The sequence below is a fragment of the Miniopterus natalensis genome, chromosome 3, assembly GCF_054644295.1.
Source record: "Miniopterus natalensis isolate mMinNat1 chromosome 3, mMinNat1.hap1, whole genome shotgun sequence".
NCBI lineage: Eukaryota > Metazoa > Chordata > Mammalia > Chiroptera > Miniopteridae > Miniopterus > Miniopterus natalensis.
Genome location: NC_142083.1, coordinates 51,623,638 through 51,767,816, shown reverse-complemented (window position 1 = coordinate 51,767,816; position 144,179 = coordinate 51,623,638). Strand labels below are relative to the sequence as shown.

Here is a 144,179-nt window from a genome sequence, read left to right as displayed (position 1 = left end):
CATTTTGTGAAGTTAGAGGAGCAGCACGAAGTGGGTGGGAAACAGGCAAGTGGGGAAATGGGGCAAAGAGGAGGCCAATTCTTAGCAATTTAATTCTGCTGCAGGGGAGGGAAAGGTAGGGGAGGTGTAGGAAGCTGGTGTTTGTTCTGCAATATTCCTCTTCACAGGGCCCAGCCCAGCTGTGTGTGTGTGTGTGTGTGTGTGTGTGTGTCCTCAGGATTCTCCCAGGCCCCTTAGAACAGAAGTGATGATGGAGAAGGGGGAACCAGGGCAATCACACTGACCTATGGGATCCTAGAGGAAAAAGTTGAGTAGGACCCAGCTGGCTTCATGGCTTTATTTAAAACTATTTCTCATCAGAGGGGTTTCTAACTCTTTTTTCCTGATAATAGAATAAGCTTTGGGATGTTTGTTGCTTAGGGAATTCACAGTCTCACTCTCTCACTTCCTCCTGGTCTTCTGAAGTGCCTCTTGCTCAGAGAAACTCTCCTCGTTGGCTCTGTCTAAAACAGTAGCACTTCTCCCAAAGCCCACCCCGGCCACCACCCAGGCTCTATCTCCTTAGCCTGCTTTTTTTTCCTTCTTCTTCTTTGCATTTACCAATTCCTGATACTTCACTATGTATGTCTTTGTTTTATCTACCTCCCTGCTAGAACATAAGCTCCTTGCTGTCAGGGAGTTTGTCTGCTTTGCTCACCACTGAATGCCCGGAGCTAGAGGAGAGCACCACATCTAAGAGACCTCAGTAAATATCTGCTGAATGGGGGAAAGAATTTTTAATATTTTTAGTTTTTTCTTTTTCTATTGCCCTACACTTCTTGCTCCATCCGTCAGGCTAATCAGGCAAACTTCCATTTCCAGGTGAGCCAGCATTTCCTCATCTTTACTGAGGCTGCCTCTCTATATGCAAAGCATCTCTCTCAATGTGCCCTGTGTAACCTATCACAAGGCAAATGTCACCTCCAGGAAGCCACCTTGGGAGTGACACCTACCTATAGGCATTTGTTTAGTCAGTTCTACTGGTCCTTGCCTTATGCTAACATGTTTGTGCTTCACATTCTTCCTTAAATTATCAACCCCTGAGCTAGGGCTATGTACAGTGCCTCCGCCTCTTTCCAGCACTTCTCAGAGTTGTGCACCTCCTAGGCCCTGAGTCAACAGGCAAGAATAAATGCATCAAAATGAATTTTCCAAAGAGTTGAAACTGACATATTTGTAAAAATGCTCAAAGATTCTTACTAATTTTTAATGGAAATCTTTCTCAAATATATTACAAATATTTCCATCCCCTTGGGGTATTCTCAACAGATTTAAATCTTAGTGACTCAAGGTTTTTTGTGTGTGGTTTTTTTATTACAAATTGGATTTAGATCAAGAGAATTGGATTAAAGTCATCTTCTTAAAATAGGTCACTTCTTCATTTCCAACTAAGAAGCAGTAATACTTTCCTTAAATTATTATAGAGGATTATTGTCAATCTCAGAATGAATTTGAGATAATACATAGGTGGAAACAGTTTGTAAATGTTTTATAAGCCTTAAAGTTGTTTACATGCATCAGTTACCTTTACATTAATAATCTTCCGTGATTATGCCTTGTTGTAATGAAGTGCTGCCCTCGAAGCAAACGAGATGTAATAAAGAGCCCATGTTGCTATATATGTTTGAATTTTGTGGGTACTATACAAAGTATATTCCAGTTCTTCCATTATTATCAAATTTTTATTTACTTTCTGTTGTTATTTCAGCTATTCCCAACCTCCATCCTAGATCTATTTTAAGATTGTTCCTTCTAAAGTGCTACAAGCTGACAAATTAGCAAATGAAGCTACCTGGACATTATTGCAGGCCCCCAGATGCCTTAATTATTTCCTAATGCTTCCTGTGGCAGTAGTGCTGCAGGTGGTGAGATTTCAGGATAAACAAAATGATAAATGGGCTCCTGGCAAATGAAAGGTTGCTGAACCTCCTGTTCCCTTTTTGTTGTTGAATTTCTCCTCTTAATATAGACACAGCTTGGCTTTTGCCCCTGCTAGATGCTATCACTCTGAACAACAGCTAGCTCACAGCTTTGAAAACCACCGTGTCTTCTCTGCCTTCCATTTCTTTTCAAAAGGATCTCTAAAAATCTGTTGAAAGTACTTCACAGAATTATTGCTATCCCTCTGTACATTTCCAGATAAAATAGAGTCAGAGTCTATAATATGATTTTTAAAGTTTTAATTTTAAAAAAAAGAAAGTTTTTTAATAGTACAAAGACTCAGGGTCTATGAAAAATATGAGGAGAGCAGGGAATTCACCTATACAATGCATTCTGTAGTTTTTTAAAACTCATTTAGTTTCAAAAGAAAATTTAAACACCATAATATCAAAACTTTAAGTCAGTAAGTGACAGGAAGATGGTTTTCCAAACATTAAAATCTTCACCATGCCTTCCACAACATTTACTAAAAGTGAAAACAGAAGAATGCCACAATAAAATTTTTACATTGTTCAAGTTGAACAGAATATTAAGCAGATCTAACCTTAGACAACTGAGCTCATGCTATATTTAAAATTTTTATTTAATAGCCAAATGAAAAATTCTGATTCTTCCATCATTTTTCTAATTAAAAATCACATAAATAGCTGATGACACATTTCCAAACAGGAAAAATGATTACAAAATAAATCAAAGTGATTCAGAACTTGTTAAATACTTTACTTGGAAGGGAAATGTTTATGCTTCCAACTAATTAAACCAAATAAGTGTTGTTTGGCTTCTCACTACTTAAAGATTCAGCTTAAAAATTTGCAAGAACTTCCACTCTGGTCAAGATAGAGACTGGGATTTATCTCCTCACGTGCAACAACCAAGAAAAAAAATGGACAAAAGATATTTTCAAGACAATGAAGGCAGTGATCACCAAAAAGAAAATACGTTGAATACACTAATTCCCAACTCTTACCTAGAGGGAAATAAGGCTTTCTCTTTCTACTGATGTCCCCTGTCCGCACCTCCCTGAAGCCAATACTTGGTATAAAACCAGTGAGTGTAGAGTAGGGGATGATGGGTGCACCTTTTTAAACAGTTATTAACTAGAGAAGTTGTGGGATACAATCTTAAGGCCATCTATGTGCTTTTTAACACTTAGCTTTCTAAATTTCACTGAAATTAGCGAAGTAAATTGGTCACTTTACCCTCAGAGCAAAGCAACTTTGAGTAACTTTGGTTAAGGATTTTAAATTCCACATCACTGTCCTCTGGCAAACAGAACAAATTTCCTCCAGGAGCGTCGTCTAGTGGTGACCAGTGTAACTGCAGGGATCCTTCGTCAGCCCTAACCCCTGCTGTAAACACACGTCCTGTGGCAAAGCACACAAACCAAAAAGAATGAGATCCGGGCACCTAATACACCACCCAGACCTAAAATAACCCGTTTTCCAGGTAGGCTTGCATTTCTGATAGGTGAAGTTGCGAGGTCAGAACTCATAAGATTCCATTGCTAAATCTAATCTGAAAGCTTCCAATGCTTTGGAAATACAGCCTCCATTGCATCAGTGGGGACGTCAGATGTGGAGGAATTGGCCCTCCCCCCAAACTTGTCCTGATGAAAGTTAATCAGATTTTTTTAAACAGAAAATTTTCTACAAGATGTATGTCTTGAGTGGTTTTCCTGTGTCTGTAAGAATATTCAAAGACTTTTTCTATTATTTGGATAAGAATGGCACTCATTTAGGAGATTAAAGGGGAACTGAGGAGGTCACACTATCAGTTCAAGGGGAAGAACCTCAGCATTCTGTTAGGGACCAAACCCTCATCATGCCAATTGTATCTGTTAATTATTGACTAAAAACCACAGAAAGAATTCCAGAAAGAGAGAACACAAAAGGTAAAAAACTAAAATAAAATATTAACTTTAATCCAGGGTTTATTCTTAATGTTTATAGCTCTCTGCTCAATTCTCAAATGTCTTTGAAATTACCTTACATTTGCATATATCTATCAATAAGATTCCCACTGAACACACACATATTTCTGTAAGTTGAATCTCTAATAAGAAAATATTTATAGTTTACACCTGAGGAAGTCACTTTGAAAAAATAATATTGTCCCGTTGTTCAACCTATCAAACGTTTCCAATATGCTAAGGAAATGACTACTGAACTTGCATCTTTAAGAGACCAAAATCCAGAGTATCAGATGCAATACAGTTGACTAAAAAGCAGAATCCCTTTCCAAAGCATTGTATCCCTTTCAAAGCAAGAATTAATTCTATATTAGTTTCAGGTGTACAGCATAAGGTTAGGCAATTAGATAGTTTGCACAGTGATCCCGATAATTCGAGTATCCACCTGGCACCGTACATAGTTATCACAATATTGAAAGCTCCCTTAGAGCTGGAAGTTGGGGAGGGGAGGTGGAGTTGAGTACAATGAGAAATACAACATTGTCCTTGCCCCTGGACAGAATTTACACTATACCTGGGGTCAAGGGAGGATTTGAGAAGAGGCAACATAAACTGAGCCGTAAAGAATGAGGAGATTTGAAAAGGGGGAGAGGGCACAGGAGGACGTGACACTAGAGGAACAATGTGATCAAGATGGGATTTTTTTTAAGAAATGAGGTTTCTAAGTCACCTGCTTTGAATCAGGGGTTTGCAGTAGTAGGAGTGGCAGTTGTGATTAGATCCAGTTTGCATTTTGAGAATTGAACCCCTCTGAGTGCTGCATGGAGGATGGGTTAGAGCAGGAGGAGACTTGACATTTATCTTTTAGATGCACACCCAATTCTGCTGTTGAAAATGTGATCAGTCAACTTTTCGATGCATTCCAGAGTGGCGAGTGGTTTGGGGGAATCATAATTTGAAGTGTAAAGCTCAAGAATCCCATGTTTCTTAAACTCCAAACTACTGTATATAGGTGGTTTATACATGTGCTGATGTATAGTGGCACCCAGTCGAGTGCACTGCGGCATCAGGCAGCTTTGGTACAATCCTTAGTTTTGCCATTTACAAACTGCGTGATCTAAATTACCTCTCTGAATCTCAAATTCCTTCTCTGAAAACTGCAGATAAAAACTGCTTACCTCCCTATATTTTTATAAATGCTAATGAAATATTCTCAGTATCTCAGCAATAGTCATTCAAGGACTCCCTTTATTGCTTTTCCACATTCTTTGACTACCTTAACTATAATTTGCTTAATATTTTTTCATAGTGTCTCACTTTTTAAAACTTAAATGTATTCATTTTTAAAAGAAACACTTTTTAAGTGTAAAAGGTAGAGTTTCATGACTCCAATGAGAAAGCACAGCTGGGGGGCGGGGGGAAGACTCTAAAGTATGAGATCAAGACAGAAATGCTGGCCTAGGGCTGCTGTGAAGGCCCCCGGATGATGAAGACAGCAGCAGGAAGGTACTACCAGATGTGAGGGGCAGAGGGACCCCAGGCATCTGGCAGTGCAGGGGAAAGAAGGGCGTGCCAGCCCGGTGGTGGGTGCGGGGCGTAGACTGGTGACAGGAATCCACAGAGGCGCAGGCACAAAGGCTCTGCAGTGACAGAAGGCAACCGGTGATAGGGTGTGGAGGATGACACTGACTGGGAGAAAACCTGGGGACTGAAAGAGCACAGGCTCCTGAGGAGGGCATGAAGGGAATGGGAAGGTGAAGAGCCAAGGTTAAGGCAAAGTGGTGGATTTGGATAAGAGAGACTTGAGGGGACAGCGTGGGTTGGTCTGGAAAGGAGAAATATTCAAGTAAAAACACTAGGCGAATCCTAAGGTTCTGAGATGCGTAAGTTAAAGTGGCCATTGTGCCACTCTTAGTTGTACCTATTTGACCCTGGTACAGGTGAGGAAGCTCTGAAAGGTCCAAGGCAGCTCAGGAAAGAAGAGCAAAAAGTGAGGGAGGTGGAAAGGGCCAAAGCGAGGCTCTTTCCTGGGATGAGCCTGGAGCATGGCTCAGGGACAGTGTTCTGAGGGTAATTCCTCTTCCTATTTAATCTCTTGTTTGTTTTATACCCTCTTGGGACTGAAGCAGGGCATAAAGAATTATACATAGTCAGTCCATGGTGGTTTCAGAGGAGGAGGCCCTGTTGCCATCAGGGAAAGACCAGCTCAAAATGAAATGAAGTCCTTATAACTCATTAGCTACTAAAAAGTTAACCATTTACCAGATAATGATGGAGTGCCTTTAATGTCCTTTGTTCAGAACCACTCACATTTCAGAGAATTTGTGCTCAAAGTTCCAAACCTCCTGGCTGGCGGCCGCACACTGCGACACTTGCTAACAGCTGCGTGGCTCAGCGTGGTTCCCAGGCCACCTGGGCCCTGGTCAGCGGCCTCAATTTCCAAATAAGAAGAAAAGCTTGTTTGTTTATTTTGAGTTAACTTTTTATTGAGACACTGAACTCATATGACAATATCTTGTCAAGTATAGAACTTAGTAGTAGTGATTAAGTTTTTATAAAGATTGGTTTAGTCTCCTGTTTAGGGGAGTAATTTGCTGGTTCAAAGCCAAGAATCACAATAGACCTTGGTTCACAAATCACACAAGTAATTTCAGGACAAGAAAGGTACTGGGGTGCTTTAAATCGCAAGTATATTTTTTATTATAAAAATTACTGGGCAAAATCAGTGCTGGGTAAACTCCATAGAATTGCCACAGGGACATTGGCTCTGCCCCAGTGTGCTAATACAGGGCTGAGCTCATCAGCTTTGGAGTTAAGTGCACTTATTTCAGTTAGTTGTTAGCTGACTCAGCTTTCTCATTTGTAAAATGGGTATAATGAATGTACCTACCTTGAAGGGTTGTGAAGTGAGGATCACATGCGATGGGCCTGGCACATACTAAGTGCTCAGTATATATTAGTCATTACTATTATTGATGGTGACTGAGGTTTAACAGCAGGATCAGAGGAAACATTGCCGAACATGATTAAGGCTTCCAGAAATAACTTTCGGTATCTTTGGAGCCGCTTGAGAACCTTGAGACTATCTCCATGATGAAATCCTTAAATGAGAATCAGCACCTATCCGTCAAAAGCCACTTAGATTTTTATCTGATTTGCATTCAGATCTCCTGAGGACATTGCTCTTCAGAAACTTCCCCTAAGAGAGCTCTTCGTTTGGTCTGAGAATGGTTGCAGACTGCCTGGCTGGAGCATCTTCTGTGCGCTCATTATCTCTGGGACCGCACAGCTCTCCTATTTCTGAATCCAGCTTTGGGCTTCAGTGATGGTGAGACAGGTGCAGAGGCTGAAAGGCAGACAGGTAGTCCAGCGGATATGTTGGGTTTGTACTTGAGAAGGAAACATACCACAAACACGTGTGTGTACGTGTGTGTGTGACTTTGTGTATATTTGTGCTGATGGCCAGAGAACTGAAAATTCCCTTCCTCTGCATTTTTCTATTCCCTTTTACCTACAAGATCAAGAAGGAGGTGTCTTGGGACCCAGATTCACTTGATTGTGAATGCAGATCTAAGTGTGGCTCAAGCTGTTAAGTGGTAGAGAGGTGGGAATAATCCAAGGGGAGTAGAAGTTCTGCTGTAATCATTTCTGATAGTGAGCCAAGGTCTAAAAAATGTCATCACCCTATTTTCTTGGAGCAAAGTGCCTGGTTTCTGTGAGTCATGGAAAAGAAGACAGTCTTTACCCTAAAATCAGAGGTTACTATGCAATTCACAAGGGAAGCCCCATGGGGAGCATTGGTTGGGTCACATCTTTACCCACTTAGTTGGAATGACTTTTCCCCCAAAGCCTTCCTGATACATAATTGTTTCAACAGTGAGAGACACAATGCATCCTGTAAAAGCAGTTTTGACAGAATTGTTTACCTTCTTGCAGCTCAATGTCACTGGATATTTATTCAACTTTCCCCGTCACTGATTTTTTTTATTGTTGACTCTCTATTACAGATGTCCCCCATTCCCCTCTCCTTTGTCTCCTTTCACCCTGCCCCCACCCCCTCCAGGCCTTGACCACATTTTGTGTCTGTCCATGGGTTATATGCATATATGCATGTATGTTCTTTGGCTAATCTCTTCTCATCCTCGCCACCCTTCTCCCCTCTGAGATCTGTCAGTCTGTTCCATTTATCCATGTCTCTGGTCCTGTTTTGTTTGTCAGTTTATTTGGTAGTTTTCCATAGACAAGAAGGCTTAGAAGTATTATCATTATTTGTTTTCTTAATAATGATGATGCAAACATACAGTCTGTTCTTCTACAGTGTGTTTTTTTAATGCTGATATGCACATGTGTTAAAAGAAAAACTGAGGCATAGTAAACATTTTAAGAATTCACTTGAGCAACAGCCAATTTGAATTGGGTGGTATCAAGCCCTTGGAAGTGTTTAGGAGTGCTCCACCAGCAGAAACTAGTGGAAAGAGTTTTGTAGAGAAGCAGTGGAAGCAAAACAAACAAATCATTTGATCGGCTGTAGCTTACATGGTCGCATTATTTGGAAAAGCCTAGGTGGCTTTTTTACTTGTTATTGGTTGTCCTTAGGGCTTGATTTCTTAACCTTCAGGCACGTACAGGCTTAGGTTTTGGTTTACCTACCTCAGCTGCTAAGGCGTTAGAACCACCCCAGAGTAATAGCTTCCTTGTTTAATTAATTTAACATATGTGCTTTGTAAATTGTACAATGAGGTCAATGTGTTGAGGGAATTGTGTGGGTTCATATACAGTTTTCCCCAGCATGTTAATGTTTTAAAGTTCGTTAGAGCCAGGCTTTCTCACAATTAGGGGAAAAGCTTCACAGTATATTAAGACTTTAAGATAAAAGCCAAGGAGGAAAACAAGATGGCGCGTAGGTAACAGCCGCACCCTCCGCTTCCGGCAGCCACATCAAAATCACAACTAAATACAGAGCCACCGTCACTCAGAGCCTCCTGAGATCCGGCTGCACAGAAGCCCCACAGCCAGGGAGCTGAAGAAGCACCTAGACCGGGAGGAGGGGCGGAGACGCGGGCGGGGCGGGGCTGAATCGGGGAGACGCGGCCGCGGGCCCACACCCGGTGCTGTGGGTTAAACCCGGGAGGGAATCTCCACGGGGGAGGTTTCCCGGAGGAGGGAGGGGTCCCAGCCCCACATCAGGCCCCCAGCCCAGGGCTCCAGGGGCAGGAAGAGACGTCCCCACACCTTCGGGCTGTGAAACCAGCGGGGACTGTCCCTGAGGGTCGCGGAGGCTGCGGGAGCCCCAGCAGCTCCTCTAAAGGGCCCGGCACGGACTCACCCGGACGCTCCCTCTGAGCCCAGCGCCGGGCAGCAGCCTGAAAGGACCAGGGACACTCGGGGGGAACTAACCTGCCTGAGATCCGGGCGAGAGCTGGAGGGGCGGCTTCCTCCCAGGCAGAAGGGCTGGCAGAGGCCATTGCTCCCTTGGCGAGTCCTCCCCGCACACAGCCGGCAGGCAGGCACCATGTTTGAGTCGCCAGCACCTGACTCTCACCTTTGGCCCCGCCCCGTGATTCCCGGAGGCCCCGCCCCTCCCCACCTGCAGCTCATCCAGGCCATTTCAGGGGGCTTTTCTGTGCAAGTGGCCTCTCGAGCCTCATGCTTAGGACTTTCCTAAAATCTCTCAAACAAGCAGCAGCGGGCCCCATACGGCTTGAAAAGCAGCCCCAGGCCTGGCACTAGCGGCAGCCTGCACTGGCTCATAGCTTGGCCTCTCCTGGACACCACCAAACCCAGCACAAGTAGCAGCCAACTACGGTTTGCTGTGTAGCTCATGCTGGGGGGCCCTGGGCAAGACACTGGCAGCGGCTGACTTTGCACCTCCCAGGAGGCCCCAGAGACAGTGCACCCGGTGGTCAGACTCGCCCACGCTGGATTACAACCCTACCACCTCCACCAGTGACACACTCAAGGGGTGCACTTGGTGAACACCAAAGCCCCACTGAAGTAAATCCTGCTCCATAGGGGTGTCTCTAGCACAGCAGTTCTTTGGCTGTAGTTGCAGCTGGTCCTCAGAGCCCATTGACCTGGGGGTCAGTTCCTCCCAGTGACACCAACAGCAACCAAGGCTCAACTACAACAGGACAGTGCACACAGCCCACACAGGGGAGCACCTAGAAGGCCCAGCTCAGGTGACTGGGGAGGCTGAGCCACTGGACCCTACAGGACACCTGCTACATAAAGTCACTCTACCAATTCCAGGAGACATAGCAGCTCTACCTAATACATAGAAACAAACACCAGGAAGCAGCCAAAATGTGGAGGCAAAGAAACATGTCACAAAGGAAAGAACAGAAGAAATCTCTAGAAAAGGAGCTAAATGAAATAGATCCAATCAAGCTAACAGATACAGAGTTCAGAATAATGATTATAAAGATGCTCAAGGATATTCTTAAGAGTATGACGAAAATAATTGAGAAAATCAATGACATAATAAAGTACCAATTTGAAATGAAGGCTACACAAACTGAAATGAAGAATAATTTACAGGGAATCAATAGTAGAGTAGAGGACACTGAGAATCAAATCAGCAATTTGGAACATGAGGAAACAAAAAACACCCAACCAGAAGAGCAAAAAGAAAAAAGAAGCCAGAAATATGAAGATAGTATAAGGAGCCTCTGGGACAACTTTATGAGGCCCAACATTCGTATTATTGGGATGCCAGAAGGAGAAGAAAGAGACCAAGAAATTGAAAACCTACTTGAAAAAATAATTACAGAAAACTTCCCCTACCTGGGGAAAGAAATAGACTTACAAGTCCAGGAAGCACAGAGGGTCCCAAACAAGAGGATCCCAAAGAGGCCCACAGCAACACACATCATAATTAAAATGCCAAAGGTTAAAGACAAAGAGATAATCTTAAAAGCAGCAAGAGAAAAAGGGAGCACCCATATGACTGTCAGCTGCTTTATCAACAGAAACTTTGCAGGCCAGAAGGGAGTGGCAAGAAACATTCAAAGTGATGAAAAACATGGAACTACAACCAAGATTGCTTTAGCCAGCAAAGCTATCATTTAGAATTGAAGGTCAGATAAAGAGTTTCTCAGACAGGAAAAGCTAAAGGAGTTCATCACCACCAGACCAGCACTACAGGAAAAGTTTAAGGGTCTTCTTTAAGAAGTTAATGAACAAAAGAATCTGACGAACTAAATAAATCCAGAGACATTGACACATGCAACAGACGATCATATTTCAGAGGGAAGAGGGAAGGGGGTGGAGGGTGGGAAGAGATTAACCAAAGAAGTTATATACATATATGCATAACCTATGGACACAGTCAATAATGGGGTGAAGGCCTGGGGAGGGGGTGGGAGTAAGGTGAAGGGGGTCAATTGGGGGGGGAATGGGACACCTGTAATACTTTCAACAATAAAGATAAATTAAAAGAAAAAAAAAAGAGCAGGGAGGGGACAGGCGGGGGAAAAAAGATAAAAGCTAAGAATTCTGCAGAAATGCCTTTCCTTTGTGCAAAATGTGGCTTGTTTAATGTCTTCAAAACCACTACATTTTCTACTACGTTAAGCTCTCCAGGGAGTTTCAAGTAGAGATTAAGAAGCTTAAAAATATCTACCCCAAGTTAAAAGAGAAATTAAGGATAAAGAAGGCTGCTCTTGGATTGTATTTTAAATTTTGATTAAACTGATTTTTATGGACATGCCTGTCTCCAAGGATATTCATTTCAAAAGAGAGAAGAAGCATGACTCCAGAGCAAGAGGCCACAGGTTGGAATGACTGAGATCCTATGGCAAATGACCACGGAAATTTAACCATGCTAGTATATTGTCTTGTTAGGATTCTAACTGGTTTCATTAGGAAGATGATATCCAAGCTGTACTGATTTTTAATATTCTGCCCTTAATACTGTTTTGTCCATAGACCTTGCTATTTTTAATGTGCAATTTTTACAAAATGTAAAGTTTTTCAGGAACACATATATGGTGTTATTGTAAATGCCCATATTGCATTTGTCACTTGAACAAAATGATGAACATAAAAACCAAGAGTGTTCAGAGCTACAACATTGGCCTTCAGTGGTTTAAGTACATAAATCTGCTTAATTTGATTTGTTTATAAATCCAAGTAAAATTGTGGGCTGTAGGCCACTTCATCAACTTCTGTTGCTACGTATTTGGTGTGTCTATAGAAGAAGAAACATAGTATTAAGTTGTGTCAATGACTACAACCTTCTATTTACCTTTTCTACCCACTGTGTTGCCAGTACCCTGAGTGCTCTGCATCATCATCTCACTTGTTCTCACACCCAGGAGGCTGATACTATTACTCCCAGTTTGTAGATGAGAAAAGTAAAGTTCAAGAAGATTAATTACCTCCGGTAACATAGCTGTATGTGTGTGAATATTCAAGACTGGGTGTCAAGGGTTTGAGCAGGATTATTTCATTTAGGACGAACTCAGAAATGTCTGTGAGTACAGATTCCTTCCACTGAATTGATGTCCTTCAAAAATTCACCTGTTACTACCCTTTTTAAGTGAATGCCTCTTCCCCTTTGGGCATAAATGCAATTACTACCACTATTAATAGTTTTCACTACTTTGTCTACCTTTCTAAGGTGCAGGATAATTTCCCTTTCTCAGGACTTTTAAGTACTTTGAGGTTGATTGGTCTTCAGACTTGTGACATTGTTTCCTATTATCTTCGGCACTCTGCTCACAAAACAAAATTTAAAATACTACATGGAGAAAGCCATCTTTCCAAAGCTGCATTTTACTGTTAGTTCCAAATTCATATCTGCCAGTGACCTGTGTGGGAAAAGAACTTTGCCTTTCTAAGTCTGTTCCCTAGTTTACAACCTGAGTAAATACAATTCATATTATCCAAACCCTTGCTGGGTGAGGGGGAGGAATAGGTCCATTGACTGCATCAGATTAGGTTGATCATAGCTGCCCCTTTTACTTAACAGGTGCCTTTATATCTCACAGTTCTTGGCATCTGTCCATTTGTACACACTCCTAAGTAGAGATAAGCATACAAGCCATTGAACTGACTTTTGAATGACTTTTTGGACTCTGTAGGGTGCATATTCTCAATATATGTGAGGCTAATTGGCAAGGTTAGCCTCTCTGTCTTGGCTTCATATAATCAGATTTACCTGCAGATATCTGATCTATTTCTACTATAGCCTAGATCCTGTTCTAAACCCCTACCTTCTGCTCACAGGTTGTTTCAAACCAGGGCAGAGCAAACATCTTCCCTGGAATCAGTGGCCACAGTCCTGTTCTTGGAGTATACCAGTGGCCCTTCCTTCCTCGGTGGACTTCAAGACCTGAAGACTGATTTGCTCTTTTTTATAGCAGAGCCTCTGGCCTTGAACCCTTGCCTGTTCAACTCTGTACTTGTTGAATGAATGAACAAGTACACATACTACCAGCTCAGTCCAGTCTCTCAACTCTGCCCCTCAAGTGAGTATTGAAGCATGACTTTTAGCCACCCAAAGAAACGTTTTAATAAAATATCTTTAGAAAATCACATTTAAAATCAGTTATGGTCTACTACATATCACTCTGCCTTATTGTGAGTAGAGTACATTCATTTTTCAAGGTAGATGAATCATAGGATAATTTAAAATAGTTAGATCCCTGAAGCATTTACAGAACTGAGATTAAATTTAAGGCAATAATAATTCCCCGTCAGTAGAAAATGAATCTATTCATCTTTCACATGCCATCTGAACATTGTAAAACTAAATTAAAATTATGGGATTGTAATATAGCTTTTTGAAAGTCTATTTTAATTGTCAGACTTAAATATAAGACTTTGTATCTAAAATAAGTTGTTTTTTTTCCCAAAAGTAAAAAAAGTACTAAATTATATTTGTGGAAACACAATACCATTTTGTTGTTGATAAATACAGGTACTATATATTGTCCTAAAATTTTAACTAGAAAATTTGAGGAATAATTTTTTTCCAATATTTATTTCAAAATATAACTTAAACTACAAACTCAGATATGCAAAAATTGTACTTTTATTTTCTTTCCATAACTGACTTCTATCTTGTGTACCAAATCCACCCAGTGATAGAGACTCACTTTTAGCAATTTAGGAGTTAAAGCAGGATTTTTCTGAGTGAGTTCTGAGATTCTGCGTTTCAGGGTTTATCTGGAGGTGGAGACAGCTTTATGTTACACACAGATGGAGGAGGTAGGGGGTAGGGATCTGGTCCTCAGGAAACATTTCTCTTTGTTGGCATTCCCCTCTCATAAAAGCAATATTATTCACCGGTATTATCTCTGCCAGATTTCACGCTCCTGAGTATGCAAGGCCAGAAAAAATTTAGCAGCACTCTAATTGTTGGGGCAAATCACAGAATCTAATCTCCTTGGCTCACTGTAAAACAAAAAGAGCGGGAGTCTGTGAGTGAGTCACGGTTAGGCTTCTCCCTCGGAGCACTTGTGGGAGGCGCGAAGGACTGAGTGCTGAATGAGCGAGGGGCCAGTGAGCGCCTCGCCGCTGCGGGCTGGCCAGGAGCCCCGGGCCCCTCTGCACGCGCGGACCCGCTGGGGCCTGCTCAGCCCTCGCTCCCTTCTGGGCGGTCAGGGCACTTGCTGCCTGCCCTGCACAGCACCATTTCTAATCAGTGGGGCCCTTGCCAATGGTCTCCTTTGCTCTCCTGTTCTATTTTATTTTTCTGTGCTTCCCCTGGCTCTTGGCCTTTGTCCTGTGTGCCTCGGCCTTCCTGAGGGGAGGCTGGGACGTCGCTGCCTTTCCAGCCGGAGCGGCCAGGCGCTGGCCCCAGCACGGGCACAGGGCGCTGTTCTTCGGCGGCTGGTGGCTGTGCACCTGCTGCTCCCGCACCGATGGCCGGGCACCGCCATCGCCTCCGTTCCAAGGTTCAAAGGGCAGGTTGCCAGAAAACAGAGATTGCACTCCCTGTCCTGGACTGGATACACGGAGCAAACTCAGCATCTGTGAGAAGGTAGGTCTACTGTGCCGTGCCTGCAGGTGGTTCAGGCACAAACCTGCAGGACCCAGGCTGGGGAAGAAAGAAAAGCAGCAGCAGAACAATGTTTGACGCTGTCGATCAGGCCGTCCGGGCGAGCCACAGTCCTAGACCTTGCCAGACACTGCTCTGCGTCGGCAGGGGGCTCTAACTTTCGTTTTCCTCAGTGTTTAGTTTGCGATCTAATTAATTCATAGATGCCAGTGTCCCTGCTCATTCTTTGCCAGTGAAAAGAGACACAGGATACCGGGCCTAGTGCAGGGAACCAAGTTTGCCCACTTCTCAAGTGGACACTTCAACAGAAACAGAATTACTGCTTAGGAAATTACTTTCAGGGGATCGACTCTCAGCGTCATGCCTCCAATGAGAAGAAAAGCTTACTTAATTATTATAAAGCATTAATTAATTATAGACCATAATTTAATTATACAGGACTTTTAATAACCTAAAACCCTTTTTTATCAGAAATAATTTTCATGGATGCCATTTACATAGTTAAGTATATATTTTTGAGGGATTGGAAAGAAAACTGAAATAAATTCAAAAAGATGGTTTTGAAGGAGAAAGAAAAGCAGAAGAAATTGAGCACATCAAAATACTTCCTGACTGCCTCCCCTCTATGATTAGGCCTGTGACTCTAGAGCAGCAGTTTACAAAATGTGCACCACGGATGCTCATGTGTGGTGGTGGGGAGACGGAGGGGAGGTTTCCATGGGCTGACAGGTTGGGAAAGGAGTGGCCAGGAAAGGGCTGAGAAGTCTAATTTTGAAGTTTTATTTTTTGCCTGCAGCACTTCCCAGGGTTATTTGAACAGAATGGCAGATGATCTTTTCCTGGTTTTCTATGGAACACACTCTGAGAAGCCTACACTATATAAGTCATAAAATTAATTATCAGGACATATTTAAATATGGTATTTACACTAAAAGGACAGTTAAAAATTGATAACAGAGCAACACAAGGGCTTAAAGAGCTGTCCTGAAGCAATTGCACTTGGTACAAGTCCGTGTTACTAGGTGTTACTAGGTTGCTAGACTAAAAATGCAATGTGGACATGTATATTTAGCAGGAAATTAGATGAGTTGTTTTAAAAATAAGCAAGATTTAATGAAAATCAGTCTTTCTTAGGCTCTTATTATTGTTCAAGCAAGTAAGGGTTTATTTAAACAGATTAAGGGAATTTCTATTTCAATGTTACGATATATAGAGATCAGAAAATTAGACTTAAAGAGTTCAAAGGGAACTTCCCCCAAATTTTGAGCTCTTTACTACAATAAGATGTCACCAGGAAAAGTTTCTCATAAGCAGTATTTTAGTATCCATTTATTTCTCTCGACTCTTCTTACTCACAAATATTGGCCTTCAGGTTATCTTTACCCAGGACATTTTTTTTAAAAGATTTGTCTCATTTGGACTTAACTTTTAAGTGGCATTTTCGTCAATATAAAGGAAAGAAAATGGTACTTTTATATTCAAGCTTCTGGAGGCCCTGGAAGTTGCTGCAGTCCTGGGAACAAATCACAGGGCCTGATATCTCCCCCCACCTTTTCCCCAGCCTCCCAAATACAGCCAAGGACACTAGATAATTAAGTAGCTCACTTTTAAGCACACTAATGAAATGATTCCTGTAATCTCTGTTATGCTTCTTTAAAAATGTGAATGTATTTGTCAATGAAAAAAATGGGCTTCTGTGTGGCTCTAAAAAAAGAAGAATCTCTTACCCTTTGAGACAGCATGGATGGACCTGGAGACTATTATGCTAAGCGAAAGAAACCAGTTACTGAAAGACAGATATCATATGATCTCACTTACATGTGGAATCTAATGGACAAAATAAACTGATGAACAAAATAGGTCCAGAGGTGTGGATACATGGAACAGAATAACAGATCTCAGTGGGGAGGGTGGTGGAAGAGGATGGGAAGAGATTAACCAAAGAACAAATATGCATATATGTATAGCTCACAGACACAGACAATAGTGTGGGGAAGGCCTGGGTGGGGGTTGGGTGGAGGGGGGTAAAAAGGGAAAAAATGGGAGACATCTGTAATATTGCCAACAATTTAAAAAAAAGAGATGTCAAGATACTAAGGAAATGAGACTAAAAATAATAATAAATAAGCTGTTCCTGAAAGTTATAAAATGTATTGCTTTAGTTTTCACTAAAAATTAAGGTTTCTGAGAATTGAAAGTAGGTTGTTCTACAGTTGGTTATTTCTAAATGAGTCTGGCTGGTCTTTGTCCCTGGTCCCTTTGAAATAACCTCTGAATTCTTGGACTTTCCTGAGACATAAAAATATCTTCATTATTCATGGTGGACCCCGTGGACCACACCTGAGTTTATGCTAATGAGATGACTCAGGATGGGGCTGGTGACACCAGAAAGACCAAACATGTGATTAGAGATTTGGGGCTTTGGGCCACATGTTAGCATCCCTACCTCTGGAAAGGTGAGTGGGGCTGGAGATTGACTTCAGTGACGTGGCCAATGATTCAGGCAATCGTGCCTAGGTAACAAAACTCCAGTAAAAACTCTGGCTACCCAAAGCTCAGGTGAGCTTTTTGGTTGGTGATACATATCACCAATGGTGGTGTCATGTTCTAAGGACATGGAAGCTCCACCTTTGGGACCCTCTCAGACTTCACTCATGTGTCTCTTCTTTGGCTGTTCCTGATTTGTAGTCTTTATAATAAAACTGTAATTGTAAGTATGGTGCTTTCCTGAGTTCTGTGAGTCATTCTAGCAAATTATCAAACCTCAGGAGGTCATAGGAATGCCTGAATTTGTAGCCAGTTGGTCAGAAGTGTGCGTGGCAGGGAATCCCCCAAATTTTGACTGATATCTGAAATGAGGGCAGGTTTTTGGGAGGCTATGCCCTTAACCTGTGAAGTCTGCACTAACTCCAGGTAGTTAGTGTAAGAATTGTATTTCAAATTGTGTTGTGTGTGTGTGTGTTATAGTGAGTAATTTACTCAGTTCTCCTATGTTGCTGTTTGGGACTCAAACTTAGCTTCGTTACTTCATCTGTGAAACTTTCCAACTTCATGACGGAGTTTGTAGCTCATTACTTGGGTTCCTAAAGCCTTTTGTTCTTTGTTTTGAAGTTTACCCGATGTATTAAAACTATTGGTTCAAGTGGCTGAATCATTCATTTGACTGAGAGCTACTTGAAAATAGGGAGCTTGTCTGATTCTTCTTCAGATCCTTGCATCTCACTCTAAGCCATGAATGAATGAATGAATGAATGAATGTTCAGGTGGAAGGCAGTAGAGGTAAATCCCTACTCACTGAAAGTCAGCAGTTTTTATGGCTTCTCACACGGCTTCAAGTTGTTTTCATGGATGGATTTTGGAAAGAAATATATGGACAGCAGAAAGGAAATAATAAAACTGGAGAACTTTATCCCACAAATTTAAGAATTCAAATGCAAGGCAAGTACTATTATATTGCTAACACATGCACATAGATAAATTTACACCTCTGAGCCACCATGTTTCCCAAAACTGAGGAGAAAGAAAGCCTAGATCACAGTGTACTTCTCAAGTTATAGTGCTTGGACTAGTGGCATCAGAATCCCCCTGAGGGCTGCCTGGTCTATCTCAGGAATGTGGTCCACCACTGAGCTACTCAGTAAGAGCCTCTGGCTGGGCTGGAACCTCAACTTCCGCAGTTGTGACAACCCATTTAACAATCCAGACATTTGCAGATTTGCAAATCCAGGCATTTTTAGACATTTGCAGATTACTGCTGGCTTACCAGTGGTTTTCAGTGTTTTGCTGCTGTGTCCTATCAAATAATTTTGCAAAACTATGTACCTTTTCAACATTTTAAAAATGTTGAATATCCCAAATAAATTTTAAATATCCCAAATACTTAGATACTATTAATAGTGACAAAGGATACAATTTCTGGCATGTTGTAAATATTGGCACTTAAAACTCTTATATTACATTTTAAAATCTGTCTGGTGGAATGTGAATATCATAGAAATTGATATCTATTATATCTGCACTAAAAAGGTGAATATGTTCTTTTTATAATTGTTTGGATTTTTTTCTTCTTCCCCATTTCACTTCCTCCCAGAATTTTAACCTAATATATTTTATGGCTTAATGACTTTACATTATCATAATTTTCTGAAACAAATATGAATATAAATGAAATAGGTATGAAAATTTAATTTCCAGTGACCATAAGTCTTAGTATTTTTAAAAATCTTATGGTTTGCACTATTATTACAATCATTATTGATGCATAATTGATCAAAACAACATAAATATATTGCAGTTTTTGACAATTAAATTATTTAACATTATATATCTCTTAAGGAAGTGAATGAGCCCTATTTTTAAATTGATATTTGTGTATAACTCTTTATTGTTAAAATGAGTCAGGATTCAGCTTCAATTATTTCTATTTTTGATTTTTTTTAAACCTTTATTGATTTCAGAGAGAGGAAGGGAGAGGGAGAGTGAGAGTTGAAACATCAATGATGAGAGAGTCATTGATCAGCTGCCTCCTGCATGCCCTCGACTGGGGATCAAGCCCATGACTCAGGCATGTGCCCCAACAGGGAATTGAACTGTGATCTCCTAGATCCTAAATTGATGCTCAATTGCTGAGCCATGCCTGGCCAGGCATATTTTTGATTATTTCTTATATAAGTGTGAGGAACTTTGTTCACATATTGGGAATGTAATGAGTTTTGTTCTAATAATGTTACTCAGTTCTTTGAACTCCTTGCCACTTATATATACCCCAAATCACATAGCAATCTATCAATAAGAAGTATTTTTTATTATCTATTAGTTAGGTCTTCCTTTAATTTTGTTGAAAGCAAAGATTTGGAAATAATTTTGAAATGAAAAAGAATTAGTTACCCAGTCATTAGAGCCATTCACTTTCTTAATACCAAGAACAATATTTCTCTTTATTTGCATCATGGAAGTTTTCTCAACCCTGGAATTGCATCATAGTAAGATTAGCCATGGACAGAGGATGACCTATCTTTGTAAAGTAAAAGCAAAGGTGGAACGGAGATCTTGTATGACCTTTAAACCACATGAGTGTTCTCAGATCATGTTTATATAGAGTACATATAAAATTCAGGTTCTGGAAACTGATTCTCTGAGACCACCCATCTGCCTGGGTGTCCTTTGGAAAGTTTTTGAGTGTTTCCAGAGGCCTGATTGCTCCTGTTGAAGACCCTGACCTAGCTAATGAAGTTTGTGGTGGCAAACAAGTAGGATGGGTCTTGCTTATTTGTGAGCCTGGCTTTTTGAAGGATTTATTCATGTTTCTACTGAATTTAGCTATCATGGTACCATTTAAAATATGGTTATACAGGAAAAAGCACACTATAAACTTAGACTTTAAAATTATCATAGAGATACTAAATAAAATAATCAGCAACAAAAAAGCATCTGGTGTTCCTTTATAGGATTTCATGCAAGTAAATGAGATATTCTATTTTATTGTTGTTATTCAAAGATACATGATAGGAAATTCTGTCTACAGGATTGTCATAACCTACTTGGCAACTCCAATTATCCTGAGCCTTCCGGGACAGTCAACAGGAGGTTTTTGACTTTCTCAATAGGCAATGTCATAATTTTACTTCAAGCCACAGACAATGTCATAATGTTACCTTTTCCACTGATAGCAAAGCAAATGTTTCAACCACTAGAATACTCCTAACAGCCCTGGAGTATTCCTTAAGATCTAGAAGGGTTCAACATACAGCAATTACTAAAAGCCTTTATTCTAGTGGTACTAACCTACTTGTGTGCATAAGAATCATGTGTGGTGCTTCTTTAAAATGTACACTTATAGTCTCCTAATCAGATTTTGATTCAGTAGGTCTGAAAACTGCCTATTACTAGGGAATCATCTCATATTTCTTGGTATCAACATTTGTATCTCATCACAAAAAAAGAAATGAATCCTCATTAGATGATTTATACAGTATGGGTTAAACACAAGGCAGCAATGACTTAGTAATAGCAGTGAAACGGAGAAAAATTATCCCTTCACACAGCATCAGACACTCCCAATGATCACATTTGATACCTATTTTCTGTATTCTTTACTGAACAATATGAGCAAATTGCAGCTACTGCTGATTTGCGTCCATTTCATTTTGATTATCCTGTCTTTCTTTTTCCATCTTCAAGTAGTGCATTTTAGTGTGAACCAGGCCTTATGTGAAAGTTCTGTCTTAGTGTAAGCTGATATACATCAAGCCTAGGACTTCGCTTATTATTCCACAGTTTAGCAACTAATTTAAAATTTCTCATATTAAACATGGTCTGTTAACTATGTTGAAATGAAAGAAGGAATCAATATTAATGATGCGCCCACTATGCACACACTGTTTCTGGCTGGAGTTGTTATTTCCATTGTATAGCTTAGAAAACCCAGGCTAGCAAGTGTGATGGACTCTCACAGTTAGAAAGTGGCAGAGCTGGAATAGAAACTCAGTCTGTTAACTGCAAACCCAGGAGATAAGCATGTTGATCAAGTACACACATTTCTTGGCAAAAAGAAAACTAATTTATTGGAGAAGGAGATTCTTGTTACAGAGCAAGGTGATCAAAAACATTTTCTTTAATGAAATCCCACTTTAATTACAGATGTAGTTGAGCTACTGAAGAACCAAAAATCCAATGATACTAACAATTTAAGGCAACTATTTATTTAGTCTGTGAAGCTAGATCTAAGATTTTGAGTTTCAGCTTTTACAACAACATGGACCTTGAGGGTATTATGCTAAGTGGAATAAGTCAGACAGAGAAAGACAAATGCTATTGATCTTACTTATATGTGGAATCTGAAAAGCCAAATCGTAGAATGGTGGTTACCAGGGGTTGGGGGTGGGAGGGATGGAGGAATTGGGGAGATGTTGGTAAAAGGGTATAAACTTGCAGTTAGAAGATAAATAAATTCTAGGGATCTAATGTACAGCATTGTGATTACAGTGAACAACACTGTATTATATAAGGTTATAAGATCTTAAGTGTTCTCACAACAAAAAAGAAATAATAATTATGTGGCACGGTGGAGATGTTAGCTAACACTTCTGTGGCAATCTGCAATATCTAAGTGTATCAAATCAACATGTTACATACCTTAAACTTATACAGTGTCATACGCCAATTATTTCTCAATAAAACGAGACCTATAAATTAAAGGCTTGACCCTGTAATATAGAAAATAGAAGGTACTTGGGGTTAGACCCCACAAAAGGCAGCAGAGATGGTTTTTAGTGGTTCTGTTCTTTGTATGCTTAGCGGAAAAAATTTACTTTTATATTAATGCAGGAGAATTCCAGGCTCAAATTTAGAATAATTTACAAGATGAGTGTGTTTCCTTTCTACTAGGCCTCATTTACCACAGTAGCTTTAAATAGGTTAGTCTGTGAATTAAAAAGTCTTCTTTGGAAAATAATTTTGAAACCCAATAAATATGACTTTAAATTAGTCCAGTAGAAAAAATAATGGTCACTGTTTCAGAATGCAGTACTCTTCTATTACCCTCATGGGGCTTCAACCAGTACAGGGGTCTCAGGTTTTTTCAGGTAAGAATTTGGGAACTTCAGTTTTTTCAGGACAATGAATACCTTGCAGGAGGTGGAAGGAAGGGGAAAAGGTGAGGTAGAGGGGAGAAATGAAATGGAAACTACTGTTAAGAGATTAAAAGCAGCCAGATCCAAGACACATTTTCATAATTTATTCCTTAAACAGAGGGAAGCATTTCAGTTTTATTTTTAACTTCTTAATCATTTGTCTTCTACACCCAATTGACTTCCTAAAGGAGACAAAAGAACATTATTCCTGTGGCCACACATTAAAGGACACACTTGAACTACTCCAAGTCTTTGCAGTTTCATCCAACACCATCTTTCCCTGCCTGTGTTTTAGTAAATTCCAAGCAAAAGCACAAGAAAGATCTGTTTGCAAGATGTGAATTACAGCTAGGGTTAGAGCGAGGTCTTAGACCCCAAAATTCTTCATGCAATTGTCTTTTGTTTTTCCTCTTTATTTTTTTGATACAATTTTAAATGTTAACATTGTGGCAATTTTTTGAATTCTGTCCCTCCTCTTTCCAATACTGCTTCATAAAGACCATGGGTGTTTGAGCCTTGTGGGAAAAGAGGCAGGGCTTATTTTTATAGCTACATCCTGCACCAATAGTATATCTAACAAACATTTCTATAACCAGTTTATTTTAATGTCAGGGTACAGTTTTCTCTACCGTTAGAGAAACTGACCCATCTCTAGCGGCCAATTAATCTCAAAATGAGGGTAAGAAAATTAAGGGGACATAGTGAGCTGGAGGGCCTCCCAGGGAAGAAAACCTACACATTCAAGGCAGGGGTCAAAAATTCAGATACTTTCAAGGGTCCAGTGGGTAACAGGAATATATGAAACTATTGCAGTAAAATGGCTAGAAGTGATGTGCTGGCCAATTCACATTTCAAAAAACACCACATTGGCTGAACCAAGGGGCTACATTCACTCCACCATGATATCCATTTGGGATCCTTATTTTAAAGAAATCCTATATAAAAGGAATTAAAAGGAATAGGGTTGATTTGACTGGGGTGAAGATCCCTAAGTTTTATTTCTTTTTGCTTTTCCTAAATAAGTATTAAAAATAAATAAAGTTTAGGGAAAGGTCAGGCCAGTGAATAGACAAGGAGGAATGAGCAACTTATTTGAAGTTTCCCGAAGTTCTCCCTGCCCAAATTCTCTTAGTCACTGGTCTGCCGTGGCATCTACTACCTGGCAATGCCACTAGCCTCAATACAGTTGTGCTGAGGGAGCCAGGAGGGAGGGAGGGGCGTCGGTCTATCACAGCAGCCTGAAGAGCACACATGAGTTTGGCAGATATTTAGCTGTAATGCAGCTGACTGCCTACAGCCAGCTCACAAGAAACATGAAAAAGCATCGGGTTCTTGTGCAGCAAATGTATTTCAAAAGAAATGAAAATCTCTGGCCAGTTAAGAACACTGACAGTGTTGGAAATATCAGGGCTGGGGAATGAAGGATGGCCAGGGGGCTGGAGGTGGGGAGTGAGTGACACATCAAATAACTAGACTGATGTTAATGAGCATCTATTCTGTGCCACATGCTGGGCTGGGTGCTGGGAATACAAAGCTGAAGAAGCACATAAGGCAGAGTTGTAGCTGATTACAGTATTTCATCAACTCTGTGACTTGCCATTTAAGCATCTTTGAAATGAATGGCATTTCACAATTTTACCGGCAGTGCTTCTTTTTTCCCTTTCTACAGTGGGACATAAAATAATTCCGTGTTTTACAGCAGAAGAAATAGGCTAAATGATTTTGGCATATTACTACTGAGTAGGAAGAAGAATAGTTAAAATGTATTATGTAGATAACAGTGAAATATTGCAAACACTTGGTCAGGGGAATAACCTGTGAGCTCTCTGTATCTGTCCTTTCCTTCCTCTTGCCTGCTCTCTCTTCTCTTATCCAGTAAACGCTTACAGAGCACGATCTACAGGCCAAGTTCTCTGTTAAATCCTGGGGATTTGATGGTGAAAAGAGGCATAATCATTAATCAACTGGACCTAATGGACATTTACAGAACACTCCACCCAATAGCAGCAGAATCCACATGCTTCTCCATCTCTCATGGAACATTTGCCAAGACAGACCACATTCTGCACCATAAAACACCTTGTCGAATTTAAAAGAATAAACATGCATACAGTATGCCCTCAGACCACAGTGGAATTAAACCAGAAATTAATGACAGAAAGAGAGCTGAAATCTCAAAATATTTGAAGACCAAATAACACTCTTCTCTATAACACATAAGTCAAAGAAGATGTCTCGAGAGAAATAAAAAAGTTATGAACAAAATAAAAATACAATCTATCAAAATTTGTGGGATCCAGTAAAAGCAGTGCTTCAAAAAAAATAGACGCAGGTCTAGCCTCTTGGGACTTACAAGCTAGCTGAGCAGACTGACTAAAGACCAAGAAGACAGAAATTTTTCAGAAGAATAAAAAAAATTGTGATTAGAGTTCTGTTAAATAATAAAAGGTATGTGACTACTTTTTGTTAAGGTAGTCAGAGAAGGTGATATTCAAGTTGTTATATGCAAATGTAGGTTAAATGGAAATACTACACCATCTTATTTGAAGGACTTGAGCATCCATGGATTTTGGTATCCACAGGGGGGCCTGAGGATACCGAGGGGCGACTGTAAGTAAATTTGGAGTTATTAATGAGAATGGTATCTCTAAAGCCAAGGGAGGTGAGAGACTGCAAGAAAGAAGAGGTCATCAACTCCACCAGGTCCTGGCCGGTGTGACGCAGCTGATGAACATCTTTCCATGCACAGAGGGGTCGCCGGTTCGATCCCCGTTCAGGGCACACGCTCAGGCTGCGGGCTCGATCCCCAGGAGGCGGCGTGCAGGAGGCAGCTCACCGATGCTTCTCTCTTATTGATGTTCCTATCTCCCTCTCCCTCTCCCTTTCTCTCTCTCTAAAGAGAACAAAAATCAATAAAAAAAACAAACACATTAAACTACATCAAATACTGCACAAAACCCAACAGCACAAAGAATGAGAAAAGACCATCTTGGCAGCATTTGCTGTTTGCAGTTTTGCAAAGGACATGACTCCTTTTTTTTAAAAAAAAAAAAAGACAAAAGAAAATCTGATTTTCAGAATTAGTAGCGGTTTTATAGGACTCACTCTAAAAACTTATGTGGCCTTACTCATGGATTATACTATCCTCAACAGCTTAAGAAAAACTAGTAATGTTTAAATTATAGCAGACTTTTCTAAGACTCCAGTTTCAAATACCACTTGAGTACATATTTTCTTCCATAAAATGAATTTTAAAACTTTAAGTGACCCCTTCAAAATTCTTAATAAAATTCTAGAAGTGCAGCTTTTTTTTTTTTTAGATTTTATGACTTCAGAAATTGTGCCTGTGATGATGAATGAAGAACAACAGAATTGGATTGGGGTATAGATTCTGAATGGCTGGGCAGGCCCCCTCAGGGGTCAAGTGGCTCCTTCTGTCACATCAGTTCATGTAATTCTAGCTTATGCCTCAGCAAAATTACAAACTACTCAAGTTCTAGACCTTCAGATCACCCCTAAATAGTCAAAACTGTGAGTATTAAATCTATGACTGATTGAAGTTTACTATATGCTCAATATTTAAAAATTTATCTCTATTGTTGAAAGTATTACAGATGTCCCCTTTTTCCCATTAACCCCTTCCACCCCACATCTGCCCCACCCCCAGGCCTTCCCCACACTATTGTCTGTGTCCATGGGTTTATTATATGCTCAATTTTTTTATGACGTCCTGGAAAATGACAATAGCTCCCACAAAATATTAGAATACTGTGCTGAATGAACACAGTCTTGGAAAGGTGCATGTAAGTCCTGAGAACTCACCCCTAATTAAGCCCTCCTTGAGAGCGATTGTTTTGTATGCCATATTTCTAATGCCTGTCTGATTTGGCCCTGTAGTGTTTGAAAAGACAAACTTGGGGCAGGTTTTTCTCATTTCAACCTTACAGTGTAACTGAACTTTGTGGGAGCTTAAAGTCAAGTAGCAAAAAACACACCTGAGTGTTGTTAGGAAAAGTTTTTGATTCCCCTTTCTCCTTCCCTGTCTCTCTCTCTCTCTCCTCTCTCTCTCTCTCTCTCTCTCTCTCTCTCTCTCTCTCTCTCTCTCTCTCACACACACACGCACACATGCACACAGCTCGCAAAGCATGCCCTGTGGAGCCATACATTCTCTTCCCTTCCTGGCCTCACAGTAGTTTTTCTTTGGCTCTTCAGCACAGACACGATGACTGTGCTCAGCAGTGGTCAGCGAGTCTTTTAAAAAATGGAGTTGTTCTGAGAGGCAGCTGATCTGAAATCGAGTGGCATTAATATAAATCAAGTTGCTTGATTAGAAATGTAGTTCAGGTTTAGGCTTCATTGAAATTTAGGTCAACCTCAAACAATGTATGGGAAGCAAAAAAAAAACAATCTCGCTTTTCCTGTGGGAGATAAAGGACACCACCTTCCTTCAAGTGATGAGTGGGACTACTAGGTTGTAAAATTGAGGCTGTGGTTTGTCATGGACTCTTAAAAATCTCATGTGACTAATACCCAACTCAATCTAATGATTTTAATCCAAAAGAGAGTATTTATTGGAAGGATGCTGGATAGCTCACTAACTGAAGAAATAACTGCTGAAAGGAGGCAGCCCCAGTTCCTCAAGGTGAAATCAGGACATTTGTACAGCAGAATCTCTCAAGCTCTGCCCCATCTCTTTTCAGTCTTTGGCCTTTCTTTTCCCCCTCCCCCTCCCCCTCCCCCTCCCCCTCTTTCTTCTTTCTTCTTTCTTCTTTCTTCTTTCTTCTCTCTTTTCTCTTTGATTAATCCCCACCTGAGGATATTTTTTCCATTGCTTTACAGATAGAGTGGAAGGGAAGAAGGGAGCTGGGAGAGACATACGTCGGCTGTTTTGCCACCTGCACAGGCCCCGACCAGGGGTGGGGAGCAAACCCGAAAACCAGGCACCTGCCCTTGGCCAGGAATGGAACCTGCAAGCCTTGGTGCTCCGGCCGGCACTCTAACCACTGAACCACCCCAGCCAGGGCTGGTTTCATTTTCTTAGGCATTGCCTCAGAGTGGAAACTTGCCCATTCTCTCTAAGGCCACATTCTTACAGTATTGGGAAACAAAGAAAAAGACAAAGGGGAAAAGAGGCTTTGCTTTCAGCTTCAGCCAGAATACTCCTGGGCAAGGCCTCTGCCCTGGCTTTGCTCATGTGCCAATCTCTGGCTCGATCGCTGTGGCTGGAGAATGGGGGTGCTGTGGTCTCAGGCCGAGATCATGTGACTATGTGTGTACCAGAAGGAGGGGAGGAAAGGGTGCTGAACAGACAAAGGGAAAAAAGAGCCCCTAGAGACATTTCAAAAATACCAAGTCATAACTTGATGCTTAGCAATGTGCTTATGTTACAAAGTTAGTTAAATATTCCTCACGCTCCCAAGTGCCCCATGCCTCTCATAATTTAAATCTACAATTGATTTCCCAATTACTATTTTTGTCCATAAAAACATTCAAAGTTACTCGACGTCTCCTCATAATTGTTTTATTTCTTCAGCTTCAATAGTTTAACATTTGAGGTGGATATGGTGATTGGCTCACTTCCACCCTCCTTCAGAATTATTCATTCCCCTGAAGCCTGGAAAGCAAATACTTCCCTTCCCAGCCCCCTTGCTCCTGGTTTCTGGATGTGAGCTAGGCCCTGCCAAACAGAAGCTCTGGTGGGAGACTTGAATTTGGAGCTGAGTTAAGAGGAGAGGCAGGGCCTGAGATACTCATTTTGTTTGGGCAGATTGTAGCATCCATGACTAGATCGGGAGCCAGCAGCGGTGATAGCATCTGCCCAACTTAGCAGGTGGCTTCTGGGTCTGGAAGAGAAGCAGCTTCGCTGGCGGCTAAGTTCTACATTGTCGCTTTGGGATTTGCTCCTGGAAGCTCTCTCTAGCACGTTTTTTAAGCCTACCCTGTGATTATGTAAGTCATTTAATAGCCTGCAATAAATCATTTTCTGATTAAATGGCTTGAATAAATTCTGTTCTCTGGGATTGAATCCTGACTGATACAACAGAGAAATTAGTTTTTAAAAATGTCGCTGGTCTTTTTGTTTTTCCTTTCCATCTTTGTAATTATATGGATACAACACATGAAGTGAGGTCGGCATTATTTGTTGTATTCAATGAACAGGTGAATTGTTCAGATTAACAATATCAGGTAAACTCTAACATAAATAATATATCAGACTTAGGTCTGGATTTTAAGAAATCGACATGATTCATCTAAATGTCTTTGTGGGATTGCTTTGAAACAATAGAGCCTTACTGACTATGATATTTAAATTTTTAATAGAATTTATGGATTTCTCTTGTGTGTCATAATTTTTATATAACTAAGTAATGATTTTCCAGTAGATAAATGGGCAATGAGCATGAACATATAACTCTCAAAAGAGGAAATAAGTGAAAAGATCTAAACATATGTTCGGTGTATGTGTTCAGTCTTATTAGTAATGAAAGAAATGCAAATTTTAAAAAAGCACGTTATGGTGATTTACCTCCTTAATGAAATGAGCAAAGGGAAAGCAACAGGAATGCGGAATGCTGTCTAGAGAGCGGTGGTCGGCCCGCTCACCTACTGAAGAGAATGAAGAGCGGTGGGTCCCCTGGACTCTGCGAGACTGCAAGAACTGCAAGAACTGGAGACGTGCTCAGGTTACCTTAGGTGGCAGGAGTTTATCTAGATGTCTGAGGAGGAAGGGAAAACAGGAAATGGAATCGGTCTTCAAGCCACCCAGAATGTTCTTCAGGACCTCACAATCCCAGTGGTCTGACAGCAAGCAGTTTTGGTCACTTGGTAAGAAGTGTAGTTGTTCCCTCAGAAGTTGGGATTCATGGCTCCCTCCTCTAGTGCTTTTCATAATGGTGACTCTGAACTCTTTCTAAAGCCCAACTCAAACTGGCTGAATCAAGAAAAGGAATTCATTGGTTCTCTTGACTGGAAAGTCCAAGGCAGGACTTGCTCTGGGCAATGGGTATGAGAGCCTCAATGAGGTTAGTCTGTCTCTGTCTTTGTCACCTCTGCTGTCCTGTGAATTGGCTTAACTTTAGAGCAGGATCTCTCCATGTGGTGGCCCCTGGTAGGTCACTTACCATCTCAAATCCTCAGTTTCCTCATTCTAGAAAAATGGAACTAGAGCCACCTACACAAGGATCCAGTGAGATAGAGTAGATGTCAGTTTTCAAACCACAGCATTTCGGAGGAATTTGTTAGTTGTTGTGAGCTCAGTGGTCTGGAACAGTCGTCCCGTAGCATCTACAGTCTCTACTCTGTTTCTGATGATTTAAAAAATGGTATAGATTTTACTGAGCAGGACTGTCATGCAATTTGGCACATAGGGAAAAACAGTATTATCCTCTTTACCGAGATTATCAAGAATTAGGAACATTGCTATTCCTTTATAAGTTGACATTTTAGAAACTGAATTCTGGGTCCATAAGAGCCTGTGGAGGTGTCTCAGGGACCATAGTGTGTGTTTGTGTGTGTGTGGAGGGGCAGGGGGTAAAGCAAGGATGCTGGGAGGCAGCTGGTAAGGACTGAATGGGTGGGGCTGTCCCACTTAATCAGAGCAGCCCTGCTTTCGTATATTTTCTACATCATGATTCTAGGTAAGATTTTACATCAAAAGGGTGTGTAGTAATATGATCAAAATGGCTGCAGCTTTGGCAGAAGAGATGAGGCAAATGCTGACATTAATCGACTAAAAGCTAATGAAGGCAGAACTAATTCAATCAATTGGAGCAAAATTAAACCCCACTTGATCAAAACCTGGTATCCAATATTTAAAAAAACTGATCAGTAATAGCCCAAAGTTGTCCATGTTTAAATGGCTTAAGCCAAGGTAGACTCCCTCTTTCTCTTTGCTCATGCCTGGGGTTAAGGACTCTGAAAAGCTTTGGAAATAGATGAGCTCAGCCGGCCCTCTTACACTGTGTGGTAGACACTATTATTAGCTTTTATAGTGTTCATAGTTCTGTCCAATGAAATGTGAGTGGAGGTGATGTGTGTTATTCAGCGCTGAGGTGAGGAAAAGTGGATGTATAATTCTCTGGATTTCCTCTTTCCTGCCATGATGATCCAGAAGGCCCAAAGTTTCAGGTGGGTGCACGTATAAGAGTCTGTCACCCTGAGTCTCCAGTGGCTGCTCAGGGCAGAGTAACCTGCCTATCTACAAGGGCTGTGTACACTGAGTGATCAAGAAAGCTTTGTGTCCTTAACCTACTGACACCTTTGGGGTGGTCTGTTACAGCAGCACAACCTAATATCCACTGAGAAGTGTGGAGGCTCCAGGAAGATTTTTCAGGATGTGAATTTCATAAAGGCTGGATGGAAAAGTGAGAGGCTAGGAGTGCCAAGTGAAATGGGGGTTAGGTAAAGGGGGAACAACTGAAAAAACAGCTAGCTGAGCAAGCTGTGTGATTTAATGGGGAAAGCATGCACTTTGGAGTCAAATAGACCCACCTGGGGTTCAAATTTAGGCTTCACTTTTATTTTCTTTGCCTTTGACCAACTTGCCAACTTCTCTCACTTTTCTTACCTATAAAGCGTAACTATTACATGACTGCTAAAAAGATTATATTATATACACATATGCATATGGCTAGCACTTAGCACAGTACCTAAGAGTTGGTAAGTAGTCAATAAACTTAGGTGCCCTTTCTCTTAGTCTGCTTCCTTCTAATACTGTGTCTAAGCTTGGTAGTTGCTAAGTTTTGATTTCGCAGATTCTACAATGGGGACTCCTTAAGTTTAAAGTCCTCACTCCAAGGTCTGCCTCCCTCATATCCCTGCGAGAGCTTTGATATTCGAAGGGAATGCTGCCAAATCCTCTGTCTTACTGCTTTATTTGTAGTGCACTTGGATTCTGAAGAGGGAATCATGGTCAGTGTAACTGAGTCTAAAGTCTGAGCAAGGGAGAGCTTGTGAGAGAACAGTCTAGAGGCCCATGGCAGGGGCAGTGCTCTCCTTACTGGCATTTCAGCTCCCTTCTGCCCACGTTCGTTGGTTGGTATAAAGGCAACCTGCCCTTTCAGTTGTCATTTACAGCAGCCTTCAGTCTGTTTGGTGCATTCAGCTCCTTCCATCCTGACCTTCAAGATATATTTTTAAAGAAACTATTCAAAACTAAAGGGGAACCATTACATCCAAAAATATAAGTATAAAAGCAAAGAAAGGCATGAGTTTACTGGACAAGAACCTCTCATGCGAGCAAATTGGGATCACTCACTGACCCCTGGAGGCCTTGGAGGCTGTAGCTACGCACTGACACCCCTGCCAGCTGTGAAATTACCCGATCCCAAAGCACTGTTTCTTGAATTTTAGTGGAAAAACTCCCCTTGATCCCACCCTGGTTGCACCTGGGGACTGGGTGTTAATTTTATATTATGTCATTAACTGGAGAGAATATACAGAACAAAATACATTTTTCAAAAGGATGCATAAGACTGGAGAAGGAGGTGAGGTTTGCTGTTGCAGTGGCTTGAAGCACCAGTTCTGAAAAGTAAGAGGGTAAAAGGGAAGAGAGAGGAGAAAGCCTGGGTATAGTAAGAAAAAGGTCCCGGGGGGAAAGCCGTACAGCACCCTCACCAGCGTGTAGCATTTGGTGAGTATGAACGTTTGTGACTTCATTGACCAGCAACTGTTCAAAGATGGGCTTTTGGAGGGGGCACTGCATCCAGCCTTAACGTTTTGAGGGGAACGTAGGAATGGTGGTTTGATTTTTTTAAAGCAGAGGGAACGTTGGAATGTGGGGAGCAGCAAATCTTTGGGGTCTAAGTCCCCCGGGTGGGGGGGGAGCTTCGGGAGCTCTGTGCAGCGCCTTCCTTCCTGGGGGTCTCCCTGCGGAGCCCCTCTCCACTGAACGCCCAGGGGGCTAGCGCCGCGCAGCAGTTCGTTCCGGGTTCCAGGTTCTGGGGCGGGACTAGAGCTCCGTCCATTCGCAGAGACAAGATGATGGACACCCCTGGAGCCCAACGAGGGTGGAGCCGGTCCAGGCTCGGTGGAGAAGTCAGCTCCCGTGCAGATGAAGCCCCCCGCGGAAGCTCCGGTCCTCTCGTGACCCAGGGGCTGCGCCAAAGGCCGCCAGTGAAAAAAACATACCTCCAAAGGCGCACGCAGAGAAAATGATCCGTGTTCAGAAAGGGGTGCGCCTCCCGCCTCGTCCTCCGTGTGTTGCAGCCCCACTGCTTCCCTGACTTGCGATCGCGAATTCCCGTCTAGGGACGGGCGGACCCCCCGCGCGGCCCCGCTCCCGGGTCTCCGGCCCCCAGCTCCCGCGTCAGTCCCGGCTCCCCCGCGCGAGCAGCGAGGGTTCGGGCCCGCGACACGCTCGCTCCGTCGGCCGCTCTCCGGGTTCCACTTTCACTTTCGGTCTCGGGCGGGAGAAGCCGGCGGCGGCGGCGGCGGGAGGGTGAGCGCCTGGGCCCAGACCCCCAGGTACAGCGGACCCGTCCCAGGCGCGCCCGCGGGGAGGGGGCTGCGAGGCTGGAGAAGGGGCGACCGCGGCGCCCTCCCTGTGCTCCCCTCCCCCGAGGAGGCGGGAGCGCCGGGGGCGGGGGGAGCAGGAGGGCCCGGGGCCTGGGGCGCGGGGCGAGGGTAGTCCTGGACCCGGTCTGAGTCCGCCGGGAGGGCGGCCCAGCCCCGCAGGGGTCCTCCGCCGGGAGAGGCAGGGGGCGCAGGGCGCACGCGCGCCGCTCCGCGAGCTCCCGGCTTTGCCACCTCCCCGCAGGCGGGGGCCTCCCCGCGCTCCCCCTCACCGCTGGGTTTCCGCCGGCCTCCGGGTGCACCCGACTCCATGTAGGGCCGGTGGAGGGATGAGGGGTGAGGAGTGAGGGGTGGAGAGTGAGGGGTGGGGGGTGGGGAGGGTACAAGGGCACCTTGCGCGTAGTTGCCGGAGAAACGCACGTGGCTTTGGGTTTACTCCTGGGCTGGGGCGGGTTGGGATTTGCGTGCGTCGGCGCCCCAAGGGTCAGTTCTGTCCGAGCTTCTCTCGTGCTTCTGGCCGGCAACTCCCCGTCCTCAGGGCCCCCTGCCTCTAGCCGCGGTCTGTTCGGACAAACCTCCCGTGTTGGAGCAAATTCCCGCTCCCTCCCGGGACGCCTTCCCCCAGGGGGGCCTGCGCTAATTTCCTGAGGAACGGGGGCAGCGGGCGCTTCCTTACCCTCTTCGTGCGGGCTCCTCTGTAGGACGGGCTCGGGAAGAAACGCAGTTTTCTACCAAATGCCCAGAGTATTTGCTCTCAACTCATCTCAGCATGCGGCCAACAGTGTTTAAAAATTGCTTTTATAGATTGGCCGTTTTCCTAAGGAGTTGGAATTGTACTAATACCTAGCATATTTCCAGGTGGGCCTGAAAAATAGAAAAAATTCTAATGTTAAAAAAAGAGGTTTTTTTTATTGTTTACCCTCAGTGACAAGTTATTATCAGTGCTTGTTAGTTTCTTTTTTCAGAGCTCTCTGGAAGGAAGTCCCCTACCTCTTGGGGATGGGTTTCACCTTCCAGGGCGTCCCAGTGCCGGGGAGGGGCGCAGAGCCGGGCGGCCCCTGGCCCTGGCCCTGCGGGAGTGGGAAGGGGCGTGGTCGCCAGGGCGGCCTAAGCGAAGCTCCTGAGGCACCCTGAGCTCCTGGCCCTAAGTCAAGCTGCACTCTGTTACCACTGCACTTTCATTGACATTGACTGCGAAAGACCCTTTAATAAGACCAGATGCCAAAGAAAAATAGTTTTTAAAACTAAGGGAGTACAATCAAGTACAGGGAAGTCCTGTAAACCCTTCTCTCTGTGCTCTAAATCTGTGTGTCCGACCGTTTTCCTGGTTTCCTCTTGGCTCTCTCACATGGTATCACAACTTAACCTAACATGTGGACCTTTGACCCCTCTTGTCTTACTTGAATCTAGCCCACGTCTCATCTCTATCTCAATTAAGGACACCTAGGAATTCCCAGATATTCATTCTAGAAACCTGGCAGCAATCCTAATGCACCCTTTCCCTTACCCCCACTTAGGATGTTGAATCCATCCATCCCCCAGGTCTCCGTGTCTCTCCTCTCCCCCTCTCCCCGTACTCTCCCCACCGGCACCACTCCAGTGTAGTTCACTAGCTTACTTTTTCCAGGCTACTTGCTAACTGGTCTCTTGGCTTTCAGCCTGGCTCCTTTCTAGCCCTCCCTGCTTCACACATTAACCAGGGTGATTTTCTTAAAGTGTGAATTGGATCATAAGACCTCCTAGCTCAAAACCCAGCGGCTTCTCCTTGCACTTAGGACAGGATCCAGCATCCTTAAGCCTACAAGGCTGTGTCGAGGTCTGGCCCCTGCACATCTCTCCTGCCCCATCCTTAAGCCTACAAGGCTGTGTCGAGGTCTGGCTCCAAGGCACATCTCTCCTGCCCCATGCTGTGCTTCAGATTCATTGGCCTTTATAAGTAGCACTCTCTACTGCCTCTGAGCCCACTGATACAATTGTTCTTCCCTCTGTCTGGGAAACTCTCCCTCTCTCTCTTTGCTCAGCTGACATGAATTGGCCCTTTAAATCTCAGCTAAAAATATCAGATAGCCCCAATGTAAATTGGTCTGCCCTGTTAGTCTTTTAGTTGTGCGTGCACGTGTGTGTGTGTGTTTTCCTTCATAGGTTATCAATGTTGGTAACTATATATTTGTGTCAACTTGTTAAGTACCCCCACCCCCACACACATTGTAAGCTCTTTGAGGTCAGGGACCAGTGCTATCTTGCACTGCTAGTGGTTAGCAAAACCCCTGACACATAAGAGGCCCTCAATAAATATTTGTGGAATGAGTGATTGAAAATGTTTTAATAAGATCAGATGCCAAAGAAAAATAATCTTCTTGACTATCTGTGAGAGAGCTGTTAATCTCATATTACATGTGAAGAAAATGAAACTGGGATTAAATCACCTGCCCAGGGTCACACAGTACGTGGCAGAGCAAGACCTCAAGGCCAGGTTTTCTTTTCTGACTAAGCCTAGTATATAGATGATTAATATAGCTATAATTATATCTGTGTGTATATATATATATATATATATATATATATATATATATATATATATATGTTCTGACACTTCAGCCATCTGCATTACACGCTCTGTTTTAGTTTCCTGGCCCTGCATGCTCCCTGGGGCACAACCTCCCCTCATGGGCTCAACCCTGCAGAGCCTTTAATGTGAGTTCCCACTGCCAATCTCTTCAGCTGCCCATGGGCCTTGCTGTCAGCTCAGAATCAGTCAGATCTCCCCTTGGCTGTTGGAGAACACGCAGGGACTTCCAGAGGCCTCACATGCCTGAACTTGCACCTTCACTGCACTTTCTACCATCTTGGGTCACTGGCCACACCCCTGAGCTCCTGCCATCAGAAATTCCAAATGGAAGCATCACATGAGTTCCCTTTAGGTCCGGTCCCCCACTTCAATGGAAACCCGCCATTCCCCTCCTGCCCTGGGATTCTGCCTGAGGAGGAAGGGGCAAGAACCCTTCACCATTTTGATATTTAATCTTTGTTGTTTTCCAAATTGCTCCAATCCTCTGTGGCTGGAAGCATCCCTTAGTTGGTTCCTAGACAAAAAACAAACAACAAGAAACAAGAAGAAAAAAAAAGCCTGTTCTTCCTGTTTCTGTTCACATCTCTTCTGTTTTATTTGGGTGGTGCCTTTTGAACGGGGATTATGGTGTCTCCGTGATTGACCATCTCTCCTGTGTTGGTATCCTTTCTGTTTAGCCTGAAGATCTGCTTCATGGGGAAGGGGAGGTAGGTGCCCTTAGCTGTGTGTTTGGGAAGGGGACAGGATGGAAAGTGAGGGGTGGGAGAGAGCACATCAGTGATTACCTGGAACTATTATCCCCTCATGCAGGGTTCAAGAGATAAGACCAGGGTTTGGCAAGGATTATCTTTCAACCTGACTCTTAAATAGAATTTCTGGGAAGTTAAAAAAAAATTCTGATGCCTTGACCTCATCACCATAGATTCCAGTTTAATTGTTCCAGATAGGGATCAAGTCAACAGTTATTTTAAAAGTCTCCAAGGTGACGTTAATACCAAGCCAGAGTTGAAAGCCACTGCCATTGTAGGGAGAATCCCATGCACCACGATCATTTTGAGGGGTCCACATTTCAGCATTACTACTTTTCTCATCTGATCCAAATGTCTGGGAGACAGAGGAGTTTGAGGGAATTAGGGCCAATTACCTGGGCTCACCTGGCAGGGACCCCTCTTGGCAAACGCCCACTAGAGAGACATCTTTGTCTAAGCCAGAAAGAAGTACTCTGGGTTCTCGGGGCCTGGGTTGCCAACTCCCTTAAAATTCATGTTCCTTTTATATCCTATGGCCTTTAAAATAAAGGGCAGAATGTGGTCTGCAGCATAACTTCCAGGATGCTTTGAGCATAACCTCAGAGTCACTGTCCTCTGTGCTTGTGAATGATCATCCACCATCACCACTCTTCTGAGGTTCCCTTGGTCCACATCAATCGCCCAAACAGCCCTCTACTTTCTCCCTTTGTGCTTTAGCTCCTGCCCTGGCTTGTTCCATCTGCAATGAGTGCTTTTAATGCCCTCCCTTCATTTCCAGATCCGACTTCATCTTTCAGACCATACGCAAAGCTGGTCTTGCATGGAGGCACTCCAAAGTCACTGCAGCCAAGTCACTCTCTTCCTTCAGAAACATCATTCCACCCTTCCTCAGCACCTCTCTTATTCTTACAATGCTCCACACTTTCTGCTGTGTTTCATTATTGGTGTATGAATGCTTTCTGCCCTTCTAGGTTTTGAAGTCCTTGAGTGTGGGATTTATGTCCTGTGTATTATTATATTCCACACAGTGCTGAACACACAGCCTTCTATGTAGCAGGCATCCAACACATACTTGTTGGATTGATTTTAAGAGAGAATCCAGGCGACTGGTGTGTTTGTCACACACCATGGTGAAAATCACCATAAACTCTATCGGTAATTCCTGGCTAAATGTTAAATTAACTTTTGGCATGATAATTTGACAAAGGTACCAATATTATTAAAGGTTACTGTTATGGATACTTGCCTTTCTCCCCCTTGCTACTCAGTATCTACATCTCCTTCCTATGTTTTATGAACTTTCTGGTTTGTAAGCTTTGTGGGGAGTAAGGCTTGTCTCCCACTGCAGAAGCTGCAAAGTCCTGATTCTTGCTTTTTCCACCTCCTTGCCTGGTAGTGTGGACACCGCACCTCGGCTCCAACAGTTGTAGCTGAATGTAGGGACTCTGAAGCTGAAACGAGTAATGCACAGTTGCAGGAGCATCGGAGAACTCACTGTAGTAGTGGCTGCAGCCGTGTCAAGCATCTGATCTCCAGGGCAGGAGGGTGGATTCCTCCAAGGCCCAGTGTGGGTGGTGAGTGGTCCTCTGGTCAAATGCTTCTCTCATGTGGTTCTGGCTCTTTGTCTTTGCCTTTATATGAGCCTGGTTTCCCAAAAGTCCTGGCAACTTTGCAACCTATTTAGTGAGCTATTCGGGATCCTCAGCCAGAGATTGTTCCGTTGCTTTCAACCAAGAACACTATTGATAAAATTAATTTAAACTTTGAAAACCAGATGATGTCTTTGACTAGGAGTTAATGATTGTTGCTAACCATAAACTTTTTCCTAATATGAATCAATGACAACGGGAAGGTAATTTTACTTTTAGGAAAAGACTGAGTACTTTTGCAAGTTTATATCTACAGTTGCCAATTCTAGGTGGATACATTCTGAAACCATGCTGTCCTGATAATATTTTAGTGACTTTTTTTTTTTTGCTTTTTTTTTTTAGGGTAGTTTGAGTAAAGAAGATGATATCTCTGTCTAGGAAATGGTCACTTGGAACCATGTCACTTCTACCTTCCTCACTGTTGATTCTCTTAATTTTGTCAACTCCTTTCTGGTGTCAGAGTAGTGAAACTTCATCTCTAAAAGCTAGTGATGGGACCCCGTTTCCTTGGACTAAAATGAGACTTCCTGAGCACATCGTCCCAGTTCATTATGATCTCCTGATCCATGCCAATCTCACCACTTTGACTTTCAAGGGGACCACGGCAGTGGACATCACTGCCAGCCAGCCCACCAGTGCCATCATCCTGCACAGTCAGCACCTGCAGATATCTAAGGCCATCCTCAAGAAGGGCGCTGGAGAGACACAGTCTGAAGAGCCGCTGAGAGTCCTGGAATATCCGCCTCATGAGCAAATCGCGCTCCTGGCTCCCGAGCCACTGGTGGTTGGGCTCCCCTACACAGTAGTCATTGATTATGCTGGCAATCTTTCTGAGAGCTTCCATGGATTTTATAAAAGCACCTACAGAACCAAGGAGGGGGAAGTGAGGTATTTTTTTCTATATATTTTTTTAAAGCTTTAATTGCTGCCTACACTAAATTTATTATTTCAAGTGGATTATCTTTTAAAATTCCCTTGAATGTTGAATTCCTTCTTTGGTTTGGCTTTTACATCTTCTTTGTAGAGTTAAAAATGGCAGTAGTTTGTTTTCTTTGTTTTTTGGACCTCATTTTTCATTCCATTTTAACCAGTTTTCTTGCTTTCAGCTCTATCAGGGTGAATGCCCATTTGTTTATTTAATTAGATTTCTGGGATGTAATAAACATCTTTAATTCTCTTGGCCTATATATTAGCTTTCTAGGGCTGCTATCACAGAGTACCATAAACTGGGTAGCTTAAAACAACAGAAATTTGTTCTCTCACAGTTCTGGGGGCTAGAAGTCCAAAATCAAGGTGTCAGAAGTCCCTGGTGCTTCATGCTGTGTTTTTATTTTGCTTGTTGTCATTTTAGGATTCTTGCATCAACACAATTTGAACCTACTGCAGCCAGAATGGCCTTTCCCTGCTTTGATGAACCTGCTTTCAAAGCGAGTTTTTCAATCAAGATCAGAAGGGAGCCAAGGCACCTGGCCATCTCCAATATGCCGTTGGTGAGTCTGAACTCCTCTATGTCTACTCACAGGAAAAATCCATGGACTCACTGACACTTGCATTATCCACAATGATAGTTATTATTCAGGTCCCTGTTCTGTTTGTTTTATTGCCTGACAGATAGCTAACTTTTCTTTTTCATTTCCAACCTATGCTTTTGTTTCAAGTGACAATTTATTTGTAGTCATAGAAAAAAATTGTCCCTAAAAACATGCAAGATTTCAGGAAGAGTGACATCCTAGGTCATCAGTGCTCATAGGAGGGAATCAGCCCTGACAACTTCAGGTCCTTCACAAAGCACGTTGGCCTTCACTTTCTCATATGATCTTTTAAAAGGATTTTAAAGAGAATGCTTTGTTGAATAAGGCCATATTTCTAATATATAGTTAATTTCTATAATTTCTGTATACTAACTAACATTAACTAGCAGATAGAAAAAGTAAAGAAGGAATCTTTTCAGAATATTACAATACTCAAGGTGCACAATGACAGGTAGCTCAGTTTCCTTTAAAGACACCATTATCTTTCCATTTCAAAGCAGATGTGGGAGTGTTTCCTCTGATTTTTCAAAGTGGTCAGAAAATGACTGCCAAATGAATGAAACTACTCCGTAAGTGCCACTATCCTAAGATTCTGGTAGCTTAGAAGAAACATCAGTTGAGCTGTCGTTCTGCAGCAGATGCGGGCCAACCCCTGAAGCACACACGTTTGTTCTGAGAGGCTCACTGTGGATGAGACTCAGGGTGGACTAGGCTTTGTTTGGAGTCCTGAAGAGTGTCCCAACTCATTCCTGTGCAATATCTTTTCATGCTGGGACCCAAAGTGCCACAGACCAACCTCTAGGACAGTACTTCTCAACCTTTAAAACTCTGTATCCCTCCTAAATATCTCAAGGATTCCTTCCTCAAACAAGATTCTGACAGGCCCCCCTAGAGGGTGGTCCCCTCTGAAAAGCGTTCTTCTGAAAATCCCAGCCAGCCAAAAATTTTTGTCTCCTCTCCCCACATCCATGTATGAAAAGATAAGAAAAAAAAAAACCTGTCATTTTTCTATTATAAATTTGGGACAGAGGACATGTTTTTTCAAATTATGGTTTCCTCCCCAGAGATGGGAGTGGGTTGTCTAGTTAGAAAATTACAGGCTAGAATAAAGGAGCGGGGAGAGGCTGATTAGACAAGGCCATGGAGAAATTCTCAGGCTTTCAGGGGGAAGGCCAGGAGCCCCTGAGGCTTTGAGAAGCTGCTGGAGTCTAAATCCAAGGACATCCAGGACCCACTTGTTGAGGATCTGCAACTCTCTAAGGTGATCTTGCCCTTGAACAGGAAAGCCCTCCCTGGGGGAGTAGAAGTGGCCTGAACCAGGCTGCAAACTTGGAGCTGAGGGGAAAGACAATGGAGTCTCCAACCATCATTTGGGAGGCTAAAAAAGCAAATAGTTAAGCACATTTAAATTTGAATTTGTTTATTTAGCTTACTTTTCTAATAATTAGTACAGTGTCAGGAATGGAAATTTTTATTTGGAGTTGGTAAAAGCATTTTAAAAAGGAAAGGCAATTTTGTGTCTTTCAAGTGAAACTTAAGTTGGCTACCAGTGTCAGGGTTTGAATGACCAGAGGGTGACCAGCTGGTGGGTATTAAGAAGGACCAGGTTGCAGAAATACAGGTGGAAATAAGATTAAAGGAAAATTGCTAGTGTTAACAATGGAATGCCCCAGGCTGGTTTTGAAGGGTCCTTTCTCTAAATCCTGCCACAGTGTTCTCTGTTGGCTGAGGTACTAGACTCTTCTTTGGGAGCAGATCTCCTAGACTGTATTTCACTAACTTTTGTACTTTAAAATTGCGAATTTTATGGTATATGAATTAGATCTCAATAAAAAAGAAATTGAATGGAATGGTTTGGCCTTAATATCTAAACTGTAATCAGATATTGGAAAGAGAAATTGTAAAATAATTATACAAATGCCATGCTGTATATTTTCAATAAGTCTGGTAGGAAATTTCTCTTTATAAAATGTTTTCAATGTATTGGATTATTTGATGATGCAAGTTATTCTGATTTTAGGTTAAATCTGTGACTATTGCTGAAGGACTCATAGAAGACCATTTTGATGTCACTGTCAACATGAGCACCTACCTGGTGGCCTTCATTATTTCAGATTTTAAATCTATCAGCAAGATGACCAAGAGTGGAGTCAAGGTGAACCTGTGATTGTCACATAGGGTGACCAAATTGTTCTGGTCTGCCTGGGACTGTTTTGGTTTTAAAACTGGAAGTACACATCCTGGGAACCCCTTTAGTCACGGGTTAACCAGGGTTCATGATCCTACTGTCACAGGTGCTCATATTTGCAGTGAGGTTCTAATAATAAAAACATGTGGAGAAGCTTGGCCTGGCGTGTGTCATGGTCCTGGCTCCACCACTAACTGGCTGTACGACCTCGGCCCTGCTGCCTCTCTTTGGGACTGGTTTATACTTCTTTAAACTGTGTAAGCTGGACACGCTCCTGCAATGGTGTCTAAGGTTGCTTCTGGCCATAACTTTCTGCAGTTTGGAAATGAATGCCACCGACCATTTGAGCAGGTGATTTCTGGCCCTGGGAAGGAAGAAAGATAGAGCAGTCTGCTTGGAGTATTAAATGCCTCTAGGGAGAGCCTTTGGGCCAGGGAATACTGGACTACTGGGGGGAAAGTTCTTGTTTCAAGGAGCACTGTCTCCTGGTCTGGGTATTGTGTAATGAACAACCTCCTCAACTGTATGCTGTGGCTCTGAATGCAAATATGTTTTTTGGCAAGGAACTGCGGGATTTGAGATACCTCATTTATTTGTACTGGTTTTCACTGAGGCCTAGGTAGTTAGGGTTTCTCTGTTAAGTTGCCTTTTGTTCCTATAGGGCTGAGGCTTCTTATCCTAGTGGAGATACCTCTACTTACCTGGGGACTTTAAGGGGTCTGAGACTTGAATGTAGGGAGCAGTTAAATTCAGCAGTGAGACTATCAACAAAAACACCCACTCGTTGATTTGGCCTCTTTTGTGAATCCTTTATGAATGAGTCTTTATATAATGCCTCTTCCATACTGTGATACTGTGATTTATAATAAATACATATTTGGTCTTCCTCCGCATTCTGGCACAGAGCTCTGAAAAGGCTTGAGTTTCCTAAACCAAGGGGGTGATAAAGATGTTTCTTGTTTTGTTAATGAGGAGACCTATGGAAAGCCCCTAGGTAGCCTAAGGATGGGGGCTGGTTGCCAGGAATCAACCAGGTGATTGGAGGGTTGGACTTGCAAGTCCCACCCCTGACCTCCACTGGAAATTGAGTTCTATCCCAAGCAGGCCGCTGTTTAATCAGCCTGGCCAGAGTCTGTGCCTCCACAAAAACCCCCAGGGACAGGCTTTCAGGTTGGTGACCTGTGGAGGTGCTGGGAGGGCAGTGCCACAGGAGAGCGCACTGAAGCTCTGCAGCCCCTCCCCACCTTGTCTTTTGTGCCTCTTCCATGTGCCTGTTCCCGAGTTACATCCTTTTACAGTAAGTAAATTTCTGGGTTGTAAACCGCTCTAGCAAAGTAACCGAACCCAAGGAGGGGGTGTTGAAGCCTCCAATTTATACTCGTTCACAGGCACAGGTGACAACCTGGACTTTGGACTGGCGTCTGAAGTGGGGGTGCGGGACAGTCTTGTAGGACTGACCCCTTAACCTGTGGGATTGGACGCTGTCTTCAGTTAGATAGTGTCAGAATTGAGTTAAAATTGCAGGACACCCAGCTGGTGTTGGAGAATTGCTTGGCAATGTGGGGGAAACTCCCCCCCCCACATATTCCCACGTTGAAACAGGGTCCCAGAATCCCTTTTACATACTAATATTTTTATTCCTTTTATTTCTTTAAACATATGTTTTATATCCTGTGTCTAGTAATTGTCATGGCTGAAGTCTCCGTGTATCTGGTTCTGTGGTTTATGGTTTCTGCCGGCTCTTGCTCACGGGGTCTTGTTCCTTTGTATATATTGTGAATTATATCTGTGAACTTGTTGTACCTGAGTTGAAGGTAGATTCTTCCAGAGAGAATTTGTTTGCTATTGTCAGGTGACTGGGAGCACTTTGGGCACCACCTTAAATTAAATTACTTGGCTTTGGGTTTTTGGACCACCCGGTCATTGTGAATCTAGCTGTTAAATAGCATGAGGTTAACTTTTAGTTACACATTCTCTGAGAGGTATTCCATCTTCCCCAGATGGTACCAGCATTTGAAATACACATTTCTCAATGCGGCCTTTCTGAAGAAAAGGGGTGGTGGTTTCTAGTTCACCCTTACAGGAAGGGTGTGGCCCTGTGGGGTGCAGCCTTCTGCTGAGATGTCTCTTCTGTTACACTGACTGTCTTAGGCAGGCTTTGGACTTTGTCTCCTGTCCCCTGAGTCTTTCAATGCCATGAAAAACCAAAGCTCAAGTCTATCTGTATTGAGCTAGTGTCCTCAGGGCAAAAGCTGGCAGCTTTGTTCTGACTTCTGAGGGTATCTACTGTCACTTCAGGTCTGGCCTCTAACTTGTCTTTATCACTGTCTCATGAAAACATTTAAAGAGACCTTTTTGTACATGTTATCCAGCATTTGTAGTTGTTTTCAGAAGGGGGTTGGTCAGGAACAGTCAACATTAATACAAGAAATAGAACTTCCAGTCACCTTCTTTCATGTCGGCAACCATATTCCACAGCATGAAGCTGTTAACGCCAGTCTGCTTGCAGGCACGGAGAGCAGCCCCGATGGCATCTGCGTGACTTCCTTATGCCTTTCTCTTCAGGTGTCCGTGTATGCTGTGCCCGACAAGATCGATCAGGCAGAATATGCACTGGATGCTGCGGTGACTCTTCTAGAATTTTATGAAGATTATTTTAGCATTCCATATCCTTTACCCAAACAAGGTAGAGATTTTGCACAGCTATTACAAATTGTGGCATTTAATGACCCCAGCCATAAATTATATGCCCCTAATTACCATCCCTGTAGTTATCCCACCAGCCCCTCTCAAGTCATTAAAACCTGGCAGGTGTTAACCATTGGGTTGATCTGATCTCACTAAACTTCTAATGATAGTAAGAGCAGAACTTGATACAGTTCCTGAGGCACATGGCATGGAAATAATTTTGCCTTTGGACTTCAAAGAGAGACCCAACTATATCAGTGGGCAGACAGCAAAGGGCAAATGCTGCATTTTTTTCCCATTACTGGCACATACTTGGTAGGAACAGAGAAGATGCTCAAAAAATGGTTTTTGAATGAATGAATTTACACAGCAGAAGAAAATCTGCATTTTCTTATAAGACCCTTAAAACTATTTTGTGTTTGAGGTTTTTAGGTATATGAGAGTCTTGGGAATTCAAAGTAGAGTGGACTATTGAAACAATTGTTAAAATTATTCAATCCTAAACTCCTTGTCAGAAAGTTAGAAATGGAATCAGGAGGCCTCAGACCTGAGTCTGACTTTGTCACACAGTAACAAAGTGACTCTGAGTCACCACGCACCTTTTCCCTACTGTGAAAGGTTCTCCCAGCCTGGAGTTACATGATTCTGCAAGGGCAGCTTAGATTTTCTTTGGATTACTACATCCATCCACTCTGAAAGGCAGTGTGTTTGGGAAATGTATAGCTTAGAGATTGGTTAATATATTTGTATTGCTTCTTCCGAAGATCTTGCTGCTATTCCTGACTTTCAGAGTGGTGCTATGGAAAACTGGGGACTGACAACATATAGGGAATCTTCTCTTTTGTTTGATGCGGAAAAGTCTTCTGCATCAAGTAAGCTTGGCATCACGATGATTGTGTCCCACGAACTCGCCCACCAGGTACGAAAGCTCACTCACACTTCTTAAATAGTGTAGTTAAACTGCATCTGTACTGCTTTCATGGGACATATGAGGCTATTCATATATTGTAGTGATAATTTCTACTTTTTCTCTTTAAAGCATTATTAATGTTTCATAATGTATATTAAAAGGTTTTTCTTTTTATTTTGATAAAATATGAGTTATATGACTATGTTAACACCCATATAACTGACATTACACATATAAAATAGATTTCCTTCTGAAGCCTTATGTTTATGGCTGTATAGATAAGCCAGTCTCCCTAGAAATGTGTGAATAATCTGAGGACCGTTTTCCTTTCAGTGGTTTGGAAACCTGGTCACTATGGAATGGTGGAATGATCTTTGGCTCAACGAAGGATTTGCCAAGTTTATGGAGTTCCTGTCTGTCAGTGTGACTCATCCAGAACTGAAAGTTGTAAGAAGTATTATTATTTTTTTACATTTTAGGTTAACCTGTTGTTTTGTTCAGTGTTTCTGGAAAATATTTACCGAGCTTTGATTACAGAATTCATAGGTTAATAACTTCCTTGGGAGTTTTTAGATATGAATCATGTTCCCAAAATGCTAGTGAACTTTCAAGATGTATATCACAAAGGCTTATTTCCAAACTAAATTGTGAATCTATGATTGCTGTAAAGTTGTATCAAATTTTTTTCTCCCTTAATAGAGAAATAGAAATAATAGAAATGGAAATAGAAATAATGAAAGCCTGTCTGTTCTGTATCATTTCTTCAACCGTCAGGTTGTTCACTGAAGGAGTATTAGGTACAGATTGCTATTTCAGGAGAATTCTACTTGCCATATCAAATGAATTATGCTTAAGGTAACTGCATATTTGATTGTATATGAACCTAGACTCATGGATCACAGATTTAGTGCTTTGAAACCTCTACATGTGTATTTTAAAAATCATGTGTTTAACTTGTGAAAGTTACATGCAGTAAAATTTAAAAGAAACTATGTAAACTTTATGTTAAAAAAAAAATCCTTTACCTTCTATAATGATTTCATTTGTTCATATTAATTTTCTATTTTCATTTTTCTATAGACATATTTATTTATACATAGTTATAATTATTACACTATAATATATCATAAATATTTTTCTATGTTTCCACATAATCTTTAAAAAATGATTATGTAAGTGTATTATTCTATTGGTTACTAGGCCTTAATAAGTCAGGTTATAGTTGGAATGTGTCCTCCATTTTTCTTTCACTACATGCTTTTAAAGCTAAATTTCTTTCTTTAAGAGAGTATAGATGATGATTGGAAATGTTGAAATTATACATTTTAGTTTCTTGTTTTGTTGCTGTTTGGCTGTAGGCATAATGGTTTTGTTTTTAAGTTAATATGAAGTTTTCTTTATTCTAAAGTGATAAGTAAATATTTAAGATGCAAGAAATCTAAAATGTTTACCAAAAGTGGGTGCTCTTTAAAAGATAGTAACTCTATTTTATTTTGTAAATTATATAAATATGAAATATATTGGACCAGAAATTTGAAGTATAAACTTGTTGCCCCACATCAAACCTTCCTCCTTTTATATTTTTCATCTACATGTAAATTGTAGCTGGTGTTGTCTTTTTTTCTGTCTCGATAGGAAGATTATTTCTTTGGCAAGTGTTTTAGTGCAATGGAGGTCGATGCATTAAATTCCTCACACCCTGTGTCCACACCTGTTGAGAATCCTGCTCAGATTCGGGAGATGTTTGATGAGGTTTCTTATGATAAGGTAAAAATGGATTGTAAGGGTGCAGTTTGGACAGTAAAACTTATAAATACTGGGGTGGAGAGGTTATAGATAGGGTTGTAGGGTGACTGTCCCTTCATAAGGAGCAACCCAGATTGACTGCCTTCTATTCTGACCCGTGCTGCTGGAGTTCACTCTTTTAGGTCTAGCTTGCAATTTGTCTCATAACCCTAAAGATGAAATTTTGGTAAACGCTTCGTTTACTCTGTTGTAAGTTGAAAATTCACGGCCTACCAAAACTCTGTCTTTTATTTATTATTCAACAAATAGGTCTTGATTGAGCACTGACTTTGTCCAGGCAAAAATTCCTGCCCTTGTGTAGCTTAACTTTCAGTGCTTTTAGGAGTGGTTTGCATTGTTGAACTGCGAAGTATTATTCTGCACAATGTGTTTAATAACAGATTTGGAAATTGTTGTCAATATTGAATAATTGGGAGATTTTATGTAAAAATCCAGATTTGTGGCTCCTCTTGTGGGAGGGAGAGGAGGGTTCTGGTCACACTGGTCCTTTATTTCTCTTGGCAGCATTGGCTGGGGCTAAGTGATAGCTCCTTTATGAGATCAAGTTTCTGCTTTTAAACTTCCCCTTTCAATGTCACCATTTCTATTGTCTTCTCACTGAGGCAGAGAATGTGTCATTTATCATTGTGTTTGGCTGTTTTATTTGCAGCAAACAGAAAAGTATTTCTTGCTTGGATGTTTTTGTAATAGTGTAGGAGTGATAAAAAACAGATATAAACAAACACTTAGATCAGTGGAACAGATTAGAGAGTCCAGAAATAAACACACACATATATGGTCAGTTTATGACAAAGGAGCCAAGAATATACAATTGCGAAAAGAGTCTCTTAAATAAATGGTGTTGGGAAAACTTGACTCATATCTTATACCATTCAGAAAAATTAACTAAAAATGGATTAAAGACTTAAATGTAAGACCAGAAACTATAAAAATCTTTAAAGAAACATAGGGGAAAAGCTCCTTAACATGGGTCTTGGCAATGTTTTTTTTTGTACATGATACCAAAGTACAAGCAACAAAAGCAAAAACAAACAAGTGGGACTACAATAAACTAAAAAGCTTCTGCACAGCAAAAGAAACAAAATGAAAAAAACCACATATGGAATGGGAAAAATATTTGCAAATCATATATCTAATAAAGGGTTAGAATACAAAATATATAAAAGACTTATACAACTCAATAACAAAATCAATCTGATTTTTAAAATGGGCAGTGGAAATGAATAAAAATTTTACAAAGACAACATACAGATGGCCAACAGGTACATGAAACAACGCTCAACATCACTAATCATCAGAGAAATGCAAATCAAAACCACAGTAAGATACCACCTCACACCTATTCAAATGCCTACTATGAAAAAGACAAGAAATAACAAGTGTTGGCAAGGATTTGGAGAAAAGGGGACCCTTGTGTACTGTTGGTGGGAATGTATATTGGTGTGGCCACTATGGAAAACAGTGTAGAGGTTCCTCAAAAAATTAAAAATAAAGCTACCATATGATTCAGTAATTTCACTTCTGTGTATTTATCCAAAGAAAATGAAAACACTAATCTAAAGATATATGCACTCTCATGTTCATTGTGGCATTACTTGCAATAGCCAAGATATGGAAACCTAAATGTTCATGGATGGATGGATGGATGGATGAAGGGTGTGTGGCATATATATGATGGAGTATTATTCAGCCATAAAAAGAAAATCTTGCCATTTGTGACAACATGGATGGAACTTGAGGGCTTTATGCTAAGTGAAATGAGTGAGAGAAAGACAAATACCCTATGATCTCACTTATATGTGGAATCTTTAAAAAAAACCCACAAAAAACAAAGCTTATAGACACACAACAAATTGGTGGTTGCCAGAGACGGGGGATGGGAGATGGGCAAAGTGGATGAAAGGGGTCAGAAGGTACCCACTTCTAAATATAAAAAAGTCATAGGATGTAATGTAAAGCATGGTGACAATGGTTAGTAATGTATTGCATATTTGAAAGTTGCTAACAGAGTAGATCTTAAGTCTTCACAGGAAAATTATTTTGTAACTATATGTTGATGAATATTAACTAGACTTATTGTGATTATTTTGCAATATATGCAAATATCAAATCATGTTGTACACCTGAAACTAATATAATGCTATGTCACTTATATATCAGTAAAATAAGTACCAGTCCTGTTGGCACTTCATGTGGACATTCAGGGATCCAGGCTTTGTCTATCTTGTGACCCCACCATCCCCTAGAACCAAAGGGAGAGGGAGACTACCTCTACCTTGAAGGGACCTAGGAAATTCTTCCAGAAAAGGAGACTTTTAAAAGAATGATTCCAAAATAAAGTGTGGTGGTTGATTAGATTGAGGCCAAAGTATATTTAACAGTTATCTGTATTGTCTTTCCAGGGATCTTGTATTCTGAATATGTTAAGGGATTATATTAGTGCTGATGCGTTTAAAAGTGGCATTGTACATTATCTCCAGACATATAGTTATAAAAACACAAAAAACGAGGACCTGTGGAACAGTATGGCAAGTGTGAGTATGTCCTTTGTGTATCTCTACATTTGGGATTGACAGGCTTATTATCATTTTGGGTCCCCCCTCCCCCCTTTGCATCATATTAATCCCTCTGAGAAGAATCATGAGTGTTTTCTATAGGACTGAGAGTGATGTGTATATTTTCGGTTTTTAGATTTGCCCTACAGACAGCACACAAAGGATGGAGGGCTTTTGCTCTAGGGGTCAACATTCATCTTCATCCTCAGTAAGTTCTTTCATCTGTACACTCCCCCCCCCCCCCCCCCCCGCCCCTCACATTCTTTTACACCACATCCTTTGAAGGCTGGATCTGTGCCAGACTTTCTGAGGTCCTTGATGATATCACCCTTGCTCTTGATAAGACTGCATTTAAACTATGCCAGACTGACAGCCTTTTACAATTTTTAAAAAATTATCTACACAAGGGAGTTGCACAGCCTTCTTCGGTAACGCGTCTCACTGATACTAATTTCTTCAGCTCGACTCTCTGTAAAGCGGTGAATTTATGACAGGTTTCTGTGGGAGATTAGGGCTTTATCTATCAGAAAGGCTATGTCGATCATTCCCAGAGCTCTTCATCTGTAAGGAAACAAATGATGGCAGCGAGCATTCTTGAGCACTTACTACGCGTCAGGCACGTGCTAAGCACTTATGTATATTATTGCCTCTCCTCAGTCAACCTGTGAGTGGGGCACTATTATCCCTATTTTTACAGATGGGGATATGCAATCCAAAGGCATATGGTTAGGAAATTGCAGAGCTGGGATTTGAATTTAGAGCTAATTCATGCTTTTAACTATAAGCAGTAAAGAATTCAAAACAGCTGAATCTCAAAACAGTCTACATCTCTGCTTATCTGGACTTGTGGACTCTTCACAGGCAGCTGTGCGTTCGTCTGGAGATTTAACAGAATCTCGTCCATCATATTTCTATTTTCTTGGCTTTTCTGTTTTTAGAGTTGGCTTTATTCAGTAGTTTGTAGATTTGTTCTGTAGCGTATTTTATCCTTTCACTAGCTTTTAAATATTTCTTAGAAGCTTCCCTTAGTATCCTGGAAAATGCTCTCTTTTGAGCGCCTGCTTGCCTGTGCAGTGTGGGCCATCTGGGTCTTATCGCTGGGGAAGGCCAGCTCTGGAGCGCTTTCCCGGCCTGCTGGCCTGAGAGCCAGCGTGATTACGCAGGGGTTGAAGGCCTGGCCGCTTTCCCGTCTCTCTGCTTTCATTCCCTTGCCTGCTCTGTGCCCGGTGCCAAGCCCAAGGTGTGCATAGTAGAACCAGATATGATACCTGTTCTCAGGACACACATGTGTAGAGAAAGAGAATGAAAAGTAAACAGCACTTTAATGGACAACATGCTGTGGTTGGAGACAGTGGGGGAGGGGGCAGAGCAGGGGCTGAGGAGGGGGGGAAGGGATGAGGGAAGAGCTTCACAGGGGAGGTGGCAACTGGTAGCAGCTCCGTCTGTGAGTGCAAGCTTGAGCCCCGTCCTGGCTTAGTTGGGCCTAAGTGGGTCATGCATCTGTGTTTTTTGTATAAACCAGCACTGGAAACAGGAAGGCCTTGATGTGAAAACCATGATGAACACCTGGACGCTGCAGAAGGGCTTTCCCCTGATAACCATCACGGTGAGAGGGAGGAACGTACACATGAAGCAAGAGCACTATATGAAAGGATCTGAGGGCACCCCAGAAACTGGGTAAGGGTACTTGAGAAAAACTCATTCTGTTGCTTCAGTAACATCTGTCTTAGAGGACAAAACCTTATTTTTGAAATAGTGCCCTTACCTTTATTGCTAAAATGTTTCAATCAAATCTACATATGCTATGAAGTTGACATATACACCACCATCTCCCCAAGAGGATGAAGGGGGCTCTAAAACCTTGGTTCATCTCAGTGAAGCGGATGATGTATAATTATTTTAACATGCTCATGTTTTGTACTTTGATTAGATGGTAATTTCCAGTTACTGGCTAGAATCTAAGTAACTGCCACTAAGTTACAGTAGTGGGTGGGAATTATGATTTCTGAGAATCATGAGAGACTCAATTCTTTTCTTTTGGAAGTCTCAGTTGGATCATGGAACGTGTTCGTCAGCTTAACATGACAGAAGGACATCACTGGAAATGACACACTGCAGCATGATTGGCCCTAGATGCACACTATTTTAAAATTTTTATTTCAAAAGAGTTTTAGAGTTAATGGAGAAGTTGCAAGAAGAGCGCAAATATTTCCATATATTTTTTACCCAGACATATATATTAACTGTTTACCACATTTGCTTTATCTCTCTCTCTCTCTCTCTCTCTCTCTCTCTGTGTGTGTATATATATATATATATATATATATATATATATATATATATATAAAATATCTTATTGAACTCTAATATATGTTTCCTCTATATTTCTCTCTCATTCAGCTTTTCCCGGTTTGAGAGGAATTTGTAGACATGATAATCCTTTACCTCAAAATACTTTAGTGTAGTATTTTCTAAAAAACAAGAACATTCACTTATATAGCCACAGCACAATTATTAAAATTATGAAATAAACTCAATACAGTGCTATTATCTGACCTATAAACTTTATTCAGATTTTTCCAATTGTCCTAATGTCTTTATAGAAAAAGAAAAATTGTCCTTCAGGAAGGATTCACTATAGGATCACATTGTATTAATTGTATTTCTTTAGTCTCTTTTCTCTGAAACTGTTCCTCAAGTCTTTGTCTGTTTTGACCTTGACATTTTTGAAGGGTACAGGCCAATTATTTTGTGGAATGTCCTCCAATTTGGGTTTTCTGCTGTTTCTTCGTGATCAGATTCAGGTTATGCATCATTAGCAGGAATTCCATAGAAGTGATGTGTTCTTCTTAGTATATGATTTCGGAAGCACATGATGTCAATTTGTGCCATTACTAGTGGTCATGGTTTTTAAGTTCAGCCCTGAGCTCCAGCCAGTCACTATAAGGGCTGTCAGGGCTCACTTGAGCCCAAATTCCTAACTCTACCCAAGGAGCCCGAGAAGGATGAATAGTGCCTGAAAAACGGGATGGGGGTGTTTTGATCTCTTGGCGATAGCAGCTTTGGTACCCTTCTTTCTTAAATTAGGAGGTGCCTGGTATGTGGTAGGTGATTTAATAGCTGCTTGTTCAGTTGACTCAACTAATGAGCAATTCACCCTCCTTCCTTTCAGGTACCTGTGGCATGTTCCATTGACATTTATCACCAGCAAATCAGATTCAGTCCATAGATTTTTGCTGAAGACAAAAACAGGTAATTTGTCGGGGAGATAACTAGGTTAATGAAAGAAAGAGCTCTGGAAATGTGCAGGATTTAGGTACCACCTTTCTTTTGCTATTTATCTTGGTTAAAACAAAAAGGATCAGGTCAACCTTTTATCTTCAGCAAATCTCTGGCTTTCATTTTCTAGTGAAGACTATAGGTTGGAAAATACTGTTTGGTTGAAAAAAGGCCAGTATCTTGCCAGATAAAGATGAAAACAATTGAGTTATGTAATGCTAAAAAGAAGGGATTCCTAGTGAAAATTCCCCATTACTTTGTTAACATTGCTGGGTTGTGTCATACGGATGGCCTGAAACGTGGCTGCATTCTTCTCATAGATCTATAAATCTCATAAAATCGGTGTCTAAAACTAGGGTTAGCTTTTGTGTACCAGGATGCTGTTTTTTGGTTTCTAAAAGAAACATGTTAATATGAAACTCATTTCAGTATTAAAATTGTTCAGTACTAAACTTGCCTGTAGTTTCGTGTCCGGTCTCTGATCAGAAAAGCTTTCATCCGTCAAGAGAGAAAATGGAGCCGTGACTTATCTCATCTGCCCTAGATGTGCTCATCCTCCCGGAAGAGGTGGAATGGATCAAATTCAATGTGGGAATGAATGGCTATTACATCGTGCATTATGAGGATGATGGATGGGACTCTTTGACTGGCCTTTTACAAGGAACACACACAGCAATCAGCAGTAATGATCGGGCCAGTCTCATTAACAATGTGTTTCAGCTTGTCAGGTAATACAAGCTCCTTGGAGTCTTGGTTTATTTCTGAGAGCAGCTGTTATCACTCAAATTCTTGATTTCTAAAGATGAAAATGATTGATTGCTAATAAGTTGAAGGGTGTTTTCCCCTAAGTTTTTCTAAGAACCCAAGGTTGCTTTTAGCCTTTTGGTTAACCTCCTGTCTGTGTCTGCTGAGTAAGGTAAAGGAAGGAATCTGTATTTTAATCTTTTTCATTAACAACTAGGATCATGTGGAGGCTAATGTGCAGAAAATCAGGAGACCCACACCCTGGAGAAGCCCCTTGCCTAGTTTCTAAAGGCTTGTCCTGCTTCTTTTTCTCGCCCTGCTTTACCAGATCAGGTTTCTCCCCTGCTGGGTCTTTAACAAGCTTGAAGCCTTCTCCCAAGAATGAGTGGCCCAGGCCCAAGTTGTTCCAAGTTACATCTCCTGGATTAAATCAGGTTCCCTCCACCCCCACCCTGCAACCCATATCCCTGAACTTCACAGCATCTTTATGGAATACAGCTCATAAAATGCCACTCAACCAAATGACCTTTGAACTGCTGAGGATAGTGTTTTTGTTTTGTTTTGTTTTGTTTTTGCCCCACGACAAAGGTGTTTAAGGAAATAGTCTGCAAGCCAAAAACTTGCATTTCTTCTTTATTTAGGCAGAGCAGAAGTCCTAAGGGGAATCTCCCAGGTAGAAAGGAATAATTTATACTTCTCCTCATGCCCCATGCACTTCTGCTCTAAATGCCAAGTTCTTCCTCCTCTGGGCCTCTTGAGGTGACAAAAAGCAATAGGGGGTAAAAATAGGGGTTGCTTAGCCAGCTGTTCTGAGTGCCTGAAAGTATCCCCCTCTGTAGCATACTGCTGCTTAAATCTTAGAGGGTTTTGTGTTTATATGAGCATATACCTTACCACTGAGGCTTTTAGCACCAGCCCTCTATAACCAAGGGTTTATATGTATATTCAGTTCCTTTTTGGAATGGAGAGGATGTGTTGACTCCAAAGACTCACACAGTTAACTTAGAGTGGCAGTCTCTCCGACTGGGCTTCGTGAAGGATCTTTGATCAAAATCCCCATCTTACCCTGGAAGTTCACACAGTCCAACGTTTCCTAGAGGGACAGACCCTGACATGCTTCCATTTTGTCTTAACCACAAGTTAGCCCTAGCTCTGTTGTTATTTGAGAAACTTCCTCCACGGGGTAAATATGCCAGATGTGTTATTTGTGACAGAGAAGATACTAATATAAAGATCCTTATTTATAAGGGGCATGGATAACTGACTGATTTTTTTTGCTGGGAGATTGTTAAAATATCTTTTGAAACAAAAAGTTAAGTTCCTGGATTCTCTTTTTAAACTGCTAACCATGGTATCTCCTGACCAGCATTGGAAAGCTACCGATTGAAAAAGCCTTGAATTTAGCCCTGTACTTGAAACATGAAACGGAAATTATGCCCGTTTTCCAAGGTTTGGATGAGCTGATACCTATGTATAAGTTAATGGAGAAAAGAGATATGAATGAAGTGGAAATTCAATTCAAGGTAAAAGCCTGAAATAAATTGAGTAGTTACAAAAGTGGTTTGTTTTTCTATGGGTGTGGAAGAATTCTTACCATTAAAGAAAAGTAAATCAAAATGAACTTAGTATTTGGGTTGACTGACAAAGATATTGGTTTTATTTTAGCGCTAAAAATAGACGCGGCGCTCTGAGACTCTACTTAATTTTCATGGATTTCTGATTCCCTTCCTTTTGCAAATCCTTTATTTCATTTTACTTCTGTATTATGATGGCTGCTATTAAGATTTTCTGGGACTCAGGTACTTGAGGAAGAGGTATAAAGTTGTTATCTTTTGGCAAAATATCATGAAGTCCCGTTGTATAATTTGCCCTCAAAATGTAGTCATATAAACTCTCTTAGTTTGTTTTAAAAGTGGTAGTTTATCCTGATTTTAAGTAGGTAAAGATAAATTTATAAAAGATTGTTATGCAAATACTAAAATAGTTTATCATTTCTTATTTAAGAGTTGCATTAAGCTTTTAAAAATATTCCCTCTCACCTGAGTGTATTGTATTATATCAAAATGAGAGGACCTGGGACAGTACTGGTGACACTGTGGCTTTCCCTCAGGCCTTTCTCATCAGGCTGCTGAGGCGCCTCATTGACAAGCAGACCTGGACTGACGAGGGCTCCGTCTCAGAGCGAATGCTGCGGAGTCAGCTCCTTCTCTTTGCCTGTGTGCGCAAGTATCAGCCCTGTGTGCAGAGGGCGGAACGCTATTTCAGAGAATGGAAGGAAGCCGATGGAAACTTGAGGTCTGTCCTTAGCAAACAGCCAGTTCGTTCATGGAAGGGGGGGGGGTACCTTTTCTATTTTCCATCATCACTGCTGAATGTTAGAAGCAAAACCAGCTATAGACAAGTCTCCGCTGTCTCCCATTTTAGGAAAATAAATTACTTCCTAAGATTTATCTATGTATCTCTCAACTCTAATGCTAGGAGGGAAATTCTATGCACAAAAGTCAAATATCTGCAGAGTTAGAATGGGATTAGAATAGTTCCCACTCTGTGCAGCCAAGGGTACAAAACTTTATCGGAACTGAGACAGCTGCACTGCCAGGACCAGAGGCAATGCAGCTCACAGTATTTCCTTTGGGTGACCAAAGTCCCTGTCAGTAGGTGCATAGTAGTTGCTGACGCTGTCTAAATAAAGTAGGATCTTCCTCTGTTTGGAAATTTAATTCTTACTATACTTAGGTACATTTGGGGTTTAAATCCCATTTGGCAAATATTAAGCCAATGGTACACACACTTTCATTGAAAGAAATGCTTGTAAACAAGCATTGGATTCCTGATGTTTGTTCATGGACTACATCTTGAGTCTAGTTTGAATCTCTTTATTTTGGCTTGAAAGTGACCACCTGTTGAGTCACCCTGCATCATTAAAGCATGGTAGATTCATAGGTACTTGTAAAAGTGGTGTTTCACATTACATTTTCCAGAAGGCTACTCACAACCTAATTTTAGATATTTTCTCTTGCCTCTTTCAAAAAATTTAACTGAAGGAAAGAGGTTAGTTTTGTTTAGATTTCGAGGCATGTTTCCCTGATCATGGGACCAGCTTATCAGTTTATAATTGGTCACCATTCTGCATCCAAACACAGTTCCTACATCTTAGACTCTCACCTAGTATGTTTTTCCCCCACAGGCTGCCCAACGATGTGACCTTGGCAGTGTTTGCTGTGGGAGCCCAGACCACTGACGGATGGGATTTTCTCTATAGTAAATATCAGTCTTCTCTGTCCAGTACCGAGAAAGACCAAATTGAATTTGCCCTCTGTGTTAGCCAAAATAAGGAAAAGCTTCAGTGGTGAGTAATTCATTCATGCTCGTGCATGAACAAAGGAATTAAGTTAGATCAGATCCTTCTGACATCTGTTTTTGTTCTTTTGGCCAGGAATTATCTGTTCTGCTGGGAACATTTATACTAGCAACCACATATCTAACAAGGCTGGTGAATAATTGTTAGGAAAAATATTTAAAGGAGCATACATTTGTGTATCTTTAAAATAACAAATTTAGAAAATATATTTGTGTATCTTTAAAATAACAAATTTATACTTTCTTAGCTCCTCTTATGAGCAAATGAGAGAATATGTGAGAATATGTGTTTGTTAGTTTTATTATGTAGCTATGGTGAGTTTGTCAGGGCTCTGGTTACCTATTATCTTTTTGGTCTTTGTTATTGGCAGAGGGCAGAGTGTCTTTTCTTTCACAAATTATTTTATGGAATAACTTTATCATTTACAGCTTTTTGGGGGTGTATCCATTGCTAACATTTCTTCTCTTAATCATTCTAGGCTCCTAGACCAAAGTTTTAAAGGAGATGTAATAAAAACTCAAGAGTTTCCAGGTATTCTTACAATGATTGGCAAAAACCCAGTGGGATATCCATTGGCCTGGAAGTTTCTGAGGGAGAATTGGAATAAACTTGTGCAAAAGTAAGTAGTGCCAAAGACTGTGCTGTGCCTGGAAAAGTTCCTTAACCTGGCTATGGTTTTGCTTTGTTTGTAAAACAACAGTGATCGTCTAAAGGGGGTTTTCATTGAAGCTAGAAAGTAGAGGTCCTTAAAATAGCCTTAGAAAATATAAAACTCTAATTCATTGCTAGTTCATGAATCTGGGTAGTCAGGTTTTCCATTCCATGCGGAATAATCCCTCCCTGCACCCACTGACCTACCAGAAGTCTCCTGCTCAGCACTTTCACTGGTTTGTATCTGCCCTTGTCTAACTTATATAGCCTTATTACCTCTATCATTTTCTTTTGGGTATTTCATTTTTATTCAGCTGTTGGTATTTATTTTTTGGCAACTAGATATTAACCCATTGGAGGGTAGGGATCATGTCCATGTTTTTCATGCCTAACCAGTTTTTAGTTAAATGCTATAACATACGAGGCACTTAAAAATATATGTTGAAAAAATAAATATTTCACAATATAACTTGATGGTTTCCATTTCTAGGTTTGAACTTGGCTCATCTACCATAGCCTACATGGTGATGGGAACAACAAATCAGTTCTCCACAAGAGCACGGCTTGAAGAGGTAAAAAAAATCTCTTTAAGCTTAAGTGACAATTAGCTAATAAGTATGGGTTAGACAACACATTTTTAAGATGTGATGAGTTAGAAATAGATTTTGTCATTTAGTAGATGTTCTTTTTGGATGCTATGGTGGTTTTAATGTAAGCAAGAATCAGTTAGTTACAAATGAACTAGTAAAAACTGTCTCTTCCCAAACACATGAAGAAGTCTTAGCTTTGCCATTAGATTTTAGAGCTTAAAAATCACTTTAGACACTCAATCCCGTTTTCAGGTGATTAAAGTGATCATTAGAGGTATAAGTTACTAAAGTGGCCATCCAGCCTCTGTGAAAGAGGTAGGTGGAATCCAGCTTCTCCACTATCCAGGTTCATGATTTCCTGTTCCTTATTTATACAACATCTACTTTCAGAAAGGATTTCAGGCAGATTATAAGGTCCAGATATAAAAGAAATGTTAAAATAAAGAAAAGTTGCGTAATGGACAGAAAGAGGTAACTGTCTGAAGGATTTATGCTGAGGATAATTTATTGCAATTGAACCCTAACTTTATCACAGCTTCCTAGCAGTCAAGGAAACACAGTCATGAGAACACAGTATGAGTTATTCTTATTGTCTGGGAAGAGGGAACCATACAAGTTTTCCACAAAAGCACGCTTTCTCCCAGTCTTAAGCTCTGAAGAATTTGATATATGGGTTGTTTGTGGTGTCCAGTCTATGATAATGTTTTCTATAGTAAAGTCGTAGAACAAATTTTACGTGGTTCTAAAACTGTGTTGCATTTAGATAAAATCTGAGAGCCAAATATTAATTTTTAAGGAATAGTTTCACGTGTAGCCTGGTTACACTGCAGTCTAGCTTGATATAGGAAGAGTGCTTTGAAAATGCAAAAGAAATGTCATGTACCCTTAACTTTTGTCCAGTTTTCAGCAGCCTCACCCAGGCTTGTAAAATTAACTCACACATAATATCTCAAGCTTGAACTCCAGTGAGGACCACAGCAGAGGTATCTGTGTGATGACCGAAGAGTTATCCATAGGCTGTGACTAGACAGCTGTCTATAGAACAGATCTGTAGCAACAAAACATTTCATTCATTCATTTTCTCATTAATTCACTCAAGACATCCTATTGTTACTATATGGCAGGTTTTAGGTTCTGGGGTATGGTGATGAACAGAAGAGACAAATGCCCCTGTTCTCATGTAGCGTAAATTCCAGGGAAATCAGAGAATTACAGACAAACAGCCTTTGTCAGGTTGAAGACTGACTAAGGTAAGGATAGAGAGTGCCTGGAGGAAGGAGTGGCACTGTGCTTTACAAGATGTTTAGGAGACATTTGAGTGGATATCGAAGGAAATGCAGATATCTAGGAGAGTGTTGTGTGCATAGAAGATATCAGGTGCAAAATCTTTGAGGCAGGACATGGAAATGAAGGAGCCTGAGATAATGTCATACTAGAGAGCATCCTACTGACATTTAAAACATAGGAGTCACCCTGAGCCCTTCCTCCCCCTCACATCTAAATCATCCCTGAGTCCTGTCGGCCCTGTCTTTGGTATATGCAACATAGCTTTGCATGTCTTTCTGCCTTTTAGCCCGTCCAAGCTTTTCTTATTTTTTGCCTGGTCTGTGGTGATAGCTTCCTAACTGGCCTCCCTCCTGCCACTTTGCCATTAACCAAACCATTTTCCACATTTAAAACTGAAAATCAGCCCACCATTGACCTGCTTCTTAAAACCCTATGGTTCTTGCAATAAAGTCCAAATCTCTCCTTCCTGTGTGTACAAGGCTGTGATGACCTGCCCCTGCCCACCTCTCCCGCCAGTTCTCACCTGCTCTCCTTGTTCACCGTCTCTCAGTGCTCCAGCCACTCGGCCTCCTCCTGCTCCTGCTCCTGGGCCGCCAGCTGGTTCTCTGACCTCTAAGGCTCTGCACTTTCTTCTCTGCCTAGCTTGCTCTTTCCCCAACTCTGCTGGAAAGCTCATTTTACCCTTTCAGGGTTCCAGCTCAAGGTCACTTTCCTAGGCCACTCCGTGTGCAGCAGACCACCCCCGCCCCAGTTACTGTCACAGCCCTGGTTTATTTTCACAGTAGTGTATTTACAGTAATCACAGTTTACTGCTTGTCTCCCCAGGGAGACTGTAAGCTGCACGAGCGTAGGGTGCTCTGCGGCACTGCCTCATCCTCAGTTCGAGCACCGTAACTAAGGCAAGGGCTGAGTCAGTACCAGTGTCGATATTCACGAATGGATGACGTGAAGTTCCTGATACACGCTGGGTTTTAGGTTCTGCACCTTACCCATGTCATATACCTCCCCTCTGCAATGTAGAGATGACTCTCATTTAACAAATGAGACTATCCCAGAGAAGTTAAATTATTTGCTCAAACTAGTTAGAATAAACCTGTTTCTATGCCTTTATCATGCTGCTTGTTGCACTGAAAATGTTCTCAAGGAGGCAGGTTTGAATCAAATACTCAGATGACATGCTGCGTTTCCCAAAGCAGATCATATAGGAGGGAGACTTTTGGGTCAGGAGAAATTTAAGGGCAAGTGTTAACAACTGGTTTTGTTGCAAATCTTGTAGGTCTGCTTTTTAGTGGTACTATCATGATGGGATCCTTCAGGATTAGACAGTTTGACCCACTGGTAAAATTACTGATGTGGTTTGATTGTTGAAGAGTGCCCAGAGTTATTTTTGATTGAATATCAACTAATCTTCAGTTCTGAGAGTATGAAAGAAGGTTGAGCTACACTTAGGACAGAGGAGAGTATTTTCTAGGTTGCCACAGCAGGAGGGCATGCCTCTAAGCTCATCAAGAAGTTGCACTGAGATATAATTTTAAAACAACCTTGCATCATTTAAAATTGGGATTTGGTCTTTCAAAAACCTATTCTACACCCCTCTTCTTTTCAAACTCATGATATTATGGCATGGATTTTTTTTAAGGAATGAACTGTCTGGAATCCATGCTGAATAAACAATACGTCTTGGCCTAGACTTGCTTTCTGTCTACAAAATCAGAAATTGATGGATTAATGCTATGAAAATTTATGGGAAAAGGTTAAGAACCCTTTAAGGTGAAACAGAGGAGCACAATGATCAGTGCTATGGCAAAGAAAGCCTGTTCCTCATCCGAGCTTAACAGGGTTAAGATACCCAGTGATGGAACAGCAAAAAGTTTTCAAGGAGATAGTCAAGTTTCTTCTCTTTAAAACCATGGGAAACTTTGTGTGGGTTTTACCTTGAGGGAACAGTACCTGAATTGTGGATTAGGATGACAAAAACTTGGCCAAGTTTGGGGTATTACCACCATAACTTGCTAAGAATCCCATTCCCCACAGTGTTCCTGTAATGACACGAAAGGCTAGGTCCATGGAGAAAGACTGCATTTATGTGGTTGAAACTGTTTTGCTTGGCAGAGAAGACACTGTGCACATACTGCTTTTTAGATATCATTAAAAAAATTAAGTTTGCATCTGTGTGTATATAACAGAATACACATCAAATAGACACACTCAATTAAACCTTAATTATAAAGTGGTAAACAGTGAAGTCTTTTAGAATCTGGCAACTGTGAATAAATTAGAAAACTGCAGAGAAAAAACAAAACTTGACATCATGAGGCATGAGCTCATTTCGTATAGCTTAAGTTTGTGTACATAATCGTATCCAGACACCTGGCGCTGCCTTCCATATAGAATTTTGACAAATGCTGGAATTTTGGCTTCGGTTTTCTTTCAACTAGCCTGAACTTACATTTGTATAATGTAATAAAGCAAAATTTTAAGAGACACATTTTTTTCTCACAAGGTAAAAGAATTCTTCAGCTCTTTGAAAGAAAATGGTTCTCAGCTCCGTTGTGTCCAACAAACAATTGAAACCATTGAGGAAAACATACGTTGGATGGATAAGAATTTCGATAAAATCAGAGTGTGGCTCCAAAACTCAAATCTTGAACTGCTGTAACAATTTGTTCCTTGTTGGTTCCTGCGATTGAAACTCACCACCATTTTTGTCGAATATGAATATTTTCAATCTAGAGATGGCTTTTTGGCTCCCACTGAAGATACTTTTCCTTCAACTTCTTACTCACTTGTCTAGTCCTGGGAAAAGGCTGGCTGTTCATTTTTTCACCAGTGGGTTATTTCTATCGTGTGTTTCATTTACAGTGTTGTCTGCAATGTAAACCCCAAGTGGGTTCCCCACTACCGAGGAGTAAAGTACTTAATTCTTCTTTTATATTTTATACTTAAGCCCCCCAGTCTCCAAACTCCTCCCTCCCACGTGTTTGTCAATCGTAGGCTGGTTTTTTAGTTTCCTTATAACACTGAACAGTGGGGACTACTGCCAGTGACCACCTGGATCGGTGACTAAGCCAGGAGGAGCCTGGTCCACTTTCTACCTTCTCTTCCTTGCTGCATGCCCTGGGCAAACTTGAACCCCTACATGTACCCCATCAGGCTTCCTTGCCCTTTGGCTTGTGGCGAGTCTCTCAGGAGGGCAGATTGGAGCTGGGGTGGGAGAGAGGAGGTGGGGTGCTTATCCCCCTAGTTCCTTTGCAGGCTGCCTCAGGCTGGCCTCCACTCAAGGTCTCAGCGCCGGCCGGGCGCCCCCCTTTCCCATTGAGCCCTCCCCATCTCTGCATTCCAGTAGCCCCTTCCTTCTCACCCCTTCAGGATGAGGGGTGAAGTGGCAGCCTGGCTTTTACTAGTCCTGGCTGTACTTGTGGTTTCCATGTGTCCCTGCCTGCATTTTTGTTTTAACCCCCCCCCCCCTTTTATGGAACCCTCCTCAGGTAATCCTAATTTGAGTGGCATCTATTTCCTCAGGGACCCTGATTGATAGTGCCCCTTCTGAGATAGCAGAGTACATTCAGGTCTAGAGGAACTTCATTTGAAGTTGAACCTGAGAGCTGTTGACCCTTATGCAGGCGGTTCTTCCCCTCCCTGCTGGTTATTTAGCCTAGTTTATAATTCCTGAATAACTCATAATTGCAACAGATTGCCAATAAGTCATTACAGTCTCCAGTAAATGACAATGTATTGTGAATCTGAAAATATTTTATATTACTCTAAGTGAAATCTTTTATGAGGTTTTTAATGTACCGCAGAATTTTCAAGATAAGGGAATGATATGAAAAATGTCAAAATTTTTTCACTAGGAATAGTGACTTTTCTGGACATAAATGAGCTTACAATTCCATTTTTATACATATTGCATGGTTTAATGGTGCAAGAAACAAATCACTGGTAATTTCTACCCCCAGGTATTTTCCTTATAAAAAAACATAAAGCCAAGATTTGAATGTAAAATATTTTCTTTAATTGGTTTGGTCACCTGAGGAACCTACTTTCATTTGCTTTTGGAGAAGTCCATTTCCTAAATAGACACAAGATTGCCACAACAATGTGCAAAACCTTTTTGGTAATAAAAAGTTGTCTGTTATTTACCTCTAAGCAGATATTTGCAATTATTTCCTCCTAATTAGATGGGTAAAAAAGGACTGCTTTAGATCCTGAAACTTACTAAGTCATCATTACTTATTAGCAAACACCCAAGTCTTGAAGACATTTCTAATAAATAAAAAGGCATATTCAGAGGACCTTAAATGTATACTTCATAGGCATTTCTTAAATCTTTGGATTTTGGTTGTTTAAAAATACTACATATGCATCAAGTTAGTAATACTGCAGCCATATCCTTGCAAACATCTGTCGATGTCCAAGGTTTTACCTTTTTTAACAAACCCCTTTATATACTCAAATGGAAGAATTAGATATAGTTAAAAATCCCTAAGGAAACATGTGTTTTATTTTCTTGTCAGTGCCTTGAAAAGGTCTGTTTAGTCACCATAACACTGGCTTATATTTCCCAGACATAAAATAAAAAAAAAAGCCTATGTCTCTGATGGTACAGACATAGCAGTTAAAGTGGGTTAAGTTTGAAATCTCATAGGTGTATGCTTAATTTTTAAAGAGAATTTGTAGAGTATTAACAAAATTTGATGTCCATTACAAGCAGTGCTATTATTTTTGCGTCTCCCCCCCCACATTAGACAGTATTGGTGATATACTTAGTGAAGTCAGCTAAGTCCTAATAAAATCTTCAAACAGATGCTAAGAAGAGCTGTGCTCTCTGAAACAAATTCCAAATCAGTGTATGTATGATATGTACCTGATATCTTTTCCTGCATTCACTACCGGGAAGTAAAGATCAAATATTTATCAGAATCTCATCGACATTAGTGCTATGTTCATAATTCATTCAGAAAGATCTGGGAAACCAAAGTTGTAGGACAACAGAGGCTAGTTGTTAAGTTGCTATGAGGGGAAGGAAAGCAACTTTTCAAATTCTAATTTCTTTTTTTTAAAGCAGAAGTTTGGTTTTGTATTTGGTAAACCTAACTTCCATAATGCTAGGTGCTATACAGTACAAAGACTAGCGTTGCAACGGCTCTAAGCAAACAGTTGCTGCTCAGGTTTTATATAGAGTGAATGGAAAGCACAGCTTAACACAGTAAACCAACAGAAGTCAAGCTATATGAATATTCTAAGAAGATTTTATTCTTGGAACTTGCTATGCAGTGACATATATATAGTCTGTATCTTGCTCTTCTGACTTGATTCAAGTCTCAGTATGTTTTGCACCAGCTACAAGGGGCAGAAGTCCTAAACTTTGGCAAAGAAGAGTTTAACCTGAAAAGGGGGGGTGTTGCATCCTGGTCTGTCCAGGTTACCTATTAATTTATTATTAGCAGCCCAAGAGGAGATATATGCCCAATGTACAATATTTTATGTTGGACTTATGAACATTAACTCAAAGAAACATCAAATACAGTTCAAAAGCCCAAGAGGAAAGGGGCAATGAGAAGTCAAAACACTGAAGAATGTTTAAAGCATTGTTTTCCAAATGCTAACAACAAAAACTTAAGTGCAAACAGAAAATAATGAGATTTACAGGCACTGTGTGTAGAACGTGCAAAAGTTTGCAAAGGTTTTTCCTTTTTTGTGTATGTTGCTTTAAGAAGCTATCAAATAATATCTCTTAGAAATATAAAGTTCCTTTCTCCCAATTGAAGGCAATTTTTAAAAACTCAAAGTTTATCAATACTCAGTACAATAACACAGGTGAACCAGACAAATTCAATTCTTTCTGGGAAAAGAATAACAAACTGATGTTTAGGATGTCAAAAAACTTCACAAATATCACCGTCTAGAAGCCACCCAGAAAAATACGTTGTCAAAGCCTTTTGTTCTTCAGAAGTCACCAACCACCAGCTGAAGATTTTATACGTAGATATCTTGAAAAATTCAAAGAAGAAAATCCTGTGAACCACTTTGGTATGTAATTATTTTTTTGTTACAAGGCATAGTAAATGTAACATTTAGCATAAGCATTGGGTAACACAAGAAGGAATTTCCTATAATAGATATGAGAGTGGATTATTAATAGAATTTTAAAAAATTTTGGGGGCAAATCGTTAGAGCAGTTCTCATCAGTATACTTCCCTCTTTACAGGGGCTAAAAGTGGACCACGGTGAGAGAGCCTCACCCAAAACCGGCATTTTGATTCCCGTTGGGCTTTGGTTGGCAAGCAGTTGTAAGCTTTTATGGCTTAGAATAAGACCTTTTCTTACGGGTCCAGCTCTCACGACAGATCTCAGAGATTCCCTCATCCACACAAGCTCATAAGTCACATATAGTAGTTAAGTAAAATACTATGTTTAATTCTAAGTAAAACAAAAGTGGTCAATCTTTTCCTTTGTCCTTGGTTCCAAAAACCCTGTAATTTCCACCAGACCCTAAGGGACACTTCTCCCCACCCACCATGTGTTGGTATCAATAACATAAGGGCATTTCACTGTAAGAGGTAATAAATACAACATGCTGATTTTGCTTTGCCGCAGTAACCTGCAAAATCATGAACATTTGGGTTTCAAAGAGTCAGTGAGACTTAGATGGTCATTTTCTCCAAGAGCCTGGCCTAATATTTTAAAGAGCTCTTATTAGAAGATTGTTTTTTTAACATTCCAATAGCCCTTGTCAGGGAATCACTCTATAGATTTTACAATGTGCATTTCATGCCAATAATATAAAAAGAACATGAAATACTCAAGAAGCAGACTTAGTTTCTCTCACCTATAACAAACACATAGGTTGGTAGAAGGTACTCTTGCCTTCATTTATAACAAACACCCAACTTACCAAATAGTGTGAACTTTAACTTGTATTTTTTTCATCAGCTTTTGGCTTGGAAGTTTCCTCCTTTGCCTAAAAGGGAAAGCAAAACCATCAATGAGCTCTTTTCTGGATTGAGTATCTATCATAAAACTGATCAACCAGAAGATTCTTATGAAGAGATGGGCTTCTCAGAGTTAAAGGGGCAGAAGGTGGTAGTCAGTTGAGGAAAATAAGATGGTTCTTTCTAATTATCTTTTTTATTTAGCCAACACTATGAATTCTTCCCCTTCAAGTTTATAAGCTAAAAATAACCTTAAGTGATTCTAAATTTTTTACTCTAGACTCTTTTTTGAAGACCAAGGTAATTGAAGGAAAAAAATATGTGTTCTTGGGTGGAACTGTTCGTTCATTCTGCAGTGGTTCCTTGCCCTGCAATGAGGAGTATTGCTGGCCAGCTAAACCACTCAGTATAAAGGGTTATTATGCTTTCTGCTTTTTGTGAAAAGGTTGATCATATACTTTGTATAACTGAAGTTAAATAATTAGCAAATGGATTTGAGATATGGCATGAACTACTTTTAGATTTCACATGTAAGTGAGATCATGTTATTTGTCTTTCTGACTTATTTCACTTAACCTTCAGGGTCCACCCATGTCACAAATGGCAAGATTTTGTTCTTTTTTATGGCTGAATAATATTCCATTGTGTAAATATACATCACAGTTTTAAAAATCCACTCATTCATAGATGGACACTTAGGTTGTTTCCATATCTTGGCTCTTATAAATAATGCTTCAGTTAGCATGGGGGTGCACATATCTTTCTGAGTCAGTGTTTTCATTATCTTTGGATAAATAGAAGTTGAATTGCTGGATCATATGGTAGTTCTAATTTTTTGAGGAACCTCCATACTGTTTTCTAAAATTGATATACTAATTTATATTCCCACCAACATTGTACAAGGGTTCCCTTTTCTCCATAACCTGGCCAACACTTATTTGCCTTTTTAATAACCATTGTAACAGGTGTAAGGCGATACCAATACCTCACTGTGGTTTTAATTTGCATTTCCATGATTAGTGATGTTGAGCACTTTTTCATGTACCTGTTGGCCATCTGTATGTTTTTGAAAAAAATGTCTATTCAGATCCTTTGTCCATTTGCCAATCAGATTGTTTGCTTTTTGCTACTGAGCTGAGTTCTTTATGTATTTTGGATACGAATCCCTTATCAGATATGATTTGCTAATGTTTTCTCCTATTCGGTAGGTTATCTTCATTTGTTGATAGTTTTCTCCGCCATGCAGAAGTTTTTTAGTTTGATACAGTTCCACTTGTCTATTTTTGCTTTTGTTGCCTTTGCTTTTGGTGTCAAATACATAAAATCATCGCCAAGACCACCATCAAGGAGCTTACTGCCTGTTTTTTCTCCTAGAAATTTTATGGTCCAAGTCTACAATCCATTTTGAGTTAATTTTTGTGTATGGTGTAAGATAGTGGTCCCTTTTCTTTTTGCAAATGGCTGTCCAGTTTACCCAGCAGTATTTAATGCAAAGACTGTCCTTTTCCTATTGTATATTCTTGCCTTCTTTGCCATAAATTAATTGATCATACATTGGTGGGTTTATTTCTGGTCTCTATTCTGTTACATTGATCTGTGTCTGTTTGTGCCCAAAGCATACTGGTTGTTTTTTAAAAAAATTAAATTACTGGGGTAACATTGGTTAATAACATTATGTAAGTTTCAGGTGTACAACTTTATAATCCGTCATCTGTATACTGTATTGTGTGCTTGCCACTCAAGTCTGTTCTCTGTGAATTTGTTACAAATTGTAGCAGCTGAAATTATTTTTAATGTTTCTTTCCTTTAACCTTTATGCTATAATTGTTTAATACACCTTTCTAATTAGCATTTTCTAATTCTGAATATCACTGTAATCAATGTTTTGTGTACTGTTCTCTTTGCTTTTCAGTTTGAACCTCTTTCGGCATTTCTTGAAAAGTGGTGAACGCCCTCAGCTTTTGTCTGTCTGAAAAGCTTTATTTCTCCATGTCTGAAGGATAACTTTGCCATAATGAGTATTCTTGACTGGCAATTTTCATTTTTCAATGTTTTGAATATGTCATTCCACTCTCTCCTGGTCTGTAGAGTTTCTGCTGGGAAATCTGCTGATAGCTTAATGGGAATTTCTTTGTAGGTTACTTTCTTTTTATCCCTGGCTATCTTTTAAATTCTTTATCATTGACTTTTGACAGTTTCATTATACTATGTCTTGGAGAAGGTCTTTTTGCATTGAGATAATAAGGTGTTCTACGAGCTTCATGAGCTTTTATGTCTAGTTCTTCCCCCAGGTTTGGGAATTCTCAGGTATTATTTAAGTAAACCCTCTGCCCTCTTTTCCTTCTGGTATACCCATTATTCTTAACATTGGTTTTTATAATGGAGTCTGATAGCTCTCATAGGGTTTCTTTACTTTTAAAAAGTCTTAGTTCCTTCTCCTCTTCCACCCAAATCATTTCTAAGTAGATTCCTATTCTCCAGACTGCTCAATCTTACTTCAGTCTTCCCTCTCCATTTCCAATGCTTTTCTAATGCATTCTGCACCTCATTTATTGAATTCTTTAGCTCCAGAATTTTTGTTTGGTTACTTCTTATAATTTTCATCCCTTTGATAAAGTATTCCTTCTGTTCATTAATTTTATTCCTGAGCTCATTAAATTGCTTGAGTTTTCTTATAGGTGGTTCAGTTTCTTCCTAAGAGCTATTCTTTGAGTTTAGTTGCTGCAAAATTGTGGTTTTTCTTTTTGTGATACTATATTACTGTGATTTTTCATAGTGTTTGATGAAACGTGCCTCTGCCATCGCATCTGGAGTAACAAACGCCTTTGTTATTTAGGTAATGCTTTGTTTACTTTGATTCTGTTTAACAGACTGGCAATTAGAATACTTTTACTTTTCCAGACGTTGGCAGTATAGCACAAGTTTTTGGTTTCTCTTACTGGAGCTGATTTGCTGCTAAAGTTGGGAGCATGCCTGTAAAAACAAGCTGGCTTTAAAAGAATAAAAAGGCTGGTGGCAGTGTGGGGAGAGAGGTGTGCTTAGCACATGGGGCTTTGGGTGTGCCCATGGCCTGGTAGGGGGATCCTCGAGTTGGGGAGTCCCAGAAGTCTGTTGGCAGACTTCTTGCTGTAATCCCCAAGCAGAAATAAGTCCTCCTCAGTTGTTTCTGCCCCTTTCCCTTCCCCCTCCCGTCATCACTGCAGCCTCTCCTCCAAGAGAGCAATGGGTTGCTCCAGCTGCAGCATGCATGGCTGGGAAGATCCCCAAGCACCTCCTTCACCCTCCACCCCCTCTGCCAGCAAGGTTGGCTCTGCACCTTCTCTGAGGTCCAATCCACCCATTTTCAGATGCACAGATAGAAGGACCCCTCAGGTATCCTGGTTTGCTGTGCAAAGTCACCTGTGCTCAGTTATGAAAGTCTGAAGAGTTGTGAATTGAAGGGGAGAGGAAAAAGGAACGACTGATGCTGACATCACTCTCAGTCACCGTCTTTGTTTTAAAGCTTATTTTGTCTAGCTACCCCAGATTTCTTTTGGTTTCCATCTGCAGGGAATATCTTTTCCCATCCCTTCATTTTTCAGTCTGTGTATCCTTAGATCTGAAGTGAATCTCTTGTAGGCACCATATAGGTGGGTCTTGTTTTTTTATCCACTCAGCCACTCTGTCTTTTGATAGGAGAATTTACATTTAAAGGAATTATTGATGGGTTGTACTTGTGGCCATTTTGTTAACTGTGTTTTGCTCTTTTACAGGTCCTTTGTTTCTTCTCTTCTTGCTCTCTTCATTTAAGACGTGATGATTTTCTGTAGTGGTAAGCTGAGACTCCTTTCTCTTTACCTTTTGTGTATCTACTATATCATTTATCTGTGTGGTTACCATGAGGCTTACAAAGAGCAACCTATATTTATAAAAGTCTGTTTTAAGTTGATAACTTACGTTGGAATCCATTCCAAAGCTCTACATCCACAACCCACTTTATATTTTTGATGTCACACTTTACATCCTGTTATATTGTATATCCTTTAATTACTGTAGTTACACTTATTTTTCACCTTTTGTCTTTTAACCCTCATACTAGTTTTAAGTGATTAATCCACCTTTACATCATTAGATTACTCTGAATTTTACTATATACTTTTACCAGTGATTGGCACTTTCATGTGTTTTTCTGTTAACTAGCACCCTTTCATTTCACCTTAAAGAAGTCCCTTTAACATTCCTTGCAAGGCAAGTTTAGTGGTGATGAACTCCGTTAGCTTTTGCTTGTCTGGGAAAACCTTTCTCTCTCCTTCAATTCTGAATGACAGCTTTGCTGGGTAGAGTATTCTTGGTTTTATTTTCCTTCAGCACTTCTAATATATTACCTTCTGGCCTGCAAAGTTTCTGCTGGAAAATCTCCTGATAGTCCTATGGGGGTTCCCCTTGTACATAAGTTGTTTCTCTCTCACTGCTTTTGAGATTCTCTCCTTGTCTTTGACATTTAATTATAATGTGTCTTAGTGTGGGTGTCTTCGGGTTCATCTTATTTGGAACTTTCTGGGCTTTCTGGCTCTGAATGTTTGCTTCCTTCTCCAGGTTAGGGACGTTTTCAGCCATCATCTCTTCAAATATGTTTTCTGCCTCTTTCTTTTCCTGGGACCCCTATAATGCAAATGTTGTCCCATAAGTTCCTTAAGCTATTTTCATTTTCTTTTCACTACTCTGAGTTCCAGTGCCATCTTTTGACCATTTTTTGTTTGAGTCTGTTGTTGAACCCCTCTAGTGTATATTTAAGTTCAATTATTGTATTCTTCAGCTCTGTGACTTCTATTTGGTACTTTCTTATATTTTCTCTTTGTTGAAGTTCTGTGTTCACCCACTTTTCTCCATTGTGGTTCTCATGGTGTTTGATGAGCACCTTTCTGACCATTATTCTGAACCCTTTATCAGGTAACTCACTTACCTCCATTTGGTTAAAGGACTTTTTCTATGGTTTTATCTTGTTCTGTTTGGAACACATTCCTCTTTATTTTCCTGATACTTTGTGTTGGTTTCTGTGCTTTAGACAAAACAGCCACCTCTTTCAGTCTCGAGGGAGTGGCCTTGTGGAGGAGATGAAGCTTATCATTCAACCTTGTCCTAGCTGTTGGTTGCTTCTCAAATCTTTGTGATTGTCCAAGCAGATTATTTAGTTTTAGTGACTCCCAGTAATTGAGGGGTGCTGAGATCTGTCAGTGTTCCATCGGGGGGAAGATCTCAGCCAGGACCTGGGTTCAGGCTGACTGCAAGCCAGACCCTCAGGTAGCAGCTTTTAAAGTATGCAAATTACAGTGACATGGGACGACAAGGGTTAAGTAGCATTGGCTACCAGAACCAGGTGATACAGAGGTGTCCCCTGGGAGCAGCTGCAAACATCGAGGTACCAGAGGAGGGTGAAAACTCCATTCCAGGAGGTACTAGCAAGCTGGAGTGAAACAGTGGGTAAGTGCGAAGATGGCACCTGCTGGCTGGAGTGAAGGAGAGATCAAAGACGGCACCCTATCAGCCTCTGTCACTGGTGAGTAATTCGCCAGGCCCCAGGTGTTGCTAGATGCCTGCCCTTCAGGCTGACACTGAAGTCACTTAAGCTTCTTTCATATAAAGTCTAGAAGCCTCTCCATCTGCTGCCTCTGTGCTAGGTTGTTGAGTCCAAGCACGTAAGCCCTTTAAGGACCATTTTATCAGTTCACTATAGCTTTGTGGGTCTTGTGGATGTGCCTTGTTGGCTTTCAAAGCTGGATGTTTTGGGGCCTTGTCTCAGGTGCAGTTCGTAAAAGTGAGGGTATCAAATGTAGGCTTCAAACTTAGTTCTTCAGGGAGAAGCTCTGGGTTTTGAGTTCCCCCCAACTGTGGGTTGCCATGCTGGGGGAAAGGTTTATGGCCAGATTGTGCCTCAGCCTCTCCTACCTGCTTTGATGTGGGGGTTTTTCTCATTTGCCCAGTGAGTAAGAGTCACTCAGCTAGTTTCTAGATTTCATGTGTCCATGGAAGGAGGTGCATTTAAGGCCGTTACTGTTTTGCCATCTTGAATTGGAAGTATCCTGTTTTAAAGAGTTTTGATGTAGCTGGACTATTATTTTTAAAGTTGTACCTTTAATTTCTCATTATAGTTAGGGGATCATAGTAATAACCCTCTGCATCACACGTTTAAGAATTGGAAGGGACCCAGAAGTTGTCTAATCCAATGTCCATTCCTTTACTGACCACAGTTTGAATAATTTCAATAATAGGAGAATCTCCCAACTGTTCTGTTCCATTAATGCCCAAATCTAAGAAACTGGAACCTATAGCTTCCACTCATTAGCCTTAGGTCCACTTTCTAGAGCAACATGAAAAATTATATACTAATAGTCTTGGCTCCCAGGTAGTATCTAATATTTTGGATCACAAAAACTCTAAGATCTTCCCTAATTCTATGTACTACTCCTATATTCTTAAATTTACAATAACCACATTCTCTGGTGGTGTTTCCTCACCTTTTAAAAGGTCTCAATTTGCAGTAGTTCTTACAATGAATAGCATATCATAATCAAACTGACTTTTATCCCTTAATGATACACAAAGTAATGGTTTATTCTATTGATGGTAATTTAGATTTACTGAAATGCAGTATAGGAACCTGTACTGTCAATGTGTTATCCAAGTGAGAACGTTCAGTTGGAAGTGGTCGTCTGGGTCTTTAAAGAAGTGAAAGTGCAAAACGCATTCATCCATCCCAACGTTCCCCAAACTCTCAACCACATTACAGCACCAATTCTAAGGCCCAAAAGCATACTACTGAGAGATCAACTAAACTAAGGAGGAATTCATGATATAGCAACCAGCATGTCCTTGCTGATCTGAGGCAGAGCTCAAGAAGAGGAAACAGAAATCCTAGATCTTTCAAGGATGGAGGGAAACAGGGTAGTAGGCAGAGGGCTATTAAGTCTGAATATTGCTTTTAGAGTGGGGAAGGAACTTAAACATATTTATTATAAGCTGAGAAAACTGAGATGGCTCTAGAGATTGAAGGTTTTGGAGAGAATGGATTATTGACGGCTGAGAGAACGGAAGAGGCTGAAGGGTGAGGAGAGGGAGGAAGATCTGTCAGTGGGTTGTGGGAGGAGGACCTCTGGGATTTTCTGTAGGGTGACCTCGATTTTTCTCTTTGAAGTAGAAGGCAAGGTCGTCTGCGGACAGTGGGGGAACGAGGCTGGAAGGGAAGAGGGCCGAGCACAGGGCATGATTCAGGCCAGCACAGATGGCTTAGACACCGTAAAATTCCAGTGGCCTCATCAGGACTTTATGTGATATTCTACAGATCAGCATAGGAATCTGGTGGTGTTTTAACAATTTTGTTAAGCATGTTCATTTAGATTTCTAAAGTATCAGTTAGTTTTAAAAAAGTCGTTAAAACTTCCATTTCTTTACCAAGACAGGCTACGGGATAGTGTTTAATGCTTAAATTTTTATTCTAAATAGATTCCAATCAGAAATTTAATGACTAAAAGGATAAATGCCACTTCAGGTAATTCCTAAACAAATTTGCAATATATTTAACTGCTCCGTTTACCTTTGCAGAATCCTTTGCTTTCCCCCCATTCTTGGGTGCTTTGGGCTTGGGAGCAGTCTTCTTGTCTTTGTCCTAAAGCAAAGGAAAGAAAAGGTAATGCGGCTATTGCTAACGTTAATCCATCTAGCAGTTAAGTACTGGCTACAGTTAAACCAAGTCAGGCTACTCGTTTTAGTAGCCTGGAGAGCTCCAATTTAATTAAATAATGGAAAACCTTGGGTGTTCTAGTTACAGGTTTTTGAACAATGGCGAATGTACATGGAAGTGATTAGGTAGGAGGTAAAAATGATAAAAATGAGGAAAATGGGGGTCCAATTGGCATGACTCACTGAGAACTTATTTTGCTCATCAAAACAGAGCTCGTTTCTCTTGGGATTGGTTTTCCTTTGCCACAGAATAAGAACAGGACGTTGTTTTCAGTGTTAAGAAGAGAAAGGGAACAATGGAGACAACCACAGACAGCTGGGGTAAGTCGCATATAAAAATAAAGTCCACTCACCAAAAAGGCATATTTATGAGTTTCTAGGAGTGAGAAATCAGATGCGGAGGCAGACTAGAAATTAAATCGCCCAACACGGGAAGGACTGGAAATTCAGTGAGTGGGAGATAGGCTTAATACCAGCCAAAGCAATAGCAAACCGAGACCTCTAAAACAGTTCTTCTGAAAACAACAAGGACAGTCATTTCACTGTTTCTTCTGATTTATGGAAGGGTATAATATGTAGGTAAAATGCCACACATTTGTTGATTTACACATTATCTTTTTCATTCACTAATAATCACATTTCGAGCATCTGCTATATACCAGGCATTTTGCTAAAGCTGAGCACGGAGGTAAAAGACACTTCACTACTATAAAGTACACACCTGGTGGTGTAATACACATGAGACTAGAGGTAAGCCAGAAGTTACCTAGATGGCAGGGAAGGAGAGGCTTCCAGCTGGGGCCTGGGAAGGGAGCAGTGGTAAGAGAAGTCTTCCTGAAGAGCTGACGGTTGAGCTGGGCCCCCAGGGATGGAGAGGAAGCCCCAGGGCAGTGGGTATGGGAAGGTGGGTTGTACTAAGGGACAGCTTTCATTTGAAATGAACACACAGCATTATTGTTGGACAGCAATATAGTGTGGCAATCAAAAATAACAGCAATAGAGAGGCAACATGGAAAACACCTATGAAATAATGTTAGCAATGTATCTTATGGACTCTAAGTACAACCATGTAAAATACAGACAGATGGAAGACGACAAATGTACTGAGTAGTGTTTGCAGGGTAGTAGAATTTATATTTTTTCTGTTTTCAAGTCCCCTAGGGCATCATTCAATTCACTTTATGTACACGTGCAGGAAGACACATTCAAAGAAAGTCAGTATGGAAAAGCGCAGTACCCTTGTTGTGTTCTCTGAAGTCTCTGTACTTGAAGAACAGCTGTCGAAATCCTCTGAGAGGGAATCAGTGGGGTCTTGATCGTCTGCAGGTTTCTGAGACATTAACAGAAATAACCATCAGGGGAGAAACCAAGGCAGAAATGCTGTACAGTGCCTTCTCCCCCATCATTCTTTTCCTAGCGAAGTAATGGATTACAAAGGAGATACTGAAACAGGAGAATATTGCCAGCAAGTTGCTTCGTATTTTCTGAGCCTTGATTTTCTAATATGGAAAAGGAAAGGTTCTTGGGAAGACCAGATGAATGAAAGAAAGATACTACACTCTTAAATGCTCTTGGCATCACACCAAGCACAGGCAGGCATTCAATAAATACTTCTGAACTGTCAAAGTTGCAGCTAGAATAAAAAATAACCTTTTTATAGAAACATGCAGCTATGGTATTTACCTTTGGTTCCCTTGTGGGTGGCTCCACTGGTTTGTCCTTAAAAGCAAAGCAGACGATTGATTAGTCATAAATTTTTGTAAAGGTTTACTTAGGTGTAGTCAGTATATATATAAATCTATACTATCCAATGACTTGAATTGGGGAGTATATATTTGCAACCACTGATTAACCTAGGTCCTTACTGTTCTCCACCAGCTTTGCTTAATTACCACCCTGTAACGATTTCGATGAGGAAAATGCAAGAATGACAGTCTGGTCCTGGAAGTGAAACACTAATTACTTAGGAACTTTCTGCCATCATGTGTTATAATTCTATTTAAAATGTTACAAAAAGCAACTTGTGTTTTTATGTTTATGTCTTATTTACTGGAACTTATTATAGCTCAGAGGGATTTGAGGAGCAGTCTGCAGAGACATTAGTTGTTTTTCAGTCAGGATTACGAGCACAACTCATCAGGGATTTTCCCCATCTATAAGTCAAGGACATTAAATAATCCATTTCCCAAAGAATCCAAGCAGGGTCAGGTGGTACTATCAAAGCAGGGTGCAGAATTGCTATCTTGAGGAATACTAAATAAACAGGAATTAATTCCTGTAAGAGGGACACTCGAGCTGCTAACCCCCTTTAAATCAAATGAAGCGGTACAGAAAGACGGATGTAATTTGACTTCCTTGTTTATATATGATGAACAGGCCTGGAAAGGGTTATTTATCAGCTAACTGACTTACAAGTAGGAGCTAAATAGGTGAGAGAGATACAGGCCAAGTTGACTTAAGAAAAACTGGCTTCCATGTTAGAGGCAAAAGGCTAGAATTTCCTGACAGTATGTTTAGATATACAAATAGGACTCGTGATTGAGGATATGGTTTTGCCTGTCTTCACTCTCAACGGTGCTGGTGGTGGTGGTGTAGAAGGAAGAAAGGGAGACCCCAGGTTTGGAGGTGACTTATTTGCCTCTATTAATTATTCCAATGCTAGCTCCTTAAATAGAGAGGCTCTGCTTCAGTTAGGATTACAAATATCATTATTCACTTTTATAGCCTTAATTCTTGTAAAAAGAATTCATCTGTGTACATGCCTTGGAATAACTGTTGAGCATCAGTGAGTGAATGAACATTATTCAACTCTGTATGCCATGGTGTCTAGCATACCTGAACATCAAATGATACTGGTGTAAATAAATATTAAATAGAATCCCGGACAGCCTGCTCAACAGGGGCACATTAAAAACAGTCAAGTTACATTTTTATGCTGTTGTTAAAGTGCACCTCCTATTCATTTCAAGTGAGGTTTATATTTAAAAAGCTTTGTCTTATGTATCCAATCTAACCTCCACTTACCTTATCATCGTTATCCAAGAGATGTCTGTATTCAGGTGGGATAGTGTCATCTCTTTCTCCCAGCTTGTCTCTATGTTCAGCTTTAGTTCTTTCCTATAAACATTGAATGGGTACAATTAATACTCCTTTCCTCTTTTGCTTATAGAATACATTCTGAAATGCAGAATTCTGCATTTATTATACTTTTCTGAGGCAAAACATATGGTCTGCTTTTATTTTTTAAGAGAACAAAATGCAAAATGCATGACTTGAACAGACTATATTAGTTGATGACAAAAAGTAAATCCATGTGCTTCTATATGTCAGTTTGCATCTGTGAATTTTCTACCTGTCTTTTAAACTGAAATGATTAAATAATTATCCTCAGAAACCACATAAAGAGATAAAACCCAATAGCATAAAATATCTTTCTGTGAGTTTCACTTTTCAAATTAAAAAAATCAAGTCATTGTACCTTGGCATTTAGAGGGGTAACCACTATTTATAAGCAGCCCTGAAGGACCAGAACGCGTAGCAAATCTGAACAGATGTGCTGACTGCTTGTGTTGCAGGGGAGGAAATACCTGCCGTTAAGCAAGCGGCACCGACAGCCCGGCTCCGCGGCTGGCCTCTCAAACTCAGTGACACTAACTCCCCCGCTCAGGAAGGGGGTGCTTTACATTTTATTTTTCTGCATCTTTATAATTTTATTTCTCACATGTAAAGTTTGCATCAATATTCCTATGAGAATGGTAGAATCAAGACATAACGAGTCTTTGAAATGCCTTGTCTTTGGAACACCAATTTGGATGGTCAGTTACTTCCTGGTTCCAAGCTAAATGGATTGTTGAATATTGTATATTAAGCATAAATAAGTACTTATACATGTTGTATAAAATATGGAGAGTTAACAGTTTGTGCTTTGTAGACACACCTCTGCACGCAGTTAGTTATGACAGCAGAGAAGGCTGCTGGGGAAACCTCTGCCACTCCACGCACAGAATGTGTCAACCTAAGAAATGCACACACACGGGTGCTGTCTACCAGATAAAACCCAGAACAGTCAATGTGGGGAGAGAATAAAAATTAACAAAGCAGAGCTGTCCTCTTCCATCATAACAAGGTTTGGTCCCACAAAGAAGACATTTGCCTGAACCTGTGACACAGCATAGTCCTCATCGAGGAGTAAAGAAATACAACATAGACCCCAGGGGAAAAAATGAGACAGTTATCCAACTGTTCATTAACTCCAGATAAAGTTGGAAGTGTTATTTTTCTTTTTGTGTAGAGAGTCCAGGGCATTTTATGCTATGAAAAGAAATCTGAAATTTTCATTTATTTTTTTCCTTTACCTTGACTTTATCCTTTAATGGTTTGCCCTCATCTGGATCAGGCTCCCTTTGCCCTAGACTGTCAGAAAGTTCATCCAGGGCGTCATCGATTTCTTTGTCGTGGCTCTGTTTAAAAGTAAATCTGAATTAGTCACTGGTTGTCCAAATCAGGTCACCTGTTGGAGTGTGGCCCCAGCACCGCCACTAAGACTTCTTAAGGATTTTCACTAGGGAGATGAACAGGGTGAGTGGAAGGCACTGGACTGCCAACCCTTGCTCAGTGTTTTCTCTCCCTGCCCTCCAGCTCTCAGTGGCCTCTCAGCACCTGTCTACCCTTGCCCTACTCCCTGATGTCTTTCACCTTCCAAGAAAACAGGTCTCTCCTAAAAAGATGGGGTTCCCTAGCCTGATTTGCTGGGAAATATGTCTTAAGATGCTTTTGAAAACTCATATGAATTATTATAGCTTAGTTTTTACTCATTGATTCCCAAGTATATTCATTGAAATAAAAATTATACCTACTTTTAGTGATGGCTCCAAATAAAATATTAACTAAAACTAGACCCTCTGATGTAAAAACTGATAAGGTATCATTCTAAAACATACTTGTGAAAGGTAGATACATGCAAAAAAAACAAAAAAAAACTAGACTTAAATGTAAGACTCAAAACCATAAAGATCCTAAAAGAAAACATACGCAGTAAAATCTCTGACATTTCTCTTAGCAATATTTATGATATATCTCCTTGGGCAAGAGAAACAAAAAAAATAAACAAATGGGACTACATTAAACTAAAAAGATTTTGCACAGCAAAGGAAACCAACACCACAAAAAGACAACCTTCTAAATGGGAGAACATATTTACCAATGATAAAACCAGAGGAGTTACTATCCAAAATTTATAAAGAACTCATACAACAACCAAAAAACAATCCAATTAAAAATGGGCAAAGGAACTGAATAGACACTTCTTCAAACAGGACAGATGGCCAACAGACATATGAAAGGATGCTCATTGTCACTACTCAGAGAGATGCAAGTTAAAACCACCATGAGATACATCACCTCACACCTGTCAGAATGGCTCCATCAATAAACAAGTGTTAGTGAGGTTGTGGAGAAAAGTGAACTCCTGTGCACTGCTTGTGGGAATGCAGATTGGTGTGGCCACTGTGGAAAACAGTATGGAGCCTCATCAAAGAAATAAAAAATGGAGCTGCCTCATGACCCGGAAATTCCACTTCTGGGTATATATCCAAAGAAGCCCGGCCGGGCGTGGCTCAGCGGTTGAGCATCAGCCTAGGATCCAGGAGATCGCAGTTCGATTCCCGGTCAGGGCACATGCCCGGGTTGCGGGCTCGATCCCCGGTTGGGGCGTGCGGGAGGCAACCGATCAATGACGACTCTCTCATCATTGATGTTTCTCTCTCTCTCTCTCTTCCTCTATCTGAAATCAATAAAGATAAAAAAACACAAACAAACCCAAAACACTAATCTATGTTCATTGCAGTGTTATGTACAACAGCCAAGATTTGGAAGCAACCCAAGTGCCCATCAAAAGAACAAAATCTTACCATTTGTGAGAGTGTGGATGGACCTAGAGGGTGTTATGCTAAGTGAAATAAGTGAGTCAGAGAAAGACAAATGCCATATGATTTTACTTATATGTGGAATCTAAAGAACAAAATAAATGAACAAAATTGAAATAGACTCAGATGCAGAGAGCAGACTGAAGGCTGCCAGGAGGCAGGAGCATTGGGGTACTGGGTGAAAAAGGTCAAGGAACTGAGAAGAACAGGTTGGCAGTTACAAAATAGTCATGGGGATGTAAAGTACAGCATAGGGAATAAAGTTAATAATATTTAATAACTATATATGGTGCCAAGTGGCTACTGGAAATATTGGGGGAGGTGAGAACACTTTGTAAAGTATGATTATCGAACCACTATGCTGTACACCTGAAACTAATTCAAAATAATATTAAATGTAAACTGTAATTGAAAAATAAAAATAAAAAATTGAAAGAATAAAATTAGGAATCTTTTTGCTTTAAAAAAAAAAGGCTTTTGATTGTGGATATATACTAATAGCCTCAGTCAGGGCAGAGCCTCTCACCTGAGTATTAAGAACTGAAATGTCAACGGCAGCCTGGGTTATTAATGATTCTTCCTTTCTGTGGCACAGGGGCTTTCATCATGTGTGTGTCACAAACACACACACACAGCATTTTACTAGTTTTAAGTGCTTCATGAGAGCTCAGAATTATAGCTGCTAATGGTGGAGCTGCCCCTGCTGGGTCTGGGCTTTGTCATTTGTGCCTCTGGATATTTTCAGATGCTCCTGAGGCTGACCCAACAGGATGAAAATTCATTCAGAATCTCTGACTACAGCACTAAGTGAGCTTTGATGCTACATCAAAAGGAAAGGAAGCATAGCTGACTTCACTAAAACTACTTCATCTCCATCTAGCAAACCAGGCACTTCTCAACCAAAGGAGATGGGGGTCTGGTTTAGGGCAATCTCTATCTTTTGATGTGCCGTGGTCTCCTCGATAACTTCACATTTGGTACTGCACAGAAAATTAATCAAGGAAGTCTGGGAGAACTTTGATCCCTCCGTCTTGCCTCAGAACATGTAAATAATTAAAACAGTATTGATGCTGAGGTTTTTCTACTGCTAGCATGAAAATGACAAATTTTTACTGGTGTGAATGGGAGGAAAAACAACTCTATTCCAGGACATGTTTGTTAAGTTTTGGGGGGGGCAGAAGCTCAAACACTGACCAATTCCATAAAATAAAGTTAAATAATGGATAGTATTTACAGCATGTGTTAAGAAAAATATAAAAAAAGGAGAAAATGATCAGGAAAGCTAAAGAACTTTTAAAATCTAATAATTCAAATATACAGACAATGCACACTGCACTTTCAATTCTATAAAGCAACAATTTAAGCTCCTCAACTATGGTTAAAATATTTTCACATATATTGTTTCATGTAATCATTTTCAATATTCTGTCATTTCTCTAAATCACCAGTCTTATCTCTTCTGCAGGTGCCCAATCTTCCTAACAATTTTTGTCTAATTCCACTTACTCTAAAGAGGAGTCCTATTTTCCTCCTTTTTGGTGCTGTTGTGAAAATAAATATTTACAAAATGTGCTACTTACCAGAGTGGCAGGGGATGGGCCTGCAGAGCGGGTGGTTGCCGCTGGGGTTTGGGAAACCACTTCAGAGACAGTAGCTGAGAGTTTAGCATTGTCAAATGGCTTTTGTTAAAAAAAGAGAGAGATTTTGATCACTAATATGTTATATACAAAATTATTTTCACAATACCATCACTTGAATACAACTCTTAATATAGCTTTGTGATTAAGTTTCTTGATCCAAATGAACGCATAGTAACACAGAATCTTAAAAAGAATTTTTATCCTATTTCTTACTCCACTGTATTATTTTCTACAACTTCCTATTATTTATTATTCTAAAGGGTGTTCAATAATCTAATGGCTTAGAGCTTCATGGTTTATTTACACATTTCTTACTGTACTTTTAGATTGCAGTTTTTCAGCTTTCTTCTTTGTAATTAGTTGCCCTGAATCAGAGTTCTAGTAGTAGTTCTTTTTATGGTATTAACTATATTCAGCCAAACTGCCCTCTCAAAAGTTGCCAGGAATTCATACTGCGAAAAGCAGTGAATGTGCATGCCTGTTTCCCATGGCCTTGCTCACCTAAATTAGGTATGTATCACATATTTTACATTCTGATAATACATTAGGTATAAGGATGCTCTACTGTTACCTGCTAAATGTTATAAGGTTTCAATTTTATTATTTTTTTCTTAATGTTAAATATTATTCCAGAATCTTTCTGAAATGAGTTCTTCTCTCATTTCAAAAATATACTAAATCTGTCATTTATGTTCATTTCTCAATTTCTTTTTCCACTGATCTGTGACTTTGCATTCTGAATCAGAACTGTATTTTTTAAACCATTATTGTATAAGAAAGCTTGTCAGTATTTTTTCATATTTTTATGCCTTCATTTTTCAAATATATTTCAGAATACCTTTGAGTTATATAAAATAAATTATTGCTATTTTAACAAAAATATTGTCATCATACTTTTAAGACATTTAGTCTAACTCTTAGATGTACGAGTTTTAATTTCATGTTACTTTTTTTATTCATTTCTTCTATTGCAGTTTTCTTTAAGTCTGACATCTCATTAGATAATTATATTTTCTAATGTGTTACTTAGAAATTTACATAGCATACATAATGTTACGTACAAATGTGAGAGCAAAAACTTCAGGCAACACCAAGGAATCATTCTTTTTTCCTACTTGTCACTTATTCTTTTCTCAATTGATATATATTTTTCATGCCACTGTCCACATAGGATTAAAAAACCCAGACACCACAAAAAAGGTTCTGCAGTTAAATAAATTTGGCAACTGCAACAGACTTACAAAATGTTCTCAAACAAAGAGTCCTGAAAATCCTACAGTTGCAAAACCTGCTGTTACCCAGCATTTCCCAAACTTCGAGGGACTATCTTCCACAGGAAGCTAAGTTTCCCTGGAGGTTATTTGGAAAATGACCAAATTGTAGAGTATCAACTGGTAAAGTTGTCTAAGAAGTAATTTTAGATAAACACAATTTTAAATTTTATTTTCATAGGTGTACTTGATAGAGTACCTGCTCACTGGTTTAATTAGTTACACTGTTGAAAATATTCACTGTGCTGGAACAATATCTAGTATTTCATGATGCAACACAGTTTTAATGGCTACAGTGGGTTGAGGGCCATTAATTTTGTGATTGTTTCCTCAGCTCCCACGTCAGATTCTAAGTCACGAGTTTCCATTTATTCCTGCCACTTGAAAAGTAAGGAAATAAAAACAGGAGTTTCAGCCTTACAAGCGGTGAAGTGTCGGGGAGTCCAATGAAGTCCTTAGACAAGGCATCAAGGAGTAAGTCTTCACTCAAGGGCTGCAAGAACAGAGGACATGTATCACACACCTCATTTGTCTCCTCTTCAAAATGATGTTACTGTTCATAAGCTGATCAACTCATTAAAAAGAAAGCTATGCCCTTCCTGAATTATAATCAGGGATTGTAATTCAAAGAGAATGATATACTCAGAGAAAACGGCTTGCTTACTAGAAGCGATTCCTTCTTGGACTCTTTAGGCAGGAGTGGTTTTCCATCTTTGTCCTGTCCAGGGGGAGAAAAACATGGCACTGAGTCATTTCACATTCATCCTAAATATGAGCCCCTGTAAACATTATCAGGTTATACAAGATGCTGCTGTACATTATCAATTAGATTCATCAGTTCAGGAAACAGACTCTCTCACCAGAGACTACGCCATAATTAGTTCATGGTAACAAACAGCTCACATATACCAGACATTCCCTAGACACAAGGGCTACAAAGTAGATTGGGCCCGACCTATGTCCTCAGGTGCCCACAAACTAGTGCCAGAAAAAAAGTGAACAGTTCATGTAGTGTGGCACATGGCACCCGCAGGACACTGTGGGAGCACAGGGAATGAGCCCAGGGGTTGGGGGGCTTTGCAGAAGTTGCTTGGAAAAAGCAGGTTAATGCTACAGGCAACACGTCCAATTAACACACACTGATTACGTGCCCAGCCCTGCAAGTAAATACTGGGAATACCACAGGAACTAGCACAGACCAAGCCCCTGCCCCTGGGAGCTCATCCTGTGGGTGGGATGCTCTGAAACTTATGGCTGAGATGATGCCAAGCTTCTAATGACTCTAAGGTCCACTCATGTCTGAGTCACAGGACAATTAATAAAGCTGTTGTGACTCTTTAGTGAAAGAAGATTTATAAATAAATGGTAAATCCCATTTATCCACATACACAAAAACAAGTGCAAGGCTACATACATACTTCTCCTGATAGACTGGCCAAGGTGATTTTTGTTTTATTTAAAATGTGAAAAGGTGCAGTGGTGTCGAGCATTGCCTGTTTCCCCTGGACTGACAAACTCCTTTGCCCTTTTCCATCTCTGCAGCTTCACTGGTACCTTCTATTTATTCTTCAGTCGGGAGGGAAAGCAGAACCTGGGCTTGTTCTCCACCATCCCTTAGCTGCAAAGGCAGCAAATTTCCCGAGTGGCACAGGGGACCATCGGGGACACGCCCACCGCACACACAGACTGATCCCCCGTGTCTGGAAGGGGACGCTCGTGGGCTGCCCTCAGGAAGCTGACTCTCACTGCAGAGGCCTGATGTGAGCATAGCTGATAAACAGCAGATTAGGATCGAAACAAGAGCTCAAGCCAACCCCCATGAAAATTTTATAAAGTGATAAGTAATTATGTGTGAGATCAACCAGTCCAGAAGAGCATGAAACTAAGCCAATCAACCGCTTTCTTAAAAACTGCCACTAAAATTCAGCAAAGGGGGAGAGAGAAAACAACCAACATCTGATGAAGAAAATAGTTACCTGTGTTTATGAAATAGGTGTGTGGGGGGGTGAGGAGGGACAGAACATGTGACTCCTAAGAAGCTCTGTAACAACCTTGCAACAGCAAACACACAAGTCCATATTATTAGAAATGCCATGGCTGCAACTGAACTGTGGGATGCAGAGGAAAGCAGAATAATAAACTCAACCTGGGAGAGCTCAATACAGCTCCCATCTTTGCCAGACCAATGGACTAGTGCACATGGGTGCGTGAGGGGAGTATCGATCTTCCTGAGTTGTTAATGAAGCTTAGTTGGATACCCTCTCAAGAAATGGCACATTATGAAGAAGACGGCTGACATTTGTTCTATTGTCCATGCATCGGTCCCTGTTCAAGTGGCTGTGCTTCAACCTCAAGGTTCACAGTGGGGTCTCCCCCGCGACACTTGTTCTAAACAATCTGTACATTCAAAATAAAGAAATGGCGCTCTGATTTTTAGACATTTAGATATCTGTATCTAAAAGTTGCAAATTTTTCCTCATAGGAAACAACTGTTCTTCCTTTTCCTATCTATACGAAGGTTTTCTAAGTTTTCTAATTTCTGCTATTGTAACATACCATGCATTAGACAGGAAAAATTAGGTAGCTTAGATATTCGATTTCTTTCACTGCAGGGAGGGCTAGAAGGCCAGTTAGGAATATCTTAGCGTCATATCTGGTGCACTAAAGGGATATTAGTGGACTAATACTATTTGGTGTTGGAAATATGGAATTCAGTGTGCATTAAAATACAGAAGAAAAATACCGCAGCCGATTTACCTTGACCTCTTCCAGCCTGTAGTCAGGAGGAATTGTTTCCTCTTCTTCACCGAGCTTTTCACGGTCCTCTTCTTTGGCTTTCTCCTAGACAGAGAGGATACCACCACCTCCACTGTTAGTGCAGCTTTTCTCCACAGAGTGGACGCCTGAACGACTGAAGCTGCGGTGACTGTAGCCACCGCTGGGTTAGCATGTACCTATGACCACAGGTGTCGAGTACCTACAGCACCTTAATCTCTAACACTGTATCCAGGTTAGCGGGCTCAGACTCCACCACTAGGCCTGTGGGGCTACAAGGAAGTCCTGAGCAGCAGCAGGCAACTGCCACGTCTCTCCCGAGTCCTCAGCAACAGGAACGCAGGTGGCCAAGGTGAGGCCCAGGACTCGGACACGTGCATGCTGTCCCCTCACGGCTGTGCTCACACCTGATGCTCGCTCGGGTGGAGCTTATGAAGCAGGGGATACACAGTAACAGAGAAAGCCAGCTGGTCATGTGTAATGGGAAATATTTTTAAAATTGACTAACTTATTTGGGAACTGAGGGCAATCAATGATAGTTACTTTCTAGAAGTATCTGAGCTGCCATTACCTTGACTTTATCGTCCACAGGCTTTCCATCCTCTGGGTCTGCTTCCCGTTTCCCCAGGCTACCGGCCAAGGCTTCCACAGCGTCATCGGGCACCATGCCCTTCTAAAAATACACAAGTGGATGCACTAAATAGGTGGTTAATGCCTCCTTTTAAAGAGACTACATCAAACAATTCAGAAGGGCATGTCCTTATTTCAGGCCTAGATGAGAAGCCCATGTTGTGTTTTAATAATCTGAATTATCAACTGAATTAGAATCTGTGTTTAAAAAAATCTAAAATGTTAAAAATTCGAGATTCCTTATATTAAGCATGAAGTGTGTGCAACTGACACTGACACTGAGAAACTTACAAGGTCTAACCCAGCGTTTCGGTTTGGACATAAGGCAGGCAATGGAGTGGGTGTGCCACGGAGAAGCTGATAGCCAGGAAAGAAGAAAGGAGTAATTTTCTGTGATTGTTCTTGAGGTGGCAAAGGAAAGACTTCCAGAAAAGCCCAGCAGAGGACATTCTCCTCAACGTTCTGTAAAACAGCCTGGCCCGCCCCGGAGACAGGGGCCCCGCCGAGTCTCTGCAGCCCAGGAGCCTGCTCCCCAGCTGGCTGGTACTGGGCAGGGGAGTCACGCTGACTCGGGGAGCCTGTGACTGACGGCCTGAGTGGAACGACGACAGCCATGGTCCAGCTGTTCGAGTGAAATGTGCTCCCCTTGTGATGCAGCGGGCGCTGGCCACGCTAGTATTTAAAAAGGACCTGGATGAACTCAGGGCGTAAACGGCATAAAGGGAAAACAAAGAAGAAACTATGTTTGGGCTAAAAGACAGGACTAGACCTGGCTTCTTCCAAACCACAGGTCATGATCCATACATTAGTGGCTCATAAAATCAATTCATAGTTCATGGCCACGAATTTTTTTTTTTTTAAATGAAAGACTAGAACAGAAAGAAACATATAACAAGGATAAGTACCACTTACTAAACTGTTGCTTCTATTGTGTAGGTACTAGGTTGTGATATTAATGCATTCCCTACTGTTGGTCTCGGTCAAAAATGTGAAAGCCCCCGAATTAAACAGTCTCAAAGTTTCTTCTTATCATAAAAGTCTATGACCTCATATTGCATATATATATATATATATATATATATATATATATATATATATATATATATATATATATGGACTTTAGAGTAAAAGTCTCTTTCTGTTTTATAACTTGGCATCATCCCAAGTAAGTTGTTTCTCTGCTAGGCTGCCCTGCAAAAGGAAATCTCACCACAGAGGAAAGGGAGCCTGAGTGGAAAGCGATTTATCACCATCTAGTGGTTGGACACAGCATACACTTTATTCCAAGAGCAACAAAAATTCCAGATGCATCTAATTTGTTTGGGATTATATCTAAATTGTAAGAGTTGCAGCGGTCCCAAATCTTATCCAAGCAACCCAAATTGCTATCTGATCCCAAACACCTGCTCACACTCTGCTTCTGTCTTCTCCCCCTCTCGGCTGTAGAACCTTTGGAAAGAAACCACTGCTTCCCAAGCCTGTGCCCTTTGGCTTCATAAGTGACTTCCAAAAAAGATGAGATACTGCCATTTGTGACAACATGTCTGGATACCATCCTAAGTGAAATCAATCAGACAGAAAAAGCCAAGAACCATATGATTTCACTTGTATGTGGGATATAAAACGAGAACAAATGAACAAACAAGAAAAACAAAAACTCACACAGACAACAGTGTGGCGGTTACCAGAGGGAACAGGGGTTGGAGTAGTAAAGGGTAAAGGGGGTCAAATATATGGTGACAGAAGATTTGACTGAGGGTGGTAAACACAGTGCAATATACAGATGATGTATCATAGAACTGTGCACTTGAAACCCATATAATTTTATTAACCAACATCACCCCAATACATTTAATGAGGGGAAATAAGTGAAACAGAGAAGCTAAGAGAAGCAGCAGCAATCTCAAGAACGAAGGAATCTGGAAACAGGACGAAGGACTAAAACTTCTATTTCTATAGTATTTCATGTCCAGTTCAGAACTAGAACTCTGGTCTCTGAGTTTTCTTAATGAACTTTCTTTTTACACAAATAAGAACCACACGGGGCACACATTCGCCTCCTGCCTCTGGTCTGTTACCTTTTGCTCACTAAGCCTCAAGCCTTTCTTGAGTCCTCTGACCTTTATCACACTCTGTATTCACTACTCCCTCTGGTTCTTCAGGATGTCACAATCCCAGAAATGCCAACGAACCTTAGTGACTGTTCTCTTGGCAACCGTGGTAACCAGAGATGGTGCAGCACAGGCCCAGGAAAGGAGGTCAGAGAACGGAAAAAACAAGAGCTCTGTTTTTTTCTGTCCACTAAATATCCAGTGCTTGACTCTACAATCAGGGTGAAGTTGGAGAAGCACCTGAGCCCTCTAAGGCCCTGGCGGCCACACCTTGCATGAGAAGTAGATGACACATGCTTAGGTCACAAGAGGTCTGTCGCCCCAGAATGCTGGCTATTATCTCCGTGATTTCCATCACTGCCTCTGTTCCTGCTTCCTTCGCCAATCTTCTCACAGGTTCTTGCCTTTCTCCTGGTCTTTGCCACTGTGGGCCTGTGACCTGGCTCCCACACGTAAAACTTTCTGGAGATGACCCTGAAACTTCAAAAAAGGGGATCAAGTCCTGCATAAGGCAGGAGGGAGAGACCCTGGACTTTGAGGGGATTTGCAGTTGGCACCAGAGACTTCCCTGGCAGAAAGCAGCCTCGGTAGGGCACCCAGGACACTTGTCCTACACCTTCTCCAAGGCCCCCTTTTCTCAGACAACTGAATGCACATATCCCAAATATGCCAAGTGCCTCACACCTCTTGGCCTGTCCTTGGCTCACTGGTCTCCCCACGAAAACAGCGCTGCTCCCACTTCTCAGGGTCATCCTGCCCATCACCCACAAGCCTTTCCTAACTCTCCCTGGAGGGTAAGGCACCCATAGTTCCTCTGCCCTTTTCCATATAAGTGATCAAGTTGCGCTGTAAGCCTGAGACCTAACCCATATCCACACTAGACTCGAAGGTAGCTTAGGGCAGGAGCCATCTTTTCATTTCAGCTGAGGCTCTGAAAGGTTAAGCAACTGTTCAAAGTGAAGTTAGAGGTTCATTTCCCTCATCTATAACAGAGAGATGGTCAGATTTTATTGTGTCCCTGTGAAAATTTAATGAGAAGATATTGTAAAGCATCCAGAACAAGGTAGGTAGGTATTCAGAGTACAGAGCCACCAAGTCCGTAGTGATGAGACATATTCCACTGACATTACTCTCTAAGTCAGATTCTGTCAGCTAATGAATTTGAAAGGAAAAGATTCAACTAGTTAAATACCATACTTCATCCAAAAGACAGAAAGTGAGAGAGAGCCAAGAAATGAAGACGGGAGAGGAACTGAGTCCATCTATTCTCCCTTCAGGTGGGAACGGGGTGGGTGCAGACTCTTCCAAGAGTCAGGAACAGGGAGCCTCGGGCTGTTTGTGGGACTCCAAATGGGCTTGAAAAATGCAGGAAAGTGAAAAAGGATGATTGTTTACAATAGCTGAGGAATTAGAAAGAATTTCAGAAGGTGAAAGGAAAACACAGCTTGTAGTAATTTAACTAAAAATTTAAATATAGCCTGAATTTCTGGAACACCCTGCAGCCCCCAAATAGTAGCTACCACAGCTACAGGAGACTTTATTGTGTCAGAATAAAATAACATGTTGGTGCAGAGAGCAGACAGTGCAGGGCAGGAAGAACATGCCTTTCCCGAGACACCTCCGTGCCCAGAGGATCACTCACCGAGGCAGCGGGCTTGGGTGGCGCAGACTGCACACTGCGTGTGGAGGCCCGAGGCACGTCCTCTCCCACAGGAGCCGGGGTGGCGGCCTGGGCTTCCTGCGGGAACAGCAGGAATGAAGGTTGAGAAATATCTGCTCAGTAACACTGACCAACAGAGAGTCAGCAATACGCTCTGCTACGCTACCCACTGTGAGCCTGGTTCTCTCGGACCTAAGCTTGCCGAATAGTAAACAAATCAAGGCACGTTAAAACTCCTCGGCTACCGCTATTTCAACTTAGTTTTATCTCTTTCCTTAGGTAGGTTACTTAACCTCTCAGACTCAGTTTCCACATTTGAAAAATGACAATAACAGTACCTACGTCTCAAGGATTGACAGGGGGCTTTAATGAGATAAAACGTGAAGTGTTTGCACAGGACCTGGAAACAATAAACTCAATAAATTTTAGCAACTGTTATTATTTATTTTTTCTTTCTTCTTATTTATTTCCTATTTATTTCTCATATTATATATAATGCTGTGTAATATTTTACATAAATACATCATTTTTATATATTTAAGAGCACTTTGTACATTTTAAATAGCTATGTACAAATGCAAAGTAGTAATACTATCCCAGGAGTTCTCAAAGTGAGGTCCCGGAGCAGCAGCCTCAGCATTTCTGGAGAACTTGTTAGAAATGCAAAGCCCTGGGACCCCCACGCCAATGCACTAAATCAGAAACTCGGGCAGAGCCAAGCAATCTGTTTTAACAAACCTTCAGGTGATCCTCATGCATGCTAAAGTTTGAGAATCACTGTACTATCTTATTTTATCACAAGGTAAAGTTTCAAATAAACTGTTTTTAATTCAGGCATTTATGGAAATCTACCCTACATACAAGGTGTTTACAGATGATTATTAATAGGATATGATTTCTTCTTTCAAAAAACTTGCCATTTAAAACTATGTATAAATGTAAGATGTAAAGAAGGAACAAAAGCTAAAAACTTGTTTGCAACAAATGCCCTAACAGGGATAGATAAAGAAAAACTACAGCCCCCCTGGCATGATATATTCTGCTCAACTTAGAGTTGGAAGGGCGGTCAGGTTTGCGGAGGAAAAAGCAGGAGACAAAGGCCATATTTTAGCACAGCCTTAAAGGGATGACTAAGATTTGAGTCGATGTAGAATTAGGAGGGAAGTTATTCCAGCAGAAGGAGCCATGTGAGAAAAGCCATGGAGATAGTGTCATAGCTTAGTGACTGGGGACGTACCGTGGTAGAAAAGGTAGCTGAGGCCAGAACACATTAGCAGAAAGTTTTCTTTTGTAGGAAATGGGAAGCTCCCGAGGACTGGAGCAGGGGAACAACGTAACTACACACATGCTTGAGAAAGAGTAATTCTGGTGGACATGTGGGACGGGCGGGAAGGAGACTGAAGACAGCGCCCACTGCCGTCTTGAAGTGAGTGGTGATGAGTTTAACTAGGTCAGTTTCAGAGGCAGGAATAGAAAGGAAAGCATGGGTGTGAACGCTTTCCTGAGGAATAATTACAGGACTTACATTGCAGGAAAGTCAGGGTCAGCTGGGGGAAAGAGAGCACATTCAGAAAAAAAGCTGAGCAAAAGCTGCATGTAGAAAATGAGAACATAGGAGCCTTTCCATCAACCATTTCATGCGAAAATATTTTGGGTCTCACATTTTTAATACTATAGAAAAACATTTTTTAACCCTTTGCGGTCATTTGTCTATTCTCAGCCACCAAAGCTTTTTTATGGTTCCGGTCGTATGTCTGCTCTCAGCCACCACAGCAAGGAACCGTACGAATCTTAACTCTATTCATTCATGTATCAGTTCATAATTTCTCTTGTTTATCCTTCATAATCTTGCATGTTATGTATCACTCTTCTTTCAATGGAAATTAATTCCGACCAGTACGACACCCATGTCCAAATTTAATACGACCGCAAAGGGTTAAAAAACAAGGAAAACTAGAGACTTATTTTTAGAAACATACTTCTGTTTTTTCAGTTGGCTTGGATTGTTTTTCTTTACATTTAGCCTGGTTGAAACCTTCTGAAAGCTCATCAATGAGTTCTGATTCACTCAGGAGCTATAAGAAAAGAGACATTGTATATTATGAAGTGACTGTTTTCAACTTTGTTAAAAAAAGTTTTCACAGGGAATTTTTTCTGGTTAACACATATTAGGCCATGGTATTTTAGGATCTAAAACCAAAAGCTAATTTATACTGGGCATTTCACTTATCAATGTAAGATAAATCTTATGCAACAAACAAGGGATATTAAATACTTCAGAACCACAAATATGTTAATGGTTGATTTAAAGTCTTTCTGACAGTAGCTGGAATTCAGAAGCTGGGCTCCAGTATTGGTCCAGCCTAAACCTGGCGTCCTGGCCTTGCTATTTTCCAGCTCTGTGACCTTATGCTATTGATACAATCCTTCTGCATCTCAATTTCCTCACATGTAAAATGGGAATAATAATAGCACCTTCCTCATTCAGTAAGGACTCAAAAAGATAGTACAGGAAAGGCATCTAGTGCAGCGTCAGGAACATAGTAAGGGATCAGTAAATGTTGCTTAGTATTATCACGAAAGGTAACTATGCTGGTTGATACCAGCCTAAGTAATGGCAGTGTAGAATCATTAGAGTATTTGCTGCTGTGGTTAGACTCAAACTCTAAGTGTTAACAACCTGATTTAAGGCCCTCCTGACATTAGCACTGAATTTTCAGTGAATGTCACCTAGAAATTTATAATGTGTTAATCCATGAGGAAAATAATTAAAATATGTAAAAAGGAGTTACAGATCTGAGCCAAGTGTTGCTATCAGAAGTTTCCCTCTTCTTGTCCTGTCTTGTCATAATCATCTCAATTTATACTTCAACAGTTCTATTGTTTTATAAGTGTCAGGAAAAAACTTATTTCCCAACCTTGGGTTTTTCTTCAGGCTCTGGCAATAGTGGTTTTCCATCTTTATCCTGTAAATGAAATTGAAAATTCATTGAAAAAGAAATAGAAAATTTTGCTTTCATGTGCCATTAAATTTGTCTTGGAGAATTCCAGGATATTAGAGAAGAGCTTTTTTCCCCTTATATTTGAGTGAATTTCTATTTCAGATTTATCTTTTATAAAGTATCAGAATAAAGAGTTGAAATGTGAAAATCAAGAGACCAAATATCAAATATAATGCACATTTACTTTTCTTTAAAAGTTGTTTTAAAAAAATCCCACCTATTCAATAGGAAAACAGATTTTAAAATATCCTTGGCAAGAAAGATGCAGCTACATTAATGAAAGATTTTTTTTTTTTAAAGCCTTAATTCTCCAACCCAGGGTGAAGAGGTAGATATTATTCCTAAAATACTATTTTAGTGTTTTTGAATATGAGGTTTCACAATTTAGAATATTTATAAAAATAAAAAACTTTCCATCTATGAACATATATGATAATCACAGCTATTTCCCATCATATGTTTATGTGTATTGCTTCAAAGATAAATTATAGCTGTAATTATAGGAGTTAGTCCACCATCCTCACCTCAAACCAAAACCAACAAAACTGTAACTGAGGACACTGATAAATGGCTGTGCATTTCTGTCTACCAGTGAGATCTATGTTGCTTTTATACATACAGCAGTTAGAGAAAAAAATTATCCCCAAATTGTTCCTTCTGCTTTAAGGTCAAGGATCTATGTCAAGCATTGTTAACAGTAGAAACGCTTGAATTTGTGGAAATTTTAATAACCACGTGATGACGACTCAGGAAACCATCCCTTAAGGGGTCCAACTCTAGAGAGCAGAGAAGAAAGGGTCCAGGGTTTTCAGCGTTAGTATATAAACTGGAACAGTCCTTAGGCATCATGGGGACTGACACCCAAAGCAGGATGGGAAGGCAGAGGCGTGCGCCGTGGCTAACAACGTACCGTGGCTGGTTTTAGTCTGTACTCGGAGGGGACTGTTTCGTCATCTTCACCACACTTCTCTCGTTTCTCTTCTTTAGCTTTTGCCTGACAGAAGTGGAGAAAAAATAAACAAACATTTGGACAATACATATAAAATAAGATGGGTGTTGTAGAGAAGAGCAAATCTGATAAAAGTGTCTGTGTTTTGTAAACTACAAAGCAGGGACCATGGTGAGTGGCTTCGGGGAAGGCAGCAAGTGGGGTGACTGAGAGAAAACAACAGCCAGGAATCCTGGGGAGGTGCCCCGGCCCTGCTCTCAGGCACTGTGTGACCTTGGGAAGCCACTTAGTCTTTCTTTGGCTCAGTTTCTTCAGCTATAAAATGGGCTACTAATAATCCTTAACTAGCTACTGACTTGTAAGGGATCACCAGAGAGAAGTAAATAAAATATCCTCTGAGACAGTTAGCACAGTGCAGAAGTTAGTTGCAATTATTTTAACAGCCTTCATCTTTCTCACTCAATGAGGCAGTTATCTACAGGGGAGAAAACCAATCCTCATGAGTGTTAACCGCAGTTCAGAAATGGGAGAAGATGCCCATCACAGATCCTGGATGATCCATGGACAACTGGCTTTATCTCTTTTACAAGGACTCCCTTCAATACACCAGGATGTCACTGGATTAACGAACCATGAACAATCAACTCCATTAAAAATAAAAGTGTACGCTAGTTCTAAAATAGATCTCTGGCTTCCAGGATATAACATTTACATTTTAAACAACTGGTGAGCAATGTGAAGTTCCATCATATGTAACAATCTGTACCTATATCAAGGCATAGATTTAAATCCCAAATCAAGGAGTTCCTGGGCGAAAGGGCGGGCAGGTGTCACTTAGCAAATTCCAGCCCAACCCACTGCTCCCACCTCCATCTCAGCCTAAGACTGCAGCTCTTCACTGAATGATTAGTTAATTGATACATTTAAAAATATTTATTAAGCACTTTAATGAGCCAGGAACTCTTCTAGCTTTAGAATTACAGTTTTATTGTTTTGTAGAGTAACACTTCTCATTAAGGAATGAATTTTTTTTTTTAACATTTCCAGTTATATCCTACTGAAGACATGGAGGAAGCCCTGTTATGGAGTGGTTCTCCTCAATTCATAGATTTGTGGGGTCTCCGCCTATAAAGCAGCCTTCATGAGAGGCACTGTCCGGTGTGATAAGACTGTCCCCTCCACTCAGGCCTGCCCACACCGGGAGTCGCATGCACAGCTCGATCCTTTCTATTTCTTTGATCTTCATATTCTTTAAATGCCTGCACTGAAGGCATTGGAGGTAAACCGTCTCCTGAATAGAAATAGCGCCAGACTAGGTGATTACACGTAGAAATGGGGGAGGTGACTAGTGAGGTATCGTTATAAATATTATTTTGTTACGTTATAAAAATGACAAGTAGGCATGGACCCCTTCTCTGAAGCACTATGTAAGTTTTCCTCAGAGAGCTCTTCAGCATGGAATGTGCCAGATATGACCTTCCTGAGCGTTATCACATCAGACTCTCCAGGAAGTAATGAATTCACCATCAGATAGCAAAAAGTCTGCTTAATGTTATTTTATTTAACTTTTTTTTTTTTTTAATCTACTTAACTGATTTTAGTCACTCTAAGACTCTTTTTGTCCTGGGATTTATGTTTATACCTTCCCTCCCCTAATTACTGTCTCATTCAATCACCCAGAATGATCTGTAAAAGGCCTGAGGCTAACGTGCAATGGTCTCCCTGCCACGCAGCCCTCGGGTGGTGGAACCGCCGCTCAACCTGCTCTGGCACCAGCCCCTGGGGTCCTGCCAGGACCACTCTTTCTATAGACGTGGCTTCTGCCTGGCGGCTCTCCTCATTTCCTTCCTTCCCAATACATTACTTGATCCTGGAGGACAAGGGCTGCCTCCCCCGCTCCCCCGTGTTCGCCTTCACAAAGCCTGCTGTGCCACGCTGCATCTGGCGAGCCCTCGAGGAAAGTGGAAGATAGAAATTGGCCCATTTGAGACCACGGGGCTCCCAGACCCCGGGAGAGTTGCTGGGAGTCGCCTTTCCCAGTGACTCAGGACAGGAAGTGACAGCGAGGCAGCAGCATTGTGACAGCAGCACCCGCACCCCCCTCCTGAGCGGCCAGAGCGGCGCTGGGGAGGCCGGGCCGGGCTGCAGCCCACGTCCCGCCCACGGCGCCGGGGAGGCCGGCCCGGGCCGCAGCCCACGTCCCGCCCACGGCGCTGGGGAGGCCGGGCCCAGCTGCACGCCCATGTCCCGCCCACGGCGCCGGGGAGGCCGGGCCCAGCTGCACGCCCATGTCCCGCCCACGGCGCCGGGGAGGCCGGGCCCAGCTGCACGCCCACGTCCCGCCCACGGCGCTGGGGAGGCCCGGCCGGGCTGCAGCCCACGTCCCGCCCACGGCGCCGGGGAGGCCGGGCCCAGCTGCACGCCCACGTCCCGCCCACGGCGCCGGGGAGGCCGGCCCGGGCTGCACGCCCACGTCCCCCGCACAGCGCTGGGGAGGCCGGGCCGGGCTGCAGCCCACGTCCCGCCCACGGCGCTGGGAGGCCGGGCCCAGCTGCACGCCCACGTCCCGCCCACGACACTACCTTGCTGGAAGTGTCCCCAGGGCAACTCTTCCTTCCTTCTTCTTTCCCCCTAGGGGACTCGTTCGAAAAATTCTTTAAAAATTGTAATTTAATACTAAAACTCTGCTCCGCCAAACACAAGCTTGCCTTGGCTTAGGCTGGTTAAGATCTTGTTAAGTGCGGTGGGATAAAAACTGCCCCGCATCAGTTACAGGATCATTGTTGCTGGATGTTATTCTAATTTGGGACAAATTTTCAACGTCTTTGCCCACAGTTATAAAAAGAAGGATCTCCCCACCCACCTATGGTCACCTCCCTCTCTCCTTACCCTTCTTAAAATATAAATTTCCATAAGAGCAGACAAACCTATTTCTCACCAAGCCACTGCCTCCGTGTTATCTTGTTTAGTCAGGTGTCATTTAAGCGTTGGCAAAGGAGATTAGTGTTCATTTTAAATATTAAAATTCTAGATGGTTTACAAGACAAAACACTCAAATATCCTTCTTGGTTGCTAACTCCCCAGCAATAAGCATCTAAATTAAGCAGAGACCCTGAAAGTAAGGCGGAATGAAAAGTAGTTCATTTAAATCTCCAATTAAAGTTGTACAGAAATTCTAAACATGCATGAGACATTTAGTTTTGTAACCTGCAGACTAGCATGCTTCACATATGAACTTCAGGGTCAGTACCTCATCCACTTCCTTAATGGTGCTGAGGTCGAGCTCGGGTTCTGACTTCCGGTGGCCCAGCGAAGCTGAAAGAGCCTCCAGTGCCTGGTCGCTCATTGTGTCCTGTTACGAAGGAAAAATTCTGTCCATTAAAAAAGAGCGTATGTCCTCAGCCTGAACAATCCATCCACTTCTTCGTGGAATATAAATGTTAAATCTAAAAGACAAGTCATAGACTGGGGAAGGACTGTAGGAAAGCAATTTTATTTGAAAACAAGCAAAAGAGAGAAATAATAAAGAACTTACCAGTGAGTGAAATGGGAGCTAAGACGCGTTTCTACAGTAACAGTGCTCCCAGGGGCACACTGCACCTCTTATTTAGCAAGCTAGAAGTATAACTATAATCATAATTATGCCATTATAAAATACTCATATCAAAATAAAAGCTGCAACAATTTTCACTATCTTGTTTTTCTTTTTCTAAAAATGACTTCTGGCAACCCTGTCCTCTAGCAAACCAGCCAACCCCAGGAAGCAGGGAACCCTGAGGTGGCCCCCCTGCCTTCTTCTCTGAAGGCACAAAGGCTGGTCCCGCTAGGAACGCCCGCTCTCAGGGGTGTGGTGCTCTTACTGCTCCTCCCTCGGCCAGATAAAAATAAACTGTCCACCTCAGGAGGGGCAGGCAGAGCAGCTCTGACAGCAACTGTTCCTGGTATTACGTGGACCATTTGCAGATGAGGCATGCTTTCTCCTTCAGCCCAGAGCTGGAGGACAACATTTTAGGATGTGAGAATTTGGCAGAGTTGACTGTGGTTAAGAGAGGTGGACAGGAGCAACGATACTTCTCTAGGGACTTCACAGGGCTCAAACTCCTTGAGGAAACCACGTCGAAGATTTTATGTTCCAAGATTGTAATTTCTCTGGTATCCTGCCCTCTGTGTATTGTGAGATAGTCTTAATTCACAACCAAGAAGACTGCTGAAATCTCCCACAAGCATTTGTAGGAACAAAGACCTGCTTGGAGGGGATCAGTATCACCCTGACAGGCCACACAGCGCCGGACGCACTGTTGGGATTGCCCAGAATCAGCTAGATCAGCCTCAGGAAGGCAGCTCCTGTCTGTGGACCATGGTTATTTTCAAGAAAGTAATTATTTATACCTTCTCCACTTTTCTTTTTTTCTCATGGGGTGGAACAGCACTTTTGATTACCCTGGCTGACTGAGCTTTTAAGACTTCTCCCGTAGGTTTCTGAAAAACAAAATAAAAAAGATTAAATTTATAGATGAAGGAAACATAATAACCAGAACTAAAAAGTTGTTGTTCTAAAGTTCAGGAGGGTTTCTAACAAGTTCCCCTAATAACATTAAAAACAATACCTCTTCCTCAGTTTTCTTTCCACCAGTGGTAGGAGAACTACAGGTGAAGTCAGATGACAAGGCATCGATGGCATCATCGGGCCCCATGGGTTTCTAAAGAAACAGGCACCATGATGGGTAACACAGGGGATCATTCTAGCAGAAGATCAGATTACACACCCAGCAAAGGAAGAATGTACTTGGGCGATTCCTTTACCAATACTGAGATGTGCTAATAAGATAACTCAGATGAAAGCCTGAGTCTGGAAGGGAATGTTTTGCAATATTTTTTTGTTCCCTCTTCTAAATATATTACATGTTAGGATATTCCCATTCTATTTTTTATCAACATTTATTTTATCACAGAACTTTCCCGGCTCCAGTTTTCTTCCTCTCAAAAAAATTCCATATGAGACCAATAAGCACTGAGACAACTCCCAGGTCCACCCCCGGTCTCTGAACAGAGGAAAACTTCATCGCATTTAGAGGTGACTTTAAGTAACATAATACAGCATTGACAGCCCTATCCGCCAACCAAAGATATAAAAAATGTTAATTTGGATCTTAGAAGACATTTATGTAAACTCACCGGAGAGTCTGGAGAAGGCCCTGTGACCCCTTCTTTTTTCTGAAACAAATATCAATTGATAATGTTGAGAAGGCAAAATTAATCTTTACAATCAGCAAAATGTGCTGCTCGGTGACTGTCAGGGGTTGAATTATGTCCCCCCCAAATTCATCTTATTGAAGCCCTAACCCTGAGTGTCTCAAACTGTGACTGTGTTGGAGACAGGACCTTTAAAGAGATAATTAAGGTTACCTGAGGACATGAGGATGAGCCCTAATCCAATATAACTAGTGTTCTTATAAAATGAGGAAATACGGGCCAGTGATACACATAGAGGGAACACGATGTGAGAGATGCAGGGAGAAGGCCGCTCTCTGCAAGCCAGGGAGAGAGGCCTGGAACAGATCTTCCCTCCAGACCCTCAGAAGGAACCAACACTGCCCACACCTAGATTCTAGTCTTCCAGCTCCCGGAACAATATATTTCTGTTTAAGCCATCCAGTCTGTGATTCTTTGTTTTGGCAGCCCTGGAAAACTAATACAGTGAGCACCATAGTAATGATCATATGCCCCATTTTATTTTCTAAATTTAAAAAATTGTAACTATATTGATGTGATAAAGATTATACTCCAAAAAGGAAACAGTAAAGTAAAAGTAAATGGTTATTTAACTTACAGCCAGAAGTTCCCTATATTTTGGAGGAATTGTGACTTCTCTTTTACCCAACTCCTCTATGTACATAGAACTCATGGGATCCTGTAATAAAATCACACATACAGGTATATTATATAATTAATTAGCCAAAGAATGTTATATGCATATTCTGAAACCAAAGTACTAGTCTACTCTTATGAAACTTTTGAAAAAAAATGTAAATCACTAAGTTAATACTTTCCACAACTCTGAAATTCTAAATTTATACAAATACTTTTGTTTATTTAAGTAGCTTAACCCATATGTAGTACTAGAAAATATTCAAATCACTATATTAAATTTGATTCCTACATTAAAATACAATAGATTTTAAATGTTTTTCATTGTCTGTTGTTTCCTATTCATACAAAAGTACAGTTAATAACAATAAATATCTATATAACCCAGCACCCAACTCTATCAGATCTATAGTTACTTCTTATATAATTTCTACAAAAAAATTAGAGTGATATGTCCTGTTTAGCCTTTCCAATCCCATCCCCCTACCTTGTTAACCAGAGATAGCTATCGACGTGAACTCCACAAGTTCCCAACACTAATTTCAGTTGCTGTTGCTGAGACTGACATCATCCTGTTTCTCTCCGAACAACAGAACACTAGGTATACTTTTGTGCACTGTGACCTTATTTTGCTCTCCTACCCACGAGAAATGAATGTTTACAGATACTAAGATCACGTACCGAAACTTCAGGTCCCGTGTATGTTGTGTTATCTTGCTCGGTTTCTTCAGGCACTCCTAAAGTGTCTACTAAGTCATCCAGAGCAGCATCCATGCCTGACTGGAGAGGAAAGAGCATATATTTAAACATTATTTGTTATACATACTTCACTTTTGATTTTTTCAAACTACAAAACACCAATCTGTGTAGAAAAATATCAAACACCAAAAGTCCTTTAAATATCAAAATAGATAATAATCTGGCCTCAGGGAGGGAGGACTGGATAAAAGAAGGTGAAGAGAGTAGCCAAAGAACACGTACGCACAGCCGATGGACGCAGCCAACAGTGCGGCGAGGGCCGGGGCGGGGGGATGGATGGCGGTGGGGAATGGGGGAGGTGGGGGACATCTGAAATACTGTCAACAAGGAATGAAAGAAGGCAGCCTTCCTATTTTTGAGGTTAAGAATGACTTGTGAAGAATAATCTGAATTTCAAGGGGAAAACAACAATTTGGGGACAGACCTTTTACCATTTAACCCAGATTAAAAATGATTGTTAAATTTTTTTAATTTTTTTTTTTTTTGGCACAACTACCACATTCACACGACAATGTTAGGAACTCCTCTGTTAATGTAATAGAATTTGGGGCCTGCTAACTTTAGACTAATTCAACTGGGAATTTCAGAATGAATTCTTTAGTGAAACCTCTTGTTAAAGAAGGTATATTTTCAGGAGAGAAACTGGGATGTAAACTTCATGGGATGGGATGTAACTGGAGTTTTTAGACCAGGGGGTTATACTATAAAATGTTACAAACATATGTGGGAAAATCACACTTTCAACCCAGTTATATTAGCTTGAAAGAATTCACTAAAAAGGTCCTTCGAGTTACCCCCATCTCATATTGTTTGCCTTCAAGAAATCAGATCATGACAGAGATACTATGAATAAATATCTTATGCAGAAATGCACTGCTCTCTTCATACCTTCCCAGATGGTTTACCCGGTTTGGACTCAACTGGTACAGCCGATGGTAATGATTTATTTTCTTTTTTCTGGTGGGGGTTTAGAAAGAAATAAACACACCTTCACATACATGTGTAAGGTTCAATAATATTACATATATTAATATGAATTCATTATAATATTAATAGCATTGATCATACACTGAATCTGCACGGTGCTAGACACTATGTTGTATGTGTTTACCCTTTTTCAGAATAGCATAAATAATATTAAGAAATAATAATATAAATTAGTGATGTGGAAAGCAAGGCTCAGAGAGGTTGAGTAACTTTTCCTAGGTCACACAGTAAAAAATAAAACCAAGATTTGAATCTAGAACTGCCCATCTCTTTCTTCACTATGCTTGGTTGCCTCTCCCAGAGCCCATGGCCAGTCTTTGGAAGTCCCATAAGTTCTTTCTGTAAGTGTCCACTTCTAGCTGTTGCTGCTTCCATCTTTGCCCCAACACTGCAAGACCTCCACGCCCCTTGGTTTGACATCTCATCACCCACTCTTTCCTTTATTTCCCTAAAATGAATTTCCTTCCTACCACTGCTTCAGGAGCTCTCAGTGATTGCCAATAAACTTTCCAATCTGATTTGACGCCTTTACTCAGGGCCTGGCTCTCACCTCCCAGGGCAGCCATGACTGGTCCTACTCGGGTGTTGTGCCCTGTTCTCTGCTGCCTCTGGCATCTCTCCTGCTTTGTCCCCACTGCACACATTCCACACATTTCTGCCCCGTGCTGGAGGCACATCATTCTCGAGGGCCAGGGGCCACATGGCTCACAGACTTCAGGCGGGTCCCTTCTCCCGCACCTCAGAATCCTCCTGCGTGAGGCGGGAGGGTGGCCGCACCTACCTCAGGGGTTGTGCGGATTAGATAACTGAATCTAGAAGTGTGAAAGCCAGTGTTCGGCACAGACTGAGCCCTTTGTAAGTACTTAATGTTTAAGAAAGTGTTAAATAAGTGACTGTGTGATTGTCAAGTTAAAAATACCGCGGGGGCCCTGGCCTGGTGGCTCGGTTGGCCGGAGCACCCTCCCGCACACCATGAGGGTTTGGGTTTGACCCGTCTGGGTGTGTATGGGAGGCCACCGATCTCGCACTGATGTTTCTGTCTCTCTAAAGTCAATATCCTTGGGAGATGATTAAAAAAAAATGTTGTGGCGGCCATCCCTAATTCTCCCTCTCCCCATTCTCTGCTACTCCAAGGCAATATTCTAATTGTTTTGCTATACGCCTTTCTTGGCACACCTCACACACTTGAGTTCAACCTGTCCAAAATCAGACACTGCTTTGCCTGCTCAACCAAGCCCTCCTGTGACCTCTGTCCACCTGCCAGCGGTAACCAGGGACCGTCCTCACGGGTGCGGGTCCTACACAGGCAGGAGCCCTCACCGTAGGGTGACCAACCTAGTTCGTTCAGACCCAAGCCCAGGGTACCTGAGGTTTAATTTCACCTTTGCCCAGTCGTTTCCTAAAACCTGCAGGATTTCCCTCTGCAATGCCCCCTCCTTTGCTCCCCACTAGTTTATTCTAGCTCAGTCTAACTTACACTGAACTAGGGCTCACCAGGCCTGCGGGAAGAGCCCCGGCCCACCTCCCCTTCCTGCAATCCAAGCTATCCTTCCACGCCTCACTCACACTGGGCTTGCTCAAAGTCCTTTTGGATTCCCGCAGACTGGCAGAATGCCTCCTCACCAAACAGCTCCCTGTCTTATCTGCCTTGAACCGCAGCTGAGGTATAGTGTCTTCTTCCCACCCCTAGATGGCCAGCCTGCAGCTCGGTGTCCAGGAGAGACAGACACAGTGCTTTAAGCATGCTATGCACTAAAAAAAGTAAAAATAAAAATAAAAATGCAGATCTGATCAATTCCATTTTATGGGAAACAAATCAGAGGCAAAGAAAAGTGAAGTGATTTGCCACAATTTCCTGCTCAAGTCAGTGCAAGCCAGAATTCCATATAAGCCTCTCCTAATTTTATTGTTCAGTTTTCACTGACAACCCTAATTTATATCTCACATAAAATTGCAAATTTTGATCACATTTTAAAATCTATTCTAACATTTAATCCTCTTTCTTAAATCCACCCATTGTTCAAACTGTTTCATAAGCACGAGAGAGTAATGTGTACCCCTGGGGTGGGGTGGGGATAGGGGAGGGAGTCTCAAATGGTCTGCTGCAAGAAAATATTCTTTAAACTAAAGTTGGGTATTTTAATTTAAAAATTTATATAAAGTTTACCATTACTCCATAAGATACCTGTATTAGTTTAACAAAACAATGTGCATTTTCTCCCAAAATCTGAGAAAAATTTGATGTTTCAGGCAGATGTGCCGTAATTTATCCTGTGACTTTCCTTACCATCCAGCCTGCAGCAGGATACCTTTTCCATTTTGAGAAGCAGGAAAATACATAATACATACTCCTCCTTTCTATTTTCATTTCCATCTTCTCATATTGCTTCACTTAGTTACTTGTAGCTTCCAGAGAAATAAGTACTAGCTTCTAAGGGAGACGGCTCCACACTGATGATTCACTCTGCACTGGACGGGTAGAAACGTAGACTACTTCTCAGCTTACATTTCCAGGCTAGAATCTTAACTGGCTCATCAAAGGATCCAAGGAAGCCTTGCCCATAATTGACCAGAAGGGCATACGTGCTCTCTTCTGAGGGGGTTTGTGATGTCTCCTTGAAAACCTCCCATATCAATTCATGTAGATGTCATGACTATTCATGATTTATTAGCAGCAAACTTGTTGAAAGCTGAGAGTAATGCTTATTCAAATGCTCATGGCAATTTTATAAGCTTTATCTCAAACCTGTACATCTTGAAGGCAGGATCTGAGTCAACTTACCTGTCAATTTCCCCAATACTGATACCAAGCCTTTACATGGCAGGTGAGCAATAAATATTTATTGAATATATGGATTTTAAAATCAGTTTCGATATCCTGCTCACTCTATACCTATTAGCTGTGTGATCCTCTTCACAAATTTTTATATATGAAGAGTGTTCAGTTTTATTTGAGTGTGGCCGCAACGGAACCCTAGGTGGTTAATGAGAACCAGGCACAGAGCCCAGGTAGAGTGGGACTCCGGTGAGTATGTGTTTCTCATGAGAGACTGATAAGCCTCAGGCCCACGTCCACTCCCCGTCTGCTTATATTGCTCACCTTGTCGTCTGACTTGTCAGATGCCACAGCTACACGGGCAACGACGCTCTCTCCACCAGCAGAAACTGTATCCTGAGATTTAGTCTAAGGGCAGGGATAAAAGATCAACAGGACTAAGTCTCTCTGAATGACTATTTTCAGGATTATGCATTTCAAATGCCACTGAGCCAGTTTACCCTTGTGGACATCTTGTATAGGAACGGTCACTAGCTTCCACTGAGCACAACCACATGAGGCTGGGCTTGAGCTTACAGAGTCCACGCAGGTAACACAAATAGTGGAGTGGGCCAGGAAGGGGCTGTGGTAAATCAGAGCACATATATCACGTGCAAAAGTCTAGCCAGTGCTTCCCATGTGAGCCCACTGTTGCCAGATATTCTGATTTTTCAAGAGAAGCTAGACATTTTGATTTTATGTGAAATATTCTGACTTTAATTGTTGGTAGCTAAATAAAAAGAATTTAAGTCAAACAAAATACATGTGGACAAAACACACATGAGCTGCGTTTAACTGGTGGGCCATAGATTACAATCTCTGATATAAAGTACATTGCTAAGCAGGCCTAGTTTTCATCTTCCAAGAGGTATCAGTGGAAAAGTTCCTCTCAGGTTTTGTTTGTTCTAATAGTTGGCCTCCAGTAGCTCTAGAAACATGGAAACTCTTTATGATTTTTCACTTTTAGAACAAGACTCTAAACACTCTTTCAGACGCCCATGTAAATAGCAGATCAGGCAGGGCATCTGTGTTCCCACAGCCCATGAGGAGAGGGCTCCAGGGGGCAGCCTCCGTCCCAGGCTTCCTGTCTGGGAGGCACCAGAGCCTGGGGCCCTGCCATCAAAACTGGGGGCTGCTGGGCGGTAGGAGAAGGCTGGATGGAACATCCCCTGGACCCGTCTGGTGCTCTTCTCGGCCTTTCAGAGGGCCAGGTTTCCACAGGGCTATTGCAAAATCGGCAAGGTGATAGCACCAAATTATTACAATGCAAGATATGCTCGGCATAGCTCTGTACATTCACCTCCCCATGTCAGTGGACATAGAGGACCTGTATCTTACTCCCTAGTTGATGTTAGTGCTTTCCTAGCTATTAACCTGATTTATTTACCTTCGGTTTTGTTGGTTTCTCTGACGTTGGCTGCTCGCTTGACCTAGAAACTGCTTTTTCTTTATGAGCATGCTTGCTTCCTGTATCTGATGCATGTTTGGGTAGGCTTTTCGGCTGAAAACACACACACAACACTGTTAACGAGATGGCAAATACAGATACTTTTCTCAACTGAGTAGAAATTGTTCAAAACAGCTGCATTTTATGTAGTTTTGATTTGTGCAAATTTAACTTAGTGTGATATCAATGTGATAACATTTCACCTTAGGTACAAAATTTGAAGTAATGAAAATCCTTCCCCCTAAATTCAGCAGGAATCATGAGTAAATTGCAAATCCTTCTGTTGCCACATAGTGGCACCATTTTAGCCAAAAAACAAATAGGGGCCATCCTCATAGGACTTGCATCTATAGTAATTTACATTTTTAAAATTTTCAATTACAGTTGGTATTCAATATTATTTTATATGAGTTTTAGGTATACAGCATAGAGGTTAGACAAATAATTTAAAAAGTGATCCTTCCAGGGACTTAAGTCTTGAATGATGAGAATTTAGTATTTTATCCCTCACACACACAAAAAGCTTCACCTTGTGATATCAAGTCCTAATGATGATCACTTACCTCTGTGTGTTCCTTTGGCTTTACTTCTTGGCTTTTTTTCTCATGAACCACAGATGGCTGTCAATTTCAAAAGATAAAATCTCAATTATATTTGGAATTCACTGTTTTCCTATTTCTAAAAAGGCTCAAGAACAAAATTCCCAATTAGACCATTCTGCCCTTTTTGAGAATGACCCAGCTGGAGAAGCAGACATGCTGCCCGGTCAATGGCAATCCTACCAACAGTCTGATAATGATAATTATCAGAAGGATAAAGAAAAATTTAGTTTTTCACTGAGAATAATTTTTCAAATAAGTATGTATCTCTAAGTTACTCGCTGTTTTCCATAATTCATGCAGCTTTTTTGGTGATTGCAGGTCTATCCACAGAGATGTCAAGTGATCACTGTGACCACTGAATTTGTTGAAAGGGGATCTTACTCTAGAAATTATTATTTTTTTAATCTCCTTTCACAAGAGATAAAGAGAACTGCATATTCTTCAGTTGAATTATTTACATAGTCTTTTCTGTGTTATAAGTAAAGAAGAAACTAGAAACCCAATTCTCTTGAGATGGGCCAATAACCAAAAGCATTTAAATAGATAGAAGACAACCTCCACCTGGCCACTGACTTCTCCCTCTAGAGCAGACTATGGAGTTACCATCCTCAGGGGCCTCCAAGATGCCTTACACCAAATCAGACAAGCTTCAGCTCTCACCTAGATGACCTCATCCTTGCCTGAACTTAAAGTACTTTAGCCAGAAATATCTCTGTGCTTTCCCTCAGGAAACTTTGTGGTTTTAGCTGAGGATTTGCTTAAGCATGCTTGAAAGAAATAAAGAGCAGCACCCAATTGAAGAAAAACATTTGCCCTGGCTGCAGACACCCTGGGGTCCATCTCTATGGACACAGATTGGCTTTCAATCTAGACAACCTTGAGTCAAGAAAGCTAGGGAAGTTGTTACTAAGGGAAAGTAAGATCTGTTTGCTGAGTAACTAGTTCTACCAACCAAGATAAGACTGTCAAGATTAAGCCAGACTCTCATCTTTAAGTTATCTAGGTGCTGGATTCATCAGACACAGTAATTCTGGATAGCTCATCATTTAAGTAATTGGATACTCATTACCCTTTGCCCTCTGTCCTTTGCTCCTGTTGCTTATTTTTAAATAATATAAAAAAATATGGATTTGAACAAAATTCCTTCTGAAATATATTGCTTTTATTTATAAAACAGTATACATTAATTTTAACAATATATAAATTTATTGTTATGATTATTTTACATATACTCTATAAAATCATGTTCAAATTAATTAAATTAGCTGACAGAAATCCTTTTACTATTCAGCACCACCAATGGAAGAATGGGTTATTCATTATTATTGCAAAGAATCCAAATTACTCATAGTTGACTTAGCTCACTTACCTTAGTTGATTGTGACTTCTTTTCAGGTTCTGTTTTTACAGACTAAATTCAGAAAAATAAAGGAAAAAAAAGGAAGGAAGAAAAAATGAACATCAATTACAAAGTTTATCATAGATTTTCTTCAACTCAGGAAGCTAAAAAGATGATTTTGATATGTTTATAAATATAAACATTATGAGTTAAGATTATCATACTTTGCTTGGAATTGTAACTCTTTAGATAAACACTAAGCATACTGATTGGCAGTCTGCTCTTACTATTAGGTACCAATTTACATCTTACTTTTTCCTATGTGTATCAAAGATATATAAACATATACTACTATGAACATTGCAGCTAATACATAAGCAAAATAAAATTAAAACCCTCATCCTTCAAAGCCACACTAACATGATCAGTCTGTATGAGTGAAATATTCATCAGAGGTATCAGCTGACAGTGTGAAAATGGAATGGTGACAGAATCAAGGGTACAGAGAGCAGTGAAATTTATTTTTAGTGCCAGAATGTGGGCAATGGGTGATTAAGCCAGAAAGTCTGTGATGGGTCAGAGAGTTACAGAAGATTGTGAACTACAATTAGCACGTGCCAAGCAGCTAAAGTGTCCTCATACAATGAACCACATCACCTGTTTTTTGTGTCTTTTCTTGTTAGGAGGATGAGGTCCTTCCATCTCTTTGCTGACTGGAATGGCCTAATGTAAGAGCACAGCCCCAAGTGTGGTTTTATTTATCCGACAGTCAAATAAGTACCATGTATAAACAGGGCTAAAATGTTGATATCAAAACCCATTCTAGTCATGCCTTGCATTTGCTCTTTGCAGATGGATATAACTCCAAGAGGGGGTAGGCACTTAAATTATAAAGACTCAAGCAAGTATTTCAGTTTGGATTTACTCTTTTTGGCGATAGGAAATCTGTAAGTTTTCCATTAATAAAATTAACTTCAGATCCCTTTCCTTCCCCCTCCTGCTCTGTGTAAAGGCTGCTTGAACAATATTTTTTTCCACCTATATTTCTAATGTTTGGTCATGATCAAAGGAATAGTCACAGATGTTGTCAAGTTTTCTGAAATTTTGACAACATAAATCTGAGAGCAATTTTGTAAATAGTGCGCAGATTTGTATTGCACAATAAAATCTAGAGATCTTATCTAAAGTTCTAGGAATACTTCTGAAGAACAGGCTGTGATTTATGATCTTCAGTGGAGTATTCTACAGAGTTGCACCCAACCAAAGGTAACCTGTGTCAAAAAAGACAATTCCTTAACAACACGCATGCATTCTCAATACAGGCAAGATATGGGAACAGGAATAAAACATGATTCAACACTTTATGAACTTTTCAAAGTAAGAGATTAAAAATCAGGCCTCATGCTTCCTGTCATTTCTTTCCCTTTTATCTGTTTGGTGGTATTAGCCAAAGTTTTATTTTTTATTCTATTATCTGAAAAGGGGAAAGCCAAATATCCTCTTAATTTATCATGTCTTGTGCTTTAGTAATGAAGATACGTATGTCCCTCACATAATGGACCCTTATTCTGCTGAAAACTTACAGTTTTGGGAAGGAAACAAAGTTTATGATCAAAGAAATACTTTAAAGAAACTTTAAATTCTGGATCCTCTCAAACTGGATGTTTGTCAGTGAGTTTCCATATGTGCTATTATGCTTTTCTGAGATTATGCAAATATAACTTTTATAATAATTAACAAGGAAAATAAGTCAGCTGGTATTACAATGGTTTGAATCTATTAATGGGTTCTAATTTGGCAGTCAAGATTCTGCATGGAACTCTACAATACAATTAAGAATGTACACTCACAGATGCGAGCAGCTTATAATGAAATGTACATTTTAATCAGTAATCACTAATACGTTTCCTAAATTTATTTTTGGCAGTGGTGGTAGAAAGAAATAATGATGGCAATAACTCATGCTTACTGATCACCTCTTAGTACCAGGGACTGTTCTAAACGTCACATGTGCCAATTCACTCCCAATAACAGTCCTGTGAGATAGGTATTATTATTATCATCATCATCATCATCATGTGAGAAGTTGAGGCACACAGAAGTTAAATAACTCCCTGAAACAGCCCTGGTGTTCTCAGGCAGCACTGTCTCTGGAGTACCCGCCAGCTCCGACTGGCATGGGGAGAAGATGTGCCAGCCTGAACTTCCTAGGACACACACTGTCCAACACCCTTATCTGTTTGTTTCCTGACGCAGTCTTCTGAGGTAGGTACTACAGTCATTCTCCTCCAAACTGCACAGATGAGGAAACCAAAGCAGAGGAGTTTTCCAACATCAGAGCTGATGTGGAACCAGGATTCCACACCATCTGGCTCCAGTGTCCACACTACATATCCCCTTAACTATCTCATCTGGATGATTTGATTAGAAATAATCTGATGCCGTCTCATATACAGCAGTGTGACTACCAATTCTAATGTGTCAGGAGGGAGAGAGAGAAACTTAAATCTACACGTATCGCTTCCCGTCAGAGCTCGACTGACTTTCATCTGAAAGGTGTAGAACATGACAAGGGTTTGGTATAGGTATTAACTTGAATTAAAATCTTTTCTCTAAAAGTTCAAAATATTTGGAGAAACACGCCCATCAAGTTCACAAAAATATCTAAGAGGAGGTGAGTAAAAATGTTATGAGCCAAACATCAGGAGTACAGGAAGATGATTAATGAGAACAGTGACCGAAATCCACCAACGAAAGAGAATTGAGGCCAAAAATGGTCCTGAGTCGGCCACTGGTGGTACTTCATCAAGTGCATCTCATTTTTGTGTCTCTCTGTCTTAGCTCTCCTCCTCTCCTCTCCCCACTCCCTTCCTCCAGCTCTGTAGCCTCCAGGAATTTCATGTTTAATGCTTAGCGATGGCTAAGAGTTTGCTGACACTTGCCTTGGAAAACAGGGCACGCTGGAAATAAAGCATTGGGTCCTCCAGCTAGGAGTCAGGGGGATGGATTAGAATCAGGCAATGGATCAGGTGCAAACCAGTATAATACAAAGGAAATCCTGCATTTCCGGCTCTCCTTTCTACCTACTTTGTTACATTTCCATGCACTGAGGTCAATGAGAATTGTTTTTTGGTAGATGTTTCTACTATAGTTTTAAGATTATTTTAAGACTGAGATCAGATTTTTTTTAAGATTATGCTTGGTATAAATAAGTAGTGACAGCTAATAGATTAATTATGAATCTGATTATGTATACATGTATTTTGAAAATAAGAAATTAATGTAAATGTAAAATATTAAATAATTTCAGATAAAAATAAATTTAAAAATTAAAATGAATGCTAAAATACATTTATAAGAGCTTAGATTCAGGCAGTGTATTTCAAGATATTTGCGATGTTCTTTAAAAACAGTTCAAGATGAGGCCATAGGATCCCTCAATAGGGCTAAATTACGGCGCAGTATTAAATTATGGTTTAGGATCCCACTAGGTTAGCAAAGTAAGATGGAAGACAGAAACAAAAGTATGTCAGGGATTTTAAACAAAGGCAACTTAATAATAATGAAGCTGGGGTAGGTACTAAAGAATATTGCCTCATAAGAAGTAGTTGAGAACCTCTTAAAAAGACTCCCTCTTGACACCTCCATCCAAGAATATTCCCTAGAAAGAGCTTGAGACATGGTAACAAAGGGAGATGGTTTAAGGTAGCTTTGGCTAACTCTTAAGAACTGGGTTTACTCTATGTGGCAATCACAACAGAGGACATTCTTTTGTGTTTTCTTTCTCCTGAAATTCCAATAAATAATTATTAGAATAAATCTCAAGTAGAGCTCCGCAAAAGTTTACCAGTAATATTGTGCCCCACGTGATTTCAAATTTCAGAAACTTCACAAAGCTCCTGAAATAACCAGTATCTGTTGCACTTCTATATTCACTTGGTTAATTTCTCATTCTTATATTTAATTTTAAGTGACTATAATAATCAAACAATTTTAGTAAGAAGTTGAGAATTCATATTCTTATTTAGGTCCAGAGAAATGCACTTAGATCATCTTACAAATAAAAAACTCACTCAAGTCTAAGACCGAAAATACTCTGAGTGACCACTCTTTCCTAGATATTCAAATGATGTAGAAATGTACAGATGATGTTTGAGGTGAATACTGAAAGGAAAGCTGAGTTTCCAATGACCCCTATAACTTAGGAAGAAGATGGTTACTTCTATAACATAAGCTTCTTAGGACATACAACTCATTTGTCAACTATTAGTTTACATTTGTTTTGCTTTACATTAATCAACTTAAAGGCTTTCACCCAAGTTGGCCCTCCTGGAAGACTCTTCATACCTTGGTCTCTGTGGGATTCATACTGGAAGACTTGCTGGTTGATGCAGAGGAAGTAGACACCTAGGAAGGAAAGAAATAAAAAGGCTGATTTTAGTTAATCTATGACCTACTTCATCCTTCAGCTCCTCCTAACCATACTTGCTTTTAATTACCTCCTTTTACCTCATCTAGAGCACCACTCCCACAAAAGCCCAGTTGGGTAAAACCATCTGTAACCAGATCAAATAGTTCCAAGTTTGAATGTGCTACTTACTAAATAATCTTGGGCAAGTTACTTCAATTTTCTGATCTTCCGTTTCCCCCTTTCTCAATTTTTCTTCATTAGATTACAGCTACCTTTTAAGTTTATTACTGACTACTACATAAGGGCTCAGGAAATATTATTGTAATTATTGTTTGTGTTCTTTTCACAAAAAGCATGGACTTTGAAACTTGAAAGAATTTTGTTCAAATGCCAGCTCTGCCAATGACTAGCTCTGTGACTTTGAGTCTCAGTTCCCCAAGTATATTAAATGGGGCCTATAACATCTATTAGTAGAGTTGTCAGTATTTGAGATCATATGTGTAAAATGTCTGGCACATTTTAGGTGCTCATTAAATTATTCATGCATTATTCATAATATATTATACAAGACAGAAGGAACAGGACACAGCTCTAGGAAATAGACTCAGGGAGATTAGAATTGTCCTTTCAGTGCCATGTAAAGAAGGGAAGGTGGGGACAGGGGTGCAGAGGGAATATTGCTCTATTATCTGTCTCATCTAGGCTCCTCCCTGGGAGACAAAAGGGGATGAGTGGCAACTGAAACACCTTTCCTAGGGATGCCAGCAGGTGGTGGAATCAGCCCCTGCAATCTTATCACCCAAGCAGTGGGATGTGCACGTGATACTTGCATGGGATTGAGCTGCTCTGCTATTTAGCTTGCAATACACTGTTAATATTAAATAGACAATTACTATCGTTGGGAGTTCCAACCCAGGCTCGTTAAACCTCCTTAGCATTTGAGTCCGCTAAGTTTTAGAACCCAGGGATCCCATCTGGCACAAGCTGCTTCCTTAAGTAAGCAGCTGTCAGTAAACAGCCGCTGCCCTGCCAACAGTGCCCGGAACCCCGTCTCTGATGCCTGGCCCTGAGCACTTTGGCGGCTGAGAGCCAGGGCAGGATGAGCCCATCTCTGCTCACCCCCCACCTCCACACAGCACCACTCCCGGTGACTGTCTGAACCCACTACAACCCACGCCCATAAGCAAAACCACCTTCCCCACAGACCTCACTTAATGTAGAACTTGTTGGTTATATGTTAAATTATAATGTACAGATCAAACAGATCAAACCCCAAAGATTAAAATACTGATTTTTCAACATAATCATCTGAATTTAACTATTCCTGAGTATTCTTAAGTCACCCGCTGAGCATCCCCCCACCCCTCCCCACACACCTGGTCCTGTAACAGGGCACGAAAGTGCTCTTTCTGACATTCTCTTTGGGATAAAGAACTGGAAGATACACCAAGATAAATCCCCTACCCCAATGAATTAATGGACAAATATATGTATATTCATTTTTCCTTGATTTTTTTTAATTTGTGGGCATTAATGTACCCTTATGTATACAATTCTGTCTCTCCACAATTAGAAGTGGTTGTACAAATTTCCATTCAAAACCAAGAAGTTCCACTTTGCTATATCCCACTCCTTCAATGAATTCCCTCAACCATATAAAACCACCAAAAAGACCAAACACTTCCCATGAAATGCTTTTTAAGCTGCAAATCTTCAAGGGAACATTAATTTATTTCTTAAACATCCAAATTTATTATTATTAAACCCCAAATCACTGGGGTTCCCAACCTGCCTTACTACTTTATTAAGCAATAGCTGGATATAATCTATTCCTAGAAAAAAGACTTTCAAAGGCTCACCAAGAACAGTAAAATCTACAAGGAATAGCTATAAATAAGCATGAAGCAGGTTATCACAGGAATTTAGCTGAAGGCCTTGGCCCCATCTGTTCTCAGCACAGATTCGTCCATGGAATTTTTATCCCATCACCAAGCACTGAACATTTGAAACTGAAATAGGCAGGCTACTTCACAGGATCCAGAAATAAGGAAAGCAGTCCCCTCCCATTGCAAATTCATTCAACTCCAACCAACTATAGTTTGTTCAATTTTTCTTCTGTTTGTAAAGATAGGAATTTCTAATACCTGTTACCTCTAATAAGGGATTGAATATACTTTCATTTTAAATCTTCTGTACTGTTTGAATTTCTAATCATGAGTGTGAATAACTTATAATTTAAAAAATTTTGAAGAGTTAATTCATAGTTAGTGCCAGGTACTATGTTTGGTGATGAGAACACAGTGGTGAAACCGACAGACAGGTCCCTATCCTTGAGAAAGGTATTATTGCCTCATCAGAGATAATATTAATAGAATAATTGCTTCAACGATTACTTGTGGTAAGTGCTATAAAGGGTCCCACAAGAACACAGACTAGGCAACCAGAGTTAGTTCAGGAGGCAGCTGGGACAGGTGATGCTGAGGAAAGGACATTAATGAGGCAATTGAAGGCTAAAGAGGCATCACCAGGCAAAAGGCCAGGGCCTACCCTCTGAGCGGCCTGTGTGAGGCTAGGGCCTAGGCCGCCTGATTTTGAAATCAGTGACTCTGCTGCAGGACCTACCACTCGGCCAGTCCTGTTGACATCCAGAGGCAGCCAATTTTAAAACCACCATCAGCACTCATAAGGTAAGGAAATAACCCTATTGGGATCAGGCTGTAAATCAGACTGAACTGCAGCTATAACAATGCTCTCCTTCCAAAATGGCCCATGCAAGTCTCTCAACATCCAGAATATTGTCATTTACGAACTTGAATTAAGGCAAAAACCAGAGTAACAAAGCCGAGAAAACTACTTTCTGTAACCATTTTCCACTCACCCACCCATCTGACGATTGCTTTTTAAAAGGCAATGAGCCAGGGCTGAGGGTACCCAATGAGTAAGACGCCATCACAGCCTTGAAGAGTTGGCTGCCCACTGAGACAGACGGCACGCAGGCTTAGGTTACAACCTGATGCTCTAAACAGGTACGGGGAGAATCCTCAGTGACAGAACAAATGTTTGCGTGCTAACTCAGCTTCAGGCCCACCTCAAGCAATCTTGCTGTATGGTCAAGTTACATAAAAGATAAAGTGATATCGATAAAAGAGAGTCATTCAGCTCAGAAAAAATTAATATTTAATCCTGTACTTATCCAGTGCAGCATCTTATTTTCTGGTATTACTTAACAAAATCTTTAAGTGTTTCCTTGCTACAGTGAACATTTTGGAAGTTGACTACAATAAACAATTAGAGATACGAGGGAAAGATGGTATGCTTTTAAGACCCTTGGAACGTGGAAACTACTCTCCTTTTTCACGTATGTTTTACAAAGGGCCCCCCAGACTACAGCCTCTAACTCTGTTACCCCTTCTGGTCAGATTAATCTTCTCACATGTCGTTTGCAGGCACGTCTCCCTCTCAAGTAGAATCAGCAACGACTCCTGTTGCCTGCTGTATCACATGAAAATCCTCTCTTGCCTTTAAAAATCCCAGGCTCCAATCCCACCCCATCTCCCAATTCAGAACAGCTGCTCCAGGCAGCTGCCCAAGCCTGTCTGAGCTCACCTCACTCTTTCCTCCTTTACATTGTTTTCACCCAAGTGCCACTGGTTCAGACGCTTCTCTTCCCCAAATATCCAAGCCCTACATGCCCCCTTTCAGGTGTGCATCTCTAGCTCCCAGCCCTGGCCTTACACCCGCTGAGCCACTGCAATAAGCCCTCTTCCATCCCAGCTCACCTGCTCATAGCACCGCACAAATGGCCCCCTCCACTGGATGGGGTCCTTTTAAAAGAGCTGTTTGTTGGGTACACTAATCTGCTGCCCCCCACTCTTACATCAGGGCTCTATGTGTGTGTTTTTTCTTATTTATACAGGGTGTCTAGTGAGGCTTCACAAGAAGAGATCCAAGGCCTAGGACCACCCTCAGCCCTCCTGCCATGCTGGCTGTGAGCTCACACACAGGTCCTGGCGAATGGCCAAGCTGGGAGAGCAAAAGGACCCCTTAGGAGGAGTGGGGTCCTAGAGGGCTTACTCATCCACTCTGCTGCCATTAATCTGGCTGACAAGAGTCATTCCCTCAGCTCCTTCGCTGTCCTCCATGTCATAGAGGTCTCCCACTTGCTTGGTCAGTTTTTTGGGGGGCACTTCCATCTGGTTTATGGGACTCCACACTGCTTCCCCTCCAGACCCACAGCGGCCTTACCTGGGTCTCTCCTGTCACCGGCTGGCTCGGCTGAGAAAGTGCAGGCAGAGTGAGTCAGAGCTGCTGCACCTCAGCCCAGCCCCTCGCCGCAGCATTCCTGCGCCTCCCACTGCAACACCGACCGCCCTTCACACCCCGCTCGGCCTGTGCCCTGTGCCGTGCAGGTTGCTAGGGAAGCTCCTCTCCACCTGCCGACGCATCGGCAGTTTCGTTCCCCATCGGCCCGCCCTCTCCCACAGCTGCAGGGACACTACAGACTCTTGGCCCAGCCCTCTGACCGTCTCCTTCTGGAGGCCTCTTCCACCTGCCCCATTCTTCTGTGTTCTTTAGTGTTCGGTCGCAAACCCTCCTTCTCTCTTGTAATATTGCTTTCTCAGAAAGTTGGTCTCTCCCCATGACTCTATCATTTATTATGTGAACAATTCTCCATACCTTATTAACAGCACTACTTTATCGCCAGACTATGTTATTTTAACTTAAAGCGAGGAAGCCAAGAAAAACAGATACAAGCTCAAATCCTGCTCTAGTACTTGCTAATCCACATTAATTAACCTCCTGGAGCCCCCATTCCTTTAACTCTAAACTGGGAATAATACCAGCTCCCTCTGGAGTTGATGTAAGGGTCAAATGACTGACTGTGGGGAACTTATCTGGCCCTGAGCCACCTGGAGCCGGGCACAGTGCTAGCTCTCATCTTGATCACCTTGCCACTCTTCATTTTCTTTTGCCATTGCCACTCCTGATGTAATCACATGTCTCCCACACCTGGATTACATCAAGGCCCTTCTAATAGTTTCCGTGTCTGGTTCATTCCCACCCCCATCCCAACCCCCATCTCTGGCTCCCAATCCTTTCTGTCTATGGCTGTCTAATTTATCTGAAATAAATGAGCACCATGTTCCCACTCTGATGAAATACTAAACTCTCTGTGGTTTCCCACTGTCCTAGATAAGGCCAGTGTCTTCTGCCTGAACTTCAGATTCTCCATCACTTGACCTTATCTATTTATTCTACTACCTCTCTCAACATTGCCAACATCACAACTGCCCTTCAGCCAGGGCGGTGTCCTTCCTGTCTCATGGGCACCTCATCAGGCAGCACAGCTCCCTGGTGAAGAGTGTGAGAGGGGTCTGGACTCCAGACTGTCTGGTGGAATTCCAGCTGACAATGAATTTATGTGCAACCTCAAGCAAGTTACTTAACCTTTCTGTACCACAGTGTACTCATCTGTAAAATGGGAATAGTACTTCATAGGGTTGTTTTAAGAATAAGTTAATGTACATGAACCAATAACAATGCTTGGCAAATAATACATGCTGGCCAACAGCTCGTGATATAGTGTTATCACCACCATCACCATCACATCACCTTCCACCTCTGAACCCTTCATCTTGCCAATTCCCACCATCTACAAAGTCTTTTCCCTGTTCAGGTCTGACCTATCCCTCCCCTTGAGGATTTAGCTCAAGATAAAACACCTGTATCTGCTTTAGCTCATCTTCTCAACTCATGTTTGTACTTCTCACTTGAACACATAATTGTATATGCTGTGTTGGAGGGTTACTGAGCTCTTTTCTAAATGTATGTCATGTTTTATCAATGAAGCTATAAATTGATCAAGAGACAGAGGCCATTTCTGAACCCCACAGCGCCTACTATAATGCTGAGTGTATTGTGGCAGAAAGGAGCTCAAAAATCACCGTCATTCAAACCTTTGTTTCCATTTTCTAATCAACAATTAACATCTCATTTAAACAAAGACTGAAGTATAGCTTTAATACCTCATTTTTGAAGAAATGCTGGATTCAAGAATATAATTAATAAAGTAGAATACTTAAGTTTCAGTCTGATGGCTTTTTAGTGGCCACAGGTTGATTAAACCTGATAAGCATCTCTTTTCCCACAATGGGAATAACCCCACAGGGTTATTGGGAGAGTCAAATTAGATGCCACAAACTCAGGGAATATAAGCAAGACACAAAATAAGTATTGAAATGTTTCTACATCAAAAACTCTGACAAATCAATAACTGATTTTTAACTTTCAAAACTAGCTCTGCTGGATGCACAAGAGAAAAACAAATAATTTGTTTCTGAACCATAATAAGATTCTTATTTACTAACACAGCTCAAATAATGAAATAAAGGGAATCACAGATTTTAAGTTCTTTTCTCACAGGAGCTACGAGACCAACCCGGACTTGAACTCTGTGAGGACAGAAGCCATGCCTGTTTCGGAGGCTGCATATCCCCAGAGCCTGGCACACAGTAGTTCCTTAATAACTATTTGTTAAATAAGCATATGCATTTGTGCATGAATAAACACAAGAGTATTACCTGATGGCTCAAAAGCAACATTATGAGTTTTGCAATCATCACAAATTTTGTTCAAAGCACAAGTCAGGAAACTGGTTCGGATACCCTAGTTTAAATATCTAGTCACTTACGACCTTATTGTTATCAACCTGGCAGCTGTTCAACTTAAAAAACACATACACACACAAAATCCCTGGGCTGCTGCCTGTAAGACTCCTGGAGTGAACAACAGGCGGCGAGGGAGGGGCTTTCGAAGGAAAGAGCTGCTGCTCTTCACAAACACCACTTGTGGGCCCGCGAGTACAGGTTGACGTTTTCCATCTGCAATGGTGGCTTATTCACTTCAGGAAATAAACTTTCAGATACTCAGGTTTGTCGGCTGTTTGCCATGCTGTCAACACCAGGACCTACATTCTTGCAGTGCCTTTGATTATTAACATGGCAAAATAATGGTGCTTTTAAAGAGACCTGCAATGCAGTCACCTAACAAAGTGTGGTATTTATCATAACAAAACCATGATTCCCATTAAAGATAAGGGATCATCTATCAGTGAAGCTGAGCCATCCCTTTGTGCCAGCAGGTCTGCTTAGGACACCTCCGCACGTACAGAATATGAGATAAGGTTGATTACAATAGAATCTTAAGTACAATATGATGTTACAGGAGATCGGAAGAGGGAAACTATTTCTGAGATGCTGGTTTAGAAGATGGTGAGGAAAGACTTCACAGAGGAGATGGAAACAATTTATTATTTATATTAATTGTGTGATCAGCAGAGGGGTGGATTATAGAATCTTTCATGTGCCAGGAACTGGAACAGGTGCTTTACATGGCTGATTTCAATGTATCTGTATAGAATCCTAGGCGGTAGCCATTATCTGCATTTTATAAATGAGAAAAATGAGGCGCAGAGAAGGTAGCTTATCTAAGGTCTCACAGTTAAGAAGTTGTGGAGCTAGGATTTGAAAACAGGACAATAATGCTTATGAATTTTTTGCTATGACAAGTTGACTCCCCTACATTCAAAAGCGAAGACAAAAATTTTTGGATTTTCTTAAAAAAAAGAAAATGAAGGCTGAGATGTGTTTGTCATTCCAGATGAGCTAGACTTAGAGGGGGGAAAGTACCAGAGATACTCGTGCAGAGTGCAACCGCCTAGATGACGTAGAACACTGCGAAACGAGGCAGTCTGAGCATCATGGGGGGACCGGGAGATGACAGATTCTATCTCGGCTGCGCATTCATGAAACATAGCATTAACAGGGACACACTGGCAAGATAAATATAGAATGCATACTCTGCTTGCTCTGAAAAGTGGAAAGCACAGGAGCTTTGGCCTCCGATGCAACAAGTGGGCAGAGCGCAAAATAAACATCCTAATGTTGCCTGGCAACAGGGACACAGCCACCGCTGATCTGTGGTCTCAGTCCAAGCCAGAGAGGCTGCAGGAGCGGCCACGCGCTGTGAGTGTCTGATTATGAGCTCTGACACTGGACACCCTAACTGTTTAGAAAAAAATCCACAGAAGGCACGAAGTTGAACTTCTGGTACTACAAGGAAATTGTTTCATTTTCATTGCTTTGCAAACTCCAGTATTCCAGTGGTTTTTTGGTGTGTTATTTTTTTCTGGGATAATTATTTTGAGGGCAAGTTAAAGAGCAAGCGCCACAGCCTGGATTAGTCATCAAAGAGTAGAAAAGCAGCTTTTTCCCCTGAAGTTATGTTCCTCCCTCTAAGGATTTTGAATGCTTTTCTTTTTTTTCAACTTTATTTTCATTGTTGGTGCTATTACAGATGTCTCCATTTCCCCCCCTTTGCCTCCCTCCACCCAGCCCCCCTGGTTGCTCCAACTATGTCTGATGTTGGCTGCCCAACATAAAGCAAAGTCGAGAAGTTAGACCCGGAAAGGACAGCCTACTTTCCTCTTCTGGTTTTTCCCTTAGAAAAAGTTTGTCCAGCTAGGATTTACTTAAGCCTGTGAGTCAAGCAATTTCAGCATAATAAATGGTACATAATGAACAATGAAGAAGAAGGCTCCCGAAAGCTATGTGACCTTTGAGTCCTAGCCTGTCTGGAACACAGTTTCCTCACCTATAAAGTGTAAGGCTTGAGAATTCTGGAGTTCTGCACCTCTAATATTATAATGTAATTATGTGAAGCTTATTAAATAATGTATCCAATGATACATGTTCAAATAGGAAACACAGGAGTTTAGTACCACAGACCTGGAGTCCAATTTTAGCTGTACCTTCAGGCAAGCTGCTTCACTCTTCCAAATCAGAGTTTTTACCTGGGTTGAATGGGTATAAAAATGATACCACCCCATAAGCTGGCAGTGAGGATTAAACAGGGTGTGTTTATAAAGTGTTTGGCTCAGTGCCTGGCACATGGTAAATCAATAAACAGCAGTGATTTTTATTTTATGAACACCAACAGCCTCAAAAGTTTTCCTCAGTCTCAGTGGAAGAGCAGTTCTGCGGTGACCACTGCTTTGAGAAGTTACACACTAATGCTGATTATTTTTCTTAAAGAGGGCAACATTATTTTGCATTGCTGCATTTTCTTGGGATTCAAATGCATGGCTTGCTTAGGTCTAGGTTCCAGTCAATATAGGAACAGGAATCTTGGTAGCAGCAAGGTTTTGTACAAATCCTACAAGATTATGAGCTCACCTAATGCACACATGGTTAATGATATACGATTATTGCATAAGAATAAAAAGTTCTGAGCTCTCCTGAATAAACTGTCTCAGAGCCTTCCAGCCTGGTTTCCACAATGCATTCAAACTCATTTCTTAGGTGTAGGCCTAATGGAGAGTGAGAGAACACGTGAACTTTTACGGTCCTTGTGTTCTCAAACCAATTGCCAGCCTAATCTCTATGGGGATGATAGGCTCAAACGTCTGTAACAGAAAGTGAGTGGGAATTATAGGGAAACACTGAGCTACAGCCAATCATGTGGTGGCTGAGACAGGGGCCTCTCATGTGCGCATTCTTGCTGCGTGCTTCTCAGTGAAGGTGCTCTTAATAAGGCTTACACAACAGGAATTATAACACGGCTCCCTTGTCCAAGCTGATCTTTAAATAATCAAAATAAAAATGTGGAGTGAAAGCCCAGCTGGGTGTGGCTCAGCGGCTGAGCATCGACCTAGGATCCAGGAGATCACAGTTCGATTCCTGGTCAGGGCACATGCCCGGGTTGCGGGCTCAATGTCCAGTCGGGGCGTGCAGGAGGCAGCCGATCAGTGACTCTCTCATCATTGATGTTTCTCTCTCTCCCTCTCCCTTCCTCTCTCTGAAATCAATAAAGACATATTGTTTAAAAATCTGGAGTGAAATAAAATCTCATTCAGGAAACCATATAAAAATAATAAATTCACAAATGTATACTAATAGCGAGTTTAATCCAATTAGCAAATATTAAAGAACTAGTGTTCTATAGTAGTTAGAATGGCTGTGGAGCCAGACCGCCTGAGTTTGAATTCCAGCTCTGCTGCCCACTGTGTGACCTTGAGCAAATTCCTTAATTACTTCGTGCCTCAGTTTCCTTATCTGTAAAATGGGAAAAATAATAGCACCTTCCACTGCATTTCATTCCACTTTCCCCTAGGATAAAAATTCAGGGGAATAGAATTGATTTTAAAGTAGGCTTTGTCTGAAACTGATGTAAAATATGAACATTGCTGTTTATGCTTCAAGCTAAGCAAAAGTTCTGTATTCCTACAGAATGAGGGAGTTTTTAGTTATATACTCTTTAATCCTGCTATTTAAAAATTTCACCGTACTCGAAGATGGCTAATTTATCCCTTCTTTACTGACTACTAAAATGTCTAAAGAGCCTGGCCGGGCGTGGCTCAGCAGTTGAGCGTCTACCTAGGACCCAGGCGATCGGGGTTCGATTCCCGATCAGGGCACATGCCCGGGTTGTGGGCTAGATCAATGACTCTCTCATCATTGATGCTTCTATCTCTCTCTCTCCCTCTCCTTTCCTCTCTCTTAAATCAATAAAGATATATTTAAAAATAAAATAAAATGTCTAAAGAAACTGTCAACGAAACTATTACCTGCTAATTCCAACCAGTGTACAATACCCTCCTTCACACAGGCAGGAAACCTCACCCATCAGAGAGAGTTTCAACAGTATGAAGATACTGAGCATAACAATAGAGAGCACAATATTGATTTCTAGTGCTCTTTTGAACTTAGATACAAATTCCTCTCTTGGTTATTTAAACCGCCTAGATATGAGCTACCGAGTGGAGGATTTTATAAGACCAGTCCACTAAAAAGAGCTTTACAATTCAACAGAACCTTGCTGTGTGAGCCAGGGTAAGTTATTTAATCTCTCTGGGTCTTAGTCTTCTCATTTATAAAGCTGTCCTAATAACCACTTACCTAAATGCAAAATATTCACCTCTTACGAGGATTAAATGAAATCCTATGTATACCACTTAGCACAGCAGTTGTTTGATTAATTAATAAATGGCTGGTTTCTTTTTCTTCTTTTCCATGTATTTTCTTTTTTTAAAATATATCTTTATTGATTTCAGAGAGAGGAAGGGAGGGAGAAGAAAGAGAAACATCAATGATGAGAAAGTCATTGATCGGCTCCTCCTGCACGCCCCCGACTGAGGATCGAGCCTGCAACCCGGGCATGTGCCCTGACTGGGATTGAACCTCGATCTCCTGGATCCTAGGTCGATGCTCAACCGCTGAGCCGCGCCTGGCCAGGCTCCCATGTATTTTCAAATATCTGAATCCTGGAGAGCTTATCCGAACTACTATGTACCTGCAGCTGGACCTAACCCCTTTCCCAGAGCATTCCATAATGATTTTCAGATTATCAGAACTCGCTAGCATGTCCTTTGTTACATTTTATTTATTTCCTATTGGTTGTCTTTCCATCTTGAATGGTAACCAAATCTTCAGTTTACTGGGCTATGGGAGAATGTGCACAAGTTATATATACACAGAGGAGATACGGTTTACCACTGATTCAACTGGAAATTAATTGGTGTATTTTGCCAAGATTTTAACTGCAGATATGTAGGTCAGTGTTCACCATGTTCAATCTTTAGAAACATGTGAAGAGGTGTAAGAATATGATTGTCAGGAGGCCTGGAGAAGAAGAAAATTCTAATTTGCGGAGCTAGGAATCCTGGCCTAACACAAAGCCACTGAGAATAATTCAGCACCCATTACCGCAATAATTAAAAACTTCTTAAAACCATGGAAAGGCTCAAACTCAATGGCCAGAAGAGGTTAACCTTTCCTTTTCGATCTCTGAATATTCAGCAAGGGGGTACACTGTTTTTAAGCAATGTGGCAAAAAAAATCCAAACAATTAGTGATTAATTGATTGACTGACTTAAAAATCAAGATTAGAGCAAGATATCACATCAAAGACAGTCTAGTTTTACAACACTGCTAGGGAAAAAATTATTAATTCTAACCATTGAAACTCTAAGCAAAATATGCAGAAATTGACAATTATTTAAATATTTTTACGATAAAAATGTACATAATGATTTGGTAATGAATGTCATGTCATGTCATTGGGCAATGTGACTGGCCAGGCCCTAACACCTGAGCTCAGTGGTTCCTGGCCCAGGAACAGAGTCAGTCCCAGGCAGTGTGCGGGGAGGGAGGAGGGGGGACATGCGCACTTAGAAACTTACCAAGGGGAAAGGGCAGGAGAAGAGGAAGGATTGTTGTCAAACAAGTTATAAGCTCCTTAGGTGATTCTGAAACTCCCTGACATTAAGAATCACTGCTTTAGGTAGTTTAAAACAAGATGGCTTTATAGTGGGTCAGGGAAATGACCACTGTTTTCTACCATCTACTGTTATCCATTGGCACTTTCCTCCTGGTGACAAACTCAGTCTCTTTATACTTCCATTTGGTCAAAAGAAAGGAACCAGACCACATAAGTTATTAAGATATATTCACAAAATTACTTTTCAGAAGTAATTGCCAGCCAGTGCTAATATAGCCAGCCCAGTGCCTTAAGAGTATCTGTCTTTTCCAGTCTGATGGTCCTAAAGCCCAGGGACTCTTGACACTTGTCATGCCTGTAGCTCACACACTTTCTTACACTATAAAGAAATTGTATGCTGTAGACATCACCAATCCCCATATTGCTGTCTTTTTATAGGCAGACATCCTGGACCATTAAAGAAACACTTGATGCTACATACATCAAGTATACAACTCATTTGCAAGGATTTTTTTTTAACAATGCAATTTTCAAATGATATAGTAACTGAATTTTCAGAAAATAATATTTGTCTATCTTTGTAGATCAGGGGTCTAAAACGTAAGTGAAAATATGTGTTGGGTGATGTGAAGGAGTATATCAGGCCAGTATGAAGGGGAGGGAGAGTGGGCTTGGTGACAAAGCTGAGCATGCATTCCTCATCCAAAGGCTTTCAAACATCTTTTATCGATTGATTAATTTTGGAGAGAGAGAGGAAGGGAGAAAGAGGAAGAAACATCGATTTGTCGTTCCACTTATTTATGTGTTCATTGGTTGATTCTTGTACATGCCCTGACTGAGGATTGAACCTGCAACCTTGGCATATGGGGACGACAATCTGACCAACTGAAATACCCAGCCAGGGTCAAACATCTTAATACATTATGCAGGCCTAATGAGGTTAGACTGAATGCTGATGGAAGAACCCTCTTCTGTTCCAGACACATAGAAATACTGCATAAAATTTAACATAAAAATTTAAATAAAGAGATAATTCAAGAGATGGTAATTATGAGGGAGTTGAAGAATACTAGAAGATAAAATATTCTGGCTACCAGTTTCAATTTTCTGCTGTAGACCAAGCCCTCTGACCCTCATACATCTTTGTAAATATAATATTATGAAAAGATACATGTCTAAAAGCCAGTGAGACACTGTTTTAGATAGTTAGCATGAGAATATATTCTAGGATTCTGATGACTAGCCATAGTACAGTATTAGAATTATATAAAAGGATTGTTTTTTTTGCCGTTGGACATAAACACAATTTCCTATGTTCATAATAATGATGAAATTAAAAAAGTATATGTAACTGAAAAATATACCAGTAATTCTATTCTCTGTCATTTTCTCTGGCCACCCTCTTAGAATAGCTAATAAAGAAACAGCACAGGAGGCTCAGCCCCTGGTTTCTCTGTAGGAACAAGGTTCTTTCACCCCTCTCCTAACAACTGTATTCTGGGAAACTCTAGAGGCTCTAAGGTCTGGTCTAGGTCTTTATATTTAAGGCACTTATGCAGGGGACCTCAATCCATTACAAAGTCCAGAGAGGATGTTCACCTATTAGGCTGGCCTCAATCTCTTACAGAACCTTTGAGTGAAATGGGAGTGGTCAGACCCCTGCTTAGGCTCCAAAAGTGGGCGATGAAATCAATCAGTTCAGTTCATGGGGCATGCTCAGTATGATTCAGAAGTCCGAGATCCCGTAGACAGCTAGAATTCTCACCAAGATTTCATCGCACTGCCAAGGCCAGATGAAGACTACCTACAGATAGGCTCTGTATAGTCCAACTCATACGATTCAACACTAAAAAACCCTCCAAACAATCCAATTTAAAAATGGGCAAAAGACCTGAATAGACACTTCTCCAAAGTGTGGACATACAAATGACCAATAGACTTGGAAAAGATGCTCAACATTACTAATTGTAAGAGAAATGCAAATTAAAACCACAAGGAGATACCACCTCACACCTGTCAGAATGGCCATCACCAATAAATCAACAAACAAGTGTTAGGATGTGAAGAAAAGGGAACTCTCATGCATTGTTGGTGGGAATGCAGATTGGTGCTGCCACTGTGGAAAACAGTATGGAGGGTCCTCAAAAAATTAAAAAGAAAACTATCTTATGACGCAGCAATTCCATTTCTGGGTATATACCCAAAGAAACCCAAAACACAAATTTGAAAGTATACATGCATCCCTATCTATATTCATTGAAGAGTTATTTACAATAACCAAGAAATTGAAGCAATCCAAGTGCCCATCAATAGACAAGAGAATAAAAACGTGGTACATATATATAACGGAATATAACTTGGTGACAAAAAAGAATGAAACCTTACAATTTGTGACAACATAGATGGAACTAGAGGGCATTATGCTAAGTGAAATAACTCAGTCAGAAAGACAAATACCATATGGTTTTACTTATATGTGGAATCTAAAGAGCAAAATAAACAAAATAGAAACGAACTCATAGATACAGAGAACAGACTGATGGTTCCTAGAGGGGAGGGTGTTGTGGGTTGGGTGAAAAAGGTGAAGAGATTAAGAACTACAAATTGATAGTCACAAAAATAGTCATGGGTATGTAAAGTGCAGCAGAAGGAATATAATCATTAATGTTGTAATAACTATGTATGGTGCCTAAAATATCAGGGGACCCACTTGTAAAGTATATGATTGTCTAACCACTATGCTGTACACATGAAACTAATACAAAATAATATTGAATTGAAAATATTGTAATTGAAAAATAAAACAAAAAATTTCAATACCCACTTATAAGATAAATTCAGAGCAAACTAGGAATATTAAAAAACATTATGAACCTGATAGTATATTCTAAAAAATTAGAGCAAATATCATAATTAATGGTAAAAATCTTAGAAACATTCTTATTTAGTTCGGGGATAACATTTCATTAAAAAGCTTAGCCACCATAATTAAATAAGAACAAATAAAAATATCAGAAATTAAAAGGAAGTAACACCATTCTTATTATTCACAAGTTATATAATTGTCTGCATAAGAATTATCAACACTAATAGGAAAGTTCAGCAAGTTTGCTGGATCTAAGATAAATATACAAAAATCAAGTATATTTCTAGGTAACAGCAACAGTCAGAAATTGTAGATATTTTTAAAGATACCCTTTTGACAAATGCATCTAATTATGTAACTACTACCATCACCCCCCAAATTTCCCTTAAAACCATCTCAGTCCCCTATCCTCACCCCCTACTTCTAATATCACTGATCTGATTTCTATCTCAAGGAATTGGAATCTTACAGTTTTTAGTCTTTGCTATGTGATTTTTAAATTTTATACATGTTTTGCATGTATTAGTAGTTTGTTTTTATTCAAGGGTAGTATTCCATCGTATGAATAAGCCCTGGATTTTTATCCAATTACTAGTTGATGGTCATTTGGCTGTGGCTATTATTAATAAAACAGCTATTTGTGGAGAGGTTTTTAAAAAAAGGTAACTTATTATAACCAATAAATAGGAACACAAATACTTGGCTGATTTTAAGGAATTAGTTCAAATTAATTCTTCATATTTTCCTAATGGCTTTCTCTCGCTTTTTCTCTCTTTCTCTCTCCCTCCTTGCCTCTCTCCCTCCCTCACTTGCTTAGTTTCATTCTTTCAAACTGTTATTTTATTTGATACCTTTTAAGTTTTCATTAGTGGAGAGGAATTATACTCAGCCAATTCAGAGAACAATCACGGAAATTAACTCACCACAAATACAATTCCTCTAGTGCGTTGGGGAACTTCTCTCAAAGCATGAGAACTGAACCACAGCCAGCATTTAAACTGCAATGTGCTGCTTCATAAACACCGTCACGTAGTCTGCAGCACTCACTTGTTTATAACAGACATCAAGAGTCTTTGCAGCACACACACAGATTGCTGCCGGGCCCTCACTGCGATCCGCCACTTACCCCTTTCTCCATTGGTCAGCAAATGTGGCCTTTCCTAATGTGGCATGATTTTGTTAAATGTCACTAATTTTGTAAATACTTTTATTGATATTTATAGTTATTCATCAGAAAACAAACTTTTCCCTTTTGAACAGTGGATGCCACTCCTTATTGATATTCCCTGCAATGCAGAGGTTTTTCTTTCTGGAAAGCATCGAAACTTTCCAGAGCTGCTGATTAAGCACCACTGTTCCTCTGACACATAGGTGGGTTCCACGGTTCCGCCCCTTCATTTTCTCAAGCTATAAATTGGGGATAAAGAACTTGCCTCTTGCACATTTATAACTGAGGAACGCTGGAACACTAGCTGTACAAAAGTGATTGTTAAATCTCTAATGAAAACACTTCACATTCTCAAAAGATAGATACAAAGTACTTGTCTCAGGTTGTGATCAAGGAAACAGAAACATGTTCTGACATCTGCCAGGCCACACCCAGCATGTATCAGGTACATCGACAGGTGACACTGAGTGAACTCATTCTCTGAAACTGAGGTCATCACAGCGGTGGGGCAGGGCCGGGGGAGAAGGCAAGGGCTAACCCCCAGGGATGAAAGTGCCAAACCAAGTAGACACAGCTACTGTTTTAATTCTTTCAGCATTATTCCCGGCCACACAAATCCCTGGTTTTGTAACCCTGCCGAGTCTGGTCACCAGCCAGCAACAGTGTTGCCGACTGGGAGGAGGGGTGGACAAGTAACACACTTTAACTTAGAACCCATTTGGAAAGGATTGTCTCTTAGGGGGGAAGGGGGGCGTCAAGAGACTAGAAAGCGCGCATGTCCAAGCCCAGGGAAGCCAGTGACTGGGTGGGAGCCTAGGACGCGGGCAGAGCGCGGGCTGCGGCGGGGCTGCGGCGGGCTGGGCTGGGCTGGGCCGGGCGCAGCCGCCGAGCCAGAGCCCGGGAGCAGCGGCCCGTCGGTACTCACTCTGCGGCTCCGGCCCGGCTCCCCCGCGGCTCAGGGTGTTTGCATTCTCGGCTGCGCGGCCGGGTTTCTGTTAGGGCTCCGAGGCCGCAGGGAGCGACTGGGCGGTCCCGGGGCGGACGCAGGCGGCTCCCGCCCTCCTTCCCGTGACTCGGGGACTCGTCACTGGGTGGCTTCAGGAGGCTGGCTAACCGAGTAACCCGGCCTGTGATGCAGGCCACACTGCAGCTGACGACCGCTCCTAGGCTGTCACCCTCTGAGCCTACCAAAATAAGGGAGCAACAGTGGGTGCTCTTTGTGGGTCCTCTATGCAAATACACCGCCCTCAACATATTTTTTAAACTATAAAGCAAATTAATAATGACCACTACCAGGGATTTGAAAATACATTTCAAATTGTATAATGGATTTCTTAAAAAAGAGTTGAACAGAGTCAGAATTTTGCTAAATTACAGTGTTACTAAATTTTTCAAAATAAAAAAAGAATGGATTTTAATATATTGAATAAAATAAGAATTCTTGAGTTTGTATTGCTATAAATAAATAAATAAATAAATAGGGGGAAAAGAAATGCCTTTTCTTAGAGAAGAATGCCAACAAATATAGAATGAATAATAGGTTAGAGAAAAGAGCTATGAAATTTTAAAAGAAATATGGAAAACCAATTTTTCCCAAAGCCATAAACCAATGACAATAACGGCTGTGGACCCTCAGCCTGGGGTGCGAGTGGAGGAGGCGGTGGTGGTCAGTGGTTGAGGAGCAGAGGCCTCAGAGCCACCTCCTGACGCGTGAGCACCCAGCCAAGGCCGAGGTGACGGCCAGCGGGCATTAGACGGATGGAGAGCTCATCCGCACAGCTCTGTGTGCAACATCCATCGGGCAGCCAAAGCAGCTGCGGTCCCTCTGGCTTTTCCTATAAGGTGTTCCTCACAGCCACCTATTTATTTTCATTTTTCACTTACTTCTGTTAAATAAAGCTGAAGTAAGAGCCCTTCCAACACTTAACGTTTTATAACTCCCTGAGCAGTCTTTAAGACCCTGTCCTTACAATTTTAAAAATCAAAATATAGCTTAAAAATTCCTTTTTATTTAACGTTAGCATTTTCTTTCTTTTTCCTACTGTTTTTGTTTTTTTAAAAAAAAAACGAAACCTCAGCTCATCTAGGTTCTACTGAAATTCATTTCTCTTGTGATAAAGGGGCACAGGGTGACTTATTTGGGCCACACCTCAATGGGGATGAACTCTGGGTTCAATAGTCCCCAGTGTTAGGCAGCATATCTCCACAATAAAGGCAATTATTTCTGTGCTCCTGAAGAGTACAGGTGAGTAACTATAGATAATGTAATAAATTTTCCAAAGATTTATATCTTGCATCTTGCAAGACAGGAAGGAAGTGGCTCCTTTCCTAAGAGAGGAAGGACATTAGTACACCCTGATATTCTGTGGCCATTCAATCCCTGAGGCTCATCCTTTCTCCCAGTGTGGTCCTCATATCGTCTGCATCTGAAACACCTGAAGGGAACCTATTAAATACATAAAATCCCAGGCCTTACCCCACCCTGGTAAATCAGAATTTCTTGGCTTGGGACCTGAGAATCTGTGTTTTAACCCGATTCTCCAATCAATGTTGATGTAATATAAGGTACAGGTAGTCTAAACTACCCACTTTCAGTACAATTCAGGATCCTTGCTCCTCAAAGTGTGGTTGCCAGATCAGCAACCTCAGCATTAAGTGGAAGCTTGTTAGAAAAGCAGAATCTTGGATTCACCCCAGACTTCCTGAATCAGAATCTTCATTTTAATAAAGACCTCACTGATTCACTGTGCACATTAAAATATGAGAAGTACTGCTCTGGATCTTGTGTCTCAAACTCTTGTTATTTGTATATTACCTATAATATATATTTTAATCTGTAATTAGTGTACTTTGTTTACTTAATATTTTTAAAAATAGATTTACTATTTAACTTTTTTTTTAAATATATTTTTATTGATTTCAGAGAGAGGAAAGGAGAGGGAGAGAGATAGATAGAAACATCAATGATGAGAGAGTCATTGATCGGCTGCAGCCCACAACCCGGGCATGTGCCCTGACAGGGAATCGAACCCTGATCGCCTGGATCCTAGGTCGATGCTCAACCGCTGAGCACGCCCGGCCGGGCACTATTTAACTTTTAATTTAGCCTTGTCTTAAGAAAAACTAGTCATGGGATCATGAGTTTGAAGTTCTAGTTTACTTTTTATAGCATATTAAAATATACACATAATTATTAAAATAAAAATGCTTGCCTGTTTAACACAGTCATCTCACTAACCACAGGTGGTCCAAGGGCACTGTGGGTGAGGCTGATACTGAATGTTGCAATACCAAATACAAAACGCAGAGAGTGCATCCAGCCCCTCACTCACATTACAGAGGAGAAAAGCAAGATCCTCTGAGAGCAGAGCTGTGTTGACAAAGTGCTAATTAGATTTTTGTCCCTCTAGGTGGAAGAAAAGCTGTTTCTACCTTCTCCTGTCTAAAAGGCCCAATGTTACTAAACAACCTATCACCAGTGATTCCCCTTTCAATGCAATGAGGCAATTCCCGTCTTCCTTTCTGGAGGGGTATTTGTCAGTTCGCAGCTGACCACACATTTACAAACCCTCCCTACGAATTGATAATTTCCCACCGAGTCAATCCACGCCTTCCCAAAATAGAATCCAGAATGCTCCCAGCCCCGGATTCCCTGTAGCAAGGTTGAGGCACGTGACTTGTGTTGGCCAATCAGAGGTGCCAGAAGGGAAAGCGTTTGGGAGCAGGCAGTGCAAGGGCGCCGCTGCCCACCGGGAGATCTGAGTTACGACGAGGCTCGTCAGTCTTCAAGATTGGCAGTGGCAGAGTTTCTGGCATCTGGCCCTACAGATGTGAGGTGCTGAGCTGTGGCGACAGCAGGAGAAGCTCCCGCAATGTGGCCGGGCATTGATTCTGGCTGTGAAACTTTAGGTTCCTTCTGTTGGAACTTTCTGGATTTCTCTACCCACTATCCATAAGAAATTCTTTTTTGGCTTGAACTAGTCAGAGTGGATTCCAATCAGAATTAATAACCTTAACCAATACATCTCCTTTTTTTTTTTCACCTGTGTATTATCGGAGATCTATCTCAACATGTTCCAGGTAGTTAATGCATGACTTAGTTTATGACGTAACATGAATTCAGCACATTCGTACATGCTGATAGCAAAGACTGTGTAGAAGAGTGTAGTTTTAGTGTTTCAATTCACCTTGAATTGTTTAAAACTGGAGTGAAGTTTCTGAACACACCTAGAAAGATGTACACAACACAGATGTGAAACACTTTTTAGCACAATCATGATTAATAAGTGAGACACCTACTAACTGTCTAAACAATATAGTAACCTCCTGTAAATATCATTACATTAAAATACTTCACAAAAGATAAGAGCACTCTACACAGGACTTCTCTTGTGTATTTCTACAAAGATTGAAACATATTCCAAATAATGCTTTTACTTTTTCAAGACATAACAACTGTGGTCTTCTACAGAGAGATTCCTAATTCAGGTTGAACCTTGGCTTCCTCACCTGAACAGGGAGCCGGTTACGACAGAAGTTGCCTGACAACTCTTCCAGCAATAAAACTGCATGACATTATGAATCACAATTATTTTCATATGGGCTTCAATAAGAGCCTTTATAATTTCTGCAGTCTCATTAGTCCTCATTATTAATTTCTCAAAAAACTGAATTTTAAGCACTAAACATCGCACAATAGTTATTTTGAGTTAGAAATGCCACTTAAGCGCTTTAGATCTTCCAAAACAAGCCCTTCATGCAGAAATGATATTATTTGTGCACATAATTACTCAATTTGTAAGAATTCTTATAAAACAATTCTGAAATACATGGTGCCTATTCTATAATACATAGTTTGTGCATAAACTTCAAATTAAATATTTAATATTTAAGACAGACTTGGTTTTCTTAATAATTGTAAATTTATCACTTATTTTAACTTTCAAGTAGAATGTGTCCAGAATCAAGAAAACCAGGACTAATTCTCACTGCCAATTACATCTATTATTTTGTCATGCCTTTTTAAAATGTGTTGAGAAAATATTAGTTTTGCTTGTGTGTGTTATGATAATTACTTGTATAATAAAAGCTTCAAATGATCACAGATACTATTACTCCCAGCTTTTCCAAATGAATCATAGGAATGATTTTTTTTTTTTAAAGTGATGATGATACTGAGTTAAAGGCCTTTCAATCTTGGATCAAAAGAAGAAATAAAGTACATTTTATAATATATATATATTTTTCTTCCAATCTTTATAAGAATTAAATATATGAGAAAGGAAGGAGTGAAGAATTAAACCCAGGGAAAGCTAATATTCAGAAAACTAGTGAAGCCAAGTGAGTCATGCAACCATAGTCAGAAAGTAACAGGAAAGGGAAGAAGGGAGGTAGGAGAGGACGGTGTTTTAGAAGCCAAGGAAAGAATGTCAAGATTGCCATTAAATGCTAAAACAATAAACATGTGTCTAAAATGTCTCCACCTCCCAGCTAAGACCCTCCCCTAGCTTCCTGAGATACAGCAGGCTTTGGGGGAGACATTCAAATTCTTTATAACCATTCCACCTCAGAATGATTAAATGATAACTTTCTGTGTGACAAAAAAGATGGAAAGGGGACTGCTTCTTACAACGAAGTTCAAGAAAAACTGAGTGTGATTTTGCACAATGTACAGACCTTCCAAGAGTTAAGGTACTAATAATTCTGGAAACCACTTACAAGTGATTTACTAAATCTCACTGGCTTGTGGTTTTGCAAGTGAGGCTTCTCATCTTTAGGGGCACAATTTAAGTATAAGTTAAAGACAGGTCCTAACACCATAAAAGACAAAACACGTCTGGAAAAACCTTTTTCAGTTAGGATGGTGCTCAACTCTGTGCCCAACCTCTTTTCATTTCTCAACTCAGTTTTGGCTTTGGCACCTTTTAGGGGCTTGAAAAGCAGCCTGGTTCTGGGAGGCAATAAAATATTAACTTCACCAAGCAAATAAGCTACGTGAGAAAGTCCACAGACCTCCTTAGGAGAGCTACCAGACTTAAAGGTATTTACAAAGTTGTATAGATAGTCTTGAAATAGGTTAAGGTTTTTTATAATCTGTGGACATAGTGGAAGAACACAAGTTGAAATGGGCTGAACATAACTATTTTATATATTATTTAAAACTACTAACTAAAATTGTAGTTTCTTGTCTTGAAAGGTGACATTTCAGTGATTTTTGTAAGTTGCAAAGCTTTGAAGTGTTAGATGACCAAGGAATGCTCAATCAGATCTTACGAGGCCCAGCATACCCAGGACCTGTGTGAACAAACCTGGGTTCAAATTCTACCTCCATCTCACTGGTCTGTGATTGTCAAGGTTACTTAACCTCTCTGAGCCCTGGTTTCCTCAGGTACAAAGGAATTATAATTAAGGTTATGAGGGGATTACACAAGGTAATTAGCATGCTTAGCAGAGAGTCTGGGGTGGTTAGTGCTCAGTAAGACAGTTTGAATTATTTTCTGCAGAAGCGGGAAGACTACATTATTTCTACTCACCATGTGTGCAAAAGTCCAATATTATTTAGAGATATTTATGACAATAATATTCACTGCACACATTAATATATGCCAGTAAAATTTATAAAATAAATGGTTTTACTAGGTTTTAAATCAAATCATTAAGAAATTGCATCCCCCCAGTGCACAAATGATACTTTGTTGAAAATCCTTCCGTCATATATGGACATGGTTTGCCTTCCCTGTAAGCGCCACCCACTAAGGATACACCTTCGCACAGAGCTCTCTTCTCGGTGTTTGGTGTTTGGGAAATGACTGACCTTGGCAGCTGGGGCTGTTCCACCAGTGTGGCTTCTGGAGGGTTGACTGCTCCCATGGCTTGTTTCTTTCTTCTTGAAAATAGAAAATATTTTTTTCAATGGGGGAAAACATCTTAACAATGTAGTCAAGTGTAAATTTTCATACCAATACAAATATACTCTCAAGCAAAAACCAGACTATCACATACTAAGCACCAACAAAATTTACATATTTTAATTTTTATACCTTTGCCTAAAGACTGTATCAATACTGAAATGAAAGAATAAGTTGAATAAATCCCAACGGTTCAATATTCAGTGCTTTTGAAAAATGGCAAAAATCCTCACATGGGCCATTGCCATTTTCCACCACGATGCGCTTCCAGAAACTAAGGAGCAATTGCTTCCTCTCCACAGTGCTATAGAGAGAACACAGTACATACACCCTCTATGGAGGGAGATTTGGCAGGAAGTAGCAAAGATATAATTCTACTTCTAAAAACTTATCTTTGGGAAATATTATGAAAAGAGCAAGAGCCTTTTTTCTTCCAAGATACTCATCACAGTATTATAACATCGAAAATTTGAAAATGGTTAGGTAATAATGTTTATTGTGCACTTACCATGTGCCAGGTAATTATTCTATTAGAATAATGGAATTATAGATAATAGAATAATAATGCTCTAATATTAGAATACATGAAAGTATTATAGTAAGAGCTCTAGGCAATTTAAGTACCACATATAATAACTTATTTCATCCTGACTTTACTGGGTATAAAGCTGGTACTATTGTTACCCCCATTTTATGGGTAAAGAGACTGAGGAATGGAATGGATACAAAATGTGGCCATGGTCATAGCTAGTAGAAAGGATGTCTGCTTCAGACCCTATTTTCTTATCTCCCTATCCTGCCTCCCACAATGGGGGTTATGCTATGAACAGCTACGGGATGAAATATCATCACGCCATTATTAAAACCCATGTTGAGAAGAACCTTTCATTAAGTGAAAATATATTATTCATATTTTATATAAAGTAAACTCAGATTATAAAATAGCATGTAGAGTATGACCTCTTAAGTTTGTCTGGATTATTTTCTGATGGTAGAATTAAGAGTGATTTTTAAAAATATTCTTCATTGTGTTTTTATATTTTCTTATATAACTGTAACTATTTAATGGATAAAATGACAATGAATGGGGGAGTAAATTTAAAATACATAGTTACTTTCTGAACAAGGCCTTGATAGCTTATATCTCTTACTAATATCTGTATTTCAAAGAAGCAAGCATATAAACTATAAGATTTTATCATATAAAATGGTGAGATTAGGCTCCATCTATAAAATATGAATAACGTACTCTAAACACTGAATAAACATTGATTACAGGAGGAATGGTAATGCACTAATTAGCTGAAACATAACACATTAAACAGTTGTATGTCTATGCAGCAAAAAAAATTAAATATATAATTGAGAATAATTTGGTTTAACTGTTTAACATTTAATAAGAATATTTAGCAAAATTTGCATTGCTTAATTTTTTTGAAAATGTCTGCCATAGAAACTTGAGCGGACCCCTCCCCTCAGGGTAAATGTTGCCTCAGCAAGAAGAAAGGCCAGACCTTAGCTTGCTGCCCTTAAAGTATAATCTCTACTCGCCCACTGGCTGACCTTTCTCAGAGAGCTTCAGGAAGATGGGTCGCCAAAACAGCGGGGTGGACACATTTTACAAAACCGTGTCTAAGGGGCCTCAGAGGCATCTGCAGGAGTCCCAGGCTCCCCGCAATCACCTGTGGACTACAGGGTCTCTCCCAAGTACACACGCACTACCATCAACCTAAACACATGGGACAGGAAACACAGAGGCTGCTAAAAAGCTAGTAAGGCAGGTGGGATACGGGAGATGGTGAAAGGAGGGCATGGCCTAAGTTTAGTCCACATCACAACTCTCCTTTCAAAATATAAAGTATATTAACAAGTAGCTCTGACAATCACTGCGTACACGTGGATTCAGTGTCAGGGACCAAACATAAGAAATAAAGGCAACAACACAGCAATGGGGCTGTTCACCTTAACCGTGTTACACTTTCAACCTCCTCATTTTCCAGGGAGGGGGCTGAAGCCCAGAGGGGTCGCGTCATTGTCCAGTGCGCCCCAGCTGCCCCACACTCCCGCTATTAGTGGCTGGTTCAGCCCCAGTCAAGGACAGTCACACCCCTACGCTGCGCTAACCAGAGCTCCCATTCGTCACACCCAAGCCCACATTCTGAACCCTGGCTCATCTGTAACGAATTCCACGGCAACATATGAGAATTTAAAAACTTGCCTTTGGCTGAGTTATGGAACTACTTAAGTTAAAAATAAAATCCATTTAAACACATATTGATTTTTATTTTATTTCTATATCAACTCAGGTGTACTTAAAAAAATGATTTACTAATAAGTTAATGTCTTTTAACTCAAAAGATGAGGATCTCTCAGCTTTCCTATGGGTATGACCTGTCACCCTGAAGCTTACCTCGTCCTCAGAGCCGCCTGGATTACCTAGTCTACAAGGGACAAATTGAACTCAGCTGAAGAAAAGGTAGAATTTGTTAAAATGATCTTTCATTAAATTTTTATCTAACAAACATTTATTAGGCCCTTAGTCAATGTGAGACACTTAAAAGACAATAGAAAAGCTTTGAAATACATACAAATATCAGAGCAAGGATTTTGTATTCTCAGGTGAGTAACCAACATTTAATTATAGATTGTTTGGCTGATATATAAGACCTGATTCTCTTTCTCCAATTGTGTCTGACTTCACACGTTCCTTCATTCATTCGCTCATTGGACAGACATTTATTGAACCCTGGCTACGAGTCTGGTCCTAGTCTACAGAGTAGGGATATAATGACCATTTAAACAGAAAAGTGCTTACATTCCAGTCGGAGGACTCTAAATAAGCCAACAACAAACAAGATGATTTCAGCGAATAATGCGTGCTGTAAAGACACTAAAATGGGGTAAGGTAACACAGTGACTGGCTGAGGGTTGCTTCAGATAGGATAGTCAAAAGTGATGTTTGACAGAGACCCAACTGCAAATAAACCAATCATGTAAATATGGGGTGGGGGCGGGGAGGCATTCTAGGTAGACAGAGTGGCATGTACAAAGGCCCTGAGGGGGGAATTAACTTTGCACACTGGAGGAACAGAAAGAAGTTAGTGCAGGTGAAGCATGGTGGGCATAGGCATGTGGTATGAGATGAAACAGGATGCTGGATCAAGACACTTAGTCTGAAGTGACAGAGGTTTAAGATGGCCCACAGTCAGGCGTGTTGGAGATCACTAGCTTCCTCCAGCTTTGGCCTGCTTCCTGACCTCTTCTGGGTGCCATCTAGCCCCCATGAGTCCTCCCTGACCTCCAAGTGAAAAGTTCTCAAAGTCCTCTGGCTTCATGTCACCTCCTACGAAGTTTGGCAGGTGTCTTCCTTACCCTCACTTTCCCACCTCCGTACCATCATCACTGGTCCTTAGACACCCCACTCTGGCCTGGACGCACCCCTCACTTAGCTAGGAGTGTATATTCACCAACTAGAACAGAATTAATTCATTGACTCACAGGAGGCAGACACTCTCAAAATAAGCTCATTTGTCTATGACTCTGCATTTGTTCTAACATACAAATTAACTCCAGTCTCTGAAAGATTAAGATGTGAAATGAGGATGCCAGTGCTATGACAGCTCAAATTCTGAATTAAATTATTTTTCTATAAACCTATAGACTAAAGGTCATGGAACAGATTTTTCCTTGCCAACCAATCACTTTCCTTCTAATTTATGAGCTCTCCTTTAAGTTTTATAAAAACGAAATGGTCAGGAACAGCCTGACCCTCACCCCTACACATCAGGTAGCAAGCCTGGCTGAGTCACGCCCTCCTAGCAGTTCCTCATGTCACAGGGCCTCAGTCCTCCCGATTGACAGGGACAGAAGTGTAACACTCCACACCCTATTTGCCTCTACTGGACTCAAACTCCAGGACACCAAGTCTGGTCCAGTTACAGAGAGCTCAGGCACAGACTCCTGAGTGTTCACAGGCCCTGATTCCACGGACTATGAAACCACACTTTCTATTATAAGCAGCCTTTCCCACCCCCGAAAGTGGTTCAGAGCCTGGCTGCCAAGAGGCCCACAAAGAGGCCCTCGTGCTTGAGCAGAGAAGTTCAATAAAGAAAGCACAGATGAGATCAATTCTATCTGCAGTTGTAGATAGGCATGAAAATAACTGCATACCTTTTTTGTATTTCTGTTGCAGTTCATAATACAAAAATTTTTATTGAATGAATCAGAACTCACGTCTTAAAAGCTGTTTTCAAAGTAACAATGACGCTCCAAGAGCCAGGCAAAGAGTTGCTTAACTAACTCGTAAAAAATCTCAGGAAAGGCCCCAGAGTGAAGCCTCATGTCATCCTGAGATTTGTTGGCTGTGCAAAGAAAGGCACCGAATTCTCTAGAATAGTGGTCCTATCTTTTGATACATGTGGCAAGAATCCTGACTCCACCAAATGTCAGCTATGAAACCTTGGACAAGTTTATGACATTTCTAAACACTAATTTTCTCATCTGAAAAATGGAATGGCCCTACCCATACCTCAGAGGGAGATTGTGAGGGTGAAACGAGATGAGATATGGCCTGAGGTTGGAAATCTCTCCGCTACAGAGACAGGCCCCGAGTCTTTGACATCAATAAAACAGACTGATCTCCCCAGGGGAACACGTGTGGACTAACTCATGAGGAGTCTCAGTGACCGTTAAGAATTTTTTATGACATTTTATTACTTACATAATCAGAAAAAAATAATTTCTTTTTTCACTGGGTAGAAAAAAAGTGATTTTTCCATAGGACTAGCCATGATTCTAATAAGGGACACAGTTACTTGGAAACAATTTGACCCTTTTGAGGTTTGTTCTTAAGCTTTGTTAAGTTGAGTGACAGCAGCTTTGAGACTAGGAGTAACTTTTCTTCAATACAGAGATGATACCCTGGGAACATGTCCTGTGTTGGCCCTGAGCGAGCTCTGGGGATTACATGAAAGTATAAGTACAACACATCTTGCCCACAGGCAGATGTACGATTACTCAACACACCCTAGCTACGGGACGCAGGGGACCACTTACAGAATTCATGCTGAGAGGCCTTCACTGCGTGTGGCCTGCTGGCGCCTGACAGCAGGTCCCAGTGCTCCTGTATTAGATGTCAAAGATGACGATGGCCCCTCTGGACCTTGTTTGGATGAGTCCCACAGGTGCCAACATAGTTACAAAGGTCTGTGAGTCGGGGAGGAGAATGGGTGACTCAGGGTCATTACAATCTACAGGAATAGACATGACCTCAGTGTGTTTCCTGAGTTGCAAGGGCCCTTTTGAGGTAGTGCACAGGGTGTCAGGTCAGGATGCCGCAGGGGCGATTTCAACACTTTTTTGTTGCACATTTAAATGTGAGCAGAATATTTGGAAAGCACGAAAACTCATTAGTATATGAACAAAAAAATAAGTCAATGGCCAGGCTTATGACTGAGAAAAATTTAATAACCCAACTCCAAAACTATTTCCAAACCCCTTTTAGAGTAAATGAAGGAACTTAAACATTTGTAAGCTGGGTCACATTCCTCTTTCAAGTACAGGTTTGTTTCTCTTTTGTGTTAATGACATTCTTATGTAAGGAAATTTAGATTCAAATGTGAGAAGTGCACCTACCTTAAACAACTAAAAAACCCCAGACAATTACATGAAATAGTGGTTTCAGACACTGGACACCAGGTAGCACAGGACAGGGGTCCTTAAAAGAGAATGAAGAGAGGGAGCCCGGGACTGTCACAGCCTGCTGCCCGAGAGTTTCCAGGGTACAGGAACAGGGCACATGGAGGAGAAACAGGGTGGAAGCTACTGGTCTCTCTGGGTTGAGGGGGGTGGAGGTGGGAGTCCCCAGGCCAAGGGGCCTCCAGGGACTCCTACAGAGAGGACCAGAGAGGAGAGCTACAGAGAGATCCAGATATCGAGGAAACCCAGAGTCTGGGGAAAGAAACCTAGAAGTAGAGGCAAAATCACTGGGGATCCCACAGGCCAGAAACAGGACGTGTTCCAAGCAGTCAGAGCCACCGTGTGGAATATGCAGAAGGAAAAGGAGTCCTCCTCCAAAGGCTGCACTGCTCTAGCCAAACAAAGCTTAAAAGCAAACCCCAAAGGATCAAACTGTTTTCAGGTAACCTAACTGTATCCTGGAACAAAGTCCAAGAAAATTTAAGGCAGCAACAACAGCAAACAAGCACCCAACAAGATGAAATTCACATCTGTTTGGCATCTAGTAAAAAATTACAAGGCATGCATAGAACTAGGAAAATACAAGTTTATTTTCCATATGCAGGAAAATATAATGTTCAAAAGTGTAGGATCTTGACTGCAGTGCTGCCCACACAAATCTACATGTAATAAAAAGGTGTAGGACTTATATACACATTTTGTACCACTGTCAATTTCCTATTGTACTATAATTACATTAGATACAGCTAATGGGGGAACTGGATGAAAAGTACATGCGACCTCTCCATACTATCTTTGCAATGTCGTGGGAATCTATCATTATTTCAAAAAAAAAAAAGCTTTTTAAAAGTATATTAAGGAGAGACACAGAAGATAAACTCTTTTTAAAAAGCACCCAAATCAAACTTCTAAGGATTAAATAAATACAAGGTCTGAGATGAAAACTACACTGGGATAAAGAACTGATGAGACACTGAAAAAGAAAAGGTCCATGAACTTGGAGATGTGCCGATAGAAACTACCCAGAATGAAAGAGAGAGTAAAGGGCTAGAGGAGAAGGAACAGAGCGTGAGGGAGCTGGGGGACGATTCCAGCAGCTAATACAATGCACAACGTACATCTGCAGCCTACAAGGAAGAGAGAGATGAGGAAACAAAACTTAAGTATTTGAAGAAATAATGGTCAAAACTTTCCCAAGTCTGCCTGGCCAGCGTGGCTCAGCGGTTGAGCGTCGACCTAGGATCCAGGAGATTGCGGTTCGATTCTCAGTTGGGGCACATGCCCGGGTTGAGGGCTCGATCCCCAGCAGGGGGCGTGCAGGAGGCGGCCGATCAATGACTCATCATTGATGTTTCTCTCTCTCTCTCTCTCCCTCTCCCTTCCTCTCTCTGGAATCAATGAAGATATATTAAAAAACAAAACAAAAAAAACTCTTCCAAGTCTGATGAAAACTATAAGCCAGCCAATCCAAGAAGCTCAACAAATCCCAAGAAAGAGTGAGGGTCCAGGTAAGAAGAAAGGAGCAAGTTGGTTTTTAGACCCCCATCCCTCAAAGACTTCCAGTGATGATGAAATATCCATCTGTGGGGTGAGAGCTCCTCCTCCCGCCCCACCTAAGACGGGTGCCTTTCCCTGCCGTGAAGTTGGTCAGAGTTCCTGCAGCCTCCAACCCGGCGACTGTCTTCTCCGCCCCAAAGTGCAGGGAAAAGGAGCTAGTCCACTTTTCCACCAAAGTAATAGCAAATATTCCACAGGGAGCTCTCAAGAGAGAGCAGGCCAGGGGATTCTGCAGAAGGCAATGATCTATGAGTAACAGATCAGATGTTACATGTGGCAAAATTTTTGAGCACACAAATACACAAAAACTTTTGCATTAAATGAGTATTGAAAGCCTCAAAGGTTCAACTTGGCAGTTGTCATGCTCAAATAATTGCTTCAGTTATTTTTGAAACCCTGTTTGTTTAACTCTTCAGAAACTGCAACATATTGTTTGATTATCCTGAGAGGTAAAACAAATATTTATCCTTCATATGGAGATCACATTTTTTGCAACTATCAAAAGTTAATCAGATCCATATCTGGTAAATATGGGAAGGCTATTAAACTGGATAATATTGATTTTAGTGAAAAATTATTGAAGGGAAGATAAAACCTTTTTTGTGTTCTGAGTGTAAAGGCAGAATTAATTTCAAAATTAATTGAATAATAGAGAACACCTTAACTATATAAATTTTCAGGTTATTACTGAAGTTTATTTTACTGACTTAAAGTCACTTTTCTTTCCTCTTTCACACCTCTTGCACACAGATGCATCTTAAAATCAGTATAAGTAAGCCTTGCTTGGAGATTAACTGATAATTTTTTTGTTCTTTCTTAGCCTTTTCCAATCAGTGCATTTTTAGATCAGTGGTATCTTAGGCTTGATGAAATGTAGTAGTTTTTAGGTTAAAAACTCTCATTAAAATGTTTTGACATATTTGTTAACAAATCAGTTCCACTACTTAATAGTCAGCCTATAAAATGACAAGTATTGTATTTCCACATGAAAACAGGTGCTTTATTGGAAAACAGTATCTAGAAATAGATCATCTTCTAAAAGGGTAAACAGATTTCCCAACACTAGCAATTATAAACTGTGACTCTTATTTAGAAATGCTCCTTCATACCATGGTTGTAAATAGTCTACAAGTAAGTACAAATTGCTTTTATTACCAAAAGAAGTATAAATGTGTGTTGCCACAAATGCAATGCAATAAATAGGAATATGTTGGCCCTGGGAAACACTGATAAGTAAGTCATAATAAGTAAGTTATCCATTAATTCATAAG

The 144,179-nt window shown here is 40.9% G+C and overlaps 2 protein-coding genes across 3 annotated transcripts; one reads left to right on the top strand and one right to left on the bottom strand.

Moving 5' to 3' along the window:
• The first annotated feature begins 37,682 nt into the window (after positions 1–37,682).
• Positions 37,683–63,861, top strand: ERAP1 (endoplasmic reticulum aminopeptidase 1). The gene is made up of 19 exons (XM_016216177.2): positions 37,683–37,929; positions 38,347–38,892; positions 39,356–39,494; positions 41,557–41,691; positions 44,290–44,410; positions 45,177–45,331; positions 45,656–45,769; positions 46,958–47,089; positions 49,531–49,662; positions 49,820–49,891; positions 51,206–51,360; positions 52,856–52,935; positions 53,507–53,690; positions 55,073–55,229; positions 55,817–56,001; positions 56,894–57,055; positions 57,546–57,686; positions 58,209–58,290; positions 62,099–63,861. The coding sequence occupies exons 2-19, from the start codon at positions 38,366–38,368 to the stop codon at positions 62,252–62,254; spliced, it is 2,829 nt and encodes a 942-aa protein (XP_016071663.2). The 5' UTR covers positions 37,683–37,929; positions 38,347–38,365; the 3' UTR covers positions 62,255–63,861.
• CAST (calpastatin) lies at positions 63,588–112,432 on the bottom strand. 2 transcript variants are annotated; one of them, XM_087815459.1, is made up of 29 exons: positions 112,373–112,408; positions 108,683–108,748; positions 108,056–108,097; positions 106,648–106,704; positions 106,025–106,138; positions 104,923–105,006; positions 101,724–101,792; positions 100,758–100,856; positions 100,039–100,119; positions 99,384–99,422; positions 98,816–98,908; positions 98,598–98,687; positions 97,459–97,560; positions 94,170–94,253; positions 93,176–93,223; positions 92,237–92,332; positions 90,240–90,335; positions 86,428–86,529; positions 85,839–85,922; positions 83,746–83,799; positions 83,503–83,574; positions 81,751–81,849; positions 78,602–78,706; positions 77,271–77,363; positions 75,930–75,965; positions 75,484–75,576; positions 74,101–74,172; positions 66,494–66,559; positions 63,588–65,588 (listed from the first exon to the last, which is right to left on the bottom strand). In XM_087815459.1, exons 1-28 carry the CDS (start codon positions 112,391–112,393, stop codon positions 66,509–66,511), a joined length of 2,142 nt encoding a protein of 713 aa, XP_087671585.1. In that variant the 5' UTR covers positions 112,394–112,408; the 3' UTR covers positions 63,588–65,588; positions 66,494–66,508. The 2 variants fall into 2 exon arrangements, with proteins under 2 accessions (XP_087671585.1, XP_016071642.2); XM_016216156.2 differs by lacking the exon at positions 108,683–108,748 and having other exon boundaries at positions 112,373–112,432.
• Positions 112,433–144,179: the final 31,747 nt, after the last annotated feature.

What these genes read in the sequence shown, in the direction of transcription:
- ERAP1 (XM_016216177.2), top strand. Translation starts at nt 38,366, where the DNA reads ATGATATCTCTGTCTAGGAAATGGTCACTTGGAACCATGTCACTTCTA. An exon ending in TGTGGAACAGTATGGCAAGT is followed by an intron (nt 49,663 to 49,819) that starts GTGAGTATGTCC and finishes TTCGGTTTTTAG; the next exon opens with ATTTGCCCTACAGACAGCAC. An exon ending in GAGGGCACCCCAGAAACTGG is followed by an intron (nt 51,361 to 52,855) that starts GTAAGGGTACTT and finishes CCTTCCTTTCAG; the next exon opens with GTACCTGTGGCATGTTCCAT.
- CAST (XM_087815459.1), bottom strand. Translation starts at nt 112,393, where the DNA reads ATGAATCCCACAGAGACCAAG. An exon ending in TCCCCGACACTTCACCGCTT is followed by an intron (nt 81,850 to 83,502) that starts GTAAGGCTGAAA and finishes TTTTAACAAAAG; the next exon opens with CCATTTGACAATGCTAAACT. An exon ending in TCTTGGATAACGATGATAAG is followed by an intron (nt 75,966 to 77,270) that starts GTAAGTGGAGGT and finishes TTTGCTTTTAAG; the next exon opens with GACAAACCAGTGGAGCCACC.